General features: G+C 45.5%; 1 protein-coding gene across 2 annotated transcripts; it reads left to right on the plus strand.

The window, feature by feature from the left end:
- The first annotated feature begins 926 nt into the window (after nucleotides 1-926).
- On the plus strand, nucleotides 927-92,659 carry PHC1 (polyhomeotic homolog 1). 2 transcript variants are annotated; one of them, XM_078651417.1, is made up of 15 exons: nucleotides 927-1,086; nucleotides 26,064-26,221; nucleotides 26,590-26,700; nucleotides 26,821-26,898; nucleotides 41,955-42,104; nucleotides 43,692-43,847; nucleotides 43,996-44,434; nucleotides 45,763-46,520; nucleotides 49,935-50,091; nucleotides 58,620-58,807; nucleotides 69,938-70,052; nucleotides 73,004-73,112; nucleotides 73,285-73,432; nucleotides 75,542-75,764; nucleotides 92,093-92,659. In XM_078651417.1, the coding sequence occupies exons 1-15, from the start codon at nucleotides 942-944 to the stop codon at nucleotides 92,245-92,247; spliced, it is 3,090 nt and encodes a 1,029-aa protein (XP_078507543.1). In that variant the 5' UTR covers nucleotides 927-941; the 3' UTR covers nucleotides 92,248-92,659. The 2 variants fall into 2 exon arrangements, with proteins under 2 accessions (XP_078507543.1, XP_078507544.1); XM_078651418.1 differs by lacking the exon at nucleotides 41,955-42,104 and having other exon boundaries at nucleotides 932-1,086.
- The last annotated feature ends 37,377 nt before the right edge of the window (nucleotides 92,660-130,036 follow it).

Raw genomic sequence — 130,036 nt, forward strand, 5'->3', positions numbered from 1 at the left:
TGCGGGGTGGTTAGCACCATGATGTAATTAAGCCCTCATGTCCGTGTTTCCCCCGAACTCCGATGTCTCCTCGAGTCCCCAAACCGCATCAACCCCCAAGCCTCAGGGATCCATTCGACGGGGGCAAGTCTGGAAATCCACCTCGCCCAGCGCGGAGTCAGTGACTCCAACACCGCCCCATCTCCTCCAAAGCCTGTGGGTGGGCTTTGGTCCTTCCAGCAACCTGGATACGAAGAGAAATCCGCTGAAGCAGAGACCAGCGTGTCCAAGGCCAGCTGAAATATATTCATTGAAAAAAACATAGGTTTCAGACACGTTATAGTTAGAAATTAGCATTTAAAAAACGGAATTTCTATGGTTTTGTACGAGTGAAATGTCCAGCTAAGTATAACACCCTTGAAATCAAAGGTTTTTTTCCGTGAATTTATAAGTTTTTTAAAATGCTAATTTCTAACTATAACATGAATTTATAAGTTTTTTTTTAATGCTAATTTTGAACTTTAACGTACCTGTAACCTATGGGTTTTTCAGACTATGACTATATATATATATATATATATACATATATATATATATACCATGTTAAGATATTTACAAAAACCAAGTAAAGAATAAGATGAAATGAAAGAGGGTCTCACAAAAACTGCCTTTTCTCCATTGTTTCTGGATGAGAGGCGAGCTACAGGCATACACCATTGAATTTGAACTTAGGATAACATTCTAAATCGTAACCGCACTGTCAAGCGACGGTTACCACGTTCCCTAGTCTTGTGCATTGGCACCTGTGCGAAGGTGACAAGCCGCTAAGCCTACAATTGATTCTATTCTATGGCGTTGTGCCGTGAACTTTCAATAAAGACTCATCTGACACCACACACACAAAAAAAAAATCCGTTCGGGTGTGTCACGTGACCCGGAAATAGACGCATGGTAGACCGGAAATGACGCGTATGCTGGCCAGAGGCAGACACAACAAGACAGAGGAGCGGTCCCGGCCACAGCCTCCGGCGCGGAGTGGTGGAGGCGGCGCTGCGGGGTCTCCCGGGGGCGCTGCAGGGGCGCGAGGGGCTCGCGGGCTCGAGAGAGGTAACGGCGCGCGCGCGCGCGGGGGCTGCGGGAGGGACGGGATGCCTGCAGACATTTGTGAGTGGACCGTATCACAACCGGGGGAGGGCGACAGCCAATGGGGAGGGGCTGTCAGTGGGGCGTGCAGTCCACCTGCCAATGAGGAGGCGAGGGCCCAAGAGTGAGTGTCTGCGGGCAGCAACAAATGACATGAATTTATGGCCCATCTATCAGCATGTTTGTTTTGCAGCTCCTGGAGGGGGTGAGCCCAACACCCTTCAGCTAGTCGCACGTTGGTTACTTTGTCCTTAAATCGGTATATTCACGTCTTACTCTACTAATGTCACCAATAACTCATCCATCCAGCATCCTTTTACTTTGAAATCCAGTCGTTTATTGTCCTGTCTTTGTCACTTCTATTTATATTTTTGTTTGTACATCCTGTGCTTGCTGCGTTTGATATTGTGCTCCTTTTGCCTGCGTTGTTTTGATTCTATGGCCTGCTATTTTTCGCCAGGAAGGGCTTTAGTCATTGTAAAATGTGTCATTTATATTCATATGTTTGCTTGTACAGTCTGTGCATGAGATTGTGTGCCTTTTGCCTGCGTCGCTTTGATTCTGTGGCATGTTATTTTAGTTTGTTCCATTGTACAGTGCTCTGACACCTTAGAGTAAAGTCTGCGCTTTATAAAAATGCATTAAATATAAATAATAAAAAAAAAAAAATCTATTCATCAGTGTTTCCCATACCCAGTGGTTTATCTCTGCATCCAACAGAGCCCCCACCCAATCGTTAATCCTCTCGCCTTTAAGAAAATCTTTCACCACCTTTCATGTGACCACATAGGTTAATTATATGTATACACAACCATCAGTTTACCCACCTGTCCTTACATCCTCCATTTCCTCTTCTCATAAATTATCTTATAAAACTTTCAAACTATACATACCTGTTGAGGGCAACTCGTTCCATCAGTCCAGAAACTCATTAGTTTATCCCTACGTGTGTAAGTATGTTCTTTTATTAGTTTACCTGCATGCCAATCGATCCAGCCGTCTGCCCATTTGCCCATCCAATCACCGGTTGTCCTGCCACACATTTCCATATCCAAGCAGCGCAAACCAGCCTCACCCACGTCTGTTGGTTAAATTGTCTGTTTATTAGTCTGTCATTTTAGTCGTCTGCCCATCTATTTCATTTGCTTCTTTGTGTAACTGCTTGCTGTTTGTATCGGCGCACTCATTGGTATGTCCATAGGTGTCCTCCTCCTTGCACCAGTGCATTAATTGATTTTGCTTGGCTGGTTGCCTGTTTGTTTGCATGCTCCTTGATTTGTCGTTCTGCTGTTTGTCTCTGTCAATCACTTCACCCTTCTGTTGGCTGCCCCCCCAATCTGTCAGGTGGTTTTCTTGTCTGTCCTTTTATTGATATACTTATCTGTTTGCTAGCTAGTATATACATTGATTCTCAGTGCTCTCTGGTTTTTAACCTGCCTGCTTTTTTGATTGTCATCTCTCACCAGTCTGTTTATTACTTTCTACATCTTTCCTTTGGTCATCCATCAATCAGCTGGTCTGTCCTATTGCATGCCTCTTCCTCCAACTGTGGGGAAATTCAACCGTCCTTATGCTAGTTCTCTCATTTGCCTGGCTTTATTCTCTTACGTCTCTTCCTGGGTTCACTTACACATTCACTTCTCTTTCTTTCAGTCTTCTTATTGCCTTCTTGTACTCCCTATCAGTTTACTTGCATATGGTGTGTTTTATTACCCACCTACACCTGCCTATACACAGCATCCTAAAAAGAACAAATTGAACAGTAGCACAGGGAATTGGTCGAAGTTAGCAGTTAGATTCTTTTGGTATATCAATCCACCTATTTCCCTTGACTTACGTTCTGTACTGTAAGTGTTCTGGGTTTATTTCAAAAGAAGCTGAAAACTTGGTTATTTAAATAAACTGTGCATGTTATGGCCTAACCGTACTGTAGGTATTGCGCCGGGACACTCCTTTGAGTAGCTGTGCGCACTATAAATGCCATTAATAATTTGTTCTTTCTGCTGTCTTTCACCTCTAATTGCTATACAACAGGTACAAATAGGTCTCTGAATGCATCTATTTTAGAACCCTGAAAGGATTCTAGGGATTTTGTTCCTTTTACCCCACTAGATTGTGACTGGTTACATTTGACTAGAGGGAATGTCCTTTATCTGCAACTGTTGACTACTTATCAATTGAACCATAAGTACTCGTGACATCACACCTTAAAAGATGCCCCTGCAGACTAACCGTGAATTGAAATTTAACTTTCCCAGCTTGTGAACTTGCAGGTCCAGTGAGTACAGAAACCTTTTATGTGTCTCTCAACATGAATGTTTTGACTTTTACCTGTTGTTCATGAGATACGAGCCTCGGGGCATGAGAAAGCTGTTGTGGAATTTCGTTGGGGGTTGATCTTCATCTAGCCCCCTACCCCCCGCCACTGTCTCACAGTTTGACTTTAGACCAGTTGGAGCCTTAAAGGTTATGGTAGGGAGACAGCGAACAGTACCCGGGGAAACCTGATTGCCGGATCCCTGTTGATTTGTTAATTTGAACACTAAGAACTTGCCTTTAGCACACTAAGTGAATTTCAATTACTTAATTGGGACGCTTATCCATTTTAGATTGTAGTTTTCCTACAATTTTTGGGTCTGTTTTGAGGAAAACTCAATTACACAGACTGAGACCCTTTTATGTATCTTGTTTTGTTCATGACTGCCAAGAAACTAGACCAGAAGGCAGACACACTTGATACATTGTAGTTGTCTGTGTATTTTCTCACTCTTTGGCCATTGTACTTCAACTGTCAGTCAGCAATGGAGGGGTGATGGGAAGTTAAGATCTGTCCATCACCCTCCATATAATTAACACTAAAAATAAGGAGAGACATGATCTACTTCGTATGTGTGGACGTATCAAGCCCACTTGTCTTTACTAATTGGTTCTGTGGCATTCATTAAAAGAACCCAGAACCTTCACCCACAGTTGTGGCATGCTTTATTGTCCGGTTTCCGCTCCTCACCCCAGACCTCGCAGGCCAGCATCACTTTGTGTTTCGGTTTGTGTAGGTTCGATTTTCAAATATATTAGAATTCATAAATGTTGCTCATCAGTAGCGCGCTCACTGTTATCCAGGTTCTAACTTAATTAGCTGCAGTGACAGATTCATACAGAGCCTCCAAGCATGTGAAATCAGTATACAAGCTCTTGGTTTGGTATGTTTCTGTTGATTGGTGGGTATGTCTTTTAGTATAACATTTTCAAATGTTATAGTTTCTGGTGGATCATATAAGGGGGTGGTGTAAAATTCGACATATTTTTCAACCCTATAATTTGTCTGTATTGATGTTATTTGCCCTTCAAAGAAAAAACTCAGTCATATTTTTCTACAGAATTGGTTGAGCTCCTTTCTAATATCAAATATTTCTTGGTTTTGGGTTGGCGCAAAACCTAATTTGTTTATCAGTTACTAGTCGTTTATCTCTAATTGTTCATTTTTTGTACTGTTAGGTTGATTCATAAATCTACTTGTCCTGTAATAAAAAAATGCTACGTAGTGCACCGACAAATTATGGCAGCAATCTCCTTATATAAAACCTCTGATATTAAGCTTTCTGATTATGCCAGGGCTTAGTAAAGTAGCGTTTGAATTCTAGCAATTTCCTTATTTTGTCACCTTTTCACAGATTACATGCAGGGGCTGCAGGTAGCGTTAAGCAATAGTTCCAGGGTAGGAATGCCCCTTGGAGTCTCTGCAAACATAATAAATTGCATATTTTAATCGTTTTCGCCAGCTCTTCTCGAATCTTTTCCGATACTGACAAAGGTCTGAAATTTATTCCTGACAAGGGCAGGAGTAAAACTTCTTTCAGCAGGGGTGTGGAATTTATTGAAATATCTACTTGTCCATGGGACAGGTTGCTTCATAAATCTACTTGTCCTGTAACAAAATCCACTTGTCCCTTTGGTGCCATGTTGTGCGGCGCAACATTATGGCAGCAACCTCATTATATAAGAGCTCTTATATAGCCTCTCTGATTATGCCAGGGCACATACCATAGTAGTGTTTGAATACTAGCAATCCCTTTATGTTTCTACGTTTCTGCAGATCTAAATACTGGGACTGAAGGTAGTGGTAAACAATAGTTCCAGGGTTGGAGTGTCCTTTTGAGTCTATGCAAACCTACTAACTTGCATTAAGGGTTTTCAAAAACTCTTCTCTAATCTTGTCCAATACTGAGAAATGTTGGCAATTTACTCCTGACAATGGCAGACGTAAACCTTCTTCCAGTGTTGGGAATAAAGTGGTTGGAGGGAAAATAAACTTTCAAACTCTCAGGTTATCGCAAGAGCAAATCTACACATGCACATTTGCTCATGCTAAAATGCAGTTCACAAATATTTTCTAGGAGTACTATTTCTTGCCCGACTGCTGTAAATTCTTGAGAATTCACGAAAGCCATATAGCTGCCCTTACTGCAAGGACATATCCCAAAGGTGCACTTTTGAGACTTTCTTTAAAAAGTGGGCCCCTAATTTGGTCTGGGTTAACCATGACCTTTTGTGTTTATTAGAATTCTCTCTCTGTATCGGCGGGCTTCACGGTGAGTGACAGCATTCTACTCTTTCACACAAAGTAGTTTTGTTCAGTGCCACTAACTAATGTAGCAGTGTATGCTTTTTTGAGACCAAAAGCAATTTTTGCTTTTGCCAATGTTTATTATAATGGTGAGGATCTAGCAGCTCACACATCAATAAGGTTTTATAAAAACCATGCCAAAACAAGTCACGCATTGCCAAAACTAAAAAGCTGAACACCATTTCAGACCTATTGGCTTCGCCAATGCTTGTTTATTTTTGTTTCCCAAAATCGTATTGAAACTGGTTACACTGATTTTCTAATATGAATATTTTGGAAAAATACTAGCATGCATCAACAGATTTGACTAAATGATGCTGCAAAGAAGTGGTACCTGAAATTTTACAGTAGTTTAGCACAAAAATGTTTTTCCTACTTTCATTTTTTAGGAACATTTATAGTGAAAGCAAATAATCATTAATCTTACTTTCAAGCTTCTGCAAATATTTGCATCTAATCAGAGAGCATTCTGGGAGCATTATGCATATCCTCATATTGCTAAACTTTTAAACATTGAAACCTTGTGTCCACATTTTTATACTGGAACCACTGTCAGTAGCGCTGTCAGAACTTACATTTACTGAGAGCGCTCAGCCTAATAAGAAAGGCTCTCAATTAATGAACCATAAATACAAGTTTGAACAGCATTAACATATGCACACAAATATTAACTTAACTGCAGGCAATGCCATTCCCTGATCCTTAATGTGGTACTGCAAACTGGCAGCCAAAGGGTGTGTGCTGCTGGGGGTTGGGCCTGCTTGTCCCAAGGACAAAATGCACATTAAAACTTGTTGCCCTTGACCCCAAACAAAATGTCCTGGGCGTCGGGCTATAGGAATTCCACATCCCTGTTTCAGGGTTGGGGGAAAATGTGGTTGGTGGGAAAGTGAACTTGTAAACACACACACAGATTTTCGCATGAGCAAATCTACTCTTGCATATTTGCTTGTGCTAAAAAGCAGTCCACAGATATTTTTCAGGAGTACGAATTCCTGACCTACTTCTGTAAATTCTTGTGAATACATGAACGCCGTAAATATGCACTAATGCAAGGACATAAACGTTGAGTGCAATTTTGTGTCTTTCTCTAAGAATAGGACACCTATTATTATTATTATTATTATTATTATTATTATTTTATATACATATTATTATATATATATATTAGATCTGGAGTTAACCAAAACCTTTGTTTTTATTAAAATTCTCTATTTCTATCCTTCGACTGGCTTCAGCTCTTTCCCAAGGTGCAAATCGCACTCAAAGTAGATTTGTTCAGTGCCAGGGACTACTTTGACAATGTGTGCTTTTTGAGACCAAAACATATTATTGCTTTGTCCCCTATGTTATAATGATGAGTGCCCGGCAGCTCCCACAAGGTTTTACAAAAACCATATCAACACAAGACACACATTGACTAAAGCAAAAGACTGACCACCAATATCAGACTTATTGGCTTTGCCCATGCTTGTTTATTTTCATGTTTCCCATTATCTTCTTGAAACTGGGTGCACTGATTTACCACTATGGATAATTTTGGGAAATACTTGCATGCATCAACACATTTTACTAAATGATGCCTCAAAGAAATGTTATCTACAATTTCACAGTAGTTTAGCAAAACATTTTTTTTCGAGTTGCATTTCTTTTATGAACATTTTGTTTTGAAAGCACAGTATTCTCAATCTTGTTTTCATGCTTCCGCAGCTACTTGCATCTAATTAGAGATCATTCTAGGAGCATTGTATGTAGCCTCATATTGTTAAACTTTTCAACCATGTGAACATTTTTATACTGGAGCCACTGTCCGTAGTGCAGTCCAAGCTTACAACATTTCCTTAGAGTGCTCTCCTTAATGAGAAAAGCCTTGTATTAATGAATCATAAATTGGAACAGCTTTAACATATGGACCCAAATATTCCCTTTACTGCAGACAATACCCTTCCCTGAACCACATGGTACTGTAAACTGGAAGCCAAAGGGTTTGTGCTGCAGGGAGTTGGGACTACTTGTCCCAAGGACAAAATAAACACGAAAACGTGTTGCCCTTGTCTCCAAACAATATGTCCTTGTAATATGGCTATAGGAATTCCACACCCCTATCCCAATGTCCCAATGTTGTACGTTTTATCCTGTGTTCTTTACTCCATTCCTGTGGCTTCCTCTTTCTAAAACTGTCCGAAGCCCTTCCTTTGAATGATCCCTTCTGGTTGGAAGCACTTTGACACAAAATAAAGAATTTGAATATAGGAAATAGCTTGAACTTTACCCTTCCCTATCGCTAATATCCACTTCAATGGTGTTTCATTTGCCTACCCTACTCTTCTTTTTGCTCCTGCAGGCTGGGGTCTGGAGTAATATCTGTAACGTAATAGTATGTAGTCTAGTGTTTGAATTTCTGGACGTCTTTAATTAATTTGGTAATTTTAGAATTTGGGAAATAATCTTTGTACTGTGTCAAGTCTTTTTTTTCTTAATTAAAAGTTAGTTTTCATATTGATATTTTACTACTGTTTCTACTTGCATCACTTCCGAAATCTGCTGAGCCATATTGATAATCAAAATTATCTAATGACTCGTACATTTACATGATATGTATGTATGGCCAGTCTTTCCTGAATTCGAGGGAAGTCCAAGAAAATGCAGGGATCGTTGGTCACTACAAAGCCCTTGGTGTTGCTTTTTCATTAAGATACTTTGTCATCATGGCCCCATTAAGGGGTCTTTTGATCTGGTTTCTTTTTAGAGTTGATGGTGACTTTCACTCATCAATTTATCACCATTTCTCATGATTTGTAGGTCTTGCCTAGCGTTGGAGCGCTCCTCGCTCTGCAAGGCGTCTTGTAATCAATAAAACATCTGTAGTGGGTTTGAAGCCACGCCCATCTTTTTGATTGGCTGGCGTCATCGTTTATGCAAAACGCTGGCCTCCGATTGAAAATGAGGCTTCTTTGTTACCGCCCTGTTTCCTTTTTGGACAACCCATCCCGACTGGAAGTTTTACTTGCAGTGTTATACAGTCTCCTTTAAATTAGTCGGTAAGCACTTTTTGTCCAACTTGTTTCATTCTGCTTTGGTGCGCTCCCACTGAGCGGCGTCCGCTAGGGACAACACGCTGACTTTATTTATTTTTAGTGTTTCTGTTCAGCGCGGCGCCCCCTTCAAGGACACCACGCTCCGTGTTAAAGTTCACCATCCTGTGATTCTAGGCAAATGTCCTAATTTCCCCATGCCTTAAAAAAATTAAAGATGTCCCACATGAAAGAGCGATAATTCGCCATTGCCTGCCCCAGCTCTGTGCTTTTACCTTACTAGCGGTCACAGAGTCCCCTCCTCCGCCCCTTGAGTACGTGTATTTCTGAGGGGGCGTGCGAGAGGAGTCTTTCCAGTCCTCGGGAACCTTTCGACTGCCAGGCATCACCCTTCTGAGGCAGCAACAGTATGGAGCTGCGGCACGTCTCGGTCACTGGAAAGACCCGTGAGGAAGCTTTAAAGGGCATCTTCTGCGTGCTCGGGATCCGACCTGGCCAGCTTTTCATCGGAATGAGACGCACATCGCTTTTGTTTCTGTAAATGCTGCAGCAGTCTTGTGGCTTGGCTCGTGTGCTGTTTTCCATCGGTCTCCGGTGCAAGACAAGCTGCGACGCCCCTTGCTCTTCGGTGTCCTCTTCTGCTACGTGGCTGCAGGCGATTGTAACGTCCTGGTGAATGTAGTGCGAAAGTGAGTACCAAATTCTGTTCTCATCGAGTTTGGCAAAGTATGAACGTGCGCAATGGGCAGCTTTGAAACTGCTGCCGAGAGGGGATAGTCCTAATCTCTATATTTTTTGCATCACTTTTGTAATTGTGATACAAAAACATATGGCACACGTTCAGGGCGCTTCCACCAGTTTCAGCGCACTTTTCCTTCCAGTGTGGCCTGTGAGCTGGACAGCCTCGGGTAGGGAGATGGGATTCAGAGTGTGGGGCAGAGAGCGGAGTTGGCTACATTAAGTGCATAAAACAATTTCCTCACACTGTATTGTTCACAGTACAAAGAACCCATGTAACTTTCCTCCACCCAACCTCCTTTAGAACCTCCTTTAGAGCAAGCAGTTGCAATGCAATAGCTCTCGCATTTACGCGAGTTTGAGCTATTCACAATGCCTTTTATTTTTGTTGGTATTGTAAATGAGAATGCATTTTATAAAAATTAAAGACCTTGTTATTTGCAATGTGAATAGTTAAAACATGCGTAAATGCAAGCCCTATTGCATTGCAAATGCTTGTTATGTGTGCTAGCACAGATGGTGGCATCAGGATATTGGCAATCTCATCAAAGTCAACCCTGTATCTTGCACCATCTTGAGACTTTATGGGTAATCAACCCAGAGGATTGTTTTTTTTATTTTGTACTGCTGCTCAGTGAACCAGTAAACAATCAAGGAGTGAGAAGTAAACAATAAGGGGGGGCGGAGCTTGACAAGCGCCGATGTAGGACGTGCTAGCCTTGAGCTCCGTGCTAAAGCCTCGACAAAATCCGACTATAATCCTGTTCCAGAAGTGCCCTACACCACAGATCGGAGGATTTGTCCCCGGAAGGCTGTCCCTGCATCTTACAGCCTTCGGTAACCCCAAATCGGTGAAACTCACCGATTTTCGGCAACGCGACTACTCCCGGCGGACCAGGCCGCAAGCCCCGGACTCGCCCAGCCCGCCGTGCGTCGCAGTACGTGCGGCCTCGCAGGCGAGACTCGACCCGGACCCCCTGGCGGAGTCGAAAGGCGGAAAAAACGGAGCCTCTCACCCCAAGTCCTAGAAAGACGCTCTCCGGGGCGGCAGCGCTCCGACAGTAAGGTACTTGGCCCTGCGGGTGTCCCCGGGCTTTCAGAGGTGGCGGAAGGCCTAGTACTCGGCAGCACGCACAAGTGTAGGCCCGGATAGGCCCTTCACGCCGAGTATTAGCACGAAGTGCCCCAGTGCGGTAGATACTGCAAAGAAAGGGATTTGGCCCCGCAGGTGTCCCCGATCCAGCGGAGGCGACGAGATACTGAGAACTCGGCAGCAGTCACAAGCGCAGGCCCAGGTATAATCGCACGGGCCCGGAGGGGCTACGACCACACGCAGAGCGGCCCCATTCCAGACCCGTGGTGCAGTGGTTGACTGGGTGAGACCTGCGGAGCGGCTGCGGCGACAGGACGAAAGCTTGATAGATTCCCTGGCCTTTGCTGGAGGGCACCTATAGATGGCCCCCGGACCCCTACCCCCGAGCCCACACAACTAGCTGCGCCTTCTACGGTGAGTCGTGGGGCCTGTTGTTGGAGATCTGACTCGGGGCCCGGCCCAGAGTAACTGTGCCCCCCCTCCTTGACAGACCTCCTGATTGACGGCCCCCTTGGGAGCACGGGGCGGAGCGGGGAGGTAGATCCTGCTGCGAAGGGGGGGCACTGACCACGGAGTCAGCAGGCAGACTACGGCATCAAGTAAGGAGGCACGTCCACATCTATGTGGGGCAGGCGGGCAGCCGCTGGCTAATATCAGACGTGGGACCTAGCACAAGATCGGATCTTCTACACGTTGGTGCCCCGGTGCAGTTGAAGCCTCTGGCGGGTCAGGCACTGGGGTGAGTGGCAAGGTTTGCATCAACGCACTCGGAGGATCACTACAGTGATAACATCAGGTACCCGGAGCTATCGCCCACTGCTTCGGCCCGCGACAAAAAAGAATCCTAGACATTCTGCACGAGTGGAGGTGGTGGGCGCACCCTGTTAACAGCGGCAGTCTTGTGCCAGGTGCCCCCCCCCCCCCGCTCGCTCTGCCCGCCAGGAGTATCCAGCTGCGGGCGGCCGGGGCGAGTTCACAGTTTGGCCTGGAATACCACCTAACAAGTTGCTACAATGGGCAAGGGCGACAAGACCCAGACGAAACTGGCGTTCGATCAGCGGAAATCGAGAGCGCAGGACTCCCCGGCTCCGGATCCGTCACAACAGTCCAGAGGTTTGGAGGGTTCAGTATACTTTGACATTAAAGACCTGCTAGTCACGATGGAAAAAGACCTGCAGGACAGCATGGCGTCGATAGGATCCAAAATTAACGCGTTAACTTACCGCATGGACCGCATGTCAGAGAGGGTGGACAAGCACGCGGAGCGTCTAGACATGTTGGAAAGAAGATTGACTGAGGTGGAAGAAGCGCAAACGGAGCTTGATAAGGATCGTACGCAACTCAACAGAATACTTCAGGTAATCCAAGACAAATCAGAAGATTTGGAAGTGCGCTCTAGACACTCCAACATTAGAATCACGGGAATTGCGGAGACAACTAATACTGGGAAAATGGAGCTGTACGTAGAGAAGCTGCTGACTACCCTGCACATGTTCATAGTGGAGAGAGCGCATCGCTCACTGGGCCCACGACCACGCACGGGTGCTCCCCCGAGACCCATCATTGCGAAACTGCTAAACTATAGAGATAGAAACACTGCACTGCGGCTGGCGAGGGAGAAAGGGAAGCTGCAGTTTGAAGGTATGGACGTCTCGCTGTACCCCGACTTCACGGCTAAAGTACAGGAGGAGCGGCGTCATTTCGCCCCGTACAAGCAGCAGATGCGGGACTTGGGTCTGGACTACGCCATGCTATATCCGGAAAAGCTTCGGATCAACCGCCGGGGACACTCACATTTTTTCACAGACCCTAAGGAACTCCAAAAGTCGCTGAAGGTTTGGTCCAAAGAACTGAGAAGCAGCCCTAGAAGTCAGGAGACCGAACAAGACCATAACAGTCATCTAGACGAGCAGGAATAGTGCATCGGCTCCTCCACATTCATCGTTGGGGACTTGACTTTCCTTTGAGGGCGTACTTAGGAGCTACCCGGGGACGACGGGGTGTGGTCCCTGAACTGATATATCGACGCAGGGGGGCCAGCTGAAGATGGGTCATAGACCAGTGGGACCCCAGAACTCTCTGGACATTGACCTGGACACTGGGTGAGAACTTTCCATTATGTTTGCCTTACTTGTGGGTTGGGGCGGCTTGGGTATCCATGGATGGAGAATGGTATACATGTTTAGATATAGTGGATCACCCAGGTCAGCTGATATTGTAGGGCTCAATGCGTGCTGGGTCACAATTTCCGGGGGATGTATATGATAAGTTTTTGGGCTCATGCGGATGCACTATTAGGAGGCTGAGGCGCGGGGCTGGTGCTTGAGATTAAGCTCCTTCGGAACTGTACTTGCATTCTTGACAACCTCTGCCCTAGCGCTTTCAGCACAACAGACTGCGGCTGCGGTCTGAGGGTAATTTGAGGGTCTGTTGCTGGGAGGGGGGTGGTCTTCTCATGCTAGGCTGTATTGGGATTGGTCTGCTGTGGGTGGGACTGGGGGTGCGGAGGGGGGTGTTTTTTCTTGTTCATTGCATGTTCTTTTGGGGAGTTCTGGAACTGTCTATCACCTGAGACTTGGTTGCTGGCGGCTACTGGGCCTCTTTCCAATGATCCGCATAGCGCTTTGTTATTATACTGTGATGTTGCTGCTACTGGGGGGGGTTGTGAGATCGGTCAAACTTCTGAGATGCTGCTGCACACTGCTCAAGACACTAGCGAAGTGTTTATGCACTGCACTATGTTGTTGACCCGGGATGATGGCTAATGCACATGGCATTGAAGCGGAGGGGGAGGCTGAGACGCTTAAAGTGCTAACTTGGAATGTCAGAGGCCTTAATGACCATCGGAAACTGCGTAAGGTTCTGAATTACCTCCAACGTCAGCATGTGGACGTGGCTCTTATTCAGGAAACACACCTCCCTCCCACGAGTAAAATGCTCCTTGTAAGGGGATTACTGGGCAATATCACACAGGCTGGCTTCACAACACACTCTAGGGGAGTTTTGACATGGGTCAATCCTAGAGCTAAGCTGCAACTCACGCTACTTCGTGCTGACCCGGAGGGGAGGTATGTGATTTCTAGGTGCATTGGGAAGGGGCATGACTTGATTGTGGTGAATGTGTACGGCCCCAATTACGATTCCCCTGATTTCTATGATACTCTGACCCGATATTACGGGCCTTTTGATGTTGACCGAATGATTTGGGGTGGTGATTTCAACTTGGTGCTTAATCCTGACTTGAATAGATCGGCAGGGCCTCCTAGACGGCCGGCAGCGGCTGCTCCACGAATGCTGGCGGGGATGGCGACGCTAGATATGGTGGATGTTTGGAGAGCCTTACATAAAGACAGAGGGGGATTCACTCACTACTCGGCCTTCCACGACATACATACAAGGAGAGACTACTGGTTGGCATCTCGCTCTGTCCTACAACACGTCAGATCCTGCACGGTCCTGCCACGCACACTATCTGACCACTCCCCGATACTAATTACACTTAACACTCCAATTAAGAGAATTCCTCCCTTCACATGGCGCTTCCCCCCGTACTCTCTCCTAGACGAAGTATTCAGAGGGAATTAGCGGAAGAGATCGACATATTTTTCACCGCTAATATAGGCACGGTTGACAGCTTCCAAACGGTCTGGGAAGCGTTCAAAGTATACATTCGCGGTATAGTCATGGCTAAACATTCCAGCGTCCTAAAAGCAATTAGACAGAGGCTGAAACACCTAGAACAGATCTGAGCTATTGAAAGCAGGCAGCAGGAGGGCACGATGGGAGAGCATGCAGACGAGCTCCACACACTAATCTCAGAATTCAACGAGGAGGCAGATAGAGAGGTCTGCCATATGGGCAAATACGCCACGGCACGCACATATGGCGAAGGAGAGCGCCCTGGAGCCCTTCTGGCCAGAATACTGAAGGGCAACAGGCAGCCACAGAGAATAGCGGACTTGGAGTTGGACTCAGGAGAAATCCTCACTGGGGAGGATGAAATAATAGCGGAATTCAGGGAGTTCTATACAAGTCTATATTCCTCCAAATCCTCACATGTAGAAGACCAAATAGACGATTATTTGAGTTACATAAAAATGCCGTTCCTGGCCAATTGGCAGAGGGACTTCCTTGCGATGCCCATACAGAGAGAAGAAATATCAGAGGCTCTAGAGAGTATGAGATCTGAGGGTGCCCCTGGCGTAGATGGCCTAACAGTGGGCTTCTACAAAGCGTTCAAAGATAAGCTCCTACCTCACCTGTCTGCTCTCTTTGACGAGATTTGCGAAGAAGGCGCCATGCCGCACTCAATGCGAGAAGCAATGCTAGTTACCATCCTTAAACCTGGAAAACCCCCTAATAAGTGTGGATCTTACAGACCACTATCATTGCTGAATGTGGATGCCAAACTATATGCGAAAGTTCTGGCTACTCGCCTGGCGTTGGTCGCCCCCGAGCTGGTAGCCCCGGAACAGGCGGGATTTATCCCTGCGAGGAACCTTACCTATAACCTCCGCACAGTTATAGGAGCTATACAGCACACACGACAGGACACAAAGGCAGTGGCAATTTTCCTGGATATGGAAAAAGCCTTTGATTTGGTTGAATGGCCTTTTATGCTAAGAGTATTAAGGAAACTGGGCCTGGGCGAACCATACCTGGCAATGCTGGCGGCGCTATATCATCGTCCTATGGCCCGCATCCGAATGGGAGACAAGGTATCGGCGCCAATCGCAATTAACAGGGGTACAATGCAGGGATGCCCTCTCTCGCCACTTCTGTACGCGTTGGTGGCAGAACCGCTGGCGTGTGCAATCCGGGAGTACCACAGACACAAAGCTATTAGTTACCCGACCTACAAGATCGGGATTTCCACGTACGCGGATGACACATTGCTCTACGTTAGAGACCCGGAGAACAACCTGGCCTCGATTCTGAGAGAGGTGGTGCGCTTTGGGGCCCTATCTGGCCTTAGGGTGAACTGGGCAAAATCAGTGGCATTCCCGTTGACCCCGATTACTGAGCACTTTGATATGGAGTACCCGCTTCAGTGGACCACGGAACCAGTACGATACCTAGGAATTAAGTTGCATACTGACCCAGATGTGCTGATTAGAGAAAACTATGGTGTGGCATATAGTAAGTTGGTCGATGATGTAGAAAACTGGTGCAGACTCCCGCTGTCACTCATGGGACACATCGCCATAATGAAGATGGTGGTTCTGCCCCGATTCTTGTTCCTATTCACGAATCTCCCCATTGTGCTGTCAAAAACGTTTTTTAGCACTCTGACGAAGCTCCTTATTAAGCTGGCTTGGGGAGGCAAGCAGCCTAGGGTAAAATGGGAAATTCTAAAGTTACCATACAAGCTGGGAGGATTAGGTGCTCCGGATCTAGAACGGTACTATAGGGTGGCTCAGGCCACACACCTTCACACCTGGATACACGGGAGCCCGGCTCTAGCATTACTGGGCTACTCAAAGAATCTCCCAGTTGCAACACGTAGACTGGTGGACATGGGCTTACTGACAGCCAGAAGAGTAGTAGCGATGTGTTGTATGAGAGGCCCACTACCAACGATAAAACAATGGTCCAGAGATATGATGTATTGCAGCACACAATCGAGATATTCAGCGTACTTTCCCCCCCCACCCAAGAATCGCCCTAAGAACTTCTGGGGACTATATAAGACTTACCTATATGCTCAAGATTCAGCGGAAGACACGCTAGAAGCTTCGCTAGAGGGACCGGCGCTTCCGGGAGACAACAACTAGTAGGGTTGCAGCTATGAGTTAAGTACGGATAAGTCACTTCGTTAACGGTAGCACAGGATATCACAGTAGACGACACGTACTAGTAAGCACGTATAGTTGTGTGAGGGCTTGAGACAGTTCCGGGAGGGAGGGAGTGGGGTGGAAGTAGAGGGGGGGAGGGGGGGATGTACATAATTGGGCATACACAGCGCGCATGCATCACTGCAGGGAAGACACTTCACAGTCACAATAGCTGGGGACATAGTGCCAAACGCTAATCTATGGCATACACATGGGGAAGGTTACGATTGACAACTCTACACATACGAAGTCTGTTATTGATATCCTCATGGAAGAAGTCGCCTCCAGACCCCCGGGTTGTTGGATAACTGGCTGTGTACCCATGTCCGCAGTACTACAAGGCATTTCCTACATATCCTGCTGCCGGCCTCCGGGTTGTAGGCAAGGTGCTGTGTAATCGATAATGGAGTTCAATAAAGTTTGTTTTAAAACTTAAAAAAAAAAAAAAGTAAACGATAAAGGAGGGATGGAGTTAAGATCTGTGCGCTTCCCTCAATATCCTTAACACAGAAAGCATTAAGTTGAGTCAGGATCTGTTTTGTATGTGACAAGATATCAAGCCCACTTGGCTTTACTGACTTGTTCAGCGGAATTCTTTATTTTAAAGGACACAGCACCCTCACCCATATTTGCACTAGGCTCCATTATAGGGTTTCCACTCGTTACCCCAGTCCTTGATGGTGTGACATGCCACAATTGCAGGTGAAGGTGCTGCGTCCACCGAACCAATCAGTAAAGCCAAGTGGGCTTTATACCTCTTCACATACAATATAAATGCGGTCTCACCTTATTGCTTCTTGTATAAACAAAATATGACGGTGTATATATTAGAGTGTACCGCTCAAAGCATGAATACAATATTTATTTACTTTCTTCAAATCTTATTAATTTTTGTAATGCACGGATTGTCCGCCGAATCTTTTGACTATAAAATCTGTTGTGCATGAATCATACCCATCATCCACCTTTAAACAGTATCTACATCAGTTGTATGCATCTGTAAAAATCTAACCTGGATAAAGATTCAATTTATTTTATATGTTTGGCTGACCACAATATATTAGGAATGATGTTAAATAACAATGTATTCACGCCTCAACAATTGTTTGTGCCTGCTCACTCTGGTCTAAAACCTTTGAAGCCAGCTCCTAGTGCCTGGGTTTGACCTCTGGGAAGAGAAGTGGATAGTGATGAGGAGACAGGATTGTATAACAAGTCAAATGAAGTGGGACTGAAGGGCGAAAGGTGTACAAGTAAGGCTAGGGCAAGCTGCGTCTTTCCCATCATTCATCATTATCCATAGATTGTGTTTTCTACGTCTCTAGTCTACTGTTAGTCAATGCGTTGTATACTGCTGCGTTTCTTGGAATGGGTTTAGTGTGGGCAGAATGCAGGTGAGAAGAGGTCAAGATGTTAGACATGCGTAAGAATTGTAGCCCTTCAAGTTGAGGAGCATGGTGGAACTTTCAAGTCTGTCATTAGTAGCCTCTTCTAGTAATGTTGGTCACACCGAGAGGAGGTAATGAAGGGGTCCTCCCTGTATGATATCCAAGCCAGATAAGTAGGTAGATAAATACTTGTTTGATTTTGTGCAAGAATGTGTATCTAATGAAGGGTTGTCCTTGAAGAGGGGAAGGAGGGCCAGGGAAGGTTACACTGTGTTCTCCTATTGTAGCTGTGTCTTCTACTTCTTAGTGCCATCTGTTGAGTGGATAGTTCTGCGTTATTGGACTATGGTGTGGGATCTTAGTCAGTGCAGCTCTACTCTTTTTAAGAAATAACCGCAAATCTGTTAAAATGGTGTGACTTTATTGGTAATTTTGTACATAAAACTTTCACAATGAGCAATCTTTGAACTCTGTTAGCCGGTCATCTAGTACATGAGTGTACCTGGGCAGCACTGTCATTTTTACTGTCTGGACCCTGGACCACATGGAAACGTTGAGATGGAGGCAGTGTAAGAAATCATTTCTCACCTGTGTCATGAGTGGTTTCATGTTAAATTCTGCCATTTTTCCAGAACTCTGTTGCTACGGATTCTGAGTTCCTTTTGCCCCTTGGGGATCTGTTTATATGGTAGCCCTGCAGGCTTCCTCTAATCATGTGTCTAGTTAGAGGAAGTGCTTTCCATTTCCACCAGTTACTTTTACAGCCTGTGGATTCTGAGACTAAGGCTCTAATTATAATATAGGGCGGACTCACTTCCGCCCGACACCGCTCCGGTTATGGGACCGACCGACACCCGGTCGGCAGTCCCGACCCCCTCATTAGGATGTGACCGAACACTGTTCGGTTGCATTCCTACATTTTACAATGGGAGCATGCATTCTGGCGTAATGCCCTGCACCCCGTGGCAGGAACTTCAAGATGCCTGCCAAAGGGTGCAGGCATCAACAGTGGTGCACCATAGGTGGCCCCTGTGCCTCCCACCGGAGGTCGTGCACCAAAGGGGGCCCTGCAGGGCCCCCCCAAAGACGCTTTGCGACATGATTTCCATGACTGACAGGCGGGCATGGAAACCATGTCGGAAACAGTCATTGTAATCTCATGGGCGGAAAGGCCCACCCTTGAGATTACAGGCCGGATTCGGACTGGCGGACGGACTCTGAGCCCATCGGAAGCTAGCCGGAACGACTGCGGTTTCCTTTCAGACCGCCTCCATTGTAATGAGGCTGTATGTAAGAGAACCGAACGGCCCATTACGATGCGGCAGTAAATGATCTGACCGTAGGTCTGAGCCTTTACGAGTCGCATCGTCATCGGCCCCTTAAGGCCCTAATTACGATGTCTGGTGGAATCACCCCCTAGTGTATAATTATCATTGCAACTAACATGGAATAACTTGGATTAGAGAGTGTGAGTTAAACGTCATCTGCATATAATAATGCTTTGATCAGTCCTGCTGGTGACTCTACACCCGTATGTAGAGAGGTGAATTGTAGTTAACAGCTGATCCATTGTCAGTCAGACAAGCATTGGAAATGCAATAGGTCTCGCATTAGGAAAGTTTGAGCAATTGGTATTGTAAATGACACTTTTTTAAATTTGTGTTGGTTTTGAAAATAGCAAAATTAATAGCTTTGTCAGTTACAATGTCAATAGTTTTAACTTTCGCAAATGTGACACCTATAGCATTTGCAATGCAATGTGTGTTGTATTTACGTGACTTAGATGTATTGATATTACAAATAACAATGGCTTTTAATTTTGTAAATAATACTTAAATAAAAGTTATTGCAATTTATAATGGCAATAGCTTAAACGTTTGTAAATAACTTTTGTGAAGATTATGTTCAGTGTATTTTATTGTGACGAAAATCCAAGAACATTGCATTTGCACACACACACACACACACACACACACACACACACACACACACACACACACACACACACACACACACACACACACACACACACACACACACACACATAGATGTGGTGGTGGTGGATCTGGGGGATATGGGGGTGGTGGATGTGGTGGTGGTGGGGGTGGTGGATGTGGTGGTGGTGGTGATGGTGGTGGTGGATGTGGTGAAAGTGGTGGTGGATGTGGTGGTGGTGGATGTGGAGGTCGTGGATGTGGTGGTTGTGAAGGTGGTGGATGTGGTGGTGGATGTGGTGGAGGTGGTGGATGTGGTGGTGGTGGAGGTGGTGGAGGTGGTGGATGTGGTGGTGGTGGATGTGGTGAAAGTGGTGGTGGATGTGGTGGTGATGGTGGATGTGGTGGTGGATGCGGTGGATGTGGTGGTGGATGCGGTGGTGGTGATGGATGCAGTGGTGGTGGTGGATGGGGTGGGGGTGGTGGTGGATGGGGTGGTCGATGTAGTGGTGGTGGGTGTGGTGGATGTGGTGGTGGTGGATGTGGTGGTGGATGTGGCTGTGGATGTGGCGGTGGATGTGGATGTGGTGGTGGATGTGATGGTGGATGTGGAGGTGGATTTGGAGGTGATGATGGATGTGGTGGTGGATGTGGTGGTGTTGGTGGATGTGGTGGTGGATGCGGTGGATATGGTGGTGGTGGATGCGGTGGATGTGGTGATGGTGGATGGGGTGGTGGTGGATGGGGTGGTGGATGTGGTGGTGGTGGGTGTGGTGGATGTGGTGGTGGGTGAATGCCACAAATCACACGCAGGAGTTTCACAGGCAGCTCTGGGTTTACGGACTAAATAGGTCATACTTGATTTATGTGTAATTGTGCAGCACCTTTGCCAAGATGTGCTTCAGGACTGCAAAAAAGGATACAACCAAACAAATGTAAATACCTTATTTTTTAGGATAAAAATGTGTGTGCATTAATAAGCTTGACAGTATTCATTTCAAAGCAATGAAAGAAAATGTACAAACGGCGTTACCATGGCACACTCAAAGGCCATGGTAGAATTTGGACATGTGAACAAATAATGCACGCTCAATGTACCAATTACTTTTTGTATGCCACACTCTTTAAGCTTCTAAGCGCTGTAATAGCATATTTTATTATTAATAAAAGTCAGTTTACCCACCAGAAGATAGATGAGCTGATTTGTCAGTGCCTAGAATCGAAGTCCTGACCTACAAACGTTACTTAGGTTATAGAACAGAACGGTCACCCCGCTGAGCCATCCTGCAGCAATCAGAACGCTTTCTTTTCTGTCATGTTTCAAACACCTCTCTTATAACCCTTCTGGTTTGTCCTCCTATGTCGATGAAAGGGAAAGTTTATGAAAGTCGGGACAAAGATAAAATGCCAGCACTTCCGTGTAGCCCGCTGATACCTGCTCCGGGCATTTTGTGGTTGGTGTTGGGACTGAATTCTCCGCAGCGCCAGAAAGCCTTTAAAGTGTGCGCTGATCCTGTATAAAAACCAGGGAGCTGGGAGGTGGGGGTTTGCTTGGCCTTGTCTGGGCGGCTGGGGTGTAAGTAAGGAAACAGGCCGACTGCAGAGAGACTGACACCAGACAGGGAGGGACAACAGACAGACAGACAGACACACGCACCGCACTGACACCATCATGATGCAAAGACACACATACACACAAGACAGCTGGATTTCATAGAGAGACCGAGACAGGGGGACACCCTCTGCACTGCTAGACCTGCAACACTAAACAAAGTTTAACGGCAAAGGCAGGGACTGGCACAGGCAGAGGCAAGCCAGTCCAGTGACAGTCTTGCGTGGAGTACGGATTAAGGGGCTGTACTGCACAGTAATTATGTATTTCCTCTCCCCGGTGCCACGTCCGTCAGACACTATGTAGATACCAGACTTCAGACACCAGCAGAGCAAGAGAGAAAGTGGTACGAGGCACGGAGGGGGGAAAGGAGGGGGTCAGGTTGTAAGGTATGGGCCATAGAATCTGGCATTAAGAACCCAGGGGAAACAAGGAGAAACACGAGAGACGGCCTGCGGCCGTCAAAGTGAAAGTACGGCCGGCGGAGGGCATTGCTGTGGGGAGGGGGAAGGAGAAATGGGACACGGCGGGAAGGGGAGGGGGCGGAGCGGGGAGAGCGGCATGAGGGTGTGAAGCAGCAGGGACCTTTGAAGTGAAGCTAAGCTTCACTTCAAAGGTGTGGGAGGAGTGCTGCTGGTGATTGACTGGCGATTTGATGATGTGCACGCGCATTTTAGGTCAATGCGCTTGCGCATTGACCTAAAAGCGCACGGGGACAGCATCAAATCGCCAGTTAGGTAAACTCTCGATAAGCCCCTATATATATATCGCTCCCGCTCAATGCGCATGCGCATTGAGATAGGTCGCTCGACCTAAAAAAGTGCTGTGAAGAATTGGGAAGGCACAAGAGGGGAGGACTACATAGTTTATTCAGGCTGTTGGGGATTCATAGAGCCATAGTGTACTTTGGTGAGGTTTCAGCTCAACCCAGCTCTCTTCAGAGTGTGAGAGTAGCTGCACTCCACCTGATCATAGGCCTTCTCAACATCCAATAAGAGTGCCAAAGCTTTACTCTGGAGAACATTTCCGTTGCAAAGGAAGTGTAGGATATGCTACTTATATGATTTCTGGAAGAATGTCCAGGCTTAAAGGCCATCTGGGAGTTATGCATGAGTGAGCGGTTCACCGTGTGCAGCCTAATAGTTAATGTTTTGCTAGTACTTTCATGTCTGCATTGATACATTGAGGTAATTGTGGTGATAGCTCAAAGTCAAGAATGTTCCTTCCAGCTTTTGGAATGAGAGAGATAAGTGCCTTATTGGAAATAGGTCCCACAGAGCCCATCGTTGCAGCCTTTTGAAAGGCAGCATTAAATAGGGGAACCGATAGCAGTTTCCTGGTTTTGTAAATTACTCCTGGGAGTATTTTCTCCAGGTGATCTTTGTTTTGTGAGGTCTGATATGGCTTCCACGATCTCACCTTCAGTCTTATCCCCTCCCGTAGTGGGCTCTTCTCTTGACTGTTAAACACTAGATTTTCATGGCTCATCCTAATTCCTCTTCCAGATTTGCAGCATAGGAGAGATCTAAATCCTTCAGTAATTCATAATAAGAAACACATGCCTCCTATATGCCTTTTAGGTGTATTAGTAGGGTGTCTGTGCTGTTTCTGAATGCTGCAATGAATCTGTGGGCCTCCCTCTGCTGCAGCTGAGCAGCTATCAGTCTGCCAACCGGAGTGTGGAGAGACTTGAAGGATAATCCGGTAATTTCTAGTGTGCATCTCACTCGGTGCGGCTATCAACTGCAAAGTAAATTCTTTATTATCCATTCTAGACTGGCATGTTCAGATGTCTGCCGAATCCTCCTTAAATCTGCCCACCGAGGTGACCATATATGTGACCACTGATATCTGGGCTACAGCAACCAAATCCATAATTTGGTCTGCATATTCTTGAATGTTGCCTGCCCCATGTGTATTCTTTCCCTTTGAAAGTGCTATATTTTATCGTTTTAATGTGCCATTGGGTGATTGGGTGGGGAAGGAGGACGGTGGGACCTGGCACACCTTTGTCCAGGGTCCTTAAAAAAAAGCGGTCTGGTCTATCTCTAATATATCGCAAGTTGCTGTATCTATCAGCAGTGGGGGCCCTTTTGCAAGAAAATAGTCTGTGATGGATGAAGTCCCATATGCGTGTGTACATGAGATGGCTTAGTCTTTCAGATCAGGAGCCCGTTCTCCATTAGATCTGTCTTGTGTAGGTGCTCATGAATTATGCTCTAGTCTACTCCCTAACCTGGTGGCTCCAAACTGGTGGAGTAGTCTGGATAGTTGTGCGAAGAATGGACGCCTGTATATGTTGAGAGCAAATATCGAGCCAAGAATCATAGTGCATTCTATTATATGGGGCTATTTGAATTATGAAGGTTTTTTCCATTCACACTCTTCTCAGCTATCTTGTTTGAGTCCCATTGACAAAAGGGCTCTGCCTACCTCACAAATCTCCCCTCTACAGGCATCTGAACAGCCTTCCTGTGTCCTAAGTCCCAGGTATCTGTTCCATTACCCTCCTTCTCAGGTCCCCCTTTGCATGTTTGTACACCTAATGGCAAATACATGCTTAGCTTACTCCGTTCCGTTATAGGGGAACAGACTCTATCAGCATCTGAGTGAGTTGGGCTTGGTGGTATGCTTGCAAAGGCTTATTACAGAGGTGCTTTGGGGTTTAGCTATCGTAGTACTGGTGCAGGGGCCCTCTGTACCCCAATTCTGCTACTCAACTAAGGCGTAGACAGGCTCATTTTCCTTGTTTGAGTTAACCCCTTCCGTGCGGGGGTAATTCCCCTGCTGTGCTGGGGGACGGGGGGCACGCACAGCGCCCCGTGCTTATGACGAGCTGAGCTCGTCATGAGGCACGGTGCTCATGGCGACCTGAGCTCGTCATGACCACACTCGTTCCCGTGGAACGCTCAGCACAGCAGGGGAATTATCCCCGCATGTGAGCATTCCACGGCTCATGACGAGCTGAGCTCGTCATGACAACACTCGTTCCAGTGGAACGCTCAGCACAGCAGGGGAATTATCCCCGCATGTGAGCGTTCCACGGCTCATGACGAGCTGAGCTCGTCATGACCACACTCGTTCCCGTGGAACGCTCAGCACAGCAGGGGAATTATCCCCTCTGTGAGCGTTCCACGGCTCATGACGAGCTCATGACCACACTCGTTCCCGTGGAACGCTCTGCACAGCAGGGGAATTATCCCCGCAGGTGAGCGTTCCACGGCTCATGACGAGCTCAGCTCGTCATGAGCATGGATGAGATTAATGTCCACGGCTTCCTTGCTACTTCACTCTAGGTGCTCTTTGTTCAGTTTCGCCTGTAAATTAGCTTGGCAACTATTAAAATTAATGGGTACCAAGTCCGCGCCTATTCATGCTGCCAGACAATGGCAATATTTGCCACTGTGGCTTCAACTTTTGGCCCCAGTCATTCTTCTTTTCTAATATTTCAACGACCTACAAATTCAGGCAGAGATAGAAAATATGGCAGTAATTTTTAATATCTAAAAAATGTGCAGAACATTAGCAGTGTGTTCTAAACCGGAGATGCACTAAACAATTCCTGTACTCTGGTTGGTTAATACTATGCATATGTCCCGCCTTTGTGTGCTTGGTCCCCTCCCGGCGAACATCACCGATTGTTTTTTTGGTTGGCCATCTGTTACCTCATCGCTTGCACCCCCTTCCTCCCTTCATTGCTGCCGTCCTTCCTGTGCTGCTGCTGACCTGCACAACACTCATTGAGAAGGATTGAGGGCATTGAGTGGTAACGAAGCAGGTACATCTAGTGGCAGAATTGAAAAGCTTCCCTACTTTCCAAATTGTGTGATCCTCGGCAATTGTTTTATTTCACTTTCCCGTAATTTACTTTATTTTCACATAAAAGAGGATCTCAAATTAGATTACTTCAGGATTTGTTTGTACAAAAATGTCTTATGTCTGCTACAACATTGTTCATGTACAATGGCAACTCCAGCCAGCCAAAGAGTGCAAACAACAACTGATTTGCCTATTTGTTCACCTTTGGTATTGTTGTCAGTGTGGAGGGGAAGCATGAATGTTTCTAAGTTAATTTATGAAAACTATCACTTTTAAAAAACAAAATGCTTCTCAATGCACAGATATACACTGATGTACTAAGATGAAACGGTTCTGTATCTTAATGAAATGCACCTTTTTTTAAATTTGAAGGGACTTTATCATATTTTTACACATTTGCTGCAAGATGCCTTTATAAATAAAGGTGTTCCTAAAGTTAAGCAGTGCAGGTAGCCCTAGTTACTTCCTCTCTTTAAGTGTGATTAACCTTTAAATAAATGCTTGGCCCTACCTGTAACGTGTTTCACTGCTTTAAGGTAAGCTCTTGTGATTCTCTGTGCTGGTGGTATTGTCATAGTATTATATATTACTGGGCAATAGCCCCTAGTTCTTACCACGCTTTTGAGTCTTGAGTTTGCTGAGGATGACTCTTACATTCCCTCATCTGTTAATTAGGCTTGACCAACACAGTTTAGTGCATTATGTGACACTGCTGCAAATAGAGACTGTTTAGACTTAGGACTTTTGACTTGTGAGGCAATAATCACACATTTCCTAGCCACTCTCTAGCTTCTTCACTGTAGGGTTTCTCTGCTTGTGGCCTCTTACCGCTTCTTCCACTGATTTGGCTATTGCTTGCTCTAGGACCAGGTGATCCTCACCTCTCCTTTCTGGGATCAGTCAACATGGAGACTGAGAGCGAACAGAACACCAACTCTACAAATGGCAGCTCGACCACCACCAGCGGGAGCAGTCGTCCGCAGATCTCGCAGATGTCTCTGTATGAGCGCCAAGCTGTGCAGGTGAGAGAAGGAGACAATAGATAGTACTCCTCCCCATTGTGTCATTTTTTTCTCTCCTGTAAGGTATGTGACAGTAGTTGAAGAAGTCACATTAGCCTACCGCTACTTTCATTTTCAGCATATGCGTGTCAAGCCCTATAAAAAACTATTCAATATTGTCCTTCTGGTTTATCCCATCACAATCCTCAGCTGATGTAGCTTGTCAGAGTCCACTGGTTTGGTAAACCCTCCTCAACAACAGAGTTCCTAATATTGTGTCCTTAAGAGGAGGCCTGACTGGCATTACTAGTGATATCGCAATAACAGACCGATACAGATTGTTGCAACATCCTCTACTGTTGTTTTCTCGTGTGACTTTTTTTCTCTAGGCCCTGCAAGCTTTGCAGCGACAACCAAATGCTGCCCAGTACTTCCACCAGTTCATGCTGCAGCAACAACTCAGCACAGCCCAGCTTCACAGCTTGGCTGGTCTTCAACAGGTGAGATCCCAAGTGTTGAAAGTGGATCTCAAGAATTTGTGTTCCAAGAACAAAAGACAAATCCCTGCTGTTTGCACAAACTTTATTTATCTTTGGGTCTATTTTTACCCTTTCCCATAGGCAAGCATTGCAGCCAGCAGACAGGCAAGCTCCCCAAACAGCAGTACAGCTCAGCAGACCACCACTACCCAGGCTTCAGTGAGTATACTCTGATTGATTCTCCTATAAGAGGTTTTACCAACTAGCAGTCAGTGGTATCCCAGAGTACACAGAGTAACTCTTGTTTTCTTGTAGTTCCTGTCCATTCCTGAGAGCCCAGTGGTTTAGCTTCCCTGCTGCTGTTAGCAAATGTTAATTCTGCCAGTGAGCCAACGTTAATCTAGGAGAAAATCATAACCCTGCTATTCCGATCTGTCTTTATGTCACCACATAGTGTCCTGGCGAACCACAGAGAGCCAAATGGAAATTACACACCTGTGCCATTCCTTAATATGATGCGGAGCACTCACCCACCCAAGGGTATCGTGCTTCATCATACAGCCTGCTTGCAGTCATTTGTGAGTGTTCCATCACTCATGGGCTCTCCTTTGCAGTAGAGATTTCTTGTATCCCTATTTTGTGAAAAGTGGAATTATCCCACTATCTCAATAGGTCAAGGCTCAACATCCTTTTAATGAATTGCTGAGGTACATAGTTTCCCTTAGGCTTTGTGTGGTTCACCAGGACATTGTGTGGTGACACAACAAGCGTTAGATCGGATCAGCAAGTTTCCTATTTCCTCCTAGAGTACTGTGGGTGCACTATGTTTGATTACAGAGTATGCACTCTAGGAAACAGTGACATTGAGATGTTTATTCAGGAAATCTACCACTGTAGACACTGGGAATCCATGCCTTTAATAGAGGGATCCCCAGATTCAGTCCACAGTTCCCCATACGCTGCCCCAGAAAACACACACACTTAACACAAGGAAACAGTGTCATCCATACTAAAGGGATCCAGAAACGTTTTATTCTCTGTCGCCAGTTGTCTTACTTACGAGTGATACATTTACCTAGTTGATCTTTTCCCTGTCCTACTCGTTCATTATGAGCGAATGTCCACGAATGCTGTGTCATAAGTCTCGCCCGACTTAATGCCAGGAACAAGTGTGTCGCCTAGGAGAAAGAAAGATCAGAGTAATGAGTAAGCAGGAGCAAATCTGTGCATTCAGTAGAGTAATCCTAAGAAAATACAGGCGGGCTTGGCCTTTTACTAATACCAGAGGAATGAGCACGATAGCCAAGTAGCTATAAAGTAGATTATGAATATAAGATGGCAGGATCTAGACTAGAACAACATTTTATAAAACAAGCGCTGACAAAACTAATAGTTCTGACTTTTGTAATGATGAATACATCTGTTTTTTTAGTTTGCTGTGCATAGATGGATGGGAGAGCAAATGTGGATATAGATTGAAGAGAGGGATGAAACAGTATGACTACAGATGGTCAGTTTCCTGGCACTGGATGGAAGAACCCGAGGAGTGATGGATAACTCAATTAATTTAAGTCCTTATGAAAATACTGTTTACGATTCAATACAACCCATTATGATGTAAGCCATCTATTTAGGTTACGATTTGTGCTCCCCAAATTAGAATGTAATTGAAGCCCAGAAGTATGACAACGTTATTTTATTCCAATGCCCCAGATAGAAAACTTTTAAATACAGAGTTTGAAACCATTTGGAACCACAAATAAGAAGGGGTCTTACAGGAGAAGAGGTATCGGCTAGAACACTGATGTAACAGCAAAGGTAGGATATTGCTCATTATTAATGTCTAGTAAAAGTGATGCTCCAAGCTGCCTTGCAGACCCTGGCTGTCACAAGCGCTGAACTGACTATGTAGTAGTTCCTCGTATGTGATATAACAAAAATATGACATACCGTGTAATGAGTCTAGGAGTTCCCTTATGAGTGGACTAGGGCTTGCGATGCAATCCAAAAGTTCTCTGCTAGGGGGTAGAGTGTTTGAGTAAACTTAGTCTTAACACAGAAGAGTTTAAGACATTTGCAAATACACACAATGGTCAATAAATTACACACACGACTCAAGAAGAAGAACCACACCAATTTATAAAAATATCAAGTATTTTTATATATGTTTAAGCATCAGAGAAGAATCGTTCAGGTAAGTATGTTTTTAAATATAAATTCTTTTCACTTCAAAAAGTGGACACAGTGCAGTTTTTGAGTTCTGCTCCTCGTGTGGGCTAATTCCACGCCACTGCTGCGTATCCCGGCACAGTTGCAGTCAGGCAGCGGCCATTTTGGATGTGACGCGCGTCTCTCGCGGTCAGCTTTCCAGTTGTTCTCACGCAGCATACCGTCATTGGGCTAACTTGGTTTTAGCAGAGCCCATTGGGACCGGTCGCTGCTTGTGAAAGGGTATTTTTTAATACGCTCCGAGTGTTGATTGCTTTAGCGCTTTTATGTACCTAATGGGTAATTAGGGGGGAATGAAATTTAAAAAAAACGGCATCACATTGAAATTGTTCCTGTTACCTGGGGAATTTGTGTTGTGTTGGGGTACTTTTGCACAGCTCCTCATGTCCGCAAAGCTGCCCTGGCCTGGAATCTATTACCGCTAGCTTTGAGGAGTAATCAAGCCCCATTACTCTTTAAAAGAAAAATTTAAACTCAGCTTTTTTAAGCCTGACATCGGAGTGTAGATAAATTCTAATTTTTTGGAGTTAGCGCCGGACACTTTTAGTAGCTGTGCGCTGTACAAATAAAATATAACATAACATAACATCCAGTGGATGGAGGAAAAAGTTCTGCAAACAGGTACAGTGACTTATGGGACAAATCTCCACGAGTTCAGGTCAGTGGTGGGCAAGGTCAAAGACTGCACCAGCAGTGCACCAACAGCGGCGGCCAGGTGCAGGGTGCAAAGCAACATGGGAGCCCAATGTTCTTCCATGGAGATCGTCCTCTCCGAAAAGAGGCTGCAGGCTCTGGCTGGAAGGCCACTATGGTTAAACCAACAAAGGAGTTCAAGTCTTGCAATGCTCGGGAATTGGGGATGTCGGAGGGACTTCTTCTCCACCTTCCAGGGGCGACTGATGCAGATGTGACTTTAGGCGTCGGGTTTTCCTACCGGGAGCAGTTGCGGTCGAGGAGGCCTGAGTGCAGAGGCTGCAGGCAGTGTCAGGTAGTCCACAAACTATGATGGACTCGAGCTCTGGTGGACCTTGTTGACCCCCGCTAGGGCACTTCAACTCGGACTGTGGACGAAGGGTGCAGTGGTTGCTTCAGTTTTCAGGCTTTGGCGGTTTAGCAGGCCTCAGATTCCTTGCTTCAGTGTTCCTGCAGTGTGCAGGAGAACAGGTCTGCATTGATGGGAGTCTTGGGTCTTTATCGAAGGCAGGCAGTCCTCCCAGAGTTCTGGCGTCAACAGCTACAGTTATATCACAGAACAATATTCCCTCATGACCTAAATAATTCTGCAGATTGCAACTTTTATACTTTCAACAAAGTCCTTTAAACACAAGGTGACAACATATACTTTTTCACATTTGTGATTTTTATTTCTTTTTTTAAAAAAGATTCTTATTTTTTGCAATATTTCTTTAAGTTCATAACAATCATTTTACAAAAAGGACATAATACATTATTTAAGCAATAAAAGATATACAAATACAATACAGAGAAAATAATCTAATACACTCTCACAAATACCTCATACATACTCTCTCATACACTCTGCATTCATTCTTTATTCTGTGTCTGAGGGGTCACCAGTTGTTGTGTGATCTATTACGCAAGGTCGACGCGTTTCGGTGGAATGAAACCACCTTCCTCAGGACCTTTAGCAGAACAGCCGATCTTTCCCCAAAAAGTTTTTTTATAAACTCTGCATGGATATCTGTAATAATAAATAACAAATCATGTATCTGTTACACTATCTTAAGTTCATATTTTATCATATCTTGTCATACAGTACAAAGCTACTAAAGTATTTGTAACTTTTAGGCACCTAGTGGAGAAATCACAAAGAACTAGTTCATTACATCTTATTATTTCTTTATATCTTTTGTCAGTGCTCCTTCAAGAAAACAAACCAGCACTAGTGTCTCTAATCAGTTGTTAAAAAATTAGAACTTTTTAATGGGGTAACATAAAACAGGGTCTAGAGGCTGAAACGTGACAAGTTTAGTGAAGAGAGAGAGATTTCAGAAATATATAAGTCTGACCTGTCATACAGCTGCATACCTTAAAAAAACGAGTTTTATTGCCCATTCTAATAAAAGGAGATAAATTATTAGTTTTCACTGCGTAAGTTGTACTTCATGTTCTTACCCTGATGGCAAAGTTGAGATAGATCGTGACTTCGATTATGATTTCGTTTTGTCAGCTTGTATACGGAGAAACGTTACTAAAATAATTTGTACAGAATAGATATATTTATATCTCAAAACCTATGAAACTATTGTAGGGTTTACACACTATTAATTATCTAACAGCTTACCCCGGTGACCTGATCCGTTGATAATCGATTACATTTGTTTGGAAGGTGTAGTAGACTGCAACCCTTCACTGGTTTAATATGATGAATGTGAGTTTCTAAAAGAAATAAGAGTAGTCCTTAGTCTAGTTGATTGTGTATCTAGCAGTTGTTAAGCGTATTGGTAGTAAGAACACAGAAGAGTTTAAGACATTTGCAAATACACACAATGGTCAATAAATTACACACACGACTCAAGAAGAAGAACCACACCAATTTATAAAAATATCAAGTATTTTTATATATGTTTAAGCATCAGAGAAAAATCGTTCAGGTAAGTATGTTTTTAAATATAAATTCTTTTCACTTCAAAAAGTGGACACAGTGCAGTTTTTGAGTTCTGCTCCTCGTGTGGGCTAATTCCACGCCACTGCTGCGTATCCCGGCACAGTTGCAGTCGGGCAGCGGCCATTTTGGACGTGACACGCGTCTCTCGCGGTCAGCTTTCCAGTTGTTCTCACGCAGCATACCGTCATTGGGCTAACTTGGTATTTAACAGAGCCCATTGGGACCGGTCGCTGCTTGTGAAAGGGTATTTTTTAATACGCTCCGAGTGTTGATTGCTATAGCGCTTTTATGTACTTAATGGGGAATTAAGGGGGAATGACATTTTTAAAAAACGGCATCACATTGAAATTGTTCCTGTTACCTGGGGAATTTGTGTTGTGTTGGGGTACTTTTGCACAGCTCCTCATGTCCGCAAAGCTGCCCTGGCCTGGAATCTATTACCGCTAGCTTTGAGGAGTATTCATGACCCATTACTCTTTAAAAAAAAAATTTTAACGCAGCTTTTTTAAGCCTGACATCGGAGTGTAGATAAATTCTAATTTTTGGGAGTTAGCGCCGGGACACTTTTAGTAGCTGTGCGCTGTACAAATAAAATATAACATAACATAACATCCAGTGGATGGAGGAAAAAGTTCTGCAAACAGGTACAGTGACTTATGGGACAAATCTCCACGAGTTCAGGTCAGTGGTGGGCAAGGTCAAAGACTGCACCAGCAGTGCACCAACAGCGGCGGCCAGGTGCAGGGTGCAAAGCAACATGGGAGCCCAATGTTCTTCCATGGAGATCGTCCTCTCCGAAAAGAGGCTGCAGGCTCTGGCTGGAAGGCCACTATGGTTAAACCAACAAAGGAGTTCAAGTCTTGCAATGCTCGGGAATTGGGGATGTCGGAGGGACTTCTTCTCCACCTTCCAGGGGCGACTGATGCAGAGGTGACTTTAGGCGTCGGGTTTTCCTACCGGGAGCAGTTGCGGTCGAGGAGGCCTGAGTGCAGAGGCTGCAGGCAGTGTCAGGTAGTCCACAAACTATGATGGACTCGAGCTCTGGGGGACCTTGTTGACCCCGCTAGGGCACTTCAACTCGGACTGTGGACGAAGGGTGCAGTGTTTGCTTCAGTTTTCAGGCTTTGGCGGTTTAGCAGGCCTCAGATTCCTTGCTTCAGTGTTCCTGCAGTGTGCAGGAGAACAGGTCTGCATTGATGGGAGTCTTGGGTCTTTATCGAAGGCAGGCAGTCCTCCCAGAGTTCTGGCGTCAACAGCTACAGTACAAGTCGACTTCGGTGCAGTTTTCGATGAGGGATGTAGACAGGCTGGCAGGTTTGGTACCAAGTTAGCTGTTCTTCTTTCCTCTCTGCTTTTGCGGCCTTCTTAAGTCATCAGGATCTACTTCTCTGTGCCAGGGGCTCCCCTAAATAGTAAATGTAGGGGTATTAGGAGAGTGTAGGTAGTAGCCAATGGGTTTCTGATCCTTGGGGTCACTACTCCCCCCTATATGACCACTTCCTGTGGAAAGTGGACATCACTCTGTCCCAGAATTGCTAAGTTTGCCATCCTAAAGATGGCTACTTCTGGAAAATCGTGTCCACCTCTCAGTAGCACACCTTAAGGGTCGTACTACCTTGGGGTGGTATACCTACCTGACTAGCTAAATGTCCTGCCTGTGGGAGGGGGGTGTTACACCTTCTTCCCGGACAGGCTTTTGTTTTGGGTCTCCTGAGAGCAATAGACTCTAACCCTAGGATGTCAGAACAGCGTCTCGGGTGGCAGGCTGACAGAAACCAGTTAGCAAAGACACCAGAGGTTGGTAGATTTTCAGGGGGGCCTCCTAGGGGCCCTCTGTGTGCATGTATTGGTAAATCCAACATTGGCATCAGTCTGGGTTTACTAATACAAGATGTGCGATACCAGACATCCCTATTGTCATTGAAACCACCATGTAGTGTACTGGCAGTCATAGGACTGACAAGCACAGGGGCATATTTGCTCATGCAGGTATGCTCCCACATGTAATATTCAGCACCTGCCCTAGGGTTGTAAGACCTGCTGTAGGGGTGACTTACAAATATCACATGCATTGCTAAGGGACATGACACACAGGGATGATATATTGTCTTTTCACTTTTGTCTGCATCAGGACATGCAGCCTTAATAGAAGCCTGCATGTGCTTGGTGAGGGGTCCTATACGATGGGACACTTTGTACTGCTGCCCTTAGGGGTCCTCTTTAGTACCTCCGGCCCTAGGCACAAGGGTACCATTTGCTAAGGACGTACAGAGGGTGCTGTAGGTTTGGCCTTGGCACAGTTAAGGCCCGGAAGTCTTACCCCTGTTTTAGCCTGGTACTGCCTGGCCCTTGCAATGTCTGGCGGTGGCGTAGGCATGTCTAAGTAAGAAACCACTAAAGCAACCTGCAAAACCTGAACCTGGGATAGTACGAATTAATGCAGAGGGGATCTCAGTAGAGGCCACATTTGTAACAGTCTAATTCAGTGTGACCCTCCCCCCCTCCCAACCTGGTACAACAGGAGTCCGCCATAAACTGGCACAGCCCTAGCCCTAACAGCCCTAATCATGCCAAACCTAACACTGGTAAAATGTGGCCTTGGCAGCACCCCAAGTCTTGGCAGGGGAAACGCTTTTGCAAGTGGGCACACACTTTACTGTGATTCAGTCGAACTCTTGCAACCTGCGCATAATATGCAGCCCAACCAGCCCTTTGGTCTAGCGCTGCGAAAGTCATACCGTGGCACAGTCTGACCCTGATACAGACACAGACCCATTATAGTCTTGACACAGGCACAGACTCACTCACGGTAAAGCCTAACACTGGAACCTGTCAGAGGCACCCCCGACCAGCACCCTCTTCTGACTCTAAAGCAGAGGTCTTCAAACTTTTTGATGCCGAGACCCCCTTGTAAAACCTTTTTAGGCGTAAGGACCCCCTTACGACAAAAGATTCTAGAAACTGGTACTCCTCATCCTCAACAACTATCGACAACCATAAATGCGCCTGTTAGACCTCATCACATCCATCCATCCATCATTCATCCACCCACACTTTCACACATCCATCCATCCTTCATCCATCCACCCTTTCATCCTTCCATCCATACGTCCATCCTTTACCTATCCACCCATCTATTCATCCACCCACCTTTTCACACATCCATCCATCATTCATCCATGCAACCTTTTACCCATCCATCCATACATCCATCCTTCATCCATCCACCCTTTCATCCTTCCATCCATACATCCATCCACCATTTCACCTATCCATCCTTCATCCATCCACCCTTTCATTATTCCATCCATACATCCATCCACCCTTTCATCCATACATCCATCCTTCATCCACCCACCCATTCATCCATCCATCCACCCACCCATCATTCATCCCCCCACCTTTTCACACATCCATCCATGCATCCATCATTCATCCATGCAACCTTTTATCCACCCATACATCCATCCTTCATCCATCTACCTTTTTGTCCTTCCATCCATACATACATCCTTCATCCATCCACCCTTTCATCCATCCATCCTTCATCCATCCACCTACCCTTTCATCCATCCATCCATCCATCCTCCCATCATTCATCCCCCACCTTTTCACACATCCATCCATACATCCATCCTTCATCCAGCCACCCTTTCATCCATCCATTCACCCATCATTCATCAACCCACCTTTTCACACATCCATCATTCATCCATGCAACCTTTTTATCCATCCATACATCCATCCTTCATCCATCTACCTTTTTGTCCATCCATCCATACATACATCCTTCATCCATCCACCCTTTCATCCATCCATCCTTCATCCATCCACCCTTTCATCCATCCATCCATCATTCATCCATGCAACCTTGTATCCATCCATACATCCATCCTTCATCCATCTACCCTTTTGTCCATCCATCCATACATACATACATCCTTCATCCATCCACCCTTTCATCCATCCACCCACCTTTTCACACATCCACCCATCCTTCATCCATCCATCCACCCTTTCATCTTTACATCCATCCACTCATCATTCATCCACCCACGTTTTCACACATCCATCTATTCATCCCTACATACACCCATCCATCCTTCATCCTTCCTTCCATCCATCCATCCACCCACCCTTCATCCTTCCATCCACACATACATTCATCCTTCATCCACCCACCTTTTCTGTGCCCCTCTCGTGGGGGTGGGGTCAGTATCTCTCTGTGTCTTCTTCCTTCTTCCTCTCTCTTGGGAGGGCATCTCTGTGCTTCCCTGCTTGGGGGGGGGGGGGGGGGGGCAGACAGGCTGTATAAACACCTCACTGTGAAGAACAGTCTCAGGCACATTTCTCCTGCACAGGCGCCAGGTATGAGAGCTCGTGGGACTTGAACCAATGACTGTAATGTCATTCTGCTGTTTACTATGTGTGTTTGCAAAGCGCTCTGATACCTACGGGTTAAGCTAGCGCTATATAAAACGTTAAAAACTCCTCCCCCAGACACCCCCCCCCCCCCACTCCCCAGCACGTGTAAGTGAGCCCGGCTGAAACAGCTTCGGGACACACAGAAAGGCACACCCAAGTACTTCACAGGTCTTCAGAAGACCTTTACTTGTTAATGAGGCGTGAATTAGGCCTCCGCCATGATCACCCGGCCTCAATCAGCCTGACGCCAGGAACTGCTGCACGCTCCAACAGAATCTGCGACCCCCTTCCCAGGACTCCACGACCCCCCTGGGGGTCGCGCCCCACAGATTGAAGACCTCTGCTCTAAAGTAACATGTCCTGGCACAGCCCCTGTACTGCGCGAACTCTGACTCAGCCTTAGTTCTGGTACCAGTCTGTACTTCTAATGTGTGACCCTGAGCAGTTAGTTACTTGTACAGTGCGAGACGTCGCAGTCCTGGAGCACCCTGGCACAGCAGGATTCTAGCACTTTCAGTCCGACACAACCGAACTGTGTACAAAGCAAATATTGGCAGAAGTTAGTCTGTCACCATTGCAGTCCTGAAACATTAACCTCAGTAATACACGTCTCAGGCAGAAATGAAGCTGAGTGTCCGACCCTGCAACAGCCTTGTACTTGATTCTGTTTCACTCTAGCAAAGCGGACCCTGGTGCAGCCTGAGCGAACTTTCTTGTATTACTAGAGACCTGGAATAGCCTAAGCAGTTCCCTGGACAGCAGAGGGGCTGCCCTGGCACGTCTCTTCAGCAAGGGCACATCAGCAGAAATACCAGGTACCATGATCTGTGGATGCTTTCGCAGGAGTTCAAACTCACCGCCTCCGTTCGGACGAGTAGCCAGTTCTGTGACAGTCGCTAACGAGTCCCCAGACAGCTCGGGACATCCAAACCTCCCGCTAAAGTCTCTCTTCTGGCGTCCTAATAGAGATTTTCAGATCCGGCCAATGAGGAGAGGGCTGCAGTTGGGTGACTGGCCAATCAGCATTTGGGCTGGCATTGGCGAGGCCACGCCCACTCCGCAGCTACAGTCGGCGTGTTCTCAGGCTCTTTCCCGGCCGGATACCCGCGCTACCTGCCCTCCCCGCACCTCCTACCTGGGGACGCGGCTGTTGGGAGCACAGGACGCGGTGCTAGCTGGCGGGCTCAGAGCGGTGCGTGATCCTGCCGCCTCGGGGGGCTGCGGCCTTTGTTACCGCTATAACTGGCCATCTCACTTTAAGTGGGGAGGGAAGAAATATTGGAGCAGATGGAGGTGCAGCCAGCAACAGCTTCAACCTTTCAGGAACATACTGGGGGGAGGAGGGCGGGAGCCGTGTCTGAGGGGTTTATCAAAGTGATAATAGGGGCCAGCTGTTGAAACCTCTGTCTTTCCTTTCTCACACGACAAACACTTTGTGCAACTTGTTTGTTTACATTAGTTTAAGACCTGTTCGTGACAAGTGTTTAGACAAAAGTATTGATATCTTAAATTGTTATATTTTCTTTCTTACCCCTCAAATAATTCTCTCTTCAGGGCAAATCTAGGGGCGATTGTAATTCTTTTACAACATCCCCCTCGTGGTATTATCAAGCTATAGCATGTACGGTGTCGCATTTGAACTTTTAATCAGTTTTACTGCCCATGCAACACACCTGATATTTTAATAGTCTTTAGTATATAACGAAAAAATACAAGCGCTCGCCGTGCTCTGTAAGCCCAGTCCTTTTCGGAGTGAGGGGCGTGTTTTTCGAGGAGCGAAAGAAAGGAAAAAAACACGCCCCTCAATCCGAAACGGATGGTGCTTAGCTACCAAAAATGACGTCACAGAACCCTGTTCGCCAATGACTGGCCGCCGTTTAGGCAGCCAGCCAATGAAGAAGAAGTGTTCAAGCCTCCCTACTCTAAGACATGAGATCTCGCAAGCGAGACTGCGCATGCGCAGCCTACTCTAGCCGAGACCTAAAAACTGCACTGTGTCCACTTTTTGAACTGAAAATAATTCATATTCAAAAACAGTTACCTGGACGATTTTTCTCTGATGCCTAAACATATATAAATATATTTGCTATTTTTAAATATTGGTGTGCATCTCCCTGAATCGCGTGTCACTGTTTGAACATTGTGCTTTTTTGCAGATGTCTTGCACTCCTCTCGGTTAAGCCTAAGGTTGCTCAGCCACACTAATCGGGCACCTTGGGATTGCTAGAACAATCCCTTGTCCACTTGTAAGGGAACCCCTGGACTCTTTACATTGTGTAAGTAAATTCGTTTAGTAGTTTTTGAGAAATTGAACTGCCCCAGGGGAGAGGGTCACCGGGTCCTGAGAAGGCTTGAGGTGGTGTCATGCAGCCCCACTTTCCATTTAAATGAGAAGTGGCCCCACAATGGGGTCCCCGAGACCTATACCTTTTATTGACATTTTGGCCCTGGGGACTGGGGGTCCACAGGCCTAATTAGGCTTAGGGTGGGGGGGGGCTACCCCATCCTCCCTTTGTTACTCAGCCCTGGGGGATGTGGTCCCCAGGGCCTAAAAGTTTGGGAAGGGGACCATACAGGCCTTCTCCCCTTTTTAACAAAAAAACAGCCCCTGGGGATGGAGTCCCCCAGAGCCTATGACGGCCCAGGGAGGGGGGGGGGCCCACACGGCTAACCTCCCCCTTTTTTATTGCTTTCATTACATGGGATGGGATCCTGGGGCCTAAAAAGGCTTGGGGAGGGGGCTGCGCTTCCCTCTTCTCTTTTTTATTAGATTTGGCCCCAGGACCTAATAAGGCACCCCTGGGCCTCCTCCCCTGTTTAATTCTTTTTGGCTCTGGGAGATGGGGTCATTGGGGCCAATTAAGGGTCGGGGAGGGAGCTGCATGCTCCCCTCCTGTTAATAGATGAGTTTTGGACCCAGGGCCCGAAAACCAACCCCATGCCTCACATGTGTGGAGTTGGCAGCCAGGTGGGGGTTTGGCAACTGTCGGTAGACCAAACCCTGTGACCACACCCTCCGCTGCACACGTCCAAAGGCTGTGCACAGTGTGGTGTTGGCTGCCTTTGGGGGGGTTTTGTGGACCACGCCCACCATGCGCCGTGGATGATTGGGTTAACGTATGGTAATAAAATAATACTTTAACTTAAAAAACAAATATCACTGAAAAAATACAAAGGTTAAAAGTAGCATTATAGTAGGTGAATATGTCAGCGACATTAGCGTTTTGAGCAAAAGAAAACACAGACATTTACCAGTTATAGGTAGCAGAGCTAACTATAACTAGCGTCTCCGCCATGCATTGCGTATGGTCTCACATATTACATCACTCATGACACTGGCATCTCAAATGACATGAAAGATGACATCATCCAAGCTTCTTCTATTCTTATTACTATATAAACTAGTATGGCTTTAGAGGTCTTAAATTAAGTACAAAATAAGAATAGTACTAATCATCATTAATGCCATCACAGATACAATTCCCTTAGGTGTAGCAAGCGTGTGTTATTTGCAACAGTGACCCTATACCATTCCCTTTGCTGGTAGTCTAGTTCACATTAACAATAACCACAGATGTATGGGAAGCCCTTATTGCCACAGTGTTCAATATGTATACAACTGCTCAGAGAAAGTAAGGTTCCTCAAGATTCTGAATGTCTGTCCCAAAATGAATCCCCTACTATGGGCAGCTTTTATCTTAATCAAACCCCTCAGTCAGTGGGCCTACAAAGAGAAATGCAGTTGATATGAGTACAAAAGTGGGTTCTTTAGTAAATGGAGAGAGTTTACTCTGTACCACACTGTTTATAGACAGTGAAACGCTCATGAGAAATACACCACTGAGTATCAAAAGTATCTGTTTTGAACAGTGTACATTCTATTCAATACTTGTCAAAAAAGACAATATTCGGTCTAAAGGTGCTAAAGATCATACGACCTGCTGCCTTCATACAGTGGTGAGAACTTTATAGATAGTCCATCATTTGAAGCTAAACAAGCACATGTACATGGGTTAGTACCTATGGGTTATTATCTATGTTATGTAAAAATTGCTATGCTATGAAGATTGTCTAATAACTGTAGGTCACTTACAATAGTTTGTATCTACTACGTAGAATCTGTGCCCTGTTGGAAATATTTTCTGCAGAACCAAAACACCTGTGTAGAACATACTGGACACAAGTCGTCAACTGTCATCTGCATACAAAGTTACACAGCAGTACAAAGATTTATAACATGCTCAATACTCTACACACCTTTCATGCATTAGATGCTCATGCATTTTGTAAACACTTACTTCCATTATCTGGACACCGGCTTGGTAGAATAGTAATATGTTATGTAAAAAATAAAACACACTAGCACAATCATCGGATGATGTCATCAGTGATGTAATAAATTATGCCATAGAATAGGTCATGATTTAAGTAATGCATGAGTTCATAAGCAGTGCATGGCGGGGGCACAAGTTATTAGCTCTGCTTACTATAACTGGGGAATTTGTTTTTCTTAAAATTTTAGTTCAAAACATTAGTTTTGTCACTGACATCACTTAACTGTAACATTACTTTAGCCTCTGTTTTTTCATGTAATATGTGTATAGCTCAGGGTGACTATATAGGCTTGTATTTTCAAGGCTACATTTACATAACATTACCCACAGCATGACCTTCGCCCTGAGGTCTCGCACCTACTCTTGTCTCCCCCTCTGCTGGAGCATGCAGCCGACCTCCTGCGCTGCCATGAACGAAACGCAAAAATGACAATGTATTTTAGACTTCAGAGGTGCCTGTGAAAACGAGTACATGGATCTGACTTTTGCTTTGCAGATTGGCTAGGCTTTTGTCCCAAAATCAGGGACATGTATTTTAAATTAAGAAGAACGTTGGGATGCTGGGAAAGTCCTCTTAAAATCTGGACTGTTTGAGGAAATTCAGAACCTCTGTTCACCCTTCGTATCCATCATAGCTCTCTGAACCATGTGCACATCACACAGCACCGCCCATGTAGGCTGAACTTCATCTAATAACCGATCCGCCATCCACTTGGAAGAAGGGAATTTGTGCACTCTACCGCCTTATAAGGAGGTGAAGCATGATGTATATTCTACTTATTGTACATCGATTGGATGATGCATTTGTTTAGAGCCCCTGTTCTTGGAGCATGCATTTGGTGGGAACTCCAGTTGGAGCTGTCTTCATCGTGACCCACAAAGGATCAAACAAGTATCTGTTAACTAGTAGACGATATAATTAGTAAAGCCAATTAACAAAACATTTTTTGCAAAGTTACCAAAACCTGGACACGCCTACCTGTGCAGAAATACAGTATAGCAATTGGATATGGCAGAGAAAAGAAATATTCACAAAAGTCCCAGCTAGCAGTGAAACTTTACAAGCTATACCTATGCCTCACTACTTTCTCACCAGGTTTGTGAGGATCCTGAAGCTTTTCTGTCTGAAATAGATGAAATTCCAAAATGATTTTAGGTTCTGAGCATTGCTTTCTTTCTGGGTCATTCTAGACTGAGGCACCACCGTTAATGGCTGCGACTCCAGATCTCAACAGCTAGCAGCTAGTTTGAGCTTGAAAATCGAGATACCCAATCCAATTCATCTGTAATTGCTGAGAAGAAATATTTATTCCAGAGGACAATGTGAGCTCATGTCTGTAACAGGGGTGCTTGATAGTCACTGCTTGGCCTCTCCAAGTCACATAGCTCACTGCGCTTGAACAGTTCATGATCTCCCTGTAACTATTCCATTGGGCTTAATAATGGCTTCTAAGTCAGTGATTTCAGACCCTATCAAAGTGGCTCATGTCATTGAGTAACATTTTTCATTCAGCCTTTCATCGCTTGTGGGCCCACTATGTTATTCCTTCTCCACCTTGGTGGATTAGATTTGTTTGTTTGTTCACATGTGTTTTTCTATTTCCATGTTAATTATCTGATATATATATATATGTATAACCATATATATATATTTTTAGATCAACCTGGCCACCACATCGGCGGCTCAGCTGATCAGCCGCTCACAGAGTGTCAGCACTCCTAGCGCCACCACGCTGACACAGTCCATGCTCCTGGGCAGCACCACCTCACCTCCCCTCAACCAGTCCCAGGCCCAGATGTACCTGCGGGTAAGTCTGAACCAGAATATGGGGTTTGGGGAGCACAAGACATACATGGATGTATGTATTAACTGCTGTGCCCTCTGCAAAGCTGCCATAGGAAGGAACACAGGCAGCTTGCTGCTGACTTAGTTTTGTGATAATGATCTGTGGATCTTTATGGTCTGTAGATTTCCTAGAACCTTTTTACCTTCTTGTTTCCCATTGCATGCCCTTATATGTTTTCGGTATTGCTAGTAAATTCTGTGTGTTTGTTGACAGGTTATACTGTGCTTCAGTCCTGTGAACCATCACCTCTTTCACCAATGTGATTTTTTTATTATGAGCTAGCCCTTCTGTCATATTGGAAAATCTAAATTGCTTCCTTAAAATTGTCCCTTGTGGAGTCTGAATTTATTATGTATTTGGTTTATGTGACCTCTTTTGTGATGGGTAGTAATGTTTTTTTAACCAAAATACATGCGGTTCAATCCGTGCATTGAGAGAAAATTGCTATTAAATATTCCCCAGGACTACTGGCAGAGTAGTATTCCTCTATTAGTTCATTGTAACATCCATTCTTTAAGACACAAAGTAGTGATTTCTCATATCAGGAGCACTAATCAGTGGTACTAACGGTATTCAACCAATGCTCTTAAGTGACAACATGTGCGAATGCCCTTTTTTTGATCCACATGCTGTAAATAACCTGTTATTTGGCCACATCTATTTTCACTGGCAGGGAACTAAGATATGTATAGAGCTCTTACCAGAAGGTTGGGAAGTTCCACTCTGATATCCAAGTCTAGGTTCATCTGTCCACTAAGGATGCTTTCCCTAAGAAAATACTGACCCTGTAATCAAACGTTTGTTTTGATATGAACTATCATTTCCCTGTCATCCAGAAAATTGAACTGAGAGTTGTCTTGCTGAATGTAGGAAACCGTTATTGTTGGGATACTCCCCACTTAAGACCATAACACTTGATAGATAGTCATGATGGATAACTACTATTAAAAAGAAGGTATTCCATTTCCAAATGCCATTGAGGCATCCCTTGCAAAAAGGAAATAAGGGAAGCAGGCTGCAGTTCTCAGGAAATGAGAAAATGCTTGATTCTTAGACTAAATCCCTACTCCACCCCATTCCACCCTTCCCCCAACAACCCCTCATAATCTTGTATCAATATGACAGTGATAGTTGCAAAGCAGACCATCATCAAATTGTTATTGATTTACTGTAAGGTCCCTGGACCCTTTGAAGACCTTTGTCTCTCCAGATCGCGATGCCCTGGCTGTGTGACTTAGGGTTATCACTCAGATTTCTGTTTTTGTTAAACTGGAGTTTTACAATCTAAAGAAAATATTCCAAGGCATTGATAATCTTGTCTCTTTTTGCTATCTAATTGTACAAAATTAACACAAGTTCAGATTTGAGCCATGCTTGGTTTAATTGCCAGTGTCTCTCAAAGTTGTCTAATGTGATCTGTGCACCTAGATGGACAGGACAGAGTATTTTTGCAGAACATTTGTTGAAATGAGATTCTGGCCATATCTGTAGCTGAGGTATTGATGTCTGTTGATTTGTATTTTGTTTTCTTGTTTGTGACCTCCACAGCAACCGCAACTGGGGAACATCTTGGTCAACCGGAACCTGAGTCGCAGTGTACCCCTCACCTCTCAGCTCATCCTGATGCCCAACGGAGCTGTGGCCACAGTTCAGCAGGAGGTGTCCCCTACTCAGTCTCCAGGTGTCTTGTCTGATGCAGACCAGGTTAGTCACCATCTCACTTCCTCTGGTTACTGGATCACTTCCCTATCACATCCATAGAGACCTATCTACCTGTTCATTTCTCTCAGTTGTATGATTTATCTTTTTCAACATATAGTTTGACGCTTTCTGCATCTTCTCGCCCATTTAGGTTCAGAACTTGGCAGTCCGAAACCAGCAGACTACGGCCAGCAGTACTCACCAGCAGAGCAGTGTACAGAAATCAGCACTTGCTGGAAACATGCAGTCATCGACAGCTCAGGCCCAAAACATCAGTCTGGCTGTAAGCCAGGCATCTGCCGCAGGGCAGTCCCTCAACCTCAGCCAGGCAGCACTGGCAGCGGGAGGTGGCAGTAGCAACGGTGGTTCTGGGACTGCAGTGGCTGCTCAGGGCACAATGTCTGGAGCCTGCCAGATGAAAGGCACAGGAGTAGTTCAGCCCTTACCAGCTTCTCAGGCTGCAACAGTCAGTCAGGGCAGCCAGACTGAGACAGAGATCAAGAAGATGGACCCCGATGGCGTGCAGACCGTGGGCATGAACCTGACCCGGAGCAGCACTCCAGCTCCCAGTCAGACCCTAATCAGCTCTGGTAATCTTCAGACGTCACCCTTTTTGTGAGCCTTTGAGCTTTCCTCACCAGAACATGGTGAATCCGGAGACATGTCTATCCTAAATGTGCTATGCCTGTTCTTATGCTTTTGTGATTATGCGCTTGAATGTGGTAAACTCATTGGCACACTATTCAGGGGGGTGCCACTGGTAGAGCAATCCTAACCACCGGGTACTACAGTCCTGCATTGGATATTATGTCTGCACATTGAAACATATTGGTCACACTCTAGCTTTTCTACTTTTCCTTCTGGCAATCCTCTCCCCTTCTCCTGGCAATCTGTGCCTTTGACCCTACTCATCACAACTCTCCACTAGCCTGCTCCTCCACTACCTCTCTTTTCCCTGATTAAATAAATGTGTATTCTTTCTGATTAATTACACAACAAAGTCAGCCTTCTGCACCCTATATCCATAGATTACACTCCAAAATTCCCAAATCAAGGCACAGGCTTTGCATATATGCTTTTCTGCAATAAGCAGCAGCCTCATTTTAGTTGCAGAGTCCACTTCAAAACCCAGAATGTCATCATCTGAAAGCGCTGCCCCCTAAGCACCCCCTTTTGTACCGCCCCCTAAGCATAACAATTATTACCCAGCTACCAATGCTGCTCAGTGATCAGCTCAATTCAGCTATTGTCTTAGACTACCATATTCAAATTGCTCTGCTCACCCCAACCTATCTACAGTCTGTCACTTTGTTTCCCAAATTTCAGCCAGTCCCACTGTACGTCATTGCATGTGTGTAGGAGTTCATACTGAAACTTCAAGAAGCCTTTTCATCCTTGACTAACAACGTGTTGGTTGTCATTGGTCTGTCATTGGTCTGTCATGTGCTGCCATTCCTGACAGCATTCAGAGACTCCGCTACATGGCAAATCCAACCACTATCTATACATCTGAATGTAAAACAGCCACACGTGTTCATTTGCACGTTTCCGTCTACAATAGGCTGTTGTAACATGGGTTCCTCCCGCAAGCACCTTCTGAATCATGTGTCCTCCTTCAGTCCTCTGCCTCTCGCTCCTACTCATGCTACCGATGCAGTTCTGGATTTTGCTTTATCGGCTGAACAGTGGGAGAAGTTACACTTCTGATGCACTCTGTTGCTTAGTATTTCTAAAATGCGCCTGTAAAGTATTTTTCTGAACCTCTTTTGTGAGCTACACTTGGTAGTTCTTCTGCTTGCACCCAAGGCACTGTTCAGTTATGTTCTGCTTTTAGGTGTGGTAAAATGGGCTGAATATGTGCAGCATTTCCTCATATCCTGGCAAAGACCCTCTAACATACAGTTTGTCTTTTGAACAGCCACCTACACACAGATCCAGCCGCACTCTCTGATCCAGCAGCAGCAGCAGATCCACCTACAGCAGAAGCAGGTCGTGATCCAGCAGCAGATTGCTATCCACCACCAGCAACAATTCCAGCACCGACAGTCGCAGCTGCTGCACACCGCCACCCATCTGCAATTGGCCCAGCAGCATCAGGGACAAGCACAGCAACAGCCGCAGCAGCAGGCACAGACCTTGGTCGTACAGCCAATGATTCAGTCACAGCCGGCCTCACTTCAGCTACAAGCTTCGTCCGAGGGACCAACGCCGACTGTCAAGACCCCAGTGCCCATCCAGCCCAAGCAGCCCAGCAAAGCACTTCAGCCCCCTCTTGGCCCCAAGATGACACCACAGCCCCACATCCCTGTGCAGGTTGTGGGTAGCCGGCAGCAGGGGCCAGGACAGGCTCAGGCTTTGGGCCTGACCCAGGTCACAATGGGGGCAGTGCTGGCCCAACAGGGTGGTGGGCACTTTGCCAGCCATGCCCCTTCTCACAGCCCACTACAGCAGCTGCCTCCGCATTCATCTGCTGCTTCAGTGGGGCAAGCTCTGACTATGACGGTGGCTCCTGCGGTCCAGGAACCAACCCAAACAGCTGGGGTCAACTTGGTGCAAATGCAAGGGACCATCGCAACTGCACAAGTAGCAAGGAACGCAGCACAGGTTTCAGCAGTGCCACAGACGAATTCCGTCAATACTGCGACCAACAATTACATCCTTCCTGGGCACCTGACGGTAAGATGAAGGGACAGGGTGTAAGGGCCATACGTGGATCTTATCGCCTCTATTTAAATGTGCTATTCCTGTCATTCCTTATCGTATATGCTTGGAGTTCCCCACTGGTATCCTGAAATTGAGAGAAATGTAATTCCCAATACTGCTGATGTTTCACACTGCAATTTATTGTGGTTTCTCATAGTGCATAATACACCTTTATGTAGTCTCACCCCATTGTGCATGAAACTGTCCCTGTTAGTGGAATATCACGCAGTATCACATCATTTGCCTTGTACATTTAATGGAATTTAACCCCCTTACCATCATGGCACTTATCTCAAATAGTTCTCATGCTTTGAGTACGTATCAGATTGAAAGGTACAATGTCTAAACAATGTAGATGGGTTTTTATTTCAGGGAGCAAAGCTAATGTGTATCTACTGTGAAAAAAACATGCTGTTGGTCTTTTGTAGAGGGGTTTTATATGGTATTTTAAGGTATTTCATTGTATTTTGTCTTAATTTCAATGTTGCGGCATGAAATATCTATGCTTACCACTATTTCTTTGGCCTATATCCATCTTTGAGGCTGTTGTATTTATTTCCACCTTTTGGCCCCTCAACCATTGTTTATCCTTGGCTATAATATTTTTAGGTCCTGATTCCATGTCTTATGTCACATACAGGAGCCCCCTTCAAGCCCCTTTTGGCTGTCATGTGTGTGGGTGTTTTCAGAGAGCCTCAGTAGGCATCTCTCGCTTCAGTGTCACCACTTAAGAAAACAGAACTTACAGATTGCCACTTGAAGGACTGTGGGGGCCAATTGAATTGCAGCTCGGCACCAATGGCGAAGCCACACAGTCTTTGAGACAAGGCTTAGCTGTCGATCTGCATCAAGCCATGCAAGAGGCACCAAGGTATTTCCTGCCCCTAGAATAAACCTCCTCAGCACATAGGGCGTTTGCTCCTACAAACTTTGCTTTTTTTGATGCTCAGTGACCTGCCTTTGACAGCCGGTTGTCATGTTTTCTGCGATGTCCAGCTTTTCCACTTGCTCTCAGGTTCTAGCTTGAATCCACTGGCAAAGTGAGCAAGCGACCCACGTACGGGCATACCCTGACGTGGGTCTGACACTCACCCTTGCTCACTTTGCCCCAGGATTCAAGCTAGCCTGGCTGATGAGGGCTGTTAGCCCGAACCCGGTCCCAGGATGCTAGTTTCTGGTCCACGGAAGACATGGCTTGGCAGTTTGGGCTGGATTGTTCCCATGAGGCACAAGGTCAAGACTGATTTGCATATAGCTGTGTCTGAACTTGGGTGGCAAAGTGAGCTAAAGAACGATGATGGATTCAACCCAGATCGGTGACTGAGGGGTGGTGTCTAAAAGTTTCAGCGCTCCGTCCATCATCTCCTTGTGTTTACTTCAGAAAGCAAGTCATAGAATTTTGAATTGTGAGGAGATCTAGGAGTTTTTTTTAGCAGTACCATTGTGAGATAGAGGAATTACCATGGCTACTCCTGTTGAAAAGAGTAGATCGTTTGGAATTCCATTGCTACTGTGCAACAGTATGCATTCCAGAATTAGTGAGCCAATACTTTAATGTGGAAAGTTAAAAAACCTATCTAAAGTTATTAATGTGACATAGAGAGCTACATGGCAGGTGTGGCATCCTGTTGAAAGTACAACGGTGCGAGGATTTGTACTGGTGAGAATTGTCTATTTAGCATCCACTTCCTCTTCTATTATAGGTGGGATTGTGTTTGTGAAGTTGTGCATGTTGGTGTTCGAATGATAGAATAGGGTTCTGTTGAAGCATTCTGTCACTGCAAAACATCAGACCCTAATTCCAGGTTACCAGGTTACTAAATACCTGCATCAATGAACCTCAACATGCCATAACTTCACAAGTTAGTCTACTTTGAATTGCGTTTTTCAAAATTACATTTGGCCTGGCCTCCAATTTTTACCGTGGCTCCCCGCTGGAGAAAGATATAAATTGAAGATTATTTGTTTAATTCGCAAAGCCATCCACAGCATTGGACCAGCGTATTTCCTCAACAAGTGACATCTCTAGCAATGCAGCTGCAGTTCTAGCTTACTGCTGAAGATTCATATCAGAGTCCTATATTTTAATTTAGAATTTATTTTGCGGTTTCTCCCTTTTAGAATTTGGTTTCATGGGACCAGCCTGCTACAAATCCCTGAAGGTGGCTAGTAATAAGTGCCCTTGGGTGAGGTGTTGAGGTCTACCTCTGGACCTGCAGAGATTTGTAATCAACAGCAGTGTGCTTTTGAGCATGAAAGTGGACTAAAGGGGGAGAGGGCTGGTATGTACATTTCTGCAGGTTGTTCCCAACTTCCCCATGTATGTTGCCCCTTTGAAAGGAAGTGCTCACATTTGCAAATTTCTACAATAATGAACGCAGAACTACATCTTGGGAAACCGGGTTTTCTAATTTTAATACCTGACTTTATTAAAGGCCATTTTAATAATCTTTTGAATTCTGTTTGTGTAGAAACTCCAAACAAGCCCTTTTATTGAGGATGTTGGGCAAGGAATGTTTAACACTATTGAACAAAACCTTGTTTCGCCATAGTTTTACCCTGTAGAATTTTGATTGGTTATATAGTATTTTAGAAATTTAATTAAATCCCAAGACTTAGTCTATCGAACTGTGTAGTTTCTACTTGAATAGACCTTTCTTTAAACAAAACTTTTAACACTCACTTGGTGGTTTTGCTTTTTCAGTGCCTCTTTTTTCCAGCACATCTAAAGAGGGGCCCACTGTCAAGGCGTAGGTTGAAACTGGGTTTTCTAGTTTGGACCCAGTATTTCATGTTCACAGCATTGGTGAATAGTTTGTAACAAGGTGTTAAGGCATCTTTGTAGTGGATTCAACCGCTTTTTCCCCCTTTATTCTTTATTTAACTTTATTCTTTGCAACCATGTTTTCACATTATTATGCACCGCAATTTTTTTTTGTCTTTTTTTCCTAAATAAGGGATGTATCTCACTTTAGGGTCTTTTCCTTGCTCCCCTTCCGGTCACAGTTCCATGTACTTTGGGTCAAGCCAAGAAATCTTATTTATTGAGGAAGAAAGTTGTAAGTACCTCTCCTAAGTGTTATACTATTGACCTTCATAAAGATATTCAAAGCCCAAAACTCCTCAAGACACCTACAGTGGTTTGTTATTGTTAAGGGTGAGATAATTTGATCTTGATAAATCTGCGATGTTGCAGCAGAAGGAAAAATGTATTGTGATGATTGACATTGTTTGACAGTAGCGTTCATTACTCCTCCTCTCTCTTCCCAGTACTCCTGCACAGGAGAGGATTTAGTCAAGTTTAATTTTATCCACACCCATATTTTGATTTTCTAAATCAAAATGTAATCTCCCACATAATTATCTTTTTTTCTCATCACCATGTAGGGGAAAATTACATCCTTATCTATGAAGAGGAAGGCGGAGTCAGAGGAGGAGGAGAAGGAGGACCGGCCAACGCCGCCAGCTCCTGTTCAGCCTATGCCAAAGGCAGCCACTCCAGCTCCCAGCCCTAGGCCCATAGAAGAAAAAAGTGTCCACCCTGGTGAGACAAAGCCTACTCTTCATTCACATCATTTCCGTTACTCTAGTGTAGTGTTTCCCAATTATTGGTGAGTTGCGTGCCAGTTTTTGGTGCGTCGTGAAAGTCAAAGCAATAAGTAAAGATGCCTTTTAATTCTGTATTTATAACACGTGATTCTGTAATCCCTGTATATTAGATTGTCACTAATTTCTTTATAATCTGTGACTTGTGATGGACCCAGTCGCCGATCATGAAGAAAAAGATGCCAGAACTTGATTATTATAAGTTATTACATGCGAGTTCTGGCGTCACAATGCCTTTTGCCAGAGGTAGCACCTGAGAAGAAAGCCAGGTCAGGTCACGGAGCATAATTAAAGCAGATGTTTAGCAATACAAATGGAACATTGCTTTCCTGTCTTCTGCTCTATTTTTAGGTCTCGCCTGAACGAGCACGCATGTGCTGCTCTGTGAGGCATTTAGTAAGGGCTTTTGAACTCTCTACACATGCTTGTGCATGTGCTCAGAGTTAAAAACACCAGAGAACACCCGCAATTGGCCTGTGCATGCGTGTTTCTTAAAAAGACAGCACGCAATTGGTCCAAGGTGGGTGATTGTCCTGCCTTCTTTGTTCCCTGGCCTAGGGTGCGCGGGAGCGAGCATCAATGTCATCCGTTTCCAATTATCGCATTCATTTTAATTGGAAACAGATGGTGCTCGCACTTGTGTGCTTGTTATTATCTTGTGTTTCTCTTCTCCTCCTTGCGCTTCTACTTCTTAACGTCTCGGTTTACATGCCAAGCCGAAGAACACATTTAGGGAATGTAGTTCCAGTTACAAATTAACCCCCATGCCTACAGCATAATGTTGGGATTAGCGAGACTACGTGAGTGAGAGAGTTAAGAGGGCGAGAGAACAAGAGGAGAGACTGGAAAAATACCCTTTTTTTAGCGTGAGTATACTGCTTTGGTGTGAATGCAGTGTAGAGGAAACAGATTTGCTGAATAACTAAGATATAAAAAGGAAAAAATAACCCAAGACAACTTTCCTACTCTTCACAAAAACCTTGAGTTTTTCCCTGAGAACCCCACCGTTGGTCCTACCCCGCTCGATCCTGTCCTATTTCTCTAAAACTGCCTTCTCTCCCATTCCCTCCCATTCTCTGCCCGCACCCTCGCCCCTTCGCATACCCCTTTCTCTCCTAGTCTTCCCCCTCCCTCTCGCGCACACGCCATGCCTCTGCTTTCCTCTCTTGTTCTCTCCCCGCCTCATACTGTATATACAACCTCTCTCTCTCTCTCTCTCTCTCTCTCTCTCTCTCTCTCTCTCTCTCTCTCTCTCTCTCTTTCCGCCCCCACTTGTACCGCACTCCACCCTGCCTTTCTCTCGGTTCCAAAATCATTTTCGGGGCGGCTCCTGATTGGCTGCTAATGAGCTCGCTCAATTGTCCGGGACCCAAAATCCCATCTCTGTGGGGCACAGTAAGAGTGAGCGGAATCTGCTGGAATATCAAAACCGTCTCCATGCTCCTGTAAGGGGGCTCCAGTCCACCTGCCAGCTATTTTCCCCTTCTTGCCCCCCACAAACCTCGGCCAGTCGCACCCTCTGTCCACAGACAATCATAATGTGTGAGGTTTTTGTTTTGTTTTTTACTGTAACCGTTATTTGTTTGAGGCAAGTGTTCATTCCGCGCTGAATCTCGGAGTACACAGCCAGAGGGGAAATAACCCACAGCGAGTCTGGGGGTGATGGTGCGAGATTCACGGTATTACGGCTGATGAAACAGCGTGCTCCGTCTCTAGTCCCTAGTCTGCCCCTCCCTTGAGACCTGACTGGCAGCAGGACAGAACCCCACGGGCATTTAAAGCAATTTAATGGGGCGCTTCCAATGGGTGAACAACCAAACCTGAGGTTTAACCATGAGTGGTTTACACATGATCTCAGAACACCGGGACTTGAACCTAGTTTCCCAATTCCAAAGTCTGTAGCTCAGTCCATTAGATCATGTGTCCTCCCCAGTGCTTCATGTAAAGTAAAGTAAAGTACGCTTCCGCTGCCCCTGTTGATTTCCTTAAAGATACTATCCATGAAGTCCATAAAAACGGTTTGTGTGGGTTAATAACGTGAAGTCTTTTAGCATCTTTCTTTATTGAGGTTACTTTGAATAAGTAACAAAAGTGCCTTTACGATGGGACATCGCAGAACAAGCATGCCACAAATATGGATATCGCCAATACTGGTGGCAGGTACCCCTGAACACATTTGCTCTTGAGAACATAACTTTGTGTTGCTGTATGAAGTCCTCTCAATTCAAGGCGGTCACACAACCCTTGGTAAGAACAAGACATTACTGGTGAAATGGGGGAAGATGTGGTGTAACAACCAGATCGGCCTACTTTGGAACTGGGGAATCCAGTTTGAGTCTCCGTGTCTGTTGTCAGCTGCAGTGGGTAGGGGCGCTCGGCCACTCAGCGTTCTTTGAAAATGAAAAAATGAGGCACAGGCTCGATATGGTTAAACACTGGCTAGAGATCAGAGGGTTGGGTCCTGACCATCTTTATTGCTTCTATTGCTATGTCGTCACGGCCGGGACGGGACCACCCCATACATATTCATGGGGTCCATCTCGTGAACACCCTTACACAGTCTTTCACCATGGGGTGGTCGATCTTCAAACATAACATTCCTCCTTTACCCAGACATCAAAACACCAAACATAAACAGTTGGATAATACTTCAACAATGCACAGTGAGAAAAATGGTGCATGGCATTTCAAAATTGAGAGAGAGAGATATAAGACAACATTTTTTATGTTAAAATCTTTTTTTAATCTGGTTGTTCAGGTGTGTATAATGTCGCCTTGGTTTGTATAAAAGTAACAAAAATACTAAACACTTTCTATTATAACTTTTCAACATGATACACAGCAGCCACAATGCTCTACAACATAGCCAAAAGTTCTGGCTAAACACATAAGGTCCCAAAGGCGAGACCTATTGGCTATGCCAATGCTTGTTCTAGCTTATAGTGACAATCAGAGAACATGTTTATTTTTGGCATTCTGCATTTATCAACACATTCCGAACAACAGCAGCTTTAAAAAAACAATTGTGTGTTCAAATCGTTTTTATTGAAAAACAAGCAAGGGCAAACAATACAGTACCGAAAGGAAAAAGTGACAATAGACAAAATTCTATCCCGATCACACAGTACATGGCAATAATGATACATTATTATTCAGGAATGATAAGAGTTGAAGTTAAAGAAAGGTAAAACTATAGTAATAATAATAATGACAATGACAAATTAAAAAGAGAGAACAAAACAATGACAATAATAATAATGGTAGCAAATATGAATGATATTGCACTAGTGCTAAGCAACATTACCTCATCGAGTGCAAGTTTAATAATGTCAAGTGGTCAAAAAACAGCTGATTCACAAGTTAGGCAGGAGCAAGGTAGTACACAATTGTGAAGAGTATGAGACTTATTATGCATAATAGTGAGTGCAAGCTTATGGAGGATCATAACATAATTCCAAGGAGTCGAGGGAGTCCCATAGTTTCCTGTGCGATTTACGCCACGGGGAAGTATGGAGAGACTCGTTATCCGCACCTCTCAGAGAGAACAGCCACTCCTGCCACATTCTAAAAGAAACTTCATTGGCACTTTTCCATTTGCTTAGGATGACTTTGCATGCTAGGGTGAGCATAAGATCCATCAGATGCCGGTCTTGGATGTTTACAAGATGAGGATCTATAGCCCCTAATAAAATATAGCCGAAATCTCTAGGTGGACGATAATGAAAGGTTTTTTGTATGTAATTATACATCTTATCCCGGTAGGGTTGTAAGGTAGGGCAGTAAAAAAGCATGTGGGCCAAGTCACCTACGTGAGACTTACAATTCCAGCAAGTGGGACTATAGTTATTTCCGGGGTCCAATACGATCTGTTTATTAACATTATTTTGGTTTGTGAGAGTATGGGCGAAATTTTGTTAGAGAAAGGGGTCAGGTGAATCTTCTCCCAGTCAAATGGTATCTTGGAAGAGTTTGCTTCATTCTCCCAAGACGTCTCGCACTTCCTATGTACTTTTTGTGAGTTTGGAGAGAGGAGTTTATATATCTTGGAGACTGTGTGCCCAGCTTTTATTTAAAAAAAAATGTTTACCTGATTTTTATTGAACTGTTTATAATATCTGTGTGCTTCAAATCTTTAACAGGGTTTTGATGTGTTTAATTTTGCACTAGAGATTTTATTTTATTCTTCATGTTTGCAAACATGCTGGCTCTTTCACATGAAAGAGTTTGTCACCAAGGTTTTAAGTGGTTTGTGGGAAAGGTGATGGTGTGACCATATATTATATGGGATAAAGTAACCCCTGGAGTACTTGATAAGGATATTGCAAGTCATCTCGGGGTTCCATAATCTTATAAAGGAACTTTGCCTTTGACCTTGTTCCTCTATATGGTTATGTAGCTCCTCTGTGACTTGCAATATCCTGATAATGTACTGCAGGGGGTACTTTATCCCTTACATCTTTTTTCAGTCATTCAGGAAAGAAAGGAAAAGGGTAGAAGCTCAGGAGAAATTTATATGAAAGGGCTCTGACCTTTTTCTTCTGATTCCTAGTTCAGGACCTCGGGCAACCCTACATAAGAGGATTCTTTGTAATCTTGGGTAATCTTGGTGTTTCTCCTTTTTTAAAATTTATTAGTGATTGTTTGTTTCGTAATAATTGGATCTTCAGTAGATGTCACTTCAAATGCGTTCTTGTACCAAGTCTCCCATTGTTCGCAGATCCCTCTCTTTTGCTGGAAAGACAACTGCGATCTAGCCGATGTACTTGTTTAGCCAACTTTACCTAATCCATAAACCGAGGTATAGCAGAGGATACCCATTTCAGGCAAATTTCTCTTCATGCTAAGATTAAAAGAGAAAGCAAGAATGCATACTTTGTTTGTAGTTTTAACAGTAACCCCTCACCTGCTAGGATCACGAAAATCACAAGTGCAAGGCTTACCTCTATCTCTTTTCCTATCATTTCGGATAAGGCCTTTCCCACTTCTTGCCAAAAGACCTGAATCGAAGGACACTGCCGAAACATGTGAGCATCATCTGCTTCTTCCACGGCACACTTAAGACCAGCATGTGTTGCTTGTGTTGCTCGACCTCCCAGAGTTGATAACTTCTTTGGTGTCCAATGCACCCTGTGTACTTTAATCAAGTGATTCTTTCTGGGTGCTGCAGATGTTATTGACAGCCATAAAGTAGACGGTAAACAGCCTTCACAACGAGGTAAATGCATCGTATGCATTTGCCTCGCGTTTTTTAGCACACATTTTTTTATCGCGATTATGCCTTTACATCACATACCAATACCACGCATTTAAGGTAAGTTGGAGGGGTGGGTGGGTCTCCCCTCACAAATATATTGTTTTTAATTATAAAAACAATGCATGGTATTGGCATTCGATGTAAATGCATAATCGCGGTAAAAACATGCGTAAACTGTCGTACAACCAAAGTAGACATCCATACTTACCATAAGTGTGTTAACTTAATCTTCAGCAGATCCCTCCTCCAGGTCTCCTCCGGTAAAGTAAAAGTTCCATCCTCGCATTTCAGCATCATCCAATATCATTTGGAAACCTCTTTTAGTTAAGTGGGGATCCCCTGTAGTTGTTCTTCTCACTCTTTTTTTCTTCCCCCTCTTTACCCAAACCATATAGCCCAGCTTGTCAGGTGGAAATACTTAAATTTGGATAGCCCGTTGTTGGTGGATACAGATAGATTCCCAAATGACTAAGCTATTCTTCTTCTTCGGAGTCCCGGGTGAGTTCCATATAGGCACGAAAGCGCTGTAATAGGGTATCTTCATAATCCATCTAACCTGGTACCAAAGCTCACAATCAGCGTTTTAGAATCTTTAATGTAACCGTCTTGAAACATTTTGGATGCCCACATTTAAAGAGGAAGAAATCGCCCCCATGTGGAAACTTTTCTTCATAAGTTGGAAAATAGGAGGAAAAGAAGTGAGTTTGGCCAAAATAAATCTTACATTCTTTAGCTGAAAAGCCCAGCAGTATAAATAGAAATCTGAACCGGCTTTATATCTTCTTCTATTTTTGACCTTCGAAGTTTCTTCCAGGCGATTCTCACTCCCTTACATGACCAGATGAAACTCGTGATTTTTCATTGTAACTTTTTGACCTATTTTGGTTAAACAGTAGGGGATTGCATTAAAAATTAAGCTAAATGTTGGCATTATCGAAATTTTAGCCAGATTGGTTCTACCAATAATTGAGAGTTGGAGACAGCCCCAAGAATAATTTATCAAAGTTAACCTCGGCCATATTGGCCAAATCCTGGACCCCTAAATATCTTCTTCTTTTTTTTTTTTTTTTACCAGCCGGCTATTCAAATGAGTGTTCCAGGTCATGGTTTCGATCTTTTGTTGATTCATTAGGTATCCAGAAACCTTTCCAAAATTATTCTGCAATAAAACTGGGAGGGAGTTGTCAAAGTCCTGTGTGTAAACCTTCAGGTCGCCTGCATATAGCACAACCTTTTTCGCCAACCATCACATTCAAAAGGGATCGTATGTTGATTTGCCCTTATTTTGTATGTAAGTGGTTCAATATATAGGTCAAAGAGCAGAAGTGTTGGAGGACACCCTGCCTCGACCCTCTCTCTACATTGATCTGTTTGGTCAAGTTCCAGTTCACAAACATCCTAGTTGTTGTTTTTTTTATACATTTAGCTGATCAATTTAACAAAGTTCTCCCCCAGGTCATAATGATGTATGGCTTGATGTAAAAAGGGCCTGCTTACCCTGTCAAATGCCCTTGCTGCATCAAATGTAAGGACAGTTAGTCACTGTTGTTCTTTATCTGTCCTGATAATGTACTGCAGGGGGTACTTTATTCCTTGTATCTTGTCACTTTGCTGTGCTACATAGACGTAAGTCAAATGTCAGGCTATGTCTTCTGACAAATTGCTGCTCATTTTTTTAACATGAGGAATGGTGATTACAATCCATTATCTCTCTGTTCTCAGAGAAAGAAAAGTGAGTTATGTGACTATCTTGCTGGGATTCAGGTAGTCTGAAAGGAAAGGTTGTAAGAGGTCATTTTTTGTAACACACAGCAAATTGTAGATACCTGTAAGTGAACTGTACACATTCAGGAGTAAGGAAAGAAAACATTATTAGGATTAAAACAAATCAAGACACTTTACTCTGTGATGTACAAACAATAAATATTCGCTGAAATCAGATTTCTACTCAAGTTTGTCATTCTAAAAATTGTTTTTTGGTTTTAAAAAGTTTGGGAAGCACTGCTCTAGTGTAAATGCGACACCCTTGTCTTTCTTTTCAGTCTTTTTCTTTTTTCTCTTATCTCACTACTGTTCGCTTTCCTATTTCAGATTTATTTTTCACTTGATCATGCTTTCAAGTCCCCTTTTTTCTCCCATAATCCTCTCCTCCCTTGATATTATTCTCGTCCATCCTCTTTCTCAATTTCAGTGTCGATACTAATTAAGAAATAAAGAGGGTTGTTAGGCAGAAAATGGCCTGAGGCTCTCAGGCTTAGTCCAATGCTATAAATAAAACTTGCATGCCACAACATTGTAAAGCCATCACCCTTGTGGGTATATTTAAAAGTAGTAGTGATACAGAAAGCAAAAAGTAGTTTTGTTAATCTAAATAATGAGCATCCTCAGAAGTATATAATTAGAACTGCTACAGAATTACCTTGTCTGTTTCTAAAGAAAAGTTAAAAAGATCTGGCTCTGCAAAATAAAAACTATTTAGTAAAGTTTTTGGGACAGAAAGCGCACGTATTTCACAGCGTGACATTATGCAGAAGGGTTGAATTAAAAATGTTTCATTCGTGACAAACAATCAATAAGTTATTTGGCACATCACGCTTAGTAATTCCTACTGACTAAGGCGTCTTCTTGGTTAAAGTTGTACATATTTGATACATATTTGATTAAGGAGCTGAAATCATACCACATGAAACCACAGGAACACAATCTTGAACCTTGTAACAGAAAAAACACCCTTCCCTTCAGTGGGAACAATAATTATTATATAATTGTATTACACTAGAACATGGCTGACACTTTGTTGAAATGAATGATTGTTAATACAGCCACCGTGGCCTAGTTATTCTAACTGAAGCTCGCTTAAATTAATCTTTCTTTTTTTAGCAAATTAAAACTCCTCTACATTGTGCCTTTTATAATGACAATTCCTAGCTTTCCATTGCCTTCTATGTAGCTACAATGTTTGCTTTCTATTTAGCTATAATTCCCACATCTGTCAACTACTCTAATTCTCTTACACTTTCTTTCCCTCCCATCGATGGCCTGTCTTCTATCTATTCATCTGTCTCTTTTCCATTTCCTAATGTTTATTCTTTACTTTAGGTCTTTTTTTCTTTTCTTTTTCTCACTAAGTGGTCATGCCTCACTCTATTCTAGCTCAGTCTTTCCCTGTTTTTTGTTTTTAATCAGCTTTCCGTTCTTTTTCTTGCATTCAGAGAAGCCTGATGTGGGACAAGTGACTACCCAGACCATCCCTGTGAGCAGCTCAACAGTTGGTCCCACCTTGGCGTTGGCTTCCCGCCAAAATGGTGACTCCAAGCCCCCACAAGCTGTAGTAAAGCCACAGATCCTTACCCATGTCATTGAAGGCTTTGTCATCCAGGAAGGAGCAGAACCATTCCCGGTGAGTAATACTACCCCTTTCCCAGATCCTCTTCTTGATATTCCTGTGGGAGGGGGTGGGTGAGTAGGGGATATAGTTTACTCAAGGCAAAACATGTGGGAAAAGCAACCTTCTCCTGCTGATACCAGTCTATGAATTGGGCTGCAGCATTTATCCTTCTTCCAAAGTGGCAGGACAGATCATAAGACTGGAAAGAGACAGACATTTTACGGTTTCTAGCCCTAAATACATTTGTTTGTGAATTTGCGATGTCTGTTGGCAGTTTTTGCTGAACTGCTGATGTAATTTGACTGAGTGTTCCCCGGGATCCTGCTAATCCGGTACCAAGGGCCTATGTTCTTTCCCTAAAAGAACATTGACCAAACCCCACTGGCGCTCTCTGGCCACAGGTCAGCCCCTGGTAAATGGTACCCCAGGTACCCAGGGCACTGTGACCAGGGAAGGCCTCTAAGGGCTGCGGCACTTATTGTGCCACCCTTAGAGGTCCTGTACCTTTACACTCACACACTGTCTTTGCAGGCTGCATGTTTTGGTGCAGAACAAAGTGAAGAGTCGACATGACACACATCCATGTGTGCCATGCCTAAACCACCTGCTCTGGCATAGACCAGTCACCCCTCTAGCTGGGTGAACTATACTAGTGGTGAGGGTAGAGGCGTATGAGCCCTGCACTCCTACAGTGTCTAAGTTCATTCTTAGGCATTGTAGGTGCAGTGCTGCCATTAAGAGTATATGGTGCTGGGAGTTTGTCATTACAAACGCCACAGTACCATAATGGCTGCACTGAAAACTGAGAAAACTGAGAAGTTTGAAATCAAACTTCTCAGCACCTTAAACCCACACTGATGCCAGTGTGGGATTTATTGAAAAATGCACACAGACGGCATCTTAGAGATGCCCCCTGAAAAACGACCTAACACTAGTGTCCGGGCTGAGTGGCTGCTTTCAGCTGCCACCACCAGACATGTTTCTGGACCCCTGGGTCGAAAGCCTGCTGCTCTCGGGGGCCTGAAACAATGCACATCCTGGGACGAGGTGCTAAGCTCCCCACCTCCCCCCTCCCCAGGATGGGCAGGGTCCAAGAAGGGGAAGCGTAAAAGGCCTGACAACTTTGTGAGTTTCCCCAGGCCTGTTGCTGCTTTCAGGAACTGGTCCCCACCTTGCAGATGGTGGGACCCAGCCAAGCAGAGCGAGGCATATGCCCCCTTCCCCCTGGAGGGTGGCATAATAGTGGTGTATCCACCCCAAGGAAGGGACCCATTGGTCCCAACCTTTACTTACCTGTAACAGCCCTAAATCTAGTATTTATGTGGCACCCTCAAACCTTGCCTCCTCAGACATGAAACCACAAGAAGAAAAGAAGAAGGCCCAAGCAGCTGTGCTGAAGCTAAGAAGAGGAGGACGCCCACTGACTTGGCCCCAGCCCTACCGGCCTGACCTCACCTCGAATCTGCAGACGTGAAACTCCGGTTTGTCCTGCAGCCAGCAACCTCAAGAACCATGAGGACCTTCCCTGCCTTCCAAAGAAAAAGCTTTGTCTCCCTTCAACACCGGATTTGTTCACCCACAGACTCCAGCTCCGGCGAAATCCATGAGTCTGCACCACTCTGCACCTGTTGCCGCCGGCTAGACTTCGAGTGGCCCAACACCAAAAGGTCTCCCTGGTGATCCTGACCCAATATCCAGAGATCCCTGACCTGCCTCAAGCCTCCAGCCAACTCCTGCAGCCTAAATCCGGAAGTTCCCCCCCCAACTGCGACCAGGAGCTGGTAAGAAGATCCCACTGTAAAGTACACCCTGCACTCGATGCCCCATGGCCTTGGGTGGCCCAACCGGCGGTGTCTAGCCAACCCCCAGCATCCCAACTTACCTCTCCAAATGGTGGTCGCACCCATAAGACCTTCGTCCCCGTGCCTGCAGTGTGTTTGCAAACCGAAGAAGCACTATTGAAAGTAACCGTGCGCTCGATGCCAAAACAGCACTCTGCACCCAGCCGTCCTAGTGCCGTTGAGGGTGCACCTTTGGTGCTGTCTTGAACCCCCATTTGCCCGAGCTTAAGTCCAGGAGCTTTGCTCCCACACCCTTGTGGCCGGCTCGTAAGCAGCCACCAACCGGAGGCACCATATCCCCCATTGTATAACATTCGGCCTCCGCACTCTTCACCTGGCCGCCCTAGTGCCGCTGAGGGTGTAACAAGAGTGCAACCGTGACCCTGGGGGACCCCTGAGTCTAACCCGAGAAACCCAACTCCCACAACAAAGTACTTACCTGTTAACCGAGAACACTATTTCCTCCCATAGGATAGCATTGACTGTTTTTTTCTAGTGTGGAGTTGGACAATCTTTGAATGTCTTTAAAACTGTAACCAAATAACAAAAACGATTTTACTTATCTGTTTACAGGAAATGTCCCAGTGTAGTATCCAGGTATACTGCACTGTGTAAGAGAAGTGATCTGTAAAGTAATTTACTTGAAAAGCCAATACAAAGTATATGTATAATATTTCAAAGTATTGCATTACCAGTAATTCAACTGTGTAACCATACCAAAGTATATATACAACTGCAATTCAAAACTGTATTATTACTGCATAGTATAAATCACTTATCTGTGCCAGGCTTGCTTGGTTCTAGGAAATAACTAAAAGAACATATTTATACAAAACCAATTGATCTAAAGTTCAGTCTTTGAGTGTGCAGTCATTTGCTGATTAAGTGTGTACAACAAAAACATAACGCTACCCTCTGATAAAGCCTTACTGCTCGCATTCACTACCACAAATAGAGAGTAAGGTGCTATCTACTTATACCTCTGCCTACCTTTGGGGTTCCACTGACCTCTGTGCACACTATACCTCACTTGGGTATAGTATATACAGAGCCAGTTTCCTATATACACACAACATTACAGTTATTGATATTTAGTTTTCTATTTACTTTCCATTTTAGCAAATTTTTACTGCTCGTTCAGGTACCTTCCATCTTAATTTCTTGTTATTTATATAGACTGATTTTCATATTTTTTTCGGTCTAGTTTACAAGTTTTGCAACTTTTGTCTTTCTTTCACATCTTTAGTATTAGACTGGTGGGCAAGATTAGTTTTTAAAATTCACCCTTCAGCTTAATATTTTTTTTGTAATACATATTATTTCTGATATAATTTTTATTTTTGCTTTTGCATTTTTTTTTGCATATGTTGGTTTTATTTCTACATTTTAATGTTTTATTTCATATCCACTAACTACAATACTCAAAACTAGACTAGCAGTTAAGCACTTATTCCTGACACAGAGATCCAATTCTAAATACTGAAATTGCAACGATCTACTAAAAAAAACAAAAGTAAATCTTTCTCAGAAAATCAAAGTGTGGAAACCAAAATCAATATGTGAAAATGAACAACGAAAATGAACACACCGATAACATGGTCAAACAAAGAACAAAAAAACACTAAAAGCATTTGTTTCATTATTTTAAATATGAAGATTTTTTTATACGCTGCCCAGGTAATAGATGTTTGTTTCTTTAAGGCTCCCAGCCGAGGAGTATTGACAGTTCAATGCTCCCAGCATATATCCCAGTTTATTATTTTACTCAGCCAGACAGTATCTTTCTCACATGGCTCTGAACCTTGTTTAAGAGCTTTGTTGGTAGAACAACGTTCCTGGTATTTTCTGCTTTGTGTTGGCTTTCCTTACATATTCTTCAGGAGTTTTGGATCTTCATCCTGCCTGAATTGTTTACGAAGCTCAGCAAATGTGAGCATAAGTTGAGCAAAGAAGCTTGTTATTGTAGGTGTTTTTGTTTGATTGCCATGATGCTGAAAATGACAAGCACTGCTAGGCACTGAAGTAAAAAACGTTCTGGAAAACAAAGGGAAAAGACGGATATCCGCAGAACATTTGTCTTCACAAGCAACATCTTCAGCCACCTCTTTAAGCCCTTCACAGGAAAGGTATTCTAAACGGCCTGAAGTCCAGCATTCTGTTAAGGAAACCAGTAATGTGTATTCCTAGTGTTTAATGGGTATGAGCGACCCTTACAAACTCAGGTTGCTACCCCTAACTGTAATCCACTGCCAAAGGGTTACTTACAAAATTGAAGCCCAAACTGGTGTACTATATTATTCAAAGTTTCTAAATCTGTTCGCTCATAAATGTATTTTACAAGTTCTTTGATCTGTTCTTCTAAGATTTTAATTAATTTCAAGTTCATCAGTTGAGAGTTATAACCGAGATGCTCAGTTGATCTACATAATAAAAATAGTACAGTGATTGACCGAAGTGTGGAGGGTTACTATGCCAGTTTTACCTTATACCAGACAACAGGTTTCCTTATGCAACATGTGAAAACACTATAACTAAAATAATTAAGAAATACAGAAAACTCAAAAGACTTATTATGAGAGTATTTTTAATATCTTAATTTCTATCCTTAAAAGCGTTTTAGAAATATTCATGTGAAAGCCCTGATTACGCGATGTCATAGGTATCTCGAAACGCGTGTTGGCATCTGTTAAGATCAAATACACTTGTCTTTGCTGCGTGGGCTCCAAACATGAATCTAAGTCCTGGTATAAATGCTCCTTTATGCAGTGAAAGACAGACAGGGAGCGCAAAGCTGGAGGTTGCCAAACTCCAGATGCAGGGATAGTCCTGGTTACATTCCTGTTGTTGTTCACTGTCCTGGTCCTTGTCATTGGTTAAGTCGTGGGTGAAAGCATAGTCCAAATCTAAAGTGATTCAGAGGTTTACACCGATGTGGTCCGAATTCCCCAGGCTATTGTCGAAGAGTGGTGTCTCCACTATGACCTTTGCCAAACTCCAGATGCAGGGATAGTCCTGGTTACATTCCTGTTGTTGTTCACTGTCCTGGTCCTTGTCATTGGTTAAGTCGTGGGTGAAAGCATAGTCCAAATCTAAAGTGATTCAGAGGTTTACACCGATGTGGTCCGAATTCCCCAGGCTATTGTCGAAGAGTGGTGTCTCCACTATGACCTTGGGACACTCCTGAGTGGGACATTCCTGAGTGGGCTCCCTTCAGAAACAACAGCTTAGGGTTTGAGCCAAGACCCTTTTCCACTGATCAGCCACAATCTCACCAAAAACAGCAACAGTCCTTCCACCAGTAGGCAGGGTACCTACAGGGGTAACTACAAAGGCCGGTGTGAAAGCTGCTCCAATAAAGGCGACTCTGCCTCCAAGCAGTGATTTGGCCCACCTCTCTACAATCATTTCACCTGAGGGGGGGGAAGAGTATTAGATTTCCTATCCCACTGGGAAGAAATCGCGTAAAACCAGTAGGTTTTAGCGCTGGTTTACCACTGCTACTGCCTAGAACTTCTCGCAGCCCCTTCCAACATCCCACCCCTCAGTCAAGCCCTCATCATGAAACTTTTTTGCTTTTTAGAGGAAGAGGTACAAGCGCAACAGATAGTGCTTCAACTACAGCAAGGCGGGACATGTACTTTCTTTACTTTCCCAAGAGGGGTGGCTCTCCTGAGCATTTCACATGAGAACCCTGCAGTACATCAATTCTCTGCCCCAGTAAGGTGGCTATATAACATGTTAAATCTAAAGGATGCCTACTTTCATATTCCCATTCAGCCACTAACAGTGCCTTCACTTTGTGGTAAATGGACAGCATTACCAATTCATATATTTCCTTTCGGGGTTACAATGGCTCGAAGGGTGTTCACGAAGAGCCTGACCGTGGTGGCCCCTCATTTACAGAAGGTTGGCACTATCTCGCTGATGGGTTGATCAAGGGTCCAAGCAGGCAGCAATATTTAGCTTATACCGAAGCAGTAATCTGTTACCCAGCCTTGGGTTCACTGTAAGTTCCACCTTCAAACCTTAGAGGTTCAGCCCTTCCTGGGATGAGTCCTAAACGCAGCCACAGGGAGTGCCCACCCCAAACAATAGACAATGTTGGCATTTCAGCAGCTGCAGCCTCTTTTTCAGCCCAGTCACCAACTAAGTCAGGACCATGATGTACCTCCTCTCGCCACTCCATAAATACTTTGGTCCGCTGTGCGAAAAAACAATCTAACTTGAAGTCGGTGCCCAGGTGAATTGTCTACTAAGGAAGGAGTCACAGCACATCCCCTGACTCAAAAGACATCTTTGCAGAAAAACAGTCTGTAAATGTGCAAACCTGACACTAGATAGCTGGAGTGTGCAGAGAATGTGAATCTACAGCACTTCATGCTAAGAACAGATGCTTACAGGGTAAATAACTAGATGGCCGGAGTGTGCAGAGCATGTGAATCTACAGCACTTCATGCTAAGAACAGATGCTTACAGGGTAAATAACATTTACATTCTAGTGGATACCCCATCTAACCAGAGATTAGTCACCTTCTGCCCCCTTCCCTTTCTGCAAAGTGTACTTCTCTTGGGTCTTTAGGTCTCAGTTTAGGTTGAGCACACAGTCACTAAATTTGTAAGCCACTCTGCGTCTGAGGGCGCGACCGTTGCTTGTGAAACTAACAGCGCACAGTGAGTGCCTCAGTGCTGCAAACACTGATGGGGCCGTCTACGGGTGCACAGGAGCTGTTGCATGAAAGATTTCCAGATCCAGTTGGGTGCATGGTAGATTCAAAAGGTCAGGAGTTCATTGTTAGATAGTTTATCCACCAGAAAGAAGGTATGAAACTTGTTCATTAAAATAATGTTTCAAAAGTGTTCCAGTATCTCAGTGGACCCAAGGAATTATTCTAGCATATGCAAATATTGAGGATTCCGCTAAATTGAGGACTGGCAGGTTATTTGTGCAATTACTTCATCCACCTTGGAAGGCGGCTACCACGTTCTGTCTGATTATGAAGGTGTGAAAAAGGGCTGTGCTACTAGGGGAAGTAAAGAGGACATCATTATTTTATTCTGTAAATTGTTCACACCAAATTCTAGTTGGCTAAGCTTATCCACAGGATGCGAGAGACACCACACAACGCTGAAGTTGTTTCTTTGTGCAATTAAACATACTGCCTTTCTCTTCCGTCCTATTATCCAGCCGGAGGGCACAAGACCGTTGCTTTTGTGAGTTGTGTATATGGTGCAAATGCGTTTGTGCCTCTTCAGCAGTCCCTGATGTTCTCCAGACACAAGACAGGTTGTGGACTGACACCCACTCAGCCACAGTGCACAGGCCCAAGTGTGTAGGCCTGCTTGCTCCCATGGAGTAGAGCTCGGTGCTCTCCACTTTTCCTGGCGAGAGGAAACGGGTAACAAAACACAAGATGCTTTCAATGCTTGCTAAGTTAAAGTGCAGTCAGTGTCTACTGCACTTACAGAATAAAATCTAGATAAACTGTAAACCAGACAATGAAAACTGAAATTGAACTCTTTATACTAAAATATAACAACTAACTGAAACTAACTATCTGAAAACTGGCCCCTGAATCAAACTAACAAGAAAATAAAAAAGACTAACTGAATTTGTTTCATTAAAATTAATTACTCTTAGTTTTGCAGCGTGAATTTTTCTGGATTCACTATGCTGTGCATATTCCGCAATCTGGTGGTTGGGTTCGGAATCGTAGTCTTTTTTCTCTTTTTTTTTTTTTTCGTAGCCCAGGTTGGCGTCGACGTCCCACCATTTGGTGTACCTTCGGTGACGTCGGCATGCTTCCGGCGGAAGCTACCACCCTTGGGCGCCATCTTCAGGTTCTTTTTTTCGCCGTTGGGTCTGGATCGTCGCGGGAAGCTCCAGAAGTTTTGGAGGGGAAAAGGAGAAAAATAAGCGAATTTGTTCAGGAAAAAACTCGAGAAGACCAGGAGAAGAAGATCAACAGAGGCGGGACGACGAAGAAGGAGAGGAACCTCGAGATCTTCGACGCCCGACGGAGAATGCACACACAGGGGGCCCCCTGAGCACAGTAATGGACAACACACCATTTAAATTCTGCCATAATTGCCACCGCAAGTACGCGCAGAGAGACCAGCAACCGGTCTGCAACCTCTGTCTGCCAATCGACCACGGGAGCAAGGACTACAACGCCTGCTCTGTCTTCACGCCGAAGACGCTGAGGATTCGGGAAAAACAGAGGATAGATCACCACACGATGCAGGGCAAGGGCAAGGCCCCGTCGTTGTACGACCTGGGTCCTCTCCACCGACGACGAGGACAACATCGCCGAAGGTCCAGATGTCTCCACGGTCGCAGAGACTGATAAGAAATCGTCCGACAAGGTAGGAGAGTCTACGACCCTGAAACCCTCGACAGGGCCTCAAAAACCTGAGGCTGACTCGAAAATCTGAGTCTACAACCTCGAAGGGAGCACCGGCGTCGAAATCTTCGACGACCGAAGCTGCGGTCCCCGAAAAACAGCCCAGCGGATCCTTCGAGAAGGACTCCCAGACGGCAAAGACCAGCGAAAAGCAAAGGTCGGCGAAGCAGGCTCCCGAAAAGGGATCCTCGACTTCGAAGGAGAAGGAGCCAAGAGCCGCTTCGACGTCGAAGAGGGCGGCCGAAACGCTGGACGCCGTGCAGGCCGCACAGATGGAGAGAAAGAAAAGAAGGCTCAAGGCCGAGATGGAAAACATCATCCAGAGGAAGAAGGACTTCGAAGACAAAATTAAAAGCTTCAGGATCCCCTCGAAGCCCACGACAGTCCTCGAAGAGATAGAAGAACACGAGGAGTTCGACGCCGAAGAGCCGCCGAAAACTCAGGAGCCCTCGGAGCAGGAAGAAGAGGAGGACCTCTATTACACAGAGGGTGATTATGGGGACCCGCGTTGGAGGTGCAACGACTCGGGATCCTCGACGGCTCAGGACCAGGATTGGCAGGACATCGAGGCCGAAAACCCGGAGGAGGCTGTGGAGACATACCCCTCGAGGCCTTCGCCGCCAGATGACATTGGGGCCTACTATGAGGTCGTCAAGAAGGCTACAGCAGCCTATGGAGTCAAATTGGAGGAGGAGAAGGCTAAGGCAGATTTCCTGCTGGAAACCTTGCTCCCCGCACAGACAAAAAGCCACTTCCTGCCCATGCTGAAGAGTGTTATGGCACAGGGCAAAGAGGCGTTCAAAGAACCAGCTACCTGCAGGTCAGTCACGCCAAGGACGGAGAAAAAGTACAAGTTCTCCTCCCAGGACCCCCCTTACATCCAGGGGACAGTTTCAGCAGACTCAATTATAGCCGCAACGGCCAGAAGAAGGGCCAACGTCCCAACAACATCTGGGCCATCACCTGACCAGGAAAGCAGGGGGATGGACTTAACAGGCAGAAAAATTGAGAGAAACGCAGCAATGCACTGGAGGATGGCAACCTCCAACGCCCTTCTCAACAGGCACCAGTACCAGCATTGGGACGAAATGAGCCAATTGCTCAAGCACCTCCCAGAGGAACACCAGCAGAGAGCCGCTCACCTCGTGGAAGAGGGGAAAAGAATCGCAAACTCGTGCCTGAAGACTGCCTGTATTACATGTAATTTCCTTTGCTCACTACTGAGGGCACACTCATGGTTGTATTCATGTAAAACTTTAAATAAAGTTTATTAAAAAGAAATATATAGAAAAGTGAATAACTGAAAGCTTAAGCTGTACTCCAGCTTGGGAAATGAAAACTAAAATCTGGGACGAGTTTCCACACCTTGCTTTTAATGAGAGAAAAAAAGAAATTAATGAAAGAGAAAAATCTGCAAAAACAGGCTGAGGATACATGAAAGAGTACACTGCAGACAATGGGGATTTAGAGTTTAAAAAGACCGTCATAGCGACTAGAAATGTTGCAGTTAAGCAGCCTCTGTGTTGTTGGGTCAGAAGTGAGTAAGATGACCATGAAATGTGTACTTCTGAGATAGTACAGTGGGTAACAGCTGACAGTCGAGATCCATGTTTAGCCTGTATGTCACAAGTTTGAATTACTGTCAGATAATTGAGGGCCCACGGCGGAGGTTTATGTGTAACCTTTTGGTCCAGTGTAACCTGCATTTTACATTTTTTAATCTTAGCGAAATGTCTCTTTCCCAGCAGCACAGTGAAAGTATGTATATATTCATGTGTGCGTGTTTATATTCATACACACACATAAGTGCACAGAGTCCGGAGTTAAAACAAAGGATATAAAAAACCAATTGAAACTTGTACTCCTAAAATTCAAAAATGTCGGTCAGGCTCACCTCTTTCCCCACCCAACCACCAGACGTGTTTGCTAGAATATTGATTGTGCTGATTTGCACATTACGACACTTTTAGGAATACAGCTATCCGCTCGTCCTAGGACGCAGAATGTTTTTCTGTTCTATAGATGGTGCCACTAAAGACATGTACACAGTACTGCTGTAATTTCCAGTCGGTACTCTGCATATATATATATATATATATATATATATATATATATATATATATATATATATATATTTTTTTTTTTTTCTACAAATTAAATCTTTAATATGTAACTCCACTGACACGTGTGTGCGGCACCCAATGACAGCTGCAGGGCCACTATGTGAGTACATTTGCATACATGGGCCTCATGCACAAAATACGATTTAATTCATAAGCTTTTGCAAAGTATTTGATGCACTGATAACCGTATGTATCTTCTGTATAATAGCCCATCTCACTGATTTCGGGAATATTTGGGCTAAGTAGATTCTCTTGTAGAACAAGTGGGTTTTTAAAAATAATGTTACGCCTCTGGGAGTGCATGTGAGTTTCTCTTTGATTGGTTTATTTTTCAGTTTTAAATGTTAGCCTTGAAATGCTTTTCAGTATGATCATTTCAGTGTTGCTCTTGTAGTGTGCCCTCAATGCTTTCCATTAAGTATTGGTGTCATTTTTGTTGCACACATTGCTGATTGACCACACCTCAAAAGCTGCTGGAAATTAATCCAACAAGGGTATTGGGGTATAAACTTGTCTATTTCATGGCTCAGGGATCTGTGTTGGAGTTGCCAGATGTGGGGGGCATGATGACATTTAGTCAGAAAATTCTGGCCACTAAGATGCAGCTTTTGTTTTTCATGATCCGAGGGCGAACATTATTTAAGAGGAAAGACATGAATGTGATTTTATAGTTGATGTTTTGATGACTGATTTGTCATCAAGACATTTTTGGAGACTTTACAAAAGGCTATATGTTTTCATGATCTTATGCTCCGTGTTGCTTTCTCCTTGTACCAGGTCTGTGGATCTCAAATGCTGAAAGAGTCCGAGAAACAAGCACCAGGAGAGACGCCCTCCGATCCTCCTGAATATACATCTGATGTGCAGGAAGAGGAGAATGGAACCACCGCGGGTGAGCACAAGTGTCTATAATACCACTGTGACTAATACATGCCATGCCCAAAACAGACCTCACCCGGCTTAGTATATGAACCTGTGCGTGGTAGTTTTGGTGGGGAAAATACAAAGGTTCAATTGAACATTCACGGGGTGCTGGGAAAGGGTAACATCTGGCCTTCATTTTAGAACCATCAACACTCTATTGCAGTTGTAACACTGCTGTGTTTAACATTTTATTGGGGAGTCACGCTCTCTTGATGGGGGGCAATTGAGGAATGTGAGTTTAGGAAACATACCAAAAATGGAGAAGTGCAATTCCAGATAAATTACCTTTTCTTTTCTACCGGATACAAGATAATGAAGAGGATTCTCATAAATGTAGTCGTTATAAAGTGACCTCTCTTTGGGTGGTCACCTCCAATTTTTTATTACATATATATCACATTCACTGCAGTTTACTGAGCTAAATTTAAATTGCGCCCCAGCTGAATTTTGCTCATTCCCCTACCCATGCCCCATTGGAACCACCCCCACCCGGCCACTATCCCTTTTTTCTAGTTCCTCATTTGATGGATCACCACAAAACCTTTCAGGAGGACCTGAGATAGATGACAGTTTTTGGGAAACTTTCATGAAGATTCGTCAAACTGAGCCAAAGTTATTAGCAAAACAAAAAATGCTCTTCATATGTTGATACGTACTCTGTAAACTGTAAGTCTTTTTAGCTTGAAAGGTGATTTATTTGTCTTTGAAATGATGTCGACCTTTAAAATGGAACCATCTTACCCCAGATCATCTTTCTCTTTCGCACCATTCCTCTCCAACCGCCTACAGGCTGGATACAACCGACGCAATCAGATCTTGCTCAGTTCATTTGGAGCAGGTCGAAGCCTCGTTTGAGACTGACGTTAGCGACACTCTCTCCCGAAGGAGGTGGACTTGGGATCGCTGATCTCCAGCTCTCCTTCCAAGCGGCCCAGCTGTGGTATCTGGTTGAATGGAGTCGCTGGGAATCAGAGAAACACTGGTTGTTTCAGGACCAGGCAGTAGCGGTGCGACCCTTGTAAGAAATCCCTTTTCTACGCAAGCGCCATAGACCCCCCCCCCAACTTATACGCCTCGTATATTAGGCGAGTCCTCCTTTAAGTGTGGGACGCTACTAATATTAAGCACGAACTCACCACCTACCCGTCTCCGCTTACCTCTTTGATGGACAACCCCGTGTACGGACACGGTTGCCTTTGTAGGTTGGAGGCCCGCTGGCTGCCGATTCTTGTATCATATGTATGATGCTGAAGAAGTCATCCCGTTCCATCAATTTAAGCTGGAATACGGGCTACCTGAAACTGAGAGACTTCGATATTTACAAGCAAGGCACTGGGCGCTTCAGGATCAGGTCCGTAGACATCTTTCCCCTTACGAGCGGTGGCTTATTCCACGCACGTCCGATATAAAGCTCATCTCCGATTTGTATAAGATGCTACAGGCCAGGCATACTCACACTTACAATTCCGGCAGAGCGCGATGGGAGAACTGGGCAGAACACTCAGTCACAAAGAGTGGGAGGTGAGAGATTATAGGGCCCGACATTCAGCATACCACATGGGGCTCACTGAAACCCTCACAAAGGTAGTAACATACTGGTAATATACCCTGGAGCGTCTTCACGCAATGGACCGCACTCGAGTGGCAACATGCTGGCGGGGATGCGACTAGGTAGGCTCTTTGGTACACCTATTATGGGAGTATGCACATGTCCAGCCTTATTGGACTCAGGTGATAGACGAAGTGGATAAACATGGAGAAGCTGACATTGACACTGGCAGGGGAGGGATCCAAGTATGTTGTGCTGTGGCAACGCTTTTTGTCGTCTTACCCTCCGAATTCCGGGAGGTCACCTGTCCCCGATACCTTTGCTTACTATACCTTGCTGATACACAACGGGCGGATTGCTGAGTGAGGACACATATGGATTTTAACAGCTTAGGTAGTGGACATGGAACACGGGGAGGGGGTGCGGAAGGAAGGGTGGGGGGTTCCCAACGTCCTTTTCTCTCTGTTACATTTTACTTTTATGTATAGGTTTTTTGTCCTGATGCTAGCCCACTGTTATGCTGTGGTGCTGGTGCGCCTGAACTGACCTGTTAAGTCGTAAGCTACACAGTATCCGTGGTTTGACAGGTAAACCTACACGGTTATATTTGTGTGTTACGAAATTTCAATAAAGAGATTTAAACCATAAAATGGAACCCCTTTTTTTCCTTTGACCAAGCTTATGGAACCATGAGCAGAGAGGGCGGCAATCATGTCTTTTATTCCCTCAAGAGGTAGCAAAAAAAATTCAGCAAAGTAAAACTTCCAATAACTTTTTCTGTAGAAAATGCTGAACAGGTGGGACCTTACAAAGAAGATTAACATGCGGCTTGGTGGCCCCTAGAGGAAGGAAGGTTCTTATCCTGCTTGTGTCAGTGGCTGCAGTGCAGTCCAAATAATGGTAACCTTATGGAACAAGACCCTGTTGTATTACATGTATGTCATACTACTTTATTTGGCCATAGGCACAATTCAAGCTAGTGAATCCACCAAAGATCCACTGCTGGATAAACCATAAGAATACACTGATCGGACTCACCTTGCCTGTCTCTGGATCACCACAGGAAACCATTGAACCTTAGGAAAACACAGGACTGGCTTGTTTTATTGAGACCTGGGATGGGTATAGGATTGCATGCCTGAGACTCTCCACACTAGATTCCTGCACCACTAGAGAAACCCAGGCATGATCTGGCCATTGAAGTATACTCTAAGGACTTGTATCGGTGTCACTTGCATCATCACAGGATATAAAGCTCAAGGATCCTAATAGAAACCTACATCCCAAGACTCTTCCCACATCCATCTCTTCATGCAATATAAGACTGTCTATCACTGATACCCTCTTCTGTGTTTCCTCTCCACATGCAGAGATGCAGAAGAAGGTCGATATGCTGCAGTGTGAGTTCTGTGGGAAATATGCTCCAGCCCAAAAGTTCCGTGGTTCCAAAAGGTTCTGCTCCATGTCTTGCGCTAAAAGGTAACTTTACTGTTTTGGGTTGAAAGACTGTGGTTGCAAGAGTCCGCTCAGCAATAAAAAAAAAAAAATCCCTTCTTGCATAAGTAATTTCAATTATTTGAAGATACACTGATAAGATGATGTTACTTTGTATGGATGTACGTGTACTTCAACTCTTGTTTCCTCTGCTCAGGTACAATGTGAGCTGCAGCTATCAGTTCCAGCTCAAACGAAAGAAGATGGAAATGCAGGAAGCCAACAATGCCTGTGTGTGGCGACAAGGACCCAGGCGCAGCAGCTCAGAAATCGCCCGCACAAAACTACAAGGGACGCTTATGCAGGTAATGGAACTACAGATCTACACATTTTGATTTGATATCCTCAGCCTCACCGCCCTCTTTTCTATATCAGGAATCACTTGCAGCTCTTCTAGTGCACTTCACATGCAATTGCTATTTCCAGACTCACAGTTATGATAATAAGCTTCCTGAGTATCAGCTCATAATGGCATTTCATGACTCACATGCAGCTCCAAAAATATACCTCTTTTCTGACCTGCTACACTTCCTCCTACTATTTCAGACTTACATCGCATTATTATGCAGCACCAACCTCTTCTAGATTCACATGCTTTGCAATATTTGGCCATCTAGTAGTTGGGTTCAGAAATCATATCTTAGTATAACTTTTTTCTCCCTTTTTTGGCATTGATCATAGGCCGAGTCTGTGATGTTGAGCATAAGCCCACAGTACTCCAGTGCATCCCCTCTACCTTCAGATCCCTTTCCCCACAGTTCGGGTTCCAAGTAAATAATCTTCAAGAGCCTTCCTTGCTGAAATTTGGTGTGGGAGATGTGAGGTCATAGACCGACATTAGGAAAAGGACTTGCGTCCAAGGAAGAGACATCATCAAAGCATACTCTAAGGAGAGCAGTCTTTTCTGTGGAGGTTTTGCCATAGGCAGTTTGAAGAATGCACAGTTTGGTGGTCCTTTCCCTTCAGTTTAGTCCTTTTAAATTCTTCCCAAAATGCTACAGTAACTTTGTACAAATGGCTCTGCTTACCAAAGGAACTTAAGTTCGAGACCTGTAAAGGCGCCGCCCAGTTCAAACATAAGACTCCAAAAATGTGAAGAAGAAAACGATGGTGAGCACATTGTTATGGGCCAGGCAAAAGAAAGGAAGCACAAGTAGGACTGTAAGTATTGAAATGTATGGTCCGCATTGCTTACCCTTCAAACGCTCCTCTGCAGGTTGAAATCTGCTACATAAAGCATGGGACTCTTAAGAAAATGGTTACTTTCCTACGAATATAGTTTTGCAGTATGGAACTCTTCTAGAATCACACCCTACCCTCCCACCTCCTTGGTGAAAAGATCAGGAAAAAAATATAAGGATAGAAATAGACGACCAAGCAAGAATAAGTAGAAATTGGAAGACTAAGGTAGAACATGCAAGAATATGAAGATGGAGGTGATGCACTCGCTCGGTATGGGTTTGTGCTTGGCATTATAGGCTCCGCCTATGGTTGATGTCCTGAAAGAAAAAAAGTTTTACTAAGGGCCTGATTACGACTGTTGTGAACATGATACTCTGTCACAAACGTGACGGATATCCCGTCCGTCCTATTACAAGTTCCATAGGATGTAATGGAATTGCAATTTGGCGGACAGGATATCTGTCAAGTTTGTGACGGAGTAACCCTGTCTGCCAAGATCATAATCAGGTACTAAGTCTGGATTTCCTAACTCGATCTGTACATGGCAGATTTATGCAAAATATGTGCATCTAGAAAAGTACCACACTGCAAAACTATTTCAGGTAAGTGACCATTGTCCTTCTCAGTAGCAGCACTTCATGCTATTTCATGACTGACAAGCACTTCTTCCAGGGTACATCATTCTTCAGCTGGAATACTCCTTGCTGTTTCAGGGTTCACATGCAGCTCTCCATTCCCCAGCTAAACTTCCTGCTATTTCAGGACTTGCAGAGCCCGGTCAGTACACTTCCTTCCTGAGCTGCAACACTATTGGGTATTTCAGTACATGTGCAGCTCTGATCGTGCAGGTCACTATCTCAAAAACAGCACCTCCAATGTAGTTAATTCTTGAGCAGTAACAACCTCTACAATTTCAGGGCTCAAATGCTGCTCTGCCAATGGACATCTTTCCTGACCTGCGGCACCCCATGGTAGTACATCTGCATAATGACGATGCATCAAATTCTTTGCTTGCAGCCTCACCTGCTGTTCCAGTTGTAAGAGTTCACATACATCTCTGCAGCTACACCAACTTTTAATATGTAACTCTTGCTATATTTTGCAAGTACTGGGGCCCACATACCACTCTGCCAATACACCTCAATCTAGACATGCATAACCTCTGCAAATGCACCCAAGGCCTGGCTTGCAGTGCCCTTATTTTCACCTGTATCCATGTTCTTTCCCAACAGGCTCAGGAAGACTCGAGCCGAGGCTCCGACAACTCCAGCTATGATGAAGCCTTCTCTCCAGCATCACCCGGTCCAGCATCTGGACGCAGCGAGCGCGACCCAGGGACGCCCAACAGTGCACCTCCCTCTTCAGATATCCTGGGCATCAGCCCCGTCTTCCTGTCCAGTGAGCCTGGTAGCTGGAGTGTGGAGGAGGTGTACCAATTTATTGGCTCTCTTCAAGGTAATAACATGTACAGATTCTAGATTTCAATTTGTTTGTACATCATGGAATCATCTATAGATTCATAAGCTTTAGAAATCTTCTACTTAGTCAAGAAAGATGATGTAGGGGAAATTTTAAAGGAAATGATTGAAGAGGGAACGTTGGAGGATAAATCTCATGCTAGAGAACTATTGTTTTAATCAAATATATTATTGTGTTCTAATTATTGAAATTTGGGGACACTTCTACCAGAAAGTACTATCCGGCTTGGGACCGAGTCAACACAAACCCTCTTCAGAACCGAAGCCCTCCGGTTCCAAGTTGAAATACAGCTTGAATCCGAAATCCTTCACGCCGAAAAATAAACTGCCTTCGGAGCCGATATCTTTTTATCCCAATGGATCCAAATTTAGACATTGTTCCACCGAAAATGGATCCCAAACAGAAGAGACTTTATATTAATCCAGTAACTGGTCGTATTCATACCAATCTGCCTTGTAAACACAAGCTTCCTGATAAGGACAGTCATTATAAGATCCCTTTAAAAAAGAAGACTGTTAGTACCAGCTCTTTTTATCCACCACCATCATCCCGTCCACCACCCTCTTCTCCTACTTTAATACCTTTGCACGTCACACCTCAGGATTCTTCGCATGATGGGGACGATATTGATGAGGGGGACACGCATTTACCAGTAGATCCATGGCGGGGTTACCCAATTGACCTTCCATTAGACAATGATCTAGACCTTTACCCTGCCAAGCCACCTCCACCTGATGACAATGTATCTTATTAGGAACTCGTTGCCAGGGCTGCAGAATACCATGGGGTGGTACTACACAAAGAATCCTTAGAAGAGGATTTTTTTTGTTCGCGACATTAGAATCTATAAACAGGTCAACACGAACACTCCCTATGCTTAAAGGTATGAGACACACTGACGACATTTTTAAAAATCATGCGTGTGCACGCATCTTGACTCCTAGAGTCGACAAAAAATATAAAGCCCCCAACAGATCCGATATTTATTAAAGGGCAGTTGCCACTAGACTCACTGGTAGTGTTCAATGCTCGCAAATGAGCTAATTCCCAAACTTCATGGGACGCTCCTCCCTCAGACAAAGGATACAAGCTAATAGACACTGCTGGTAAATGCATATCTGCTCAAGCTGCAAATCACTGACGCATTGCAAACACGCAGGGCCTTTTGGCCAGATATGACAAGGCACACTGGGATGAAATGGAGCAATTACTCACATATTCCTAGATGAACATAAAGCTAAAGCGCAAGATTTGGTAAATGAAGGAAAGCTCATTTCCAATTCTTCAATAAGATGTGCTCTAGATGCTGCTGATACCGTCAACACTAGCATCTTACTCAGAAGACATGCTTGATTAAGGATTTCTGAGTTTAAGCCCAAAGTCCAATAATTAAAAAAAAATATATAATAGTTGAGAAAAAACATCTCTTTGGTCCTGAGGTAGATTAGGCGCTTGAGAATATGAAAAAGGACACTGAAGTGGCTAAGTCCATGGTAGCGCTCCAGTCTCCTTCAAACAGAGGTTCCTTTCAACGCTCCTTTTACCGAGCAGGGTCCAAAACCACACCCTCAGACCAGAACACCTCCTCTTACAAAGGTAATAACTAGTCCTCTTCCTCAAGAGACTTTTTTCGAGGAGAATATAGAGGAAAGGCAGGGGTAAGGCCACCACATCCCGTAACTCCATTTTCCCTAATAAGCAGTGACTTCCCCACGCTTCCCTCTGACCAAACCACACCTGTCGGAGGAAGACTTCTACAATTTCTCCCTATTTGGTAATCTATAACAACCAACAAATGGGTGATAAGAATGATCCAACATGGCACACCCCCTAACCCTTCCCTAAATGGCAAACCCCTTGAGAGAGTATCGTCATTTGTTTACTTAGGCATTACAATCTCTGAGACTATGGAATGGGGGGCACACATTACAAAATCTACGCTTAACCTAGCACAATCTTCAGGTGGCATCATGAATGTTTTTAACAAGTCTAGCAAAAGAACCATCAGTCCAGCAATTGAAATCTATAGGGCTCAGGCGAGAGGTGGGGCTTTATATGGCGCAGAGCTTTGGGGCCACCTTAATTTGAAGAAGTTAACACAGCTGGAGAACCATTACCTAAGACAGCTATTTAGATTGCCACGTAGCACCCCACTAGTCCCGCTACGTTTTGATATGGTTATAACTCCAATAGCCGAAGTAGCGAGTCTTAAACCTATAATGCATTGGCGTCGTTTATTGACCACCCCCGAACTCACACCCTATCGGAGGAATTAGTAGAGGTATTGAGGTTACGAGGTGCCGTAAAAATCCCGTGGTTGGCATATATTAAATCCTTATTAACCAGCATGAGTCTAGGGGATTGGTGGTCTGAACCTGAGTCAGCTTGTCTGCTAATATCTAAGGACCAAGTGAAGGCTTGCTATAAAGAGTACAGACTATTCCAACTCCATACCTCTTCCAGAATCGGGAAACTCTCAAATGGGTTTCTGGATCTAAAAGCCAAACCTTGCTTCGAGCCTGCATTGGATCTCATAAATCCACCAGCAGCCAGGAAGCTCTATTTACAATATAGACATGGGGTTCTCCCACTCCGCTGTTTCACATCTAAGTGGAGTGATCACCAAAGGATCCAATGCCCCGCATGTGACTATCATGAAAAATCTGAGCTCCATGTTTTGTTTAGCTGCCCAGGCTATCAAAAGGCAAGGAGACGCTGGCTGGCCCAGTTGTGCAGGAACCTTGGTAATAGACGCTGTCTCGAAGTTTTCAGGATATTGAAAACAGATACTAGCATCCCAATAGTATATTCGGTTGCTGGTTTTTTGTTTTCAATGTGGTGTACTAGAAAGGTTCATCTGAAATCATGAAATGTCGCATTGATTGCCCTACGATGACATACATATCTAGTATAATCAATTCCCTAACTGTATAGCATTTCATGTATAGTTTTTTAATCGTATAGTTTTTTAGTCAGTAGCTTTTGCTCTTTTTTATATTCGCTGTTTTTCTTTTAGCTAATTTATTTACACATTGCACTACGCACTTTCCGAAATTAACTGTGTAAGACTTGCCGTATTACAAATCTCAAAGTTCCAAATTAATTCTACTATGAGAAAATGTATATAATCATAATCGGTTTTAGCTTTTTTAAATTATGATTATCAGCTGACGCAGTTCTCCCTTTTTATGTAAATGTTTGTTCTGTGTTGTACTTTGTAGGTCATATTGACCGAAATAAAGTTTCTTTGACTTGACTTGGTTATTGCCTGGAGCTTACCACCAATCCTCTAAACTTTCGGCCTCGCTCCAACAGCGCTTGGATGCCTGAATTCACCTTGGGGGTGCCCAGGAGTGGGCATTTCACAGGGAAAAGCCAGGAAGGGTTCCACAGCGGTATGCGTACAGCGCCAAGACACCTCAGCGTATAAATGCGCTATACAAGTACGAATTCATTTCATTTCATTTCACAAATTGTCTCCAGACCACTTGCAGTTGCTCAAACATGAAGGGCAATCTCTTATAAAAAGAAGCCATAGAACCAGTTCCAGTACAGAACCAAGGTTCAGGGGTTTACTCTCTCTATTTTCTGATTGCCAAAAAAGACCTATTCTGCATCTCAGAGTTAAACCAATATATATTGTCTGAGCACTTTCACATGGAAACCCCTCAACAAGTACTTCCACTTTTACAGAAGGGAGATTTTATGTCTACTCTAGAATTAAAAGGCTCCTATTTTTATGTTCCAATTCATCCAGCTCATCGCAAATACCTCAGATTTGTGATAGCAGGCAAACATTACCAATTCAAAGTACTCCTGTTTGGAGTGACTACTGCTCCCAGAGTATTTACCAAATGCCTGGCATTTGCCACAGCTCATCTCAGAAGACAATATATTCATGTCTTCCCATACCGAGACGACTGGCTCATCAAAGCCAGCACTTACCGAAACTGTCTACAACACACTCAAACCACAGTCGACTTACTTCATCAACTGGGCTGATGCACAGAAATCTCACCTGCATCCTACACAGATGAAATCTTACCATGGGGCCACTCTAGACACTATAAAAACATATAGTTTCTTACCTGTCGGTGTAGTTTTTCAGCTTGAAGACTTTCTGAATCACTATGCTGTGCATTATTCCGCCATCTAGTGATTGGGTCCGGAATTATACTCTTTTTTTTTTTTTTTTTTTCTCTTTTGTGTTTCCGTGGGCTTCACATACCACCATTTGGTGTCATTCGTGACGTCGACGTGCTTCCTCCGGAAGCTCCCACCTCTGGTCTGTGGTTGGGTTTTTGGAAAAAACTAGGTATCTGGATTGTTTTGTTGATGTGGAGCCGAGACACCACCTTTGGCATGAAGTGTGGGTCTGTTCTCATTACAATCCTATCACTGTGTATCTGCAGGTAGGGCTCGGGAAGTGTTAGCGCCTGCAACTCACTTACTCTTCGTAGTGATGTGATAGCCACTAAGAAGGCCGTCTTTAGTGTGCGCATGTGCAGTGTAGCCTTGTGCATCGACACGAATGGTGCCTTCATCAATTGGGTCAGCACTTGAGGTTCCATGCTGGTGCTGGTATTCTGTTTGGAGGTGCGATTCTCATTGCCCCTTTTAGGAATCTTTTTACTACTTGTGAAGTGAATAAACTTTTCGCAGTTTGTCCTCTTGTGTAAGCCACAATCACCGCTAAGTGTACCCTTAGGGATGTGTAGCTTAGTTTACTTTGCAGTAGGTGTGTTACATATTTCAGTACTGTTGACTCCCTTGCGATCTTTCTTTGCAATCTTTCTCTAATGCACCATTCTGAGAATCTTTTCCACTTTGCTACGTAGCATTTCCTTGTGGTAGGCCTTCTTGCCTCCCTGAGCAGTGCCATTGTGCTTGCCGGTAGATTGAGGTGTGCGAACTCTAGGTCTTCAGGAGCCATTCCGCCAGGCTGAGGCTCTCTGGCTCTGGGTGTAGCACCCTCCCGTTCTGCATTAACAGGTCCCTTCGTCTTGGGAATTTGTGTGCTGGTGCCTGCGCCATCCCCACTATTTGTGAGAACCATGACTGTCTGGCCCACTGAGGTGCTATTAGTATCAGTAACATGTTGCTTATCCTGCATTCGTTGAGTACCCTGTGTATCAGTGGTACTCGGGGAAAAGCATATGCAAAAGTCTTTGACCAACGTTTCCATAGCGCACTCCCTTGTGACTGATGGTCTGGATGCGAAGTGTTTGCATTTTACGTTTTGGTGTGTTGCAAATAAGTCTATTTGCGGTGTACCCCACTTCCGGAATACTTTCTGTTTTTCCTGTTGGTTTATCTCCCATTCGTGGGATGCTGACGTCTGCCTGCTGAGTCTGTCTGCTTCCACATTGTCCTTCCCCGAGAGATTTATTGCTAGTAGGTCTATCCTCAGTGGAATGGCCCATGTCCATATCTCCTGTGCTAGCCCTGATAGCACTACTGACTGTGTTCCTCATTGTTTATTGATGTAGAACATGGTTGTGGTGTTGTCTGTTTGGATCAACACCCTGTTCCTGTACAGCTGCTTCTGAAATGCTTTTAAGACTAGGAACACTGTTTTTAGTTCCAGGTAATTGATGTGCTTGACCGCATCTTGTTGTGACCACCTTGAGCTTGTTCATGTGCGCACCCCATCCCCGGCTGGGAGGCATCTGTCGTGATGGTCACTGTTGGAGTTGGTTGTGTGAATGATTTCCCCTGTGATATGTTTTGTTTGTTCCACCACGCTATTTTGTGATGCACTGCGTGTGTGACAACCACTAGAACTTTCCAACTCCCAATTGCCTGTGACCATTGCTGGTGTATCCATTCCTGGAATGGCCTTGTGTGCAGTCGAATATTTTGGACTAGGGGAATGCACAATGCCATCATTCCCATCAGCTTGCTCACCGTCCTCACTGTCAGAACTTGCCCTTTGCGGTAATGACGTGTTTCCTTCAGTATCGTCAATTTTCTCTTCCTGCTGGGGAACACTGTGGCCTGTATGGTATCGAAATCTATCCCTAAGAATATCTTGATTTGCTCTGTTGACGATTTCTCCCAATTGATCGAGAAACCCAGTTGTTTCAGCGTTAGTATGACCTGCTGGATGTGTAGTTTGAATTGGCTGTACGAACTTGTCTTTACGAGCCAGTCGGCAAGATAGGGGTATATGTGTATTCCTTGCCTTCGTAGGTGTGCTGCGACAGCTGCTAGGCATTTTGTAAACACATGGTGCGGATTTTAGGCCGAATGCCAGTACTGTGAACTGGTAGCGGCTTTGGTTGATTACAAACCTTAGCAGGCACTTGTGTTTGTCGTTGATCGGGATGTGTAAGTACGCGTCGTTTAAATCTATAGTAGCCATGAAGTCCCCTTATTGTATTTGTGGTATTACATCTTGTAGGGAAGTCATCTTGAATCTTTGAGTTTTTATGAATTTGTTCAGGATCCTTAGATTCAGGATAGGTCTTAGTGTTTCGTCCACCTTTGGCACCAGGAAGTAAGTTGAGTAGACCCCTTTGTTCCTTTGGTTGTTCGGCACCACCTCTATTGCCTCCTTGCTGAGCAGTTCTTGCGCCTCTAGTTGCAAGAGCGAGAGCTTCTTCGCTGAGTGTGCCTTGCTTCTTGGTTTTCTGTTCAGAGGTTGGTTTTCTAACTATACAGTATCCGCATTGTGTGATGTTTAGTATCCATTTGTCCGATGTGACCCTTCTCCATTCCTGGATGAAGTCTTTTATTCTTCCCCCTACCGGTGTTGAGTGTTCAAGGTACTGTTTGTTGTTGAACGCTCTGCTGCAGTTTTCCTTTGTCTTTCCGCCCACCCCGAGGTGTTGCTAGGGTGGGGGTCTGTTTCCTGGTGAAGTCACTTGGATGAGGGCTGTTGGCCTCCCCTTCATGTTTGTCTTTGTCCGTTTCCACGCCCTCGAAAGGACTGTCCCAGGGGCTGGTACTGCCAGTTTTGCTGCTGTTGTTATGCAGAAAGTTGAAAATATTTGTTGTCTACTGTAATAACAACACAATCAATCCTCTAAATGCTTATATTGAAAATATTATCTATTGCACTTACAGGAAACTGGACTAGCTTATACATCTATTAGTTTGCACCTTGCAGCGGTAGCTGTGTATTTGCAGAGCAGGCAGCATTTATCACTATTCCAGTGATCAAAGCCTTCATGGAAGGCTTGAAAAGGGTAATACCATCAAGGGTCCCCTCACACCAGTATGGAATCTTAACATTGTCCTTACAAGGCTTATGGGTCCACCTTTTGAACCGTTGCACAATTGCCCTTTGCTGTTTCTTTCAAGGAAAGTTGCTTTCCTCATTACAATCACTTCTTTAAGGAGAGTTGGTGAGCTATAGGCATTAACCTTGGAAGAAACCTTCTTTCAGCTCCACAAAGACAGCGTAATTCTTCGCACCAACCTAAATTTCTTCCCAAAGTGGTTTCTGCTTTTCATATCAACCAATCCGTTGAGTTACCTGTATTTTTTTCCTCAACCTGATTCTGTAGCAGAATGGGCTCTTCACACGCCTGATGTCAAAAGAGCTTTAGTGTACTACATAGGTAGGACCAAAGATTTTCGCAAAACAAAACAACTGTTTGTTGCATTTGCTCCACCTGACAAAGGCAATCCCATCTCTAAAGCAGGTATTTCAAGATGGATTGTTAAATGCATTCAAACATGCTATACAAATGCTACAAGAACTTTAGCCATACCCCCTAGAGCGCATTCCACTCGCAAAATAAGGGCTACTATGGGTAACATTCCTTTAGCTGACATATGTAAGGCAGCTACATGGTCTACACCACACACATTTACCAAGCACTACTGTGTAGATGTGTTAGCACACCAACAAGCTAATATAGGCCAAGCAGTACTTTAAACACTGTTTCAAACAACTGCAGCATCTACAGGTTATCCTCCGCTTCGGGAGTATACAGCTTTGTAGTCTATGCAAAGTATCTATATCTACAGCACACATGCCTGGAACGGATTATGTTACTTACTTACCCAGTAAGCATCTGTTTTCGGCATGTAGAACTGTAGATTCACATGCGCCCACCCACCTACCCGGGCACCTATAGGTGTTGCAGTTCTTGATTATACATTCATATGCATGGACATCTCTATACTACAATTGCTTACTCCATTCTCACCCTCTTGCGGGAAAACAATCTAACAGTGGAGTCAATGCCCATGCGCACTATCACTGAAAGGAGGAGTCACCTTATCTCATGACTAGGAAAGACTTCTTTGAAGAAAAACAACTTGCAAACATCCGGATCCAACACTAGATGGCATGAGTATGCAAAGCATGTGAATCTACAGCTCTACGTGCCAAGAACAGATGCTTACTGGGAATATAACATAATCCATTATTGGCTTACAGCTCACCCATTCCTTACCATTCTTTGGCTTTGCCACTCCTATCTGTTTGCTTCTTATTTGATGGATGTTCTTGTCTTAGCTTCTGTTTGCCCCTTCCTTGGTACATTACTTTGTTGCCATCATTGTGTTTGGCTGACTTGTCTTTTCCCACTGTTCACTTTTAGAGAACAACTTTTTCTTTTGGGTAAGCACTCCATGAGGATGGATGCGTTTCCTAGCTCTCTCTCACGTGTGCTTCAACCCCGACGATCTGCCAAGTCCAGACACTTACATTCCGTGTTTCTCTTTCCTTCGTTTGCTGCTCTTTCCTTTGTTTGCTGCTCTCTTTGTGCTTCTCTCCGTGCTTCCTGTTGCTTTTCCCCCCTCATGTGCTTCTCCTGCCCCCAACCCCTATGTTAACTCATGTGCCCTTTTCCCCTCCAGCCTCCACCTGGCTATATTATTTATTTTTTTCATTTCCCGGTCTACTCACCATTGCTTATTCCCCCCCCCCCCCTTCTCTCATACCCATTCCTCTGTACTTCTGTAATTAATTATTTTACATGCTATTTTTTTCACTGGTCAATATTGAATTGGTAAATATAAAAAAATAGTGTTTGTCCCCATTTGTCTACACATTTCTATTGGCTTTGCAAATGCTTGGTCTTTTAGTGCCTTAAATCCTATTTCAAAAGTTGGGTCTTCTCGGAACAAACATTTTCTTGATTCGGACCTTCAAACTGTAAATAACAGGAAGGCAGTTCCTATTAGCCCAATCTGCTTCATTTTTACAGATTTTGGAACAATAAAGACCCAAAGACATCTAAATCCCTTATTTATCGTTTTGATAGAAATAGTTGTGCCAGCATCATTTTCTTCCTGGGCTGCATCTTTGTGAATGCAACTTGGAAGCCACAACTCCACTTATTTGGTGGGGAAAGTGGGTAGCTGGGAGACATCCTCTTGGTACCGTTCGACAGTCAGACATTACTTTCCAGTATCCCGTTTAGGGACTTAACTCTGGAATCAGAGGGTCACAAAACTGGTGCCTTCCAATTAGGATAACTAAGGTACTCCTTATAGGCACTTGTCTCTCTCAAGATTGAGCAGTCAAGATTTAACTCCAGGAGGTGAAAGGGGTTAACAACTCCCAGACTTCAATATCTAGTCAATGTTTACTTTCGAAAAAAGGAAATTACTATAATTAGCAGGTATGTAACTATTTAACTATGTAACTTTTAAACTGTTGTGTATTTCTCACAAAGTCCTTCACGATACAGGCCCCATCATCCTACATGACAGGATTAGATTCCACAAACCCTCTAGAAACCTACGATCTATGACCTCAGGAAGAGCATCTATCACCCGAGCTCGGACTGTCAGGATGGGAGAGAGGGCCTTCTCTCACATTGCCGCAACAAAGTGGAACGAGTTACCTCCTAAACTCAGAACTACTGACTGCTTCCTTTCATTTAGGAAACAACTAAAAACATTCCTTTTTCCCAGGCCAGATCAATAATTTCCAATTACTGCTGTCATCAAGTCACTTGCAATTCTTTCTCAGCGCCGTGATGTCCTTTCAGGATGAATGTTAGCGCTTTACAAGTAAAATAAATACAAATACAAATACAACGGGACATACATATAAAAAAATAGATTTGAACTACTCCAGCGGTTAAGTTATGACGCTAAAAGTCTTAATGGCCCCTTATCCCTAGGTTTCTAACTTTTCTATATTATTGGCCCTTTGACCAATGCTACCCTCCACCCTTTTAAGGGTGGTTTTTTGGGGGGGGGCATTGGGGGGGGTTCGAGTGAGGGTAGAGGGTGGGTGTTGGGGAGGGGGGAAAGTAACTGGGGTAAAAAATGCATCATAAGGTTAACAAGTCTAGAGATAATGTATAGCAAGGATTATTTGTTTGAATTTTTCAAAGATGAGAATATAATTCGTATAAGATGTATCAACTAAGATGTCTGGCATGGAATGTGGCGGGTTTGAATAGCAGGAATAAGAGAAGATTAGTGTTTAAAGAGCTAAAAATGTATAATCCACACATAGCCGTAATTTCTGAGACACACATTGCATATAAAGATCGAAACTTACTTAAACAATTGGGGTATGATGTTTTAGTATGCACTGATTTAAATATTTCAATACGGGGGGTAGCTATTTTAAAACAAAGGCAAGTCAGAGCAGAAATTGGCAAAACTTCTGCTGATAAAGCGGGTAGATGGGCCATTGCCCAGTTGAAACTTCAAGGTTGTAAATATACATTTTGTGGCATTTATGCCTCGAATATAGACGAACCGAAAATTGTTGATCAAGTCAATATGGAGTTTCTTGGCTGGGAGGGAGAGCATATAGTAATGGGGGATTTTAATTGTATAATGAACTATAGTATAGACACTACTAGGCGGGGGTCGTTTCAGAGAATGCGGAAGACACGGGCTGCTATTATTGATCTTGCACGTATTCATGCCATAAAGGACGCATGGCGGCATTTATATCCTAGCACAGCTGGTTTTACGTATTACTCTGCTGCACACAAACTATGCTCGCGTATAGATATGGCTTGGGTATCGGACAGGCTTCTTGAATCAAGTACTATGGTAATCTGCCCGAGAGTTACCTCGGATCATAATCCTATTCTGTTATCTTTTAATGTAGCAGCAGGGAGACAAGGTCCTAGGTCGTTTTCGTTCCCCAGATATCTATTTCTAAATTCAGACTTTTTAAGACAATTAAAAGATCTGAAAGAATTTATTAGCATAAATATTGATTCGACTTCACCATTAATAGTCTGGGATGCCTGCAAAGCCAGCATACGGGGTTTCGCACAACAATTTATATCTAGACAAAACAAGGAACGTAAATGCCAAGATGAGAAAACTATTGCTAATATAACATTGATTGAGAATCAATTAGCCGATGCATTACTCCTAGGGTCGGTAAGAGTAGAAGAATTGGGTCACAATTTAATAGAATTAAAATCTGCCCTTAAAAATACTTTTAGGGAAAAAAAGTATTGCTAAATTAAAAAATATCAATTGCCACAGTATGAAAGTGGCGAAAAGATAGGTAAGATACTGGCATATAAGGTAGCTGAGGATAGGGCTAAAATGACTATAAAAGAAATAAAGGGGGCTAATAACCAGACATACAATCACCCTAAAATGATTCTGCAAAAATTTGCTAAGTACTATCAAGAACTTTACACTCCCGAGAAGCAGATAGTTAAAGAGGAGATACAAATATATATCTCTCTAAGCAGAATTAAAAGTATGGGGGATGAATATTCAGATGCACTAACGGATGACATTTAAGGAGCAGAAATTAGATCAGCTATTAATTCCTTACCAGCCGGTAAAGCGACAGGGGAAGATGCGATACCTATGGAACTATATAAAACATGTATGGAAGAACTGGTTCCATTATTCTCTCAGGTTATTCACTTTATTGGGGCAGGGAATAAAGCTCCTAAATCTTGGAATTCTACTAATCATTTTTTTCTGGGAAAAAAAATAAACCAGCTGATGTTTGTGGGTCTTATAGACCAATTTCACGTATAAATAATGATGCTAAAATATTCGCTAAGATCCTATCAACTCGGCTGGCACCATTAATGCCGGGATTGGTTTCACCCCAACAACATGGGTTCATTTTAAAAAGGGATACTACTGCCCACATTAATATGGCTGTGACGGCGTTCGATGTGGCTCAGGTGGAGTCAACCCCACTCGGTATGATATTATTAGATGCAGAGAAGGCATTTGACCGAGTGGGGTGGGACTTCCTCTGGGCTACTTTATTGGCATTTGGTATTAAAGGCCAATTTTTAAACTGGATTCATGCCTTGTATGATAATCCGTCTGCCAAAATTAGCTATACAGGGGAGTGTTCTCCTATTTTTCCAATACAACGAGGTACTCGACAAGGGTGTCCTCTTTCACCCCTGCTATTTGCATTAATAATGGAACCTTTTATATCAGCCTTGCAGAACCAACCTCAGATTGCCCCTTTCACTTTTGGTACAAGTTCACTTAAAATAACTGCTTACGCGGATGATATCGCGATATATTCTACAGAGGTTTCTGAAGCTATGAAGGGTATTATATCGGAAGCAAAAAGATTTGGAGCGGTCTCCGGTTATAGGCTTAATACTAATAAGACCCAAATCATTATGAATTATAAATCTCCGACTCCTATTCAGGGAGTATATGAAGCTGCTACCTACTTAGGAGTTAAAATTTCTGCTAAAATAAATGAAATATCTGCTTTAAATTATGAGGTGCTACTTAAAGAAACTGCCACTTTACTTAAAAAATGGCATAAGGTGCCTTGAAGTATTATAGGTCGAATAAACATTGTTAAAATTAAGATCCTGCCCAAATATCTTTATTTGTTCCGTTCCATCCCTTTACGGGTGGATAATCTTTATTTTAAACGTTTAGATGGGATCCTTACTTCCTTTATTTGGGGATACAAAAAAGCTCGCCGAGCTATCGCTCTATTAAAACTTCCATTTAACCAGGGTGGTCTTGACTTCCCAGATTTTAAGTTTTACTTCTGGTCGACTTTTCTGACTCTTTTCCGCAGTTTCTTGAATCCCACTAACAGGTTTTTTTTCATAAATTTATGCTGGGGGAGGATTCCAATATGTTTCTTTATAGATTTAATGACCCAAACTACTTCAAACAGGTAAAATTCAAGACGGCGCGGGATACTATCAGTATTTGGTGTACTCTTCTCACTAAATGCCAAACTTCACTGTATCATTATAGAACTCCCTTATGGGGGAACCCTGGTTTTCCTGACATTTTTCACAATCAAGCTGGTAAACACCTACTCCGCTCGGGCATAGAAAAGCTAGGAGATCTGTATGATCATAATGGTTTTCTAACATTTGAAAAACTGAAGGATTGTTACAGTCTCACTGAAGGGGCTCGGTTTAAGTGCTATCAGATTGGGGATTATTTTGTACGCAAGTTAAGTCTCATGATTATCTCTGACTCTGATATATGGAATTGTATACATACAGAAAAAAAGAAGTCTTTGATCAGCATAGGGTATAAAATTCTCAGCTGTTTCAGGAACAGTGATTGCTTGAAGTTAGCAGAGAAGTGGGGTAGGAAATTGGATACTGATGTATCATCAAATATGATATCAACCACTCTTAACAGTATAAGCCGCTCCGTGCACTCTTCTAGTCTCAGGCTCCAACAATATAAAACTATATGTCAGCTATATTACACTCCAGAGAGAATATCGAAGTGGACATCGAATAATAGTAATAATGATCGCACTAAGTGCCCAAAATGCGACCAATGGGCAGCTGACCGTAGCCATATGTTTTTTACATGTCCAGAACTAACTAAATTTTGGGAGGGAGTTATTAAAGGTCTTTCTGAGAAACTTGCATGTCCAATTACAATCACTGCTTTAGATGTGCTGGTGGGCGGATTCAGTGGGCCCGGGTGCTAAGTCGATTTAATGAATATTTTAATTACTTGTGCCAGATTAACAATAGCTCGGGTCTGGATACAACAAAGCCCACCGACAGCTTTGGAGTAGTGGAGGGTGGTCAAGGATACTTATGATATGGAACACGCCCTGGCACAAACAAAGGGAATTCAACCAATGCGGAAATTGGAAAAAATTTGGGTATCAATAATCTAAATTTTCTTTTCTTATTCTCTATTTCCTACTTTTACTTTGCTTTTTTTTTGTTTTTATTTCTTTTATAAACTGCATTGTATTTTGTTTCTCTCATATTGTGTTTTCCTTATGATGGCAATAAAAAATTATTTAAAATTAAAAAAAATTTTAAAAAAAAGGGGAAAAATGCTACCCTCCAGATTTTTTCAACTCTGGGATCTTGGTTAGAGCTGTGGTCTTAAGAGTTTTAGAAAGACTAATTGGCATGATACAGTGAAACATACTGGAGGCGAACTTTACTTTGATGTACAGCCTTGTTGTTCACAAAATAACATAGACCTTTACATATCAAGAAAAGTGGTTTTAAGGTTCACCAAGAGAATTGATAACTTCACTTCCAAGGGAGGCTTTTACATCACCCAGCGCACGATTTTTGTTGCCACACTGGTGGGGCTCACATTTATGGACCTAGACTTGCAGAGCTTTGTAATTGTGATTGTCTTTCTTCGGAAATCTGCTAGACGTAGGTATGGCACCCATATAGTTGCTCTAACAACTGCCGTAGGCCTTGGCCTGATCAATGAGCAGGCCTGGCTGAAAACAGAAAATCCTGATATTTTAGATACATCAGGCTGAACTCGAGGACTTTTTTTTTTTTTTTACTGTTCTCAAAATCGAGAGTAGGCGACAGATGGCGAATTACTTGGGTTAACTAGAATCATTTTCTAAAAATTAAGGGATTCTGTGGAGACAATTTGCTAGATTTGTAAGAACTGTAAAAAATAGAGATTGAGTAGAATTCCACAAAGGGTGGCAAAGAGCAGTATGTGGTTGGACTTCTTTTAGGCCAGGGTAAAGTTGGGTGTTGAAGGCTATCCAGGTCAAATAGATACTCAGCGGCTTCAATTACCGGAAGTTTGACCAAAAATGCTAGAAAGCAATGTTTGTCTCATCTTCTCCCATCTGGGACCTGCTGCACCCACACAAACCGCTGTAATCAGCTGGCTGGGTGCTGGTGCAGCGGTTTGAACAACCACATTTAACAAACGCATCTTTTCAATTTTCTGTGTCTTCCTAAAATGTAATTGCTTCTCCAGAAAGAAAACTTGGAAATAGAGTGCACAATCGGAAACCCAGAAGGTTAATCATGAAAGTGCTAGATAACGTATATTTGATTGAAGCTTCCACGGGTGCGCAGTTAAGGTTTTCGGACAGTATTTGGCTGAAGTAATGAATTTTAAAATTGAGAGTGCAAGCTTATTGACTAACTACATTGAAGTGTTTTGTTTTTTCTTTTACTTTTGCTGAGGAGGAGATATAATTGTATGTGTCTGAATCTAAGTTTTTATTTACCACTGTAACTACTTTACATTTAAGTTTTGTGGTTCACCTCCAAACCTGTTTTTTCTTTAAACATAAGAAATGTATATAAGAAGGCTCAAAAGAGTACTGAAGGGAGAGGATCTAGTTTGGCAGTTGGGATTGAGCATGGGAGTGTGTAGAGCAGCCACTGGCAGGATTTTGGGCTTAACTTCCAAGGCTCTGAAAGAATAGGTCACCTGATCGAGGACATTTTATTCTCTTGACTGAAGAAGCTGAGGGACTAGATGACAGGCTTTTGCTAAGCATGTGAATCTGCAAAACTACAAACATATACTTACATGATAAGTAACATTTTCTTTATTAATCAAATAAGGATCAGTTATGCCAGGCATGTTGTCATATTACATTGAGATTGTAGAGTTCAACCTAGATTGTAAAAACGCATGTGCTCATGGTTAGGCTGAACCAAAAATAACATGACATCTTTGAGCTCCAAGGCAGAAATAATTAACCTTCAGACTGAAAAGATGGGATCCCATAAAAAATGGTAGAGTTGGATCTGCTGGGATAATTCGGTCAGAAGGAAACCAGAAATTACAAGATAGTTCTTGACAGTAAAACGTGCCTTTGTAGATCCAGCACACAACTTTGACAAATTTAGCAATCTTAGTGCCACAGACAATGGTATAAATACTGTCCTTGGACACATAGCGGAATTTGATCAGACATGGAACCTCTCAATCCGATGAAAACGGATGCTCAGTTATGGACACACTTGGTCGAAGGTTGTCAGGTATGGTATACTTTTAGTTTCACAGACGGAGTATGCTGCTGTTAGGTGACCACTCAGACTCTGCTGAATTCTTGCACAATGCTTGCTCAAATTGTGGAACTAAGAAACTACATTGTTTTCCTTTCAGTCTTTAATTATCCTCATCCCACCCTTCTCTTGCAGGCTGCCAGGAGATTGCAGAGGACTTCCGTTCGCAGGAGATCGATGGCCAGGCCCTTCTTCTGCTGAAAGAGGAGCATCTGATGACTGCTATGAATATCAAGTTGGGCCCAGCGCTCAAGATCTGCGCCAAAATCAATGTGCTGAAAGAGACTTAAAGTCCTTTCAGCGTTTGAAAGACAGTGGACTCCCGAAGGGGATGGAAATATATAAAATTGAAGGAAGAAGAAAAGTTATAAAATAATTATCATGAAGGGTCTTGAATTTCTGGAATATGTGACTAACTGAGGTACTTGGCTATGAGAGCAAACCAAAGGCGACTGCAAGTGGTGTGCATCATTGAAAGATACTTGTGGAACTCCCTCATCTGCCACATTGACCAGTCAGTGACCACCTTTCAAAATCAAGGGAGGGGAAGTGGAGATGAGCATTTATAAAACTCAGAATTCAAATGTTGGATTTGAGTAGCAAAATGGAGGAATTGTCAAGAATTATTGGATGCAGTTCCGCCTTATTTTTTTTTATTTTTTTGTGTTTTTTTATAGCACATAAAGGCATGAAAAATACAAACTTGTGTCCTTCTTGTGGCTGGGAAGAGAGGGAGGTAAAATTGGGCTGGTATCCTGGCTTGGTGACTTTGTGATAAATGATATTATCTTCTGAGGGATCCTCATCAATAGTTGTACGCACTGAATAGTCCCACCCGCGCGTGGGGATCCTGGAGCACTTTAAAGAAAATAATACATATATGGATATATAAATTTGTACCAACATCACTAAATAAAATGATGAACGGGAGTGTTAAAACTTTTCAAACACTCCTCCCCGTCACATATCTAGGTTTAATCCATGGTTATTTTGCTTGTCGCGTCATCCCAGTTTGTACAGAGCATATGCAAATCAGTCTTGACCCTGCACCCTATGGGAACAGTCCAGCCCAAACTGCCAGGCCAAGTCCAACTTTGACCGGAAACAAGCATCCTGGTACCGATTTCGGGATATCATCCCTCATCAGCCAGGCTAGCTTGATTCCAGTGGCTGGGTCCAAACGGGGGTAACGTGGTGAGCAAAATAACAATGGATTAAACCCAAATCTATGACTGGGGGTGAGTGTTTGAAAAGTTTCAACACTCCATCCATCATTTATTTTGTGACTTTGCTATGTGCACCCTAAGTGGCTACTGGTATGAACAGACGTGGGTCGCCTGCTCGGTGTGACACTGGATTCAAGCTAGCCTGGCTGATGAGGGGTGATACCCCTGAACTGGTTCCAAAATACTTGTTTCTGGTCCAGGAAGGACGTGGCCTGGCAGGTCGGGCTGGACTGTACCAATGGGGAGCAGGGTTAAAACTGATTTGCATATGGCTGGGTCCAACTAGGGTCAATCAATCAATCAATCACTGCATTCCTAAAGCGCGCTACATACCCGTGAGGGCCCCACGGCGCCGGGGGGGAGGGGGGGGGGGCTGCTACTGATCGAAGAGCCAGGTCTTGAGGAGTCTTCTGAAGGCCAGCAGGTCCTGGGTCTGTCGTAGGCAGGTAGGGAGAGCGTTCCAGGTCTTGGCGGCGAGGTAGGAGAAGGATCTGCTGCCGGCGGTGGTTTTCCGGATGCGAGGAACTGAGGCGAGGGCGAGGCTGGCAGAGCGGAGGCTGCGGGTGGGGGTGTGGCAGCTGAGTCGGTCGTTGAGGTATGTAGGTCCGGTGTTGTGTAGCGCTTTGTGTGCGTGGATGAGGAGTTTGAAGGTGATCCTCTTGTTGACGGGGAGCCAGTGTAGGCCTCTCAGATGGGGTGTGATGTGGCTGCGTCGGGGATCGTCGAGGATCAGTCGTGCCGAGGCATTCTGAATTAGTTGTAGTCGTCTCAGGAGCTTGGTTGTTGTTCCTGAGTAGAGGGCGTTCCCGTAGTCGAGTCTGCTGGTGACGAGGGCCTGGGTGACGGTTTTTCTCGTGTCGGGGGGATCCATTTGAAGATCCTGCGGAGCATTCGGAGGGTGTTGAAGCAGGACGCGGAGACGGCGTTGACTTGCTTGGTCATGGAGAGGGCGGAGTCGAGGATGACCCCCCCAGGTTGCGTGCATGGTCGATGGGTTCCGGGGCAGTGCCTAGCGATGTGGGCACCAGGAGTCGTCCCAGGCTGCTGGGGTGAGTCCGAGGATGAGGACCTCCGTCTTGTCTGAGTTCAGCTTCAGTCTGCTGTCCTTCATCCAGTCGGCAACGGCCTTCATTCCTCTGTGGAGATTGGCTTTGGCGGTGTGGGGGTCTTCAGTGAGGGAGATGATCAGCTGGGTGTCGTCGGCGTATATGATGTTGAGGCTATGTTGTCGGGCGACGTGGGCGAGCGGTGCCATGTAGATATTGAACAGCGTCGGGCTGAGGAGGATCCCTGAGGGACGCCGCAGATGATCTCGTGGTTTTTGAGTGGAAGGGTGGGAGGCGGACGCTCTGGGTTCTGCCGTAGAGGAAGGATGTGGTCCAGGCCAGGGCCTTCTCTTGGATTCCGGCGTTATGGAGGCGTGCTGCTAAGGTGCGGTGGCAGACCATGTCGAAGGCTGCTGATAGGTCCAGGAGGATGAGGGCGGCTGTTTCTCCCTTGTCCATCAGGATCCTGATGTCGTCGGTGGCGGCGATGAGGGCGGTCTCGGTGTTGTGGTTGCTGCGAAAACCCGATTGAGAAGGGTCCAGGATGTTGTTGTATTCGAGGTAGCGGGTTAGCTGTTTGTTGACAATCTTCTCTGTCACTTTTGCAGGGAGATGGGCCGGAAGTTCTTGAGGTCCTTGGGGTCCGCCTTGGGTTTCTTCAGTAGGGCGTTGATCTCGGCGTGCTTCCAGCTTTCCGGGAAGGTTGCTGTCTCAAAGGAGATGTTGATTGCTTTCCGGAGGTGGGGTGCAGTGGTTGTGCTGGCTTTGTTGAAAACGTGGTGAGGGCAGGGGTCGTATGGGGATCCGGAGTGGATGGAGTTCATGGTTTTGATAATGTCTTCGTCGCTGACGGTGGGCCAGGCGGCTAGTGCGGGTGGAGGTCCCGGGGGTGGTGGTCGCGGGGGTGGGTGCGGGGGTGTCGGAGTTGAAGCTGTCGTGGATGTCGGTGATCTTGCGGTGAAAGAAGGTGGCCAGGGAGTCGCACAGGCCCCGTGATGGTGGAATGTCATTGGTGTTGGAGCTGGGGTTGGAGAGTTCTTTCACGATGCTGAAGAGCTCTTTGGTGTTGTGTGCGTTGTTGTCTAGGTGGTCCTTGAAGGCGATCCTCTTGGTGGTCCTGATGAGTTAGTGGTGTCTGCGGGTGGTGTTCTTGTGGGCTGTGTGGCTGTCTGGTGTTTGGTCGTGGAGCCATTTCTTCTCCAGCTTCCGGCAGGTGAGCTTGGATGTCCGGAGGTCTTCGGTGAACCAGGCGGCTTTCTTGTTGGTGTGGTTAGTTGTGGAGATCTTGAGAGGGGCAAGGGCGTTGGCGCAGTCGTTGATCCACTGTTTGAGGTTGGTCGCGGCAGTGTCGGGGTCGATAGGGTTGGCGGGTGGTCTCAGGGCGAGGGTGGTTGTCAGTTGGTCCTCGGTGACCTTGCCCCAGCAGCGGCGTGGCAACTGTTGGGCGCGGTGGTGTGTGGTGGGTTTCTTGAAGGTGAAGTGGACGCATCTGTGGTCAGTCCAGTGGGGTTCGGTGGTGTGGTTGAAGGAGACGTGGGGGCTTGCGGAGAAGATGGGGTCCAGCATTTGTCCGGCGGCGTGGGTGGGGGTGGTCACGAGCTGTTTGAGTCAGAGGTTGTCGACATTGTCGATCAGGGCGGTGGAGTTGGCGTTGTTGTTGTTCTCGAGGTGAAAGTTGAGGTCCCCGAGGAGGATGTAGTCCATGGAGGCGAGGGCGTGGGTGCTGATGAGGTCGGCGATGGTGTCGAACTGTGGTCGTGGTCCGGGTGGTTAGTAGACGAGTGTTCCTCTGAGGGTCGTGTTGGGGTCGGTGTGGATCTGGAAGTGCATGTGTTCGGCAGTGGTGAGGGTGTCGTCGGTGTTGGTCGAGACTCTGAGGGTGTCTTTGTGGACGATGGCGAATACCCCTCCAACTCCGTTGATGCGGTCTCTGCGGGAGATCTTGTAACCTTGTGGGATGGCAATGGCGATGTCTGGCGCTGAGGTGGCGTTCAGCCAGGTCTCCGTCAGGAAGGCGACGTCGGGGGCGGTAGAATCTAGGAGGTCCCAAAGTTCGATGGCGTGCTTGCGAGCGGAGCGGGTGTTGAGGAGGATGCATCTGAGGTGATTGGGTTCTCTGGATGGTGGTTTGGCGGGCTGGATGCTGGTGAAGCTGCAGTTCCGGCAGGTGAAGGGCCCTTGGGTGTGCTTCGGGATGGCCTGGTAGCAGGGGTGGTCTCGGAATGCGTGGAGGGTGCTTGAGTCGTAGTGCAGTCTGTCGTTGCGGCGGGCGCGGGGTCCAGGGGTTCTGGCGCAGACGGGCTTGCCTCTAGTGTGCCAGCGACGTGCCCGCTGCGCGCGGTCGCGCAGCGACCTCCATTAAGGAGGGAGGGAGGAGCAGCTGGGAGGTGGAAGGGAGCGGCGAATGGGGGTGCGAGGGGGCGTTGCCGCAGGGAGGCAGCGGCGGGGAAGCGGCTCAGAGAGAGCCGGCAAAGGGGAGCACACAAGGGGCAAGAACAGGCAGAAAACCAGAAAAGGCACAAAGGAAACGAATGTAGAACGGCACAATAAATCAAGGCACAATAACGGCACAATAAAACAGTTACAATAAGGCACAATGCACAAGTCTAGCGACGCTTACCAGAAGGTCACTAGACACCAGGGATGAGGCGCAGGCGGATGCCTGCGGGTGGAGGAGGGCCTCGAACACGTGATCGGCAGCATGGGCGGGGGTCAAGGACACAGGTACAGCTAGGTGGTGCTGCGGTCGTGGGGGAGCGAGCTCCTGACCAAAGGCAGGTCAGAGGTCACTCCCTCAGGGTGGCGTGGTGCGCAAAATAACGATTGATTAAACCCAGACCTGTGACTGGGGTGAGTGTTTGAATTTTTTTTATTTTGTGATGTTGCTATATAACTTTGTGCAACATAATTTTACATATGTTTGCAGCCTAAAGAAAAGCTAAAAATGGCCAGAATCCATTGAATTTTCACTTTAAAAAGGTCAATTACGTTAAAACAGTCACTGACAAAAGAGCGATTATGGAAAATCTTTCACAAACCTTTTTTAAAAGGTATGTGTGATGTTAGCCAATAGGCTACAATGTAAAGTACAGGAGAGAACAATTTGGCCTTATGCCTTTAAGAACTTCACAATGCACCCTGTATCCGAAATCGGATCCTGTGGCACTGAGTTCTGCAAAAACCTATTGGAAATACTACCAAACCATGTAGTTTTCACTTAGCGTCACTTGACATTTAGACATCCTTTTTTGGCCGAAAAATAGTTAATTTTATTACTAAAAAGGCCTTCACTTTTTTTGAAGTGCCCTTCTTATGAGAAAAAAAGGTGTAGTCACCCCCTGCATTTTGTGCCTTTCTTAGGATCATTTTCCTGATCCCTTCACTCATTGTCAATCCTTCTCAAGAAATACTTTGAAAGATAGAAGATCAGACAACATGAGTTGCAGCAAGGAAAGTAATGTGAACATGCTACCAGATCATCTAGAAGCCATGGAGTAGGTCAGTCTTCCACCTGAGCTTCTTTTTCCTACCCCATGGACTCCCCTAGAGGTAGATCAAAGGAGAGAAGACATCAGAGGAAGAGACATTGGGGTCGATTCCGATCCGGTAAAAAGCGCTCCGAATCGTCGTACGGAGCGTTTTTTCCCCTTACGAATCGTACCTGTAAACGTCCCGTACGTACGACGAAGTACGATTCGTACCAGGAGCCGTACTCCGTACGAGTCGTACAAGACACCGTACGACTCTAATCTCCGTACGATTCTCCCTCGGAACCCGCAGTACGGGACATCTGTACGGTTCGCGGCTAGTTTTTACGACCCAGCAAGTACGATACGTGTCGGGTACACACCGTACGACCCTTTTTCTACGGGAGCTGAAAACAGCCGTAGAAGCAGAGTTTGTGCCGAAACAGGTACGGAACGGCCCCCCGGGTAAGGTGCGTACCGCCCATGATCGCAGGGGTACGCACCGTACCCCTGCGATCATGGGATGTACGAGCTGTACCCCCATTGTACGATCGGTGTACGAGCCGTACCCCCATTGTACGATCGGTGTACGGCTCGTACACCGATCGTACATGTGGGTACGGCTCGTACACCTATCGTACAATGGGGGTACGGCTCGTACACCTATCGTACAATGGGGGTACGGCTCGTACACCGATCGTACAATGGGGGTACGGCTCGTACACCCCATGATTGCAGTGGTACGCACCGTACCCCTGCGATCATGGGTGTACGGACCGTACGGTGTGTATGTGTTTGTGTGCTTTTCCGTACGACTCGCCCTTACCTGACGTGGCCGTACGAATCGCGTTCTGATCACCCGGTCCGGATCGTACTCGCCGAGTCGTACGGTGTGTGTACGAGTCATACGGAAACGGCTCCGGATACGAATCGTACGGACGGTGATTTTACCGGATCGGAATCAACGCCATTGTTTCTGGTTGCCGTCGAGGAGCACAGCATCGAAGACTGAAAACCTCCCTACTTGCGCACTGTCATCAACCGTGAAAGAACTCCAGTAGTCACCATTGAAAACACTGTAGATGTCAAAAGCACCTCCATTGATGGTAAGACCACAGCCATCGACGTCAAGACCACCTCTGTCTACTGCGGAGCCACCTCCATCGAGATCACCTCTATTGATGCCAAAGCCACTTTCAACGTCGAGACCACAAACGTTGCCATCAAAGCTACCACAGTCGAGGTCAAAAACATTGACATCCAGAGCAAAATCTCTGTCTCCATCTGTGCAGCTTCTGCCAAGGTGGTCATAGGAACTTTGTCCAGAGAGACCTGCCACTCCAGGTTCTGATTACTCTCAAACATACTCTTCTTCACACCATACACCTGAAGTAGAACTTTCCGGTAAACCTTCTCCAGGGGTATTGAACTCCACCTGACTTATGTACAGGTTCTGGAACATCGCCTAGACTTTCACCCAGGATCTCCCCCACATCACTATCTGTTCCCACAAGACAGCCCACAGTTGTCACAAAGTCATTGCTTGAGATCCAGAACCCGATGAAGCTATAGAGAAAGACACATATCTCTCACTCTAGATCAAGGAGAATAACACATAACCGGAGGTCACGATTGACACAGGACATGTTCTCCATTGTGGACGACTCCCTGCAGAACGTTAGCTTACTCTCCAACTCTTCCAAATACTCAGCACACACAAGGGTATCTCTAATAGATGATCCAACAACTTTTAATGAGGTGTTCGTAAGAGGTGCAGCTAAGTTGAATATTACTATGCCCACTCGTTCTACATCAGTCATCTTTGAGACATTACATCAGAGAACTGAAATGAAATGAAATGAGAAATTATAAAGCGCAAACTCACTCCTGACGGAGTCTCCTGGCGCTAACAACAACAGATCAAGAAGGTGACATAAGCCTAGATAAGCTTTTGGCAGTAATCAATTGGTAGGCCAAAGATCCACCTTTTTAACTGTTTTCTGAACTGCCCCTCTTGTTTAGTGGCTCTAAGCTCATTGGGCATGCTGTTCCAAGCTTTGGCTCCCAGGACGGTCGCTGACCTTCCGCCTCTGGTGACAAGCCTAAATGCTGGGACGCTGAGCAGGTTGGCCGTGGTAGACCTTAGTGTTCTTGTCGGGTTGTATGGCTTAAATCTTGCTGCAAGATATCCGGGACCTAGGTCATGGTAAGCTCTAAATGTTATCAATAAAAGTTTGAACAGAATCCTCTTGCAGACCGGAAGCCAATGAAGGGTCTTCAGTGCAGCAGAAGCCGAAGCCCTACATGGTAGTCCCAATACCAGTCTGGCTGCTGCGTTCTGGACTACCTGAAGTCTCCTCAGGATGTTTTTATTGATTCCCGCAAGGAGACTATTGCAGTAGTCCAGTCTCGATTATATAAGGGCCACTGCTACAATCTTTTTAGCCACCAGAGGAATCAGATTGAAGAACTTTCTCAATGTTTTTATAAACCCAAAACAGGTCCCGGTCAATTTCAAGACGTGGGGCTTGAAAGATAGGCCGGAGTCAAACCATACGCCTAAGTTTCTGGCCACTTCCACAGTTGATGGCGGTGATGTGGTGTCATCTGGCCACCAATCCTTTGGGTGAAAAGGATTATCTTTCCCAATTGGTAAAATTTCTGTCTTGCTGGTATTGCAACAGAGATGATTTTCCCTCATCCATTGCAACACAGCCGTCAGACAGATTTTAAAATTTCCCTCTGCATTAGTGGTGGTCTTATCCAGAGAGAGGATCAATTGGGTGTCATCGGCGTACGACGTGATCTCAATCCCATAATTAGAGATTAGGGAAACAAGAGGGGCCATGTATACATTGAACAGCAGAGGACTCAAAGAAGCCCCCTGCGGCACTCCTGTGGTAATGACTTGTACAGATGACCTGAATGGTCCCAGTGCGATTGATTGTGTCCTGTTGGTCAAAAAATATGTAATCCATGCCAGGGCCTAATCTGATATACCACATGCTCTTAGTCTATTGAGCAGGATTTTATGTGAGAGCGAATCAAACGCCGCTGACAAGTCCAAAAGAATCAGGACTGCCTTCTTGCCCTCGTCCAAAATTAATTTGATGGTGTCTGAGATCTCAAGTAACGCCGACTCAGTAGAGTATTTTGGTCGGAAGCCAGATTGGCGAGGATGAAAAGCCTTTGATATTTCTAGGTAATTTGAAAGCTCCTTATATACAATTTTCTCTGTGATGTTACCCAAGACGGGTAACAGAGATATAGGTCTATAATTAGTAAGATCTAAGGGGTCAACGTTCGGTTTTTTCTTTAGAGGCTTCACAATGGCGAATTTCCATTTGTCTGGGACTGTCCCTGTCTCTAACGAGGAGTTCACAATCTCATTGATCACCGGGCTAACAATGTCAATTATATGATGTAATAACAACGGTAGACAAGCACCCATAGGAGAGCCTGACTTACAGGCCAAGATAGATTCCTTGGTCTGGGAAAGAGTCGCAGGTTCAAAAGCTTGGAGACCTGCTCTGCCATCACTATTAGGGGTCCCCTGTACATCTAAAGGCTCCAAATGGTCATGGGTCACGAAGTTCTTTTGAATGACTTTAATTTTTTGATTGAAGTATATTGCAATATCTTCGCATAGCTTTTGGGATGGGGGATCTCAACATGTAACCCATTAGGGTCAGTAAAAGATTTCACGATTGTGAAAATATCTTTTTGATTGTGTTTAGCCCTGGTAATTTGGTCATAAAAGTAAGACTTTTTTGCTGACTTGATGGTTCCATGGTATGTTTTCCTGAACTTTTTAAAGATCAGACGATTGGGTTCCTCATATCCCTTTCTCCATCTGCGTTCCAACTGCTTGGATTGCAGGTGGAGTTCTTCTACTTCTTTAGAGAACCAGGGGTCTTTATGGGATTTCCTTTTACTTAATCCCGCTGGACGACCGGCTGGGAACTTCATCAAGACCACTCAAGTCCTGGGTCTTCTTGAGCCTGCAGTGCAGTTATTTCTAAAACCTGTATCAATAAAATCGGCCCCATCTAGACTCTGGAAGAAATATTAGCCTTCTGACCAAAAAGGTCAAATCGGCCACCAGATTCAGTAATTGTGGCTGCAGCATACTGTAGCACCATCTTCTTCCATACCACCAGACAAGGAGAGTAAGAAAATAGACACTCTGGGAAGCAAAATGTATAGAACATCCGCTTGTACAATGAAAGCAGTGAGTGCTAATGCCCTTTTAGGAAGGTATGATCAGTCTCTTTTGGACTCCTTACAAAGATTTTCAGACAAACTCCTTAAGGAGGACAGGCAGGATTTTCAGGAGGTCCTCAATAAGGGCATGCTGGTTTCAAATAATTGGCTCAGCTGCTGACTTATTGGATTTATCTGCTCATGGCTACTGTCATGGTATTTGCACTAGGAGAAGTCCATGGCTCAGACTGACGGGTCTAAAACCGGACGCGCAACATAGAATTCTGAACCTGCCATTCTCAGGAAACACACTATTTCGGATCTCGCACTGATGATGAAATGTAAACTTAATTGGACACCTTAAAAACTGTAGGCCTAGAAAAGAAGAAATAATTTAAAGGAAGGTACAGGCCCTATGACAGGAGTTACTACGCTCAAGGGTTTAAAACCGTCACTGGTTGCACCACCAGCAAAAGCAGTAGCATGACCAACACAAAATCTCTAGAGGGAGAGGCGGTCAGCAACCACAATCTGCAGTAGGGAAGACTCCTACAAAAAAAGAATCCCTTCTTTCCCCAACGCCGCTAGTCACCCCAGTGGGAGGAAGTATTGTAACATATTGTTCGAGGCATGTGTGCTGTAGATACACATGCTTTGCATACTCCTGCCATCTAGTGTTGGGTCCGGATGTTTGCAAGTTGTTTTTCTTCAAATAAGTCTTTCCTAGTCACAAGGTATGGTGACTCCTCCTTTCGGTGATAGTGCGCATGGGCATCAGCGCCATTGTTAATTGTTTTTTCCGTCACAGAGTTCAGATGTATATTGCTGTGCTCCGGTTCGAAGCACGTTCTTCGGGTTCCCTCGACGCACAGTCCTCTACCTCAACGGTATTATCTCCGTACGCGTTCCCTCTTCTCTGCCTATTGATTTGACATCGGAATTGACCTATCTGAAAGCTTTGTGGATGGCCCTCGAGGCCTCATTGCGCTAGGTTAGCTCTTCATCAATGGATCGGACTCCGTTTAAATTCTGTCCTAGGTGCCACACAAAGTATCTGCGCACCGATTCCCACGAAGTGTGCATCTTGTGCTTGTCTCCCGAGCACAAAGAAGAAAATTGTGACGCTTGCAGATCGTTTCGATCAAAAAAAGACTCTGCGAACGTCGGGCTTAACGGCGAGAGATGCAGCGTCAAAGCATCAAGGACACGTCGGACATCTTCGGTGAAGATGCCGGCCAAGAAAACATTGAGGCGGCAGAGGAGGAGGAAGCCTTCTCTGAACAAGACTCCGACTCTGAACTCGAGATCGACCTCGATGCCGAAGAACTACAGCAGGGAGAAGGTGACCAAAGACCACATGCCCCAACAAACTCCTAAAAGGCCTAATGCTTCGGCACCACCTCTGCCTTCTGGCCAAGGTCGGCACCTACACAATGATTCCAACGCCCCGCCTCCAGGCCCGGCACCAAAACAACCAGTCAAGCCTCCCTGTTCGGTACTTAGTTGACAATAGTCCTCTTCAGAGACAAAACCTTCCGGGTCCATGCACAAATTTGTCTTGGAGCCGAAATCATACGTGCCAAAATCCATTCCAAAAGGCCAGCCTTCCTCTGCTCCGAAAATATCGGCAACAAAAACCTCGGTACTGAAATAGAAAGATGCCCCTTCGGAACCAAAACTGGACTTAATTTAATTTAAAACGGACCTGAAGCAAAAAATATATATATTAACCCAGAGACTGGTCATATTCATACTTAAATCACCTGGGAAACGCAAGCTTCAGGATGAGGACACTTACAAGATCCTCTTGAAGAGAAAATCTGTAGCTACAAGTCCTTTAAACCCTCCAGCACCTCATTCTCCACCTGAGAATCCTTTGCACAGTACACCTCAGGATTCACCACAATCTCACCATGATAACGATGCAGATGATAGAGGGATAAATCTCCCAATAGATCCATGGAAAGATTACATAATTGAGCCCCCAGGTGACACTGATCCAGACCGTTACCCAGCCAAACCACCTCCTCCAGATGATAATGCATCACACCAAGTACTCATTGTAAGGGCTGCACATTACCATGGAGTAGAAATGGACTTGAAGATTTTTTGTTTGAGAATCCACGCATAGGTCATCACAGATACTGCCCATGCTCAAAGGCACGATGAGACATGTTGATGAGATCTTTAAAGATCCAGTCAGAGCACGCATCTTGCCTCCTAGAGTGGGCAAAAAACATAAGGCCTCTCCTACAGGCCCTATATTCAGCAAGGGACTGTTGCCATTAGATTCGTTAATAGTATCTAATGCTCGCAAGTGGGCAAACTCTCAAACATCAGGGATGCTCCTCTGCCAGATAGAGTCCTAATTAACTGATGCTTCTGGCAAACGCATAGCTGCTCAAGCTGCGAATCAATGATGCATTGCAAACACCCAAGGCCTCTTAGTCAGGTATGACAGGGCACACTGGGACAAAATGGAGCAGTTGCTCCAATATCTCCCAGATGAGCATAAAGCTAAAGCGCATGACTTAGTAAATGAAGGTAAGCTCATTTCTATTTCCTCTATAGGATGTGCTCTAGATGCTGCAGACACACCGGCTAGAGAGGTTAACACCAGCATCCTGCTCAACAGACATGCTTGGTTAAGGATTTCAGGGTTAAACCAGAGGTCCAACAATCAATACTGAACACACCCTTTGATAAGGATCACCTATTTGGTCCTAAAGTAGACCAGCACTTAGACAAAATGAAAAAGGATACTGAAATAGGTAAATCTATGGGAGCACTCCAGACTACCTCCAACAGAGACTGCTTTCATTGCTCCTTTTATAGAGGAGGTTCAAAAACCATATCCACAGATCAAAATACCTCAACTTACAAAGGTAATAATTTCTCCTCATTTGGCAGTCTATAACATCAGACAAATTAGTGGTTGGAATGATTCAATATGGTTATTGCCTAGAGCTTACCTGCCATCCTCCAAACATCCCACCTCGATCTCACAAGATGTCTACAGACCACGTACACTTGTTAAAACAAGAGGTCCAGTCCCTCTTGTTAAAAGGAGCGATAGAGCCAGTTCCAATGCAGTACCAGGGCTCAGTGGTTTACTCGCTGTACTTTCTCATCCCCAAAAAGGCTGGTTCCCTCAGACCTATTCTGGATCTCAGAGAGCTAAACCATTACATACTGTCAGAGCACTTTCACATGGTGACACTTCAACAGGTACTCCCGCTTTTACAAAGAGCAGACTTTATGTCTACTCTAGATTTAAGACACATATTTTCACGTTCCAATTCATCTGGCTCATCGGAAAAAACTCAGATTTGTGTTCGCAGGCAGGCATTACTAGTTCAAGGTGCTTCCCTTCAGGGGGATTACAGCGTTTTTACCAAACCCCAGGCAGTAGTCGCTGCTCATCTCAGTAGACAACAAATTCACATCTGCCCCCATCTGAACGACTGGCTTATCAAAGCCAGCACTCACCATCAATGCCTCAGCACACACAGATCACAATAGATCTACTTCATCAGCTGGGGTTCCCAATTAATGCTCAAAAATCTCACCTGCATCCGTCACAGATGCTGTCTTATATAATGGCGTCTTGCATCGCAATGGTACCCCATGCAAGGCTTCACATGAGAGAGTGCTTAGCACGTCAGTGGAATCAGTGACATGTTCTATTGACCGATCTAGTGTTTGTAGACGGCCGTACCCATCGCCATCTGCAGTGGCGGAACCCCCAAAACTTATCAGCAGGCCGGCCTTTCATTGACCCTATTCCACAGATCATGCTCACGGCAGACTCATCTTTAACCGGTGGGGGGGGGGGCTCATCTCAAAGATTCCACAATACAAGGCATATGGAGTCACAAGCACAAGGCTCTACACATCAACTATTTACTGCTTCTAGCTGTTTTTCTAGCAGTCAAAGTGTTTAAAAATTCACCTCATAGCCAAAACTGTCCTACTCTGAACAGACAACATGACAGCAATATATTATGTACAGAAGCAAGGGGGGGGGGGCACACTCTCCCCAACTGTCAACACTCGCTCAAGCCATTTGGCGTTGCACAATCCATCACAAGATTTATCTTGTGGCAGAACATCTCCCAGGAGTAAACAATCAAATTGCCGAACTCCTCAGCAGAAGGCAGGAAATTCACGAGTGAGAACTTCACCCCCATGTTCTCCTTCTGTACTTTCAACAATGGGGATTGCAACAAATAGACCTATTCGCCACAGTCGAAAATGCCCAAATTTCGGCTCCAGGCTCCCACACCCGCTCTCAAAGGGCAATGCCCTATGGATGAACTGGTCCGGGATATGTGCCTACGCTTTTCCGCCTCTCCCACTCATTCTGTGGGTGGTTCGGAAACTAAGGCAAACATCCCTCACACTAATTCTGGCAGCTCCAACATGGGCCCGTCAACCATGGTACACCACACTGTTGGATCTGTCACTGGTTTCACATCAAAAATTGCGCCTTTCTTCCAGTCTACTCACACAGAACCATGGAGAAGTCAGACACCTAAATCCCAAAGAACTGAATTTAGCGATCTGGTTCCGGAAGTCAGAGTTCGGTTATTTAAATCTACCACCAGACTGTATGACTATTCTGATAGAAGCAAGAAGGCCTACGACCAGAGCTTGCCTTACAGCAAAGTGGAAAAGATTTGTTGTATATTGCAATAACAACAAAATCAATCCTTTTGATGTTTCTATACAAAACTTTATTTGTTACTTGTTAATTTACAACAAACAGGAGTAGCTTACACATCTATTTGTTTGCACCTTGCAGCAGTAGCTGCGTACTTACAGAATAAACTACATCTGTCACTATTTAGAGTTCCAGTAATCAAAGCCTACATGGAAGGATTGAAAAGGGTAATACCACCAAGGATTCCTCCTGCCACAGTGTGGAATCTCAACATTGTATCTCACAAGGCTCATGTGCCCACCTTTTGAACCATTACATACGTGTCCTTTACATTCCTCTCGTGGAAACTTGTTTTCCTCATTGCCATCACATCACTGAGAAGAGTTGGTGAGCTACAGGCATTAACTTTAGAAATGAAAATTCCTTCCCAAGGTAGTTTCTGCCTTTCATATGTACCAATCAGTTGAGTTACCAGTTTTCTTTCCTCAACCTGATTCAGTGGCAGAACGCGCTTTTCACACTCTTGATGTTAAGAGCGTTACTGTACTACAGAAAGGACAAAACACTTTCGCAAAACAACTGTTTGTTGCATTTGCTCCACCTTACAAAGGCAATCTCAAAATCATGTATGCCAGACAGATTGTGGACTGCATTCAAACTTGCTATAAAGCTGAAAGAACTTTAACCATACCCCCTAGAGTGCATTTCCCTCGAAAATAGGGGCGTCAGTGGCATTTTTAGGCAACATCCCTCTAGCTGAGTAAGACCGCTACATGGTCTACACCACCCACATTTACCAAACACTATTGTGTAGATGTGTTAGCACATCAAAAGGCTAATGTAGGCCAAGCAGTACTAAAAACACGGTTTCAAACAACTGCAACATCTACAGGTTAACCACCGCTTTGGGAGTATACTGCTTTGTAGTCTGTGCAAAGCATGCGTATTTACAGCACACATGCCTCGAACGGATAATGTTACTTACCCAGTAAGCATCTGTTCTTGGCATGTAGAGCTGTAAATTCACATGCGCCTCCCCGGGTACCTGTAGTTGTTGCAGTTCCTCACTATACATTTATACCCATGGACATCTCTATACTCCACTAACTTACTCCATTCTCACCCTCTTGCGGTAAAACAATGTAACAATGGAGTTGATACGCATGCACACTATCACCGAAAGGAGGAGTTACCTTACCTCGTGACTAGGAAAGACTTCTTTCAAGGAAAACAACTTGCAAACATCCGGACCCAACACTAGATGGCAGGAGTATGCAAAGCAGGTGAATCTACAGCTCTACATGCCAAGAACAGGTCGGTCTTCCCCGGCGGTGGTGTCCGGGCTGGACACAACAAGCCTTTTTTGCTGCAAGGGGTCCGGAACCCCAGTTATTAGTACTGTGTGGCTCCAGTCGAACCGGGCTACCACACTCTTGGAGGGAGGACGGATCACCTGTGGGAGTATGGCAACCTCTTCCTGGGCGGCTGCTGCATCGGTAGTCCCAGTAAGCAGCGTTATGGTGAACAGGACCGTGCTTCTTTAGTGCCTGTAGCTCCTCTACTACAGAGGAGTTTTCTGATGATTTGCAAAGCACTTGCAACCTTTCGGGTTTCTTAGAGTCTGCACAGCTGCAGGACAAGTCAGTTTCTCCACGAAGGTCAGGTGCAGCAGGCAGGCTGGCAAGGTTGACGCCAAGTCAGGCGTTGCTCCTCTGTTCTTGTGTCAGCAATCTTCTTTGTCCACTCCTTCCTTGTGTCCGTCGAATCTGATGTCCTGGCATCAGGGGTGCCACCTAAATACTGTATTTAGGTGTGTTTACAGGGAGTGCCAAGGCGGTGTAGGCCTTTTGTCCTAGCCATCCTGCTTACAGAAGGTGTCAAGACCACCTGCTAGAGCAGGCATTGTCCCGACCTCGGAGAGCGTGGGCTCTCACCGGCAGGGGTTCAGAAATGCCTCTGTGGTGGCAGGCTGGAAAGGACACTAGAGGTCCGTAGGTTTTCAGGGGGGTCCCTCGAAGATACCCTTTGGGTGCATGTATTAATAAATCCATCACTGGAATCTGTGTGGGTTTATTAATACGAGGTGTTAGATACCAAACAGCATAGTTTTCAGTGAAGCCATTATGTAGCTGGGAAAATCATTTTGACCGGTGCCCAGTTAATACCTTGATATGGATTCCCTGTTCACTTGTACTGTCAGTAATTGACATGCCCAGCACAGGGGCTTGTGCAGATATGTCCTGACATGTAATATAATGCACTGTGCCTTACGGCTGTAAGTCCTGCTATTGGGGTGACTTACAAACATAACATGCAGTACACAGGGTGTGTGTCATGTCGTATTTTCACGTTTTACAGCACCTTGTCACGCAGTCTGCATGAGTTTGGTGCTGGTCCCTTGGAGTGGCACAAGAGATGCTGCAGCTTTTAGGGACACTCTTTAGAACATATGACTTGGTACCATTTACTAGGAACTTACAGAGCTGTTAAAAGCCTTGCCAATGGGGGATCAGTTGACCTGATACCTTGTTTTGGGGAACAACGTTGGCCCTGGGAACCTGGCTAGCTAGAACCCAGTGCACTCCAGTCAAAGTTGCATCAAATATCCGGCAAAGTGTGTGTGTTAGTGGTGGGGTGGGACCACTGCAACAAAAACCCTGTTTCCTATAATAGCTGCTGTATTTTTTCTCAACACTCCCACTTTCAGTGGCTTCTTCAGGGAGCAGTGTTGTTTATTAATATTAATACTATGTGGCTTTGATAGGTGCAGAACGGCGATTTCCAAACTGTATGCTCTCCTCTTGGGTGGGGGGTGTGCCACAAACTATGAAATGTACTATGCTGCTGCCAACCTACAGTGGTTGGCGGTCTGGCTGTGTGGAGACTGTACCCTGGAGTTGGGGAGGTGGTTTGAGGGCTTCCGACCGACATGGTTGCTGGGTTGGAATGTGATGGTCCCTAAGGGGAATATATTAATAAAGACAGCAAAGACCTGTGGAAAATCTACACCCCTGTGTGCCAGTCCGATCCCATATGCACCAGAACTCCGGCTTTGGGTGTTACCGAGTTGTGCAAGCTTATTCCATGATGTGCACCCCAAGGAAGGCGGTGGGCCTCTCTACATCAGGGTGGGGGGACTTATTTACAGAGGGCATGCTCCGACCTTTTGAAGACCTTGTAGAAGCCAATAACTTACCCCCGTGAAACTTCCCCCTTTACTTGGTCCTCACCAGTCTCCTGTATCGGACTTTGCGACGGACTCATGACGCTCCTACGACTTCCCATCTACTGCAAGTCCTCCTTACATACGGTGGTGCCAGGCATCTGGTGACCAGGCTGTACAATGCCTTACAGATGTACTGGGAAATTATGCTGTGCCAGGACCTGATGGGCACCCAATGGGAGCAGTGCTTAAGAATTGTCAAATACATTTCCATTAACTCCAGGCTAAAATATGCACATGTTAACTATTTGCACCGTACCTATTGGAACCCTGAACGGGTACGCTGCAGGTTCTTGCGGGCTGTTGACGCCTGCCCATGCTGTTCCACAGCAGCAGCCGATTTTTTTTCATATGGTGTGGAAGTGTCCGAATACTAGGGTTGATTGGGACGAGATTCTAGCATAAAAAATATAATGGGCAGGCAAACGCCCATGGTGGCTGTATACTGTCTATTGGGGATGGCAAAGCGCGCCAAGAGCAGCAGAGGTTTGAATAAGTTCATTGACTCCGCCTTCCCGCTTGCGACAAACAGCATGACCCTGTTAACTGGGAATTATTCACTGTCCCCAATAACACTCTGGCTCATGGACTTGAACGTAGGCATTGTGGCTGAGTTAGATGCCCTACATATACTTAACCCCACCATCAGGAGTTCTGCACCACCCGTCGGCAGAGAGGGCAACTTGGCCGCAGTTGAGGCCAAATCCGATAAACACCCCGAGACTCCACTGGCACCTTGCTTGCAAATGCTCCCCCCTTCAACCAAATGCTTCCTCCTGCCACCCCTTACCCCCCCCACACAACAGTTTGTGCAAGCAGACTGCTCCATATTCCTTACCTGTTGTCTTCCAACCACACCAGACACTCCTGTTGCCTACATAGCACCATAGTAATGTCTCATCATAGGTTGTTAGTTTCCTTGCAAGGATGCAATGACCAATAACTATTGCACCGCCTGGCCTTGTTTTGCATGTTATTGCAACAATTTCTCTGTTTGCAAACTTTATGAACAAAGAGCAAGTTGTCGCGATGAAACTCAATAAAGACCCTTTTTAAAATATTTTTTTTATTTAAAAACGTTTTCACCCTGTATCCAATCATTTCTGCAAAAATAACCTGAATCAACTGCCACTTTTGAGGCCGGATATGATACAGGGTGTATTGGGAGCTTCTTAAAGGCAGACTGCCAGTTTTTTTTCTCTCTTGTACTTTACATTGCAGACTATAAGCTAACCACACCACACATTCCCCTTCCTTTCTCTCTTAAAAAAAAAATGGTCTGTGAAAGATTTTCTATAGTCACTCTTTTATCAGTGACCATTTTTCTTAAACATGTAATTGGCCTTTTGATTATTTTGAAAATTAAATGCAATCTGGCAAGGTTACCCTTCCTTTCGGCTGCAAGCATACATATATGTATGATTGTTTTTAAATGCTCTGGGATTCCCGGGCATGTGCGGCTCTGTTCGGTGTTTATGACTTTGATGAGCCTGAAAGAGAAGCAGAATTACAGGTCAGTAGGTTTACCATTTTTAGATTCTTGTTTGGGTAGAGTCTGTGACCCAGTCCTGCTGCTACCACTAATGGGTCTATGTACGGAAGCAAAATCCTTCAAGAATGGAGAGACTCAAATGTATCAGCTCTTATCCTTCTCCCTATTCACCTAGACAGTGAAAAACAAGTTTAAAGAATACCTGCATGATTAGCTTGTCTCTCAGGTCCCTGTTTGCTACTGGTACAAGAAGCAGTGATAAGAATATGCCCAGACCTTCATTTTTGCTCTAATCCATGTTGCCTCAATCTGAAAGAAACAGGTTAGTATTAGATTCCTTACCTTAGAATATCCCCAGGCGTCAGTCTGGATCCGGAAACTTTTGCGTAGCAGTACCCCTGCGCGTCGGTAGGCGTCGTCTGCAGGCGTCCCCTGCGGCTCCGCGTCGTCGGCGTCGTGCACCGTGATGACGTCGCTGGAGTATATAGACGCCGCCTCCGCGCGCTGACGTCAGTTCTTCTTTTTTCCGCGCCAGTTAGCGCAGATCCGAAGAGCAGTACTCCGGTCTTTTGACCTACGTTTTTGTTAACTATAACTCTTTCAGGTGCCGGTAGGATGCCCGGTTTTAAAAGTTGCGACGGGTGCGACCGCCTGATGTCGGTCACCGACCACCATCGACTCTGCCTCCGGTGTCTGGGCGCGGACCACGACGTGGAGTCCTGCGTCGACTGCCGGGCCTTGACGGGCAAGGCTAGACGGGAGCGGTCCCGCAAGCTGCTCGAACTCCGGGTGTCGGCCCCACGTCGAGAGCGGTCCCGGTCCGGACGGAGGTCGAGGGAGCGGTCGAGGGAGCGGTCGCGGAGCCGCCACGAGCGCTCTGGAAGTCGTCACCATTCCTCCGGTTCCTCAGGTAAGCGACACAAGAAGTCGGGGCGTCACCATCATACCCCCGACTCCCCCCGACGCCCGCGCGATGCGGCCGGGGGTTCGGGTGGCCCCACCCCCGCGGCCCCGCGTGGGTCGCCGCCGCCGCTTGCTCCATACCCGCCGGTCCCTGGGCAAGGCACGTCGCGTGAAGAGGTAGAAGAGTTCCTCATGGCCATGAGGGCGCTTTCTCCTCCGGCGGGGCCTACGGCGCCTGCGGTTCCGTCGGTCCCGTCTGGGGGCCCGAGCGGTTCGGGTGCACCTGCCCCGACGCCGCCGGCGGTTCCGGCCCCGGCGCCGCTGGGCCCTTCAGGGTCGTCGCCGGCTGGTCAACCGGCCTCTCCGGCGCCGATTCCATCGGGGCAACCCGTGGTGCCGCCTCCGCGCGGTGCCGTGCCTCCGACGCCGGTTCCGGCCGGCGTCGGGGCACCGGCGCCGCGCGGAGCCACCCCCATTCCCTCTCCGACTCCGGACGCGGAGTCGGACCGGCATCGTCCGACACCGAGTCCGGCGCCGTTGGGGCCCATTGGCTCCGAGGAGCCGGTCTATATCGTTGAATCAAACTATGGCGATGAGGACGATTATGGAGAGGGTTGGGAGGGGTCTGAGGACCCTCTGTCACGAGCATGCCAGTACGACGTGGACTGGGTAGGTGACTTGGGTGAGGCCAGTGGTCTGGACGAATCGCCTAACCCTGGGTTTGTCTCGCCCCCCACTGTGGCGTCGGAGGCTGGGGCTGCCTATTCGGTGGTACTGATGAGGGCTGCCAAGGCTTTACACCTTGAGCTCCCCGTCGCTAAGGTGAAGCCTAACATCCTCACCGAGGTATTCAAACCGCAGTCATGTCCACAGGAGCCTCTGCTGCCATTTAATGACGCCTTGACGGATGTCCTTTTGGGCACGTGGTCCAGGCCCGCTTCCGGTTCACCTGTTGATCGGAACGTTGCCAGGCGCCACCGTCCGTGTGCGGACGACCCTGCCTTCCTGTCTACCCATCCCTCCCCTGAGAGTCTGGTGATCCAGGCCTCCACTTCCCAGTCCACATTCCCGACGGCCCCGCCCGATCGGGAATCTAAGCGGTACGATCAGTACGGCAAGAAGGTCTTCTCGTCCCTGAGTGCGGGACTGCGGTCTTGCAACACCGCGTGCCTCTTGGGCCGCTATACCCACTCTCTGTGGGATACGGTCGCAGAGTGCCTGCCGCAATGCCCGCAGGAGGTACGGGACAAGCTCGGCCAGGCTTTGGTTGAAGGCCGAGATGCGGCGAGGTACTCCATACGGTGTGGTCTTGACATGACCGACTCGCTGGGCAGAGCAATGTCCACGACGGTGGCGATTCGTCGCCATGCTTGGCTGAGATCCGCCAACTTCTCGCCGGATGTCCAGAATGCCCTGATGGACATGCCATTCGATGGCAGTCGCCTGTTCGGCGACAAAGCGGACAACGCGCTTGAGCGCTTCAAGGACTCCAAGGTCACGGCCAAGTCCTTGGGTCTCTCGACCCAGCGCCAGCAAACGGGTTCGTTTCGCTCCTTTCCTGGCCACGGAAGGGGCGGTCCCACACGTGCTGCCAGCCACGCACCGCAGAACGCTCCTCAGCGCGGTGGCGGCCGTGGATTCCGCCGTGGTGGCGGTCGGGGACAGCGGCGAGGTCAGTCCACACCTCCCCCCGCAGCAGCCTCCAAATCCTCCTAGTCCGAGCTTTCAGGCCCATGTGACGCCAGTGGGTGGCAGGGTTCGCCATCACCACTCCCGCTGGCGCACTATCACATCGGACAGGTGGGTGCTGCAGCTCGTCCGAAGGGGCTACGCCCTCCCCTTCGAGACCACTCCTCCAGCCATGCCACCGCAGAACCACCGTGTGTCGGGGGACCACTTGACACTTCTGCAGGAGGAAGTTACGGCCCTCTTGGCCAAGGGGGCCATCGAGCGCGTTCCTGGGCCAGAAGTAGGGTGTGGTTGCTACTCCCACTACTTTCTGGTGCCCAAGAAGGACAAAGGGGGCCTACGTCCTATCTTGGACCTACGGAACGTCAACGGCTTCCTCCGGAAGGAGAAGTTCAAGATGTTGACTTTGGCTCAGGTCTTGGCTGCTCTAGACCCGCAAGACTGGATGGTAGCGTTGGACTTGCAGGATGCGTATTTTCACATCCCCGTCCTGCCGGCCCACCGGCGTTACCTGCGGTTCACGGTAGGCCATGAGCACTTTCAGTTTATCGTGCTCCCATTCGGCCTTACCAGCGCCCCACGGGTGTTCACGAAGGTGATGGCGGTGGTCGCAGCTCATCTGCGCCGGTTAGGGGTTTCAGTCTTCCCCTACCTCGACGACTGGTTGTTGAAGGCGGGCTCGCCCCACACAGTCGTCCACCACTTCCAGATGACGGCAGACCTCCTGCACGAGCTGGGGTTTTCCATCAATGTGCCGAAATCACACCTGTGTCCCTCTCAAAAGCTCCTTTTCATCGGAGCGGTTCTCGACTCGGCGCAGTTTCGGGTTTATCCTCCGGAACGGCGGGTCCGGGATATCCAGGCCTTGATTCCCATCTTTCAGCCGTTATCCCGGGTTTCGGTCAGGTTGACGCTGCGGCTTCTGGGGCTGATGGCCTCCTGCATCCTTCTGGTGCATCACGCCAGATGGCGGATGCGGGCTCTGCAGTGGGACCTGAAGTTTCAGTGGGCCCAGCATCAGGGCAACCTTTCCGACCATGTCCTGATATCGGAGGGCACTGCGAGACAGTTGCAGTGGTGGCTTACGGACCGCGATTGGGTCAGAGGCAGATCCCTCTCCCTTCCCCAACCGGAGCACGTGGTTGTGACGGACGCGTCCCTCCAGGGCTGGGGTGGCCACTTGGGAGAGGCGGAGATCAGAGGCATCTGGTCTCCGGCGGAGTCCCGGCTCCATATTAACATGTTGGAGCTGCGGGCGATTCGCCTAGCACTGAAGGCATTCCTCCCCTTTGTCAACGGGAGTGTAGTGCAGGTGTTCACGGACAACACCACCGCCATGTGGTACTGCAACAAACAGGGCGGTGTGGGGTCGTGGACCCTTTGCCAGGAGGCCGTGCGTCTCTGGCAATGGCTGGAACGTCAGGGCGTGACTCTGACGGTTCAACACCTGGCAGGTTCTCTGAACGCCAGGGCGGACGAACTCAGCCGTCGGTGCTCGGTGGATCACGAATGGCGTCTGAACTCGGACGTGGCGAGAGGCCTCTTTCTGCAATGGGGAGAGCCTTGGTTAGATCTATTCGCCACAGAAGAGAACGCGCAATGTCATCAGTTCTGCGCGTTGGAGTTTCCAAGACGGCACTCGCTCGGCGACGCCTTTCGGCGCGAGTGGAGTTGCGGTCTGTTGTACGCCTTTCCGCCTATACCACTTCTGCCCAGAGTGCTGAAGAAGATCAGGCGCGACCGGGCCCAAGTTATCCTTGTGGCTCCGGACTGGGCTCGAAGGTACTGGTATCCCGAGCTACTCAGCATGTCAGTCGGTCCCTCGATCCGCCTGCCCCTTCAGGAGGACCTTCTGTCGCAGCAGCAGGGGACGGTCCTCCACCCGAACCTGTCCAGTCTCCACCTCCATGCTTGGAGATTGAGCGGCGACAGTTGAGGCCATTTGACTTGCCTCCTGAAGTCTGTGATGTGATTCTGGCAGCCAGGCGTCCCTCCACGAAGTCGGTATACGCCTGCCGGTGGAACAGATTTGTGGCATGGTGCACAGCAAAGGCTGTGGATCCCCTTTCTGCCCCTCTTTCCGAGGTTCTCCTCTTCCTTCTTTCTCTTGCCCAGCAGGGCTCTGCTCTGGGCACTATCAAGGGCTATCTTTCTGCCCTTTCCGCCTTCTTAAGGCTACCTGATCAGCCATCTTTATTCAAGTCCCCTATTGTACTGAGATTCTTGAAAGGCATCACGCACATGTATCCACCTGCTCCGTTCGTGATGCCTCAGTGGGACTTGAACCTGGTTCTGACATTCTTGATGTGTGCTCCCTTTGAGCCGCTTCATTCCTGTCCTCTCCGTCTTCTCACTTTAAAGACGGCCTTCCTGGTTGCCATCACCTCTGCCAGGAGAGTGAGTGAGCTCCAGGCTCTTTCTGTTAAACCTCCTTTCTTGTCCGTTCATCCTGACAAGGTGGTTCTTAGGACTAGACCTTCTTTCCTGCCCAAAGTGGTTTCTGCTTTTCACATTGGGCAGTCCATCACCTTACCCTCCTTCTTCCCGCCTCCGCATCCTTCAAAAGATGAAGAGCGGCTCCATCGTCTGGACCCAAAACGTGCGCTTTCATTTTATATGGATCGCACACGCCAGTTCCGGGTGGATGACCAACTGTTTGTTGGCTACGTGGGTGAGAAGAAGGGAAGGGCGGTACAGAAACTAACCATCTCTCGGTGGGTCGTCCTGTGCATCAAAGCATGCTACTCTTTGGCTCGGAAGGAGCCTCCTGTTGGGCTGAGGGCCCATTCCACTCGGGCCACGGCGGCTACTACTGCCCTGGGCCGGGGAGTCCCTTTGCAGGACATTTGCCAGGCGGCTACGTGGGCCTCGCTGCACACCTTTGCGAGGCACTACTGCCTGGACAGTCAAGTCCGGAGGGATGGCTTCTTTGGCCGTTCGGTCCTCCAGGACTTTCTGGTGTAGGATTGTATTGGTTCGCAGACCCACCACCGGGGTTGGTATTGCTGGGGTATCTATTCTAAGGTAAGGAATCTAATACTAACCTGTTTCTTTCAGATGAACAAGTTACTTACCTTCGGTAACGATATATCTGTAAGAAACAGTAGTTAGTATTAGATTCCTTACCGCCCCGCCCATCCTCCCCGTTCTGCCAACTGATACCTAGGGTTAAGGACATCCCTTTCAGGGCCCTAGTTTCACATGGCACCAGTGTTGGTTCTCACATGGCTCTGCGTGTTCTGGCGCGGAAAAGCTGTGTGCAAAGAACTGACGTCAGCGCGCGGAGGCGGCGTCTATATACTCCAGCGACGTCATCACGGCGCACGACGCCGACGACGCGGAGCCGCAGGGGACGCCTGCAGACGACGCCTACCGACGCGCAGGGGTACTGCTACGCAAAAGTTTCCGGATCCAGACTGACGCCTGGGGATATTCTAAGGTAAGGAATCTAATACTAACTACTGTTTCTTACAGATATATCGTTACCGAAGGTAAGTAACTTGTTCTTTAAGAGCAGCCCCATATCAGGGGCCTCATTTATGAGGCTGTGCGTCACTTTTACGCTGCCGGTGCGTCACTTTTTGTGACGCTCCAGCAGCGTAATAAATGTGCCTTGTTGCACCATATTTGCAAAGTGACGCATCTAGGTAGATGCGTCACTTTGTAAACCCCTGCGCTACATTATACCTGCGCCAGGTATAATGTATGCAGGAGGGGGGGTTCTGCGCAAGAAAGGGTCGTAGAAGTGACGCAGTGAAATCTATGATATTTCCTTGCCCCACTTCTAGGACACAAATGCGTCAATTTCTTACGCCTGCCTCACAGCAGGTGTGAGGCTGACGCAGGCCCTTTCCCATGGGGCTTGCCCCATGTGAAAGGACACATTGCTGGAGTTGCGTCACTTTTGTGACACACTCCAGCAATGCGTCACTTTTGCGCCATACAGATACGTCAGAAATACGTATCTGTAACTCCTTGCGACATGATGGGTCATACTGTAAATATGACGTATCATTGGTGTCGCAAGGAGAGCGCAGTGAAAAGTGACGCATCGCTGTTTTCACGCAGCAATGAGTCACTTTTCATAAATGAGGCCCCCTGTGAGTGGTAAATCAGCACAAATGTTACAAAGTCAGGCAATACATTCTCAAATAATTTATTTTACATAGTCCATCTCCAGGTGCCTGAAGAATGACTGGAACTGCACAGATGTTTGCTTAGGTCTCTAACAAAGACCTCCAATGAAGGGAGATGTAACTGGAAAGGCTAGGGGCCAAAGTCAAGCATTGCTCTGAGAACTGAATAGGAGGGTATTGAAGGAAGACACAAGTGGGCAGGAGTGAGGAGGGGCATACGGGGTACATGGAAAGGAGGAGGACTGCAGAAGGAATGGAAGAGAGAATGGGGAAACCCCTGACCAAGGTGAAGAAAGGGGAGCGGATCACGTAGAACTGATCATAATGGATGGGTACCAATAATGGAGGAGGGATGAGATGGGAGAACAGTGAGGAAGAGGATTAAAAGCAAGTAAAGGCAGACCATTGTGGGGGGTTGAAACCTGAAGCTGGAAGCAGAAAGCAATAATAAAAAAAAGGGTGAGTCGAGTAGAATTAATGAAAGCTGAGTGACTAGGAGAAGATTGGCTTCTTCCTCCATTTCCAATTCTATCTAAGGGGCACATTATCAACTAGCGATATTTATGGCTAAAGCAGCTTAGCGACATTTTTTTTATCGCTCTCTATCGCCGCATAGTATCACAGAGATAACGTGCTATTAGCAACGTTTATCTTCAATGCGATAAAATATCCGGCGATAGCGGCGAAATGCGTGAATATCGGTGTTAAACCAGCAATATTCAAGCATTAAGGCCAATAGGGTCTTAGCCTGAATATCCACCTCCCATTGGATATACAGGTTAAGAACTGGTCTGAGCAGGCGTTAGTCTTCAGTGATTATCGCTATGCCTGCCTTGCTAATAGGCGATAGCGAAGTTAGCAACTGCTTTCAGTCGCAAACTGGTTGGGTACGCCCACTTTGCATGTCATTAGCGATAAATATCGCTGACGTGCAAAGCGGGCCCCAAACCGCTCGCTATCACCTAAAAGCTGTTGCTAACTGATATTAGCGACAGCTTGCAATAGGGCGATGAAATTATCGCCGCCTAGTGGCCGAAAACGGCCGCAAAAGCGGCGATAATTTCATTTCGCCTGCCTTGATAATATGCCCCATAATTTGTAGATGTAGACATGTATGTGACAAGCCCTTGATAGATCAAAAGCAACAAGCTGTTTTTAACCCTCTCAGTGAGCAATGTTTCACAAGTGTATGATCTCCAAATGTGGACCAGTGGTGTTTTTGGGTGCTTGGTCTTATTGTTGATCGCAAGCCCTCCATGTTTCTTGGTGTTGTAATGAACTTTTCCTTGGCAACAATAGTGACTTGGTGAAATATCTCTTACGAACATTTCAAGATTCAAACTATGTCATAAGTACCACAAGCGGATGTCTTTATGGTACCCAGTCAATCATTGTCCCTTATCATCCCAACAGAGCTCTTCGCTCTGGAAACCAACGCCTGGCGACTATCCCGAGAATATGCAAGACCAGAAGCGGAGGCCAGCGATTCTCGTATGTTGCTTCCAAAAGATGGAACACTCTTCCGGACCACATTTGGTTGGAAGAAGCCCATCTGGCTTTTCGCAAACAGCTGAAAACATTTTTATATCCATCCAGTTAAAGTGAGCACTCTCAGACCAGGTTCTTAGCGCTGGGAGGCCTCATGGTAGCCATGCGCTTTACAAGTACCTTTTCATTTCAACATCAGACTGTGATTCATGTCACCTGAAGGACATCCAGGAGCAGGAGGTCAAGTTGTTTTTTCCAAGGATTGCAGGAACCTGCAGAATGTACTGCCTTTCTTAAAGGTACGTCTCCTGTTGGGGAACAGTCTTTGTAAAGGTCTTCCCACCAATAGCATAGAAAAGAAGTACCCCAGGAAAGGAGAAGCTCTCTTCTTCCTGGGATCTTACAGTGTGATTCCCTTACACCAGATGTGTACTCATTCTCTGGGAGGATTCCAAACCTACAGAAGAGCCATCTTGACTTTTTGCTCCATCCGCCAACCCTGGACAGGTCAAGTCCTTCTGCAAATGTTGGACATTTTTAGGATGGCCCTGGTAACTTTTGGGCTACTTTGCAAGAGTGAAATGATACTTTGGGCTGGGTAACTGCCCCTGCCTCTACAGGCTCTGGACTCTGAGGCTAGAAGTCACTCATCCCCTTTGAATAGAGTGCAGCAGCATAGTATGACAAATGCCTGTGTTGGAAATGGTGTAGAGCAGGAGTCTCCAACCTTTTCTGTACTGAGAGCTACTTATGTTCAATAAAACACTTCAACATCTACTAATATTATTAGTGCAGTATCATTTCAATTTCTTTATATGTATATTAATTGAACCAAGCAAAATCTTTCTAATTTAATAAGCTGGGCTGCACACAGGTGAGCTACTCAGAGTTAGCTCACGAGCTACTGGTTGGAGACCCCTGGAGTAGAGTAAGTGTAAGCGGGATTAGCAAAGGCTTGTGGAGAGGTGGGGTGTAGGTGTATATATAATGGCACAGCTGGCGGTGTGCACAGCTAAGTTAAGAGGTGGCTGTTCGAACTAGGTAGATCTTCAGAGAGGCTGGATCCATGTATGCACAGCGTTACTGAGAAGCTGCTTATGTGCATGGTGACCAGAGATGTGCCCAAAAAATAAAAGGGGGGGAGTGAAGAGGTTCTGCTCGTAGGAGCAGCAGAGGTGGCAACGTCCTCCTTAAGTCAATAGGTACTAAACATAGAGATCCACCATTGGATAGATCTGAGCTTCCTTGACTTCCTGTAGTGTTGGGAAAAACACACAGTTTTGTTAAAATACCCCGCACACACCAAAAGGGTGTCATGCATCATCATAGGGGTCTTCCCACCCCGCCACAGGGCGTGCTACGGCCTACAACTACGCTGGAGAACAATTTTATGAAAAGACAAAACTATGTGTCATGTAGGAGTATGAGTGGAAGGGTCAGGAGTGAATAAATAAATACCTGGCTCTTTGGACTAAAAAAAACTTTAATATTCCTTTTTGCTAGTATTCTTAAAAGTGGGGAAATAAGGTGGGAGGTGTATTGCCTGTAATGAGCTGTCCCTCCTCTGTCGGTCTACATGTTTCGGACCCCTCCCCTGGCTGCTTCTTCAGGACCAAGACGATCCCTTCAAAAACTCACCTTACACTAAGGAGCAATGTCTATAAGATGTATGAAAAGTAGTGTATGTACATGTAATATTTACTACGTGATGAGCATGCTAAATATTCATGTACAGTATACAATACCTAAATTGGTTTACTACTTTTTGATTTGTTCCCTAGGGCACAAATGCCCCATGAGCCTTTTAAACGGGTAGGAAGGGTGTCGGTAGTCACACTTACTCCTGAGGTTCCGTGACGATTTTACTCGTGTTTATAACATTGTCGTAAATACATAATTTTGGTATCAGTGAACCGCAAATGATCCATTTAGTATATCCTGGTGTTTTCGCTATGCTACGAGCAAGAGCACTCCAGTTACAAACACATTTCTGTTCTACCCGTGGCATCCATCTTAGAACACGGAAGCCATTTTGTATTCCTTGCCCTCACATAGTCAATGGACGCGCAATGACCTCTTTTTCATTTAAGGACACGTAGGCTTTAGCCGGCGATTCACCTTGCTAGTGACACGTGCACCTTAGGCCAGCAACGCTGTAGCAGCATGACTCGGCAAGAACTGCCTCCCCAGCCTGAGGCCAGTCCTGCTATACTGGTTCTTGTGTTCGTTGGCCTGATCATGATTAGGCGGCCGAAACTGGTAACCGTGCCCATTTACGACCCACAAACATCTCTTATCCTGTCTTTCTATCTTCTGCACCTGGCTCTGCTCCTTTCCTTCTGGGCCTTTATTAGGGGGAGGTAACGAAATTTACGATGAGGCGGTCCGGATCTTGAATGAGAAATTGACATGGGATTATGATGGAATAGTGGGAACCCCTCATTCGTAATGTTTTGACATCAGATACTGTTGACGATTCCTGTGCAACGCCAAATATTTATTGTTTAAGACACGAATGTTTAGAACTGTGGTAACATGTAAAGAATTTGCCCCGAGCAGAATATTTAGTATTTAAGGAGTAACCCTCTTTGTACAAATTGAACAGGCTCCTAGATACTGCCCATGTGTAGTTTCTGTGACTTCTGTGTCCCTGCAGTAATAAACCTTTGGTCTTTGACGCCACCATCGAGAAGCCCGTGTTTCTGTTTGTTTGTGCACCGAGACAGGTTGAACTCCGGGGTCTTCGGGTGTTGTCCCTGACACCTCTGGACGGAACCAAAAAGTCCAGAACTCCAATTGGCGCCCAACGTGGGGCGACGTCATTCGGTACCGGTCCAAAAGCCTGAAGAGTTCGAGGAGCTTCGTGTGAAGATTTCAGAGGGAGGCGCCCCACTTCATCGATCCCGGCATATCGCAAAAGTGGCCCCGACGTTCTCTTCCGCGAGGGTTCCCGTTCAGACGGCTCCAGTGGTCCGTTGCCTTGACCGTGGCCGTGTCTTGGACCCGAGGTGCAGTCCTTAGTACGGCGAGACGTGACGGGTTTCTCCTTGGTGACGTCTTCAGTGCCTCAGTTAAGTATTTTGTGAGGGTTGCTCCTGTTTGGATAATCCTTTTAGTTCTCAGTTCAGTTCAGTTCTGTAAGATTATCACTGGTTATTCTGGTTACGATAATCATTCTGTTCAGTTCAGGTATCGATACATTTGTCAGTTCTGATAGGCCTAAGTTCTTGGTTCGAGTGCGCATCTTTTCTGTTTGTGTCTTGTTTGTTTTGTGTTCCGGATTATAAAATGGTAAGTCGGAAAAATTGTATGTTGTCTTGTTTCAGTTGCAACAGTGATTCCCAGTTGGAGGACTCGTGTTTGGTTCCTCCGATTGGAACTCCCCTTTATGACCTATATTGCAAGTTTGGTGTGGGCCCTATCTCTTATAACGAGGTATGGATCCACTATACAGAGAAAGATGGTGTCCTTAGTTGGCCACTACATGGTAGTTTTGAACCTGAAGTTCTCGATAATCTAGAAAGAAGGTTGTTCAAGAAGAAAGCCCGGCCGGCAATGTTTGATTCTTTCCGTTATTGGCGAAAAGAATCTAAACAGAGAGAAATTAAAAAGTTGAAGAAAGAACAGAAAGAGCAAGAGTTGACTTTAGAACAGTCTGCTAAGCAGCTGCAACTCAACGAGTCTGAAAAAGCGATGGAGGTGGCCAATAGAGAGCATAATTTAGCGATAGACAAGTGCTATCCTGCTTTGCCATCGAGTACGGCTAAGATAGTAGAGGACCCTGAAAAGGATCCCCTGTTGTCTTACTTGTTACGATCACCCCCACCGTATGCACAGGGTGCTACGGCTCCACCTATACCGAATGTTCAATTACCGGTTGCTGGACAACCTGGTGTCCCTGTTCCCGCTCCCCTGAATCAAGTTCCTGTACCTCCTGTGGTCAATATTAATGTTCCTTCGACAACCCCTCTTCCAGGGTTGCCGGCTTCTTTGCCTATGCCTGTGTCGCTCACACCTGCTAGTTCACAAGCTATTTTGCCTGCTACTCCTACTGTTCCTAATCTATCTGTTCCAACTGCTACTCTATTTACTGCCTCTGCTAATATTATGACTCCGCTTTCTGTTCGTCGGAGAATCACTGATTCTGTCTCTAATATTCTATCTCCCTTCTATAAAACTCTGATTAAGACTCCTACCTCTGACTCTGTGCAGAGACGTAGCCAGCTTCCCAGTACTGAAGAAAGAGGAATATTAGATTCCACTGCTCTTAGATGGGTTTCAAAAGTTGGAAGATATAATGTACAAGATGTATTAGATACATTCATGCAATGGAATGAACCGCCACAACGATATGTGTTCGATGAAATGTGTTTCCTTCTACGTGAGGAATTGGAAGAGGATGACCCTGAATCAAATCTAGGAGAATTAATTAATGTTCAGAAAGAGTTTGCTGCAGGTATGATAGTCGGTCAAAATATAAAAGAAGCGATGGAACTGGTTCTAAGTTATAGGACCGACCCATCCCTTCGTTCACCAAGAGAGTTAGAGAAACGTAGTACGAAACAAAATCGTCAATACCCAATGAGAGAGGTTCCACCAATTTGGCGTGAAGCTGTGCAAGCTAATGTAAACCTTGGTATTGCAGCCGCTCCGGCCCAATTCCAGAGAGTATGGATACATATTCCATGGAAGCGAGCTGAAGTATTAGCAGTGAAACAGGCCTTGCCAGATCCGCGTAAAAATCCTGCAGGGTACTACAAAGAGTTGGCTCAAACAGTTGACGCTTGTGTATTGAATCTTGCTGACATAGATCTGCTATTTGGTAATGTAGTACCGCAACCAATTTGGGCTAAAATTCGTAAAGAGAATCATCCAGTTGCCCTAGGTGGTGACTGGGCAGCTATAATTGCAGCGGATGGTCAACAAATAGGTGGTTCCAAACCAGAACCCCTAATTGCTAATTTGCCTGGTAGAATAATCGATTTAATGAAAACCTTGATGCCAGCATTGCGCGTTAACTGGGACAAATTGTCCGCGTGCAAACAAAAGAAAGACGAAAGCGTCTCCGACTTTTTCACAAGATTCGAGGAGACTTTCGTGGATCATAGTGGTCAGGATATGAGCACAGAAGGAGGCCAGAGATTATTTGTTGATAAATTTGTGCACAATCTGTTGCCAGAACTTAGTGGTAAATTAAAGAATTCTGAAAGTGCGTGGGCTGTCTCTACGACTGCGCAAATACTTGCTACTGCCCAGTACTATGAAAATAGGGATAAAGAAGAGAAGGAAAAATCAGATAAAAAGACGAAAGATTTAAAAACGAAAGTACTTTTACAGCAAGCTTATCCGCCTCGCACGAATCAGACTAACATGCAGCAAGGGTCATATCAAAGAACGGATTATAATTTTCAAAGGCCACAATACCAATGGAATCAATGTGCTTATTGCAAAATGGAAGGTCATTACAAAAATGAGTGTCCAGTTCGAACGCAAAATAATACTGCGGCTGCTCAGAGAGGTCGTGGTAGTTCTATGCAAAATTCTAGAGGTCGAGGAAGAGGTGCTATGCCTCCGCAGACGAGTGATCGCCCTTCTAATTATTTCGACCAGCGAAATGGACAATCTGCCCAACAGAATAGGTCTCCACAGTATCATGTTGAAGACTATTATGAAGCTAGTGAGGAAGTTCAGCAAAGTGAGTACTAGGACAGCCATGGACAAAGAGAGGGAGTAGTATCAGTTCCAGTAGATCAGAGTGGGCCTTATGTCGCAGTAGCAACATCAGGTATAGTCGAACCGTTTCTGTTGGATACTGGTGCAGCAAAAAGTTCTATCATTTATGCGAAACTCCCTGGCGCACCTTTGTCTGGCTTAACAAACGTTTCAGTAGGTTTTTCTGGCGCCCCTGTTCACAATCCGGTTTCTGGTCCTTTGTCTATTTCTGTTGGACCCCGTCAATTGAAAGCACCCCTGATTTTGACGACAGGTTGTAACGAAAATCTGCTCGGTTTAGACTTGTTAAAACGCCTGTACGCGACATTGTACTGTTCTCCAGCAGGAGTACAGCTTACGTTGGGTAAAAGAATAATCTCTCCGATGTGCTTGTCGATGGATGCGCTCCCACCAGAGCTGCGTTCACTCCCTGATACTCTTTGGGCGACTGGTCCTAATGATGTAGGTCTATTGGAAATTCCACCCTATGTAGTAACTTTGAAAGCAAATGTCAAACTTCCACGAATTCCACAATACAGAATCTCTAGTGAAGGTGAGCGTGCGCTCCTACTGATAGTGCAAGATCTGATTGAGAAAGACGTTATAGAAGAAACTAGAGGTAATGTCTGTAATAGTCCTGTACTGCCTATTTTGAAACGAACTGACCCAACAAAACCTCCAGTATATAGGTTTGTAATTGATCTCAGAGAGGTTAATAAAATTGTGATTCCACAGTTTCCTGTGGTTCCAGACATTACTGCATTGTTAACGTTGATTCCTGCTACAGCAGCATGGTTTTCGGTTGTCGACTTGAAAAATGCCTTTTTCAGCATTCCGATAGCCGAAGAAAGCAGATATATCTTCGGTTTCTCTCTAGGAGGACGAAGCTTCAGGTTTAAACGCGCTCCACAAGGCTATTGTGAAAGCCCATCCATTTACAGTCAAGCATTAAAAAGCCAGTTAGATTCCTTCGTACTTCCTCTTGGTTCTGCTTTAGTACAATATGTCGATGATCTTCTAGTGGCTGCTGATGACAAGGAAACTTGCAAAACAGCTACGATTTCTTTATTGCATCACTTGTCAGATTTGAATCACAAGGTGTCACCTTCAAAAATGCAATACTGCTGCCAAGAAGTGACCTACCTAGGTCATCTCTTGTCAAAGGAGGGAAGGAAGTTGACCCCAGAGAGAATAAAAGCAATTACACAGATGAATGTTCCTAGCACGCAGAGAGAAGTACGTGCCTTTTTAGGTATTACCTCATATTGTAGACAATGGATCCCAAATTTTTCTCTTTTAGCAAAACCATTGGTAGCCTTGACTGGGAAAAATGTTCCGAGTCCGGTACCATGGTCTGCTGAATGTCAGGAGAGTTTTTCTGAGTTACGAAATGCACTGTGTTCAGCTCCTGTGTTGGGTACTCCTGACTACAGTAAGCCATTTACGCTCTATGTTCACGAGAGAGAAGGTTGTGCATTGAGTGTTTTGACGCAGAAATTTGGTGATAAACAACGCCCTTGTGCGTATTTTTCATCAACGTTAGATCCGGTAGCCAGAGCATTGCCTAGTTGCTTGAGAGCTACAGCCGCAGCTGCAGCTTCCATTCGACAATCTGCTGGTTTAGTAATGAACAACATGCTAGTGGTTATGGTTCCTCATGCGGTGGATACACTCATGAACCGAACCAAGACGCAGCACCTTACCAGTGCTAGATTATCAGGTTATGAACTGACACTGTTAGCTAGTCACATTCAGATCAAAAGATGCAATGTATTGAATCCAGCAACATTGTTGCCGACTAGCCAAGAGTCGAGTGATTCCGAACCACACGACTGTTGTTTCAAAACTGAGGAAGAAACAAAAGGACGAATTGATCTAAAAGACACTCCGTTATCAGATCCAGATGGCACGTTGTATGTGGACGGGTCTTGCTTCAAATTAGAGAATGGTGATGTGACTGCTGCTTATGCAGTAACGACTTTGAGTACGATTGTGGAGACTGCAAGAGTGAGTCAGAATTCTGCCCAGGCTGCAGAATTGGTCGCGCTGACAAGAGCGTGCGTTTTAGCTAAGGGAAAGAGAGTGAATGTGTTCACAGATAGTCAATACGCGTTCGGCGTGGCCCATAGTTTTGGCCGTTTGTGGAAAGAGAGAGGTTTCATTACGTCCCATGGGACTAAGATTCAACATGGCCAGCTAGTTAATGACTTGTTGGAATCTCTAACCTTGCCGACTGAAGTTGCGATTGTGAAATGCAGTGCTCATAAAGCAATCACGGATGATGTTGGTCGTGGGAATGCTTTTGCCGATGAGACTGCAAAACAGACAGCTAGAAATATGATGAGTAGAATGTATGTTGCAACATCTGCAAGATGGATTTCTGAGTCTGGAATGTGTGAAGACACAGTGGAAAGCGTGAAAGAAATTCAGAAAGAGGCGACTGAGGAGGAAAAGCTTGCATGGAAAGAGAGCACGGGTAAATTGGACTCGAGTGGGTGTTGGATTGACTTGTCGGAACAACAGCGTTGGATGTTGCCTGATGCGTATGTGCTTGCAGTAGTAACAATGGCACATGGAACAGCACACATCAGTTCAAAAGGGATTTGTAAGATGTTGGCTCCGGTCTGGAAGAATGATGGGATTAGTAAGTGTGCAGAGAGAGTGGTGAGAAATTGTATGGTATGCTTGATGCATAATCCTGGCAAGGGAATCCCCACACCTGCAGGTCATTTCGCTCCTCCTTCCTGCCCCTTTGAAGTGATCCAGCTAGACTTCATTCACATGGATCGTTGTAATAATCTGAAATACGTCCTAGTGGTAGTTTGTGCTTTCTCCAGATGGATCGAAGCATACCCGCTAAAGGACAATACTGCCTTATCCACTGCCAAAATTCTTCTTAAAGAATACTTCCCCAGATACGGAATGCCACGGATTGTATGGTCAGATAACGGAAGTGAGTTCGTAGGGAAAGTTATGCAGAGTGTGTGTGCCGGCCTAGGGATTAGACAGAAGTTTCATAGTGCGAATCATCCCCAGTCCGCGGGTTTAGTCGAGGGTTACAATGGCACCCTTAAACTGAAACTTGCTAAGATACAAGCATCCACGGGTTTGTCCTGGCCAGACGCATTGCCTTTGCTATCAACAAGAGCAACTGTACATTCTAGAGTAGGGCTTAGTCCATATGAAATAGTTTTTGGTCGTCCTGCAAATGTTTGGGGGGTACCTAGACCAAAAGAATTCAAACAGCTGGAATACCCAATGTTAATTGATTACCTTTTCGACTTGACTGCTAAATTGAGTCTTATTCACCAACAGGTTTTCGATGCATTGCCAAAGCCACCGGAGAGTCCAGGCCATCAGCTGAAACCAGGTGACCAGGTGGTCATTAGAAATTTTGCAAGAACGAAAAATCTTCAGCCCAGATTCATTGGCCCTTTTCAAGTCCTACTAGCAACGAGAACTGCTATTCGTGTGGCCGGAAGGAAGAACTGGATCCATACGACACATGCCAAACGTGTGCCTCTGCCACTTCCTTACGACAACTGGGTAAAGAAAGGAATCGGTGCCTCTGAAACAGAACAAGTCCCCAGGTTCATACCTTTCAGCAATGCAGAACTGATCACGGATTCACCAAATTCTGACTCTCCTCCTGAAACTGCTCTTTTGAACCCTGAACATTTGTCATCCACACCCAACGAACATTTGCCATCTGCACCAAAAGAACATTTGTCATCTGAAAACGTGAACATTGCAACGTCGGCTGAAAATACATTGTTTCCAGACCAGACAGCTCCTGCAAAACTGAGATACAACTTGCGACCTCGCAATATGGACAAATAAAGCAGGAAACTGCCTATTTTCAAATTTGAATTTTCTATACATTGCCTCCAGCCAGGAAGTTTGCTAATACTTTGTATTGTTTCTTTTTGTTTTAAAATTGCCTTGCCGTCTGGGTAGCCGTAGGGTCGTGGCTGTGTGCCTAGTTGAATCTGCGGGGGTCAGACACAAGGTCGATCTTTCTGTTAGTTCTGGGAACTCCCAGGGCTGATAGAGGCATTTTCATCTACGTACACATCATCAGTGGTCGCAAACGGTCGTAGAAGATGGAGTTTCCTGAGCTGCAAAGAAAGAATGTAATTTATGTTCGCAGAAATAGACTGTACCGAATACTACACAGCAAATGCTTTCTAATGCAATGTGCAGTTACGTTTTTAATCGTTTTGATAACGTTGGTGGGTGGAATCATCTTTGGTGTGCATTTGATTTTCATGCCGGTAACTACAGTACCTCCCCTTGATCCTACTACTTCTACGGTTTCTTCTATGCATTCTTTTCACTCATTTCCTGAACACGAACAAGCTCGACGCTCAGAATTTATTAACAATACATTTGTACAGCTCTTGCATCAACACCAACTGGTAGTTAATACTACAGACTGCTGGGTGTGTGGCTTGATACCTCACACTATGGATAAAGGCATTCCCTATCTAGTCTTGCCTTTTAGCTACAATGGATCATTTCAGGCCTTTCAGACCATTTTTTCATATGCCCTTGAGACCTATCCTCCGCGTCCACCACGGTCCACTAAATACAACTCAGCCAACAAAGCTTTAGTCCAGGGAATTATTGACATGATTAAAGACGTCAATAATACTCCATCTTACCCTAGAGATGAATTACGGGTGTATTTGAGTTGGAACTCTACCGAGTATCGCCTTAGTTTGGGAGAAAGCAAGCGTAAAAGCTCCACTTCAGTTTGGGTCGTGCCTCACCGAGGTCAGGTCTGTTTGCAAGGAAATGGGAGAAATCTGAGAGCTCAGCTAGGGAGGAG

Source organism: Lissotriton helveticus, chromosome 7 (genome assembly GCF_964261635.1).
Source record: "Lissotriton helveticus chromosome 7, aLisHel1.1, whole genome shotgun sequence".
Lineage (NCBI taxonomy): Eukaryota > Metazoa > Chordata > Amphibia > Caudata > Salamandridae > Lissotriton > Lissotriton helveticus.

Bases quoted from the DNA above. Each gene is read 5' to 3' on its own strand.
- PHC1 (XM_078651417.1), top strand. From the start codon at position 942: ATGACGCGTATGCTGGCCAGAGGCAGACACAACAAGACAGAGGAGCGG. The intron at 42,105-43,691 runs GTAAGTCTGAAC...TGACCTCCACAG, and splicing joins AGGCCCAGATGTACCTGCGG to CAACCGCAACTGGGGAACAT. The intron at 50,092-58,619 runs GTGAGACAAAGC...TCTTGCATTCAG, and splicing joins AGAAAAAAGTGTCCACCCTG to AGAAGCCTGATGTGGGACAA.